The sequence below is a fragment of the Zonotrichia leucophrys genome, chromosome 3, assembly GCF_028769735.1.
Source record: "Zonotrichia leucophrys gambelii isolate GWCS_2022_RI chromosome 3, RI_Zleu_2.0, whole genome shotgun sequence".
NCBI classification, from domain to species: Eukaryota; Metazoa; Chordata; class Aves; order Passeriformes; family Passerellidae; genus Zonotrichia; species Zonotrichia leucophrys.
In genome coordinates this window covers 47,985,794-48,129,972 of record NC_088172.1, presented here as the reverse complement: position 1 = coordinate 48,129,972, position 144,179 = coordinate 47,985,794, and the positions used below count along the sequence as shown (strand labels likewise).

Here is a 144,179-nt window from a genome sequence, read left to right as displayed (position 1 = left end):
AGGCACACGTGGATGATTCTTTCACATCACTGAAAATCAGGACTAGATCCAGAAAGATCAAGTGAGCTGTACTAGCACAATGTTACCATAAGCAGGAACACAAGTGATATGCAATACTGCTGTAACTGCTGGCAGACAGAGTTCTGCCCTCTTGTGTATTTGTTCTTGTCATTTTGACTCTCTGCCTAGAACCTTTTCACATGCTGAATTTTATAGTTATGCTAGCCCCTGCTTATTTCTTTTTCCCTGGTGACACCCACTCAGACATTTTCTTTGAAGCTTTCCTGATAATGTTAGGAAATCTTGGTAGATCATGAACTTTGAATAGGGTTTTAATGCTGAAAGAAGACTAACATTAGTTCCTTTTTTAGGCCAGAATTGCAATCTTTGCTATAAATATCTGGATTATTTAATTTTAAAAGTCTTGATAAACCAATTTGATTTCTAAGAGTAATTTTTATTTCTCATTTCAACTCTCTACCTAAATTGCCAGGAGTCTCTTCACTCCTCACCTTTTTATAGCACAGAGAGCACTTAGCAAAGTGTTCATTATTAGCAACAGCTAATATATCGTAACTGGCAGCTTTAGGTATGTCCCCTCTTTCTCATAAATGGAACTGGTAACATGAAGCATTATCTTTTCCCTCAAGCCTTTTTGCATCATTGCATCTCTAATATATTTGACTACGAATATACCTGAATATGTGTGCTTGTTAATGTACATGCTAATAATGGAGTAGGACTCAAATCACATAAGCATCACAAAGTTATGCTGTGTGGTCAAGTCAGTTCCTCTGGATCCTTCTGCAGTTAAAGGAGAGAAAGCATTACTTCTAGACACCAGTCCTTCCACCTTCAGATCAGTGAACTGAATCACCTCACTTCACCTAGAGCCCTACACTAGAGAGACAGCATGGACTAGATGTCAGCTTTCAAGCGGCAATGTCTAAGTGAGGTGAATATAAATTCTGGTCACAGGAGATGACACCCCTAAGCACACAGTGAATGGAAAAGGATAAGACAAGAAATAATGTTTTCAAGATGAGAGATTATAAATTTCATCTCTCCAGATTCTTACCATACTGTTTGAAAATGTTAGCGTGATAAGACTAAGGGCAGCAGAAATTTTATTAAAACATCTTTTCCAAATGTAGACAGGCAAGATTCTGAATTTAATGTGAACAGGTAAAGTCACTCCTATAGGTATAATGATCAATATTCAAGTGAAGGTGAAGTACAAGAAAACTTCTCAAAAGATCAGGAGTCCTGAAAGATTTACACAGAAGGTAAGTTAGGCTGGTATAATTGGTTTGGCAAGACAAAGGGGGTATTTTCCATTTTTACAAATGCAATGCAGAAAAATAAAGCAAGGTTTAAATGAAAGCACAGAACTGAGAGAAGACTAGATGGGAACACAGGGACCACAGACATGAGATGGTTGTCAGGATGGAGCAGTGCAGCAGCATGTCTTTCTGGATGTGTGATTAACTCTTGGTTTTATGCGTGACCCTAGGAGAGAGGCTGAGAGCCCTCCATTCAACAGAAATTGAGAGTACCAGGTCTTTTGAAAGAGGTATAACAGATGCCTCCATTTACACAGGACTCAAGCCCTTCTGTGGTGCTGACACAACACATATCACTGCTAAAAACAGATTTCTTCTTAGTTAAAGGGGTGGAAAAAAATACTTTTTGTCCTTCTGTACTCTATGGTTCCTTCTTTTTAAAGTGAACATTTTGCTAGCTGCTTTCACATGTCATATTAATACATGAGCAAATGTCTCAGAAAAGTACCTAAAAAATATTAACAGTTATTTTAGTTTTCAATTTAAATCCAATATCACTCTTCCAAGATAGGAAAAGACACTTTCACAACAACCTTCTGCTCAAACTACTGTTATGAAGGTTATAACCTCTTGAAAAAGATGTGTGAAACTGAAAATACTGGCAACCAGTTCAGCAGAAGATCCCCATTCTACACTGCTATAAGAAGGATTTGGAAAGAATGATACTTATGACATCAGCTATCACTTCAAGAGCTTAAATTTTTTTCTATAAAGTTTTTTTTATCATCTTACCAATGTTGTAAAAAATGTTGCATCCCTAAATGTGGGCCAGATTAGGCAGTTACAAAAGGAATTAAATTACCATTACTTTAAACAGAACTTGCTGGTGCAAGTAAGGACTTTTTTTTAATGCAGCCAGTGCTGTAGACTCTAACCCAGTATTAATAGACACTAGTAAAATGGTCTCCAGTTACAACCTTGTGCTCAGTTTAGAATAAACTGCATTAATGAGGAATGGTTTGAAGTACACAAATGCTGTGGAGAAGTGTTTATTCTGCACCTGTGCCCCAGTACCAAAACTGCATTTAGTACTAGTAGATATTTTACCCTTCAAGTGACCACTGAAGGGGAAGAGACCTTAGAGAGAATTACAAATTCTGTACGAAAAGGAAAAGTCATTTTGATACAGTACTCAGTCCAGCCAAAAATATTTGCATGCTAAAGGCTATAGGTCTAAATGAAAATAATCCTGTAATGGAGCAAGAGTTGAAAGGCTGGAGATAAAGAAATACACACAGGTCAATACTAAGACACAGGACACATGCAGTGTTTATGGGTCAGAGTGGATATTAGATACAAAAGCAAAATGAAGGTTTTGAAGTACAGGTATTGTTGCAAGACTAGATTTTTCTGACTGTGCTCAAAAGCTTAGATCTCTAGTTTCCTTTTACTGGGCCTCAGCAGAGCCAGCACCTAAGAACTGAACACCAAACCATGTGTACTCCATCACTCACAGCTGCCTAGAGCAAGTCAGATGGCAAGGCTGACCTTTGGCACCTGCTTTCCTCAAGATTTTGCTTGATGCCAAAAGAAGAGTGAGTCACTTTTTGCAAATGTTGGGTAAAATATAGAAACTGCATCCTGCTAACCCTTCAGTGTCATGCTCCCTCTCCCTCTCTTTCTGGCCCAGTGAGTGCTGGATTCCTCATTGCATAAGGTTTCCCCTTTAACAGAAGCTGTGGAAAACAAGTTTTCCAAAAGCCAGATGATTAAGAAATTCTTCAAGGACATCTGAAAGCAGACTTCCCACGAACTCGGCAATTCTATTAGGATGAAGTAACTTGTTGAGAACTAGGGCAGGATAAATCTTACCCTAAATGTCCATGAAAGTGTAAGCTATGATTTAAAATCAGAACTGAATATCACACTCCTGATACAGAACTAGCTGACATTCTTCTGAAGCTCAGAAATAACTAGATTTGAAATGCTTTAAATTAGCTACTTGTTTGTTTGGTTTTTTTTATGAACACTGATCTTGACTCAGGGATCAGGAAAAGTAACAGCACAGCACTTTGAGCCTGCTCACACCCATTCACCCCAGGAACAGGTCAATATTTTGTTCTTTTGATAACACACTTTTTATATTATGTCTTTTTGTATCTGGAGCCTGGAAACAGAGATACTACCTCAGGCCATGAACTATGTATTCCTGTTGAAGAGCTTGCATCCACAAAAAGGCCAAAAGCAAACAAGCAACAGACCCTCACTGCCAAGCTGGCCTCAGTGCTGGGGGCCAACCTGCTGGAAAGCAGCAGTGGTGAAGGACTGTCCATGAGCCAGCAGTGTGCCCTTGTGGCCAAGAAGGCCAACAGAACCTTGGGATGCGTTAGGAAAACCACTGCCAGCAGGACAAGGGAGGGGATCCTGCCCCTACACTCAGCCCTATTGAGGCCACATCTGGAGTTCCAGGCTCCCCAGTACAAAAGAGACATGGAGCCCCTGGAGCTGGTCCAGCAGAGGGCAACAAAGATACTTAGAGGTCTGGAACATCTTTCTTGTGAGTGGAGTCTATCCCATTGGAGATATTAAAGAACTTCCTGGACACAATCCTCTGTCATGTGCTGCAGCACGACCCTGACTGAGCAGGGAAGCTGGACATGATGTCCCACTTCCACCTGAACCTGTGATTCTGCAGTCTTTCTACAGGCTACCAGTGAACCCTGGGTGTATTTTCCCTGGGCAGGATGAACTTGCCACCTCAGGAAGCTGTTCTCACAGCCACCTGAGGAGCCTGGAGCACCAAATGTAGAAGGGCTGCCCCTTTTCCCTTGGGTATGTCCAAGTTGCAATCCAAATTTGTTTCTTATGGTATCCATCATGCACATGACGACTCCAAAGATAAGTGTATGCTTGAGAATTTCCACATCCACATGAGCCTTAGGAAATTAGGTTCCTTAGAACTCAACCCAGCTGTATTTTGGACAACCAGAAGTTTCCCACTGGCCCCAGTCAGGACTGAACTGACAGTGAAGTTTTCTGCCAAGACAAGCACTTCCTTTAACAGTGGTTGGGTAACCTGGAAGCTTTCAATCATGGGAAACAACTGGAAGTTGTAATGCTGTAAGTATCCCCAGGAATTTGCTTAGAAAAAGGAAGCTGAGGATACAAAAACAATTTCTTTGTTCAAGTCTTCAAGTACCATAACACATGGCTTGCAATATTTAATCTCACTTTTTCCAGCAAAGTACTTTTATAAGTCTTTTTTTAATATATACAATCTGTCTGCTAGCTTCTGCACTTTCTGTCTCACTAAATGCCCTTTTGTCCTATTAAAATGCATAAAAAATATATCCTGTTCTGAGCTATTGACCCATCTCATGGTAGGGCACATCTGTGAGTTGGAAAGCATTACACCCCACTGCTTTTGTGGTGATATCTGGCTCTCATGGAGATGTGGCTTCTGCCCACTCATCTTTCCTTGAAATGATGCATGCATGTTAAAGGGCAATATTACAGAAAAATATTATAACATCCTGGACAAACTGCAGCTAGAAACTTAAAAAATCGTGTGAAGGATGTGTAGCCTAACATTGTTCCTCTGGCACACATTTTCTCAGATGCAGCTTCTGAGAAAATCCAACACTATATTGATCACACTTTTACATGGCCTACCCCCTATCCTGCATTAAGCAAACAAATAAAGAAAGCACCTAGAGCTGCCTTGAAAACTGGGGTTAAAGAAGAAAGCAAAATTTTTGACAGAAAATTTGGTGACAAATTAACAACAAATATTAAATATTAAAATATTCCATATCTCACTGAAAACATGGCAGCATAATATCAGTATGCCTTTATGCTCTAATCACCCCCTTTAGGCAGAGTTCTCTGGCTAAACACATTTTCCAGGGCACAACACAGCCTCCCTACCTGGAGAGGAGATCTGTTTCATTTCAACAGCCAGAGTGTGCCATTTCATCAGGAAATTTGAACACAAACTTCCAAGTACACTTCTGTCCCAAAACTAATTTATTCTGACTACTGGCATTCTATTTTTCCATAGCTAGCAACATGTAGAATAGTAGATAAACAGACAAGCATGTAGACAGGCAGACCGATAGGCAGATTTTGTACCAAAGACAAGCATCTTCTCATGCACTGCTTGAAAATATAGTTTTCAAAGACCTATTATAAAACCTGATTCTGACAGAATAACCAAACATTGAAATTGGTGGCAATTAAAAGTCAAATTGCAATGTACAGAATCATAAGCCACTTACAGCTCCATGGTTCTGGCATAAAGAGACATCTGTCTCTTAATGATGAAATTAGGAAATGCACTGTAAGTTCAAGTCACGGTCCTGCAAGGCTAAGAGGAAGCTGGATGTTGTTTTCCACAGAAGTGGCAGATGTGCCTGAATTCATAGTCCTCAATTTGATATGGAAAGTCTTGCTAGGGAAAAGTTTTTCTGATCCACACTAACAATAAAAAAAATGGTGTGCCACAGGCCATTCTCCTTGGCTAATTACACTGATAGTTGAGTCCTATTGTGACATTTTCACAGGACATGTTTGAACTCTATATTACATTGTTATCATGTCTCTACAGTTTTTAGATCAGCTGGACAGCTTGGAGGAGTGAAACAAGTAGTCATTTAACCTGTACCCATTCAGAAAGTGAAGCCCTTGAAAGATTCAGCTTCTCATTCCTGGATGTTTTATGCAGGCAACCTCTGAAGTGATGCAGAATAAATTATGTGGAAAGAAAGGATAATTTCACTTCAGAGCTCAAACTCTCAGCTAATGGGAATAAGTCCTTTTTTCTTGTCTCTTTAATTCGTATTTTGAAAATGTAATTATTGTCTGGGAAATCTGACTCCCGTTAGCCACCTGCCAAGTACTGACTCACATCTGTGTACAAGATGTTCCCAGCTGTTGTGCATGTATTTTTATCTATTTGCAAAATGTATCCCACTGGCCACTTTCTAGAGGCAAAGAAAGAAAAGGAAAAGGACCCCAGCATAATCAAAAGGTCAGCTTCTGGGGGCTGGGGGCTCTTTCCCTCTTACTTGCTCCTGTTTGCATCTTTCCACTTTTGATGTCTTTTGACAGAACTGCTCTATATGGCTCAGAAGCAATCATGAACTCTCAAGCAACCACTAAGAAAAGGCAAATCTCCAGTCCCTGTTTTTGATAAGATGCTGATGAGCTAGTCTACAGGGAATATATGTTATCTTGAAAACAAGCTGGGTAAAATGGTTTAGTTGCCATTCCTGAATTACCCGGTTAGAGCATTTCTCTAATGATGGCAGCATTCAAATGTAGTATCAGCCTTGCATTGATGTCATTTTCCAGCACCTTCAGGGACATTTGGGCACTCCTGAAATTAATTTTAGCTCTTCCACATGTGTGTGTGTGTGTGTGTGTGTGTGTGTGTGTGTGTGTGTGTGTGTGTGTTTGTACATACTGACTAAGAACCAGGAAGAAAGAGAGACTTGCTCTTTACAAAGTATATGGGTCCTGAAAAGGCCTTACTGCTAATAAACACTAAGTATCACTTATAATCAATCACTAGACTGTCGTTGCACTCAAATTTGGTTCAATCTCCCATCAAGACATTTAATGTTGGAGGGATACCCTGAGGGGAAGAGGAGCGTTCAGGCAGAGGAGCACTGTCGGGTGCAAATGGAGCGGGTCAGTCATTGCACTCAGAACCTTGACATCTACCAATGGATACGAGTCCAGCAACTGCTCTTTAATGCTACACTAGTGCATCAGTAATTTATGCAGACTAGGAAAGAAATTCCTGTAGGAGTTGCAATTTATTTCCTGTTAGTCTGTTGCTGACTTCCTGCTGGCTGTTCTTGCAGTATAGCACTCAAGGAAACCTGAAGTCACACTGTCAAGACTTGCAGCCTTCAATCTGGTGAGCTGCAAAAGACCCTGGAATTTTTGTAAGCTGGAAATAGCTGGAAACTTTTATTAAGACAGTCTGGGACAGCACCTCTGATCTCCCTGAAGTTAATTGGTACCCATCTGGATATTCATCAGAAATGTGATGGTACAATATGGTTGTGACTGTTGAAAAAGCAATTGATATGTAAATAAGACTGTCCAAATCGCTCAATGAATACAGTCCTTGGTTCTCAATATCCCTCTTCAAAATGGTACAGACCAACAGGATGAACCCAAGCTCTGTTGAAAAAAGACTGAAGTCCCTTCTGCTAAATTCTATTAAGTCCTGTAGGTTTGATGTTTTAGAGTGACTCAAAGGAGATTTCTTCAGAGTAATGCAGTATGGTAGCAAAGATAGGGTGTACTTGGGTAGGGTAGGTTTGTTCACAAGGAGAAGTAGATGCACCCATCTTCCTGTCTTTCTTCCTTGTCCCGTGGTGGCCAACTGTGCCTGAGGGAAAGTACAAGGACAAGATATGCACCGAGTGATGCATTCATCTGGAAGAAATGGCTGCTGTTTCCTAGCTATAGGTCAGCATTGCCTAACTTTTTCAGTGAGTACTTGGTTTTGAAATCCAGACTTCTTAAATGATTCAAAGGATGGAATGCTGAAAGCAGAAAAGAATGGAAAAATCAGAGAAAACAAAATCTGTTGTCTCCTGAAGAGCAACTTGAGACTCTGGCTGTTACTTCATCCACTGAATCCATTTGGCAGAAGTCAACCGCATAATATCTCCACAGCACATGCAACTGATTCAAAGCACCCTCTGGTTGCTCTCATGCTGTGTTCTACAGAGTGCAGAGTGTATTCTTTACTGTCTCCTATCCTGATCACCTTCAACCATAGCTATTTCTTTAGGAGAAGTACAGAAAATAGTCAAAAGCCTTCCTACCAACAAACAAAATAAATTCCTATTAAGTAAAGAGTAACGTATAGATTTTGCTTCCGTAAAACCAAACACCTTTGTTTAGGCATCTGTATCTGAAAGGGGTGTATGCTAGGACTGGGCAAGAAAAGAAAGTTAAATGTGAAATTTTCCATAGTAAATAATATCACAGGTACAAAGCTCCAGTGAGCTTTCTACCTGTGACAGCTTTGTGAGACTGACAAACATTATCAACCAAGATAATGATGCCTGAAACTCTGTATCATTATAATGACAGCAATAGTCTTATTTGTTGGGATTTTCTTAGATTCCTGAGTACAACTGACATGACCTCAGGGAACTACTCCAGGATGTCAGTAATCATCTCATTGCCTTCTGGAACAGCTTGAACTTACCATGCAAGTCTTGCAGTGCCAATCATCAGCAGTTCCAGATTTACCACACTGGCAAGCCAGATTTTGGCAGCAGCTGCAGGGGCAACATGGCTGGAGCTGCTCCTGTGTGCCTTGAAGATAAAAAAAGAACACCCTATCTGACTCACTGAGTTAATATCTATCAGCTCTGCCAACACTGTTTTCAGTGTCTGGGAAGCTGATATAGTAAATTTCTGCCCATATTGGTAATGGCAGTGATTCACTGAAGCACTTGGAAAGATGTTTAAGATCATGTAACAGGCTTAGGATTTCTCTACCTGGCAAAAGAAATAGGGATTTAAACTATCATAAATTCTCCCTGAATTTTTTTTTTTGCATTTATTTTCTTTTCCAATTTTAGCTGGCCTTCTGTACTCAACCACATCTTTCTTTCTTTCTTTCTTTCTTTCTTTCTTTCTTTCTTTCTTTCTTTCTTTCTTTCTTTCTTTCTTTCTTTCTTTCTTTCTTTCTTTCTTTCTTTCTTTCTTTCTCTCTTTCTCTCTTTCTCTCTTTCTTTCTTTCTTTCTCTTTCTCTCTTTCTTTCTCTTTTTTTCTTTCTTTCTCTCTTTCTCTCTTTCTCTCTTTCTCTCTTTCTCTCTTTCTCTCTTTCTCTCTTTCTTTCTTTCTTTCTCTTTCTTTCTCTTTCTTTGTTTTCTTTCTTTCTCTTTCTTTCTTTCTTTCTTTCTTTCTTTCCCTCTCTCTCTTCCTCTTTCTCTTTCTCTCTCTCTTTCTCTCTCTCTTTCTCTTTCTCTTTCTCTTTCTTTCTCTTTCTCTTTCTCTTTCTCTTTCTCTTTCTCTTTCTCTTTCTCTTTCTCTTTCTCTCTTTCTCTCTCTTTCTTTTTCCTTCCTGCCTTCCTGCCTTCCTTTCCTCTCTCTCTTTCCTTCTCTGTATTTCTTTTTTTTTTCTTTCCTTTTTTCATGCTCTATTTTTGTCTTCCCTCAAAAGTGTATATGTGGGCAGCCCAGGAGTAACTGTTACAGCTCAGATGTAAAATTCATGTGCTTCTTCATAATATTTCTCAGATCTTTATTTTCTCTTGTTGCAAATGAAAGGTTTGTGTTTCAATTTTAGAAGAATGGGCTGAGTTACAAGAAACATATGGATTATATCAAAGTGTATGGTCCTGCATTATAATCTGTTGATACTGATTATTGCTGTGAGCCTGAAGTTTGGCCAACACAACTGTACAGAAAGCTTGGACCCTGAAGTTTCCATAGGACATACCTAAAGCCATTCCCCTCCTACAAATTCATATTAATTTGCCAATGACTGATTTAACACACCAGAAAAATTACTGGTGTATTGAAATATGGTATTAGATGAGAACAAACAAGAAGAGAGACTCTAAATTGTTAAAGGTGAAGGTCAGGGAAAGAAAGTTGCAAGGTTCAGAATAACAAGCAAACACAGTGGTTTTATTTTGGGAATATGGGTAAATGGCCCTTTGGGAAGGAAGGAGTCTGAAGGGTAGAAGACAATGGAGTTGAACTGAAATTGAATTTAAGTGCTCCAGGGAAGTAGCAGAAGAGCCTCACTGAGCAGCTGCCACAGAATCAGTAGAAACTGAATTCCCTCCCATTCTTGGGGAAGCTGGACTTTCAAGGAGGGAAACTTATCCTTTACCAGTCATTTCTCCCTCTGTCCTCCTCACTCCCAGGAACAGCTCTGGATATTAAGTATGGTATGATAGTGAAGTACACAGAGGCCCAGGGATGAGTTGTCAGTGATCTAGCATTCATTAACTTCCACTAACTTCATTAGCTCTGTCTTCAGCAGAACCTCTGAAAAGAGTATTATATTTGGCAGGGCCTAAACAAAACCCTGCCTTATTCTGGTGCAAATTAGCACAAGTCGAATTTTACTGATTTAGGTGAGGCATGGGACTCTGCCTGGGACTCATTTTCATCAAGTGAAAACCCAAACCTAAATGTTCATGAGGACCCAGCAGTGGGGGAAAGAAAGGGGGATTGGTTGTTTTCTTGGTTGGTTAGGTTTTTATAAAAATCCGGCAGAAAGAACCAAAACAAAATATGCAGCTCAGTTCATTCGAGGTGGGAAGAGACCAACAGACAAGACTGATGCCTCACAACAACATACCAGCTTGGAGAGTACTCAGTACATAGCATTCTTCAAATATTGAAACAGAACAGTGTTTAGAACCTGAGTTTGCTCAAAAACACTGGAATGAGAAAAATACTAAAAGAAAATAGTTGGCTACCACTTACATGGCTTCTGTTTCCTTGGAGTTGGCAGAAAATATGTTGCTAGAAGCAATAATTAGTGAAATTATAGAAAGGGACAAACTGAGGTCTAGGTTAGTTAGACATACCTATTGCCTGCCAGCTGTAAGGAAAAATGAAAAGGTGTATTTTTCTGGTTTGTTGGTTTTTTGTGTTGGTTTTTTTTTGGTTTTTTGGTTCTTTTTTTCAAAAAGTACCCTGTGGCTTCACTGAGGAACTAGAAAATCCCCTCACATTGGCACATCCATGGCATACGGTGCCCCATATTTTTTTCCCATGTGTCTTACTTTGACTTTTGACCATGTAATCAAATCTTGTAAACCTAAAAAAAAAGGAAACAAAATTCAAAAGATCTATGAGTAAACAAAATGTAGTACCAAATAATATTTGAGGCTGATGTGGTAGAAGAAGAAAATGGATCAACAATTTGTGAATTATAGCTTTGACACTAATGGGGGAAAATTCTGTAACACACTTCACACCCTAAAATATTTGCTGTTTTCCTGTCTTTGCATGGGTCCAAGTTCCTCAGCTCCTGCATGCACCTACTCATTATAGTTCAACAGCATCAAATACCAGTGTAGAATGACATTGGCCAGTTCCCTTTTAAGTATCTTTACAGGGAAATGAGAATATTTGCACGTTAACTGAAGGCTAATCATTGAACTTCCTTAGTGAAAGAGAAAACTTGGATCACATTTTCCTTTTTTGACTTTTTTCTTTTTCTTTTTTGAGGGAGGGGGGGATGGGAGGGAGATTAAAAACATTTGATTTGGCCTGAAGTAAAAGTGCATACTTCACACATATTTCTAACCAACCCCCAAAAACAGTCTCTGGCTTTGAACGTGTTGAACAGGAAGCCATTTAGTGTTGGAATGCTTGCTTTGCTGGTCCAAGAAACACACGTACTTATTACTCCTGGGCTATCTAAAAAGTTTGAGGGTGAAAAAGTCTAATTTATATGTAGAAACTTGTTTCCTGTTTTATTTTCTCCCCTTGTGTGCCAAGTCTGTTTTTTAAGCTCTGTGATAGGAAACACATTTCCCTTTATCTCCCTTTCGTCCCACTTTATTTACCCAGCTGTATAATTCACTTCAATTTATAGCTCATACTCTTACCTGGCCCAAAGTCCAAAGACACAGTCAGAGAGAGGAAAAGATGGATGTTGTGTTTTCATGGTTACTGAGGAAAGGCAAGAATCTGGGTGGATGTGAAGCTGCCTTTATATCAATATCAAGGGAGTGGTGGTGGGAGACTTCTCTTCCAGGATGTGCCACAGCATATGTTGAAGAAAGGTGAGGAAGAGGGCACAAGGAAAGCTGTGCCAGTGTAGAATGTCCCATGATTATTGAAGCAAGTTATGCATATTTTAAGTCTACTTACTTTCTCTGAATGAGATACCCATCTCAGCAATTTTACTCACTTTGGAAGTACTTACACGTAGAAGCATGAGCAGCTAAAAATAAAATTAAATAAAACAATATAACAATAATTAATAGTAGTAGTAGTGAAAAAACCAAATGACCCATTCGCAGATCTTGAAGTACACAGAAGTGTTTATGCATGAACTCTGCAAAGGAATTAGTTTCTCAAAAAGGAAGAAAAGCCTTTCTGAATAAGAGCCATAAGATCTTGTAATAAAATTTTGCATATTAAACTAAGATTTCTACAATTAAAACAAAACTGGGGAGTGGTTGTAGAACTGTTTTTTATTATCATTAATTTAGGGTCATTATTCCAACCAGACTTTTAGTAAATGGAGGGGTTTTGTGGAGGTAAAGTGATGGCTAACAATATCCATTGTACTCAAAACTATAAATGTCTATCACAGCTAAAGAGAGCTGCCAGACACAATACTTTATTTACTTTACTATTTAAATTTATAAGACTATAACAGCCTGTCGAACAGTTTCGGGCTTTTTTTTTCCCCTGTCTCAGCATTTCAATATTATCCATTACAACAAAAAAAAACACCAACTTTCCAAACTAGTAAGCAGAGCAATTGCACCAAGAAGAAATCTGACATGATTCCCCTTGTGTACTCTCCTGGGAGTGAAGGCATGCAAAAAAACTATTCTTCTCTTTTGCACTGCTCCTCCTATGCAGGTCAAATGCTGTATGTTAATAGCCTCCAATTAAAGTTTAGTGTAAATGCACACGATTTCTTCCGTATCTGCAACAGATCCTTCAGTTCCTTATACCTCTATTGCTAAGAAAGAAGCCAATAAAATAGGAGGGCACCCACCAAACCTGCCCAAACCAATCCCCTTTCCTTCCAGACTATGTGACTGGGGCAGACAAGTTGCCAAGCAGCATTACCTGCAAACACCACATCGCCTCCACATGGGTTGCTAGAAGACCACGCATGGGACTGAAGAGATTTCACATTTCTGCCAATATTCCTGGCCAGACTGCCTACCATAGCCCAGCTGGTGCTGAAGCAGGATTTTCAAATTTCTCTGGGAAGCAGAAATTCTTGAAAAAGACCATTGCATTTGTAGCACATTCTTCATTTTCACATAGGTTGCTTCCTATAGTTGGTGGCATATCCCAGATGGTGGCATATGTGCCAGACACACATAAAGTTCAAGATCTTTCATCTCCCTGGTACATGTCATTTCCTGAAGAGAAGGTTCAACAACAGAAAGAATAATTGTTCTTCATCTCTGCCAGAATGGCACAGTCCTTCCTACAGTGTCTCTGAAGCAAAGCGTCATGCTGGCTTGAGGAACTGTTCTGCCTCTTCTCTCTCCGAGGATCTGGGATATGGGAAGGAAGGAGGGCTGAGCCTTCACTGCACATCACCCTGCTCAAGGAGAAAAGATGCTGCATTTAACACTCAAGTGCTCAGATGCCAAATGTTCTACAAGGGATTCACCCAACCGCTGGACAGCAAAATAAAGAAAGCCTTCCTTGGTCTGTCAGAATACTTGCAAAACAAAGTTAAATTATGACTTTTTCTGACTAAATAATATAAAAATGAGGCACTTAGTGCTCCATTTCAAAGGCTGGCCTCTAACCACCAGCAATAAATATATTTCAATGGTAAGTGAACGCAGGAATTATGGTAGAGCAAATCTCTATTTGGGGCCTGGTTGAGGCATATTACAATGAAGAATTGGCAGAAGTAGAATGAGCTTCTTTGCAACTGGTGTGCTTTTCATTCCTCATCCCTTTGGATGTCTGAATAGATTGTAAATATTTTTTCTCTTAAGATCTTACTAATTCATCTGAGGATCCTTTCAAATTCCTCTCTTTCTTCCCTGGCTTAGGAACTCTCAATTTTATCTCTGTAGCAGTAGCTACAGCCATATTACTACAGACTTCCCCTCAGGGAGCAATCCTACACCAGGTGGCACAGGGTGACTCACATCCATACTACTCAGGGCTATGCTCACCTACTGTCTCCTCTGGAGTTCACAGGAAGCCCCCACAGCCTAAGACATAATTATTTTATTCAGTGGTGTCTTTATAGCTTGATGTGCAAGTAATGCGCCCCATGGAGCATGTTATGAGTTAGTGAGGGGTAGTCAAGAGAATGACCTTGCTAGAATTACATAGAAAAACTGCATAGAGCTGAACAAGCTGAACTAGTTTGTCTGAAAATAAATTATCCCCAAAATAATTAGTGGATTTCATCTTAGGGAAAACTTGATTTCTTCCAAAGGGCAGCTCAAACCTCTGTTTTCAATGGGAGAAAATGAACAGAGGTAAGAGTATGAAAACAGGCTTAGCACCTGAACTACAGTGTAGACCTATCCATAGCCTCTAGCATTTCTAACTAACAGCTAGCTTCTCAACTCCTCTTCCTAATTAGCTATAGGTGGTCCTGCAAATGACAACTGAGCACATCTCTGTCTGCTGAAGGCAGACACTCTTGGCACTCTTGGCCTGATACCTTCAAAACTCCAAGTGCCTGACTATTCTCAGCAAGTTGGTACTAACTGTCCCATTGATTTCCACATTTTCTTGATCTGTGTCAAAGTACACATTTCATCAGGAAGTTACTGGTGGGTTGTGAAAAAAATTATTTAGAGAAACAGCGTCCAAAACCAGGTTTTCTCAAATCAGCTTTGTGAAGGATGTATTAAAACTTGAAGTTAAGTTTTCTCTGACTGCACTGAAAGTGGGAAAAGGCAGTCACAAGGGCTCAGGTGTAAACTCTAAACACATACTCAGGAGTAGGCATTTGTTGATAAAGCCTAGAGAACCAAAATTTTTAGTTAATGGTCATGAGTTTTCCATGCCGATATTGGAAAACTTACTGATTACGGCATAAAAAAACTGGTAAACACTCTGCAAACTTCCTAGGCCAAATACTTCAAGCTAAGATTCACCATCTTCTCTATTCTGTTGGTACTAGCCTTAGAAATGGTGCCTTATACCCATTTTTATGAGAGTCTGGAAATGTAGCAATGCATAAACACATGCTGTCTAATCTGTGATTCCTGGCACACAGCCTGCCATTTCCAGAATCTACATCCCTTATCTAACCCTCTGAGTAGTAGTGCTCGACTGAAAAACAAAATACACCTTTCCAAAGCCTTTCCAGTAGGCCTTCCTTCAAGCAGAATATATAATACCAGCAGGAAAAAAAGAAGAATGTTCTCATTCTGCATAGCTCGCAGTGACTGGAAGTCTTCTTCAGCCTTATACATACTATATAAAGAAAGATACAGTTTATATTTCCTTTTTTGAGTTAGGCAGAAATGGAATGCCTGAGTTCTACTGGTATTTAATGAAAATCATGTGGAATTTTTTAATGTGTTTTATTATTTCCTGCCAACATTGTGGGAAGAGTAAGCAATTTAAGCGTTCCAGGTCATTCACTTCAGCTTTCTCAAATCCCAGATCAAACCTTATTGATTCTATTAAAATTATCTTCACTTTTCAAATCTTGCTTTATCTGTGTATTTGGTGACTCCCTCAGCAGTGTATTAAAAAAAAAAATAATTATACTATTACCATAAATACATTAGGATGTATACAGGAAAAACAGACTTTTGTTAATCCTGTGTCTCTGGAGACAAGCCTAATGAAACTTTTTGCAATACCCCTTCATTGGTTGTAATTTACTTTGAAGATTGGAAATGGAAACATTTACATTTTATAGGAAGTAGATTCTTGGGAAAAGAAAGTGTCTTTTGCATTGAATCCAAAGAACTTAGAGGCATCTCCATTAGTGTTGAGTGAACTGTCAAAAACAATCTTGAGAAAAATTAAGAATCAAAATATGTAATTCCCTTGGCATCCTCAAAAACTTGAGGCTGATATTTTTCAATTTCAGTTTATCAAGAGTCACTTTTCTACTATATATGATAATGAGGTCACATTTTTTAGTGAAGATTTTATGTTTTGGGTGAGTGAGCAAGAATACATAGATATTCATGTGGGCAATTTCTTACATGTAGTTTTACACTATGTTTCTGTCTGAAAGGCTGTATTTTATGAATAATTTTATCTCTAGAAAATGCTATCAGAGTGGTTTTGTGCCTTTCTTGGACCTAACCCAGTCTCTTAAGAAATCTATTTGTGAACCCAAGAAACTCATTCCTTTCTGTGAAACCTTTGACTGCTTCCTGTTTGTAGTATTTTGGGAAATGGAACTCAATAAACATTTTCATTTTCTCTGTGTTTTGAATGTATATATGAGTATATCAAGGACTTAATTCTTTATTAAGGGAAAAAAATTAACCAATCCATGTTTTAATTATCTTGTTTGTTCCTACTCCTTTTTGACTTGTGATTCTGGTGGGACTTTTATTTATAGATTATGTAAACATTACAATTTTCATTGTATTTGCACCAACTCTGCAGAAGTCCTGTAAATCCCAAAATAAATAGTTTTCTGTGTGTTGTCAAAGCACCATTTAAAGCTAGGTTGGAATTTAAAAGTAGCTCACATTTACTGTCTCTCAGTGACTTCCCATCACTTTTCCTCAGTTTAAAAGCAAAAGGTGGTTTTAGCTGTCAGGTCATTGAGTTGTTTCTTGGTTTGAAAATAAGATGGAGCCCTTCCTGGCTCACGTATCATCACCTCTAAATGAGTCCTAGTTGCAGTAAGACATTAATGTAGAGAAGTGGAGAGATCTTAAGAAGCCCAAATAGCAGGAAAGAACCACAAGGAGTTATAACAATGATGCAAGTTAGTTGTGGTTGGGAAAGCAGTAGTGCACAGGGATAAGATACTAGCTTCTACTTATCAACCATACTCATAGCCCATGGGATTGAAAGAAAAACAATATTTAATGATATTTTTATCTATAAATGCATTAAACATTTTTAAGACAGAAGGAGAAAAAAATCATGGCCTACATGAGCATTTTCAGAGAAACACTTCAGTAGACAGAACTCAGTGTATCCATAAGTACATTGGTCTGAGAGAAGGGCTCCTCTCATTCCCCATGAGTATCTACTACTATAAAATTAATTATCCTTGATAACACAGTTGATTATTATTTTCCATCCGCTAATAAATATTTCATTTGGCATCATTATATGTGTCTTTGTTCATCTAAGAGGTTTGCTTTTCAATATCTTGAGATTTCCTGACCAATGCTGAGGTGAAGAAGGGAAAAGCAGTTGAAGAAAAATTAAAGGTCTTTGTTTATTCTTAGAGTCAGTACTGCCTAAAGCTTGTCTCACTTCCTAAAATGTTAGGTTGGTCTTTTTTTACAAATGTTTTGGACTTCCTCTCTTCCAGATCTGGGTTAGACAGGGAAATAAATGCCAATACTACAAAATAAAAACTGAAACTGTGGTAGTGGCAAATGGGACAAGAAATATTGGAAACTTGTCCTAGAATTCTTATATTCAAATTGCTTCCTCTCCAGTCTTGAAGTATCGAGACATTTGACTTATTTAGATAAGGTCTGAATAAGAGGCTAGGCTTTCCTGCATGTGAAACTAAACTGAAAGTAAACTGGAAGCTGCCACCTTTGGGACAAAAATATTTGGGCACTAGTTCAATTTAAATATTATAGGAAGAGTATTCTAAAAGCTCCAGTAGCCATCTGCTGTACAAAACACTGATTATTTGAAATCTCATATTTGGCCAACTTTGTGTTAAATGGTGGAATAAAACCTGAATATGAAAAAGAATCTCATTAACTAGGTCCCTGTACCTACTCTGGGAGCAGCTACTGAAATATAAGTAGTAAATTAGGGGTAAAAGATCTGCTCAGAGCATAAGAGGGATAGAATGATGCTTAGCGAGGAGTCTTCCTCATGACCTAGCTGAATATTGGATCAGCCTCTAATAAGTCAGGTTATGTCATGTTATATAAATGCTATATAAATGCATGTGTACACTGTGCCTTGTGATCTGCTAAAGCACAAATCAAAAATATGAGACAAATGCGATGGTAATTAGGTCATATGAAACAAATCTATTTTCCAGCTACAGTTAAGAGCTGTTAAGCAAATGGTGGTTACATATTTTCATCTTTCTCCCAGGGAAATGCAAGTATTTTATAGTTGTTGGAAAACAATCTTTATAAACCACATTGTCAAAGTATGAGCAATCAATTTTTACTTTATTTTTCCCAAGATTCTGTCTTTTCATAGTAGGGAAAATTCATAGTAACATAATGGTTCTTTGGGCGGGGGGGAGGGGGATGGAAAAGGGTTTAGATTGTTCAGCTAATAATGATCGTTTAGATATAAAATAATACTTCATAAATATAGACAGAAAATGCAGTTCCTGTGTTAACTTACTTTGTGAAGTCAACAAAAATATCAACACTAAGTTCAAGGAAATAAACTGGAGCCAGAACTTTGAAAAACTGGGTTTTTAAAATTAATTTCTCTTATTATTTGCTAGTTCATGATAAGGCTAATACAGATCCCTATTACTACTGTTGTTTCAAATACCAGCTTTCAAGAACTTCTATTCTGTTAGTTAAAATTGTGTCAAATTGAAGTTTTGCATTTGGCCTATCCTCTTCAAGATGAAAGTTTCTGAAATGTTTCAGCCAAATCTATAGGGATATTCATGGGAATGTGTAAGAAAATAGAGACTCAGTGCTTTGTTTTCCTGACCAAACTCATTTCACAGCTTGGTCATGCTCTAGCTGGAAGTAGCAATGACTGCCCGGCTCAGTGCTGTGGGCATGTGCTAAGCATACTAAGCTATTGCTTAAAATATTGCTTCCTCAGAAGACAGGCACAGATTGCTCAGATGGCAACATGTCTCCATCCTACCTTAGATGACATTTAATTCCTTTTTTGCATCTGAGATGTGAATAAAGATGTGCAATAAACAAATATCAAATTGTTTCTTCTTTAGTGAGCACCAGTCAATCTATGCCTCAAATGGAACAGGACCTCTTGTTGCATGACGGCATGTGAATGTGGGCAGCATCAAAATGTGAACATGACAAGGTGCTGAACTTAAAAAGAGTGTCTGGATACTTAGTGGCATGGCCTCAACTTTGCAACTTTTGCATAATAAATTTTCACATTGTTGGTGTTCTGTGGGTGGATGACATTACAATTCACTTCCTTGTTTAATCTTTTCTGTGCTATTTTGATTTAAATAATAGGAAAGTCTACAGTTATACCATAATTACTTTATAGAACATGAAGTGAAAGTAAACAAAGTGAATTGTCAGTGTCGTGTGTCCTTTCTTTGAGTGCAGTGAGGGCAGCAACCTTTCTGTCAGACTGAGTAGAAAGTAGGCAAATCATCTTTCCCTTGCACTGGTGTAAGTTATCTCAACCACTTGAAGCTGATTCAGAGAGACTGGCTGAAATGAGGCATGTGTTGAACACCTGAAGATACAGCTAGGTCTGATTATCAACCTGCCTCTGTTCTGAGTAAAAACTTATTAATATCAGCATCAAGTCTGTTGAACAAGCTGCAGAAGGATTCTAGGACACATCTCTCCTTTCATGAGCAGCTCTAAGACCTTTGTTACTACCCTAGGAACTGCAGAAACTGCATCAGGTATAAAAAGACATATTACATCCATCAGGTCCTGTATTACCCAGTTACAGTCCATGAATTGCCACTTTACAATTGTCAAGCAATTTCGATAACTTGAGTCATTTAGAAAGAAAAATATTCCAGAAAATGCTTCTTTTCTTTTCCCCACACACAGCAAACTGTACCCATGTAAGTCATACAAATGTCCTGCAAAGACAGTTGTCTTCAGCATGCAGTGAGTCTCTGACACACCAACATAAGCAGAAAGATATCTGGCATTTCCCTTTTTGTTAGACTTCAGTTTTAAAAAGAAGCCCTTTACTCTTCTCCCAGTTAATTATTTCTTCTCCCAATTAATGTCTCTCACTAGGAAAATGTGATGACTCACCTACTTCTTCCCTTTTGCTACAGTAAGACAAAAGAGGTTGGCAAGCAGCTGCAGAGCAAGATGAAGTCAAGGAGAAGCCCATTCTCCCATCCTATCACAGGCAGCATGTAGCCACTGCTGTCTCTGCAGACCTTTTCTTCAGGTGACTCAATCTCTCAAATTGACTGTGATCCTGGAAAAAGGGCTCATGCCAAATAACCATCTGGATAATGCCGCAAATTCCAAGCTAATCAGAGAAATTGCCTATTCACTTGAACAACAGTCACAGGCCTGGGAGGCGCCAGTCTCCAACTGCAGTCATGCCTTGGCTCATTAGTCCTATGTGCCCCCGAAACCAAACTGTCAAAGGGGTGTTGAGTGCACAAAGACTGGGCAGCAGCTGAATTAAATTCCTGTGCAGAACCAAAAATAGAACACTTTGAGCCCCTTCTCTGTTGAGAAGAAAAAAATTCCTTGACAAAAAAAAAAAAAATGCTTTTCTTGGTATTATTTAGTGCGTTTTTCTGTCTAAAAAGCTAAAGATTTTTGGCCTCAAGGGGTGCTAGCCTGTTACCTTAGAGACTGTTTCTTTTAGAGGCAGTGGAGTGGCAGAGGGCATGCCTTTGTTGCTTACCTTGGCAACCATGAATTGCTAAATGCTGTTCCCATGAATGCAAGCCTTTCACTGCCATTAGTGCCTGCCCACAGGTATAAACATTCCTTCATGAAAAGGTCCAGGGGAATGTACACTACCTCGATAAAAATCAAGACGACAAACAAAAGCATATTATATAACACAGCAGTTATATAAAATTAGATTTTAAAACAAGATGTGTCTTTAATGACATTGATCCTGGATGCGGTCAAATTTCCTGTTCCATTTATATTCCTTACAGTCATACCAAGCGGTGGCAGTGGGGAAGGGAGGAAAGTGAGAAACTCAACAGGATATTCTTGTTTCTGTAATTGCAAAATGGAAGACCACTCTGTCTGTACTCAGAATAAACCTGCTGGACAGTTTCAGAGGAATAGGGTGACTGGCAGTTTCCCTCCCCTGGCAATAGGGAGGCAGGAGGAAAGTAGAGGTTGCCGGGGCTGGGCAATGGCACTAGATCCCCTCTGCTACCAGGAATTCTTTATGGTTTAGCTGGGCAAACACTACAGGCAGCATTCTCAACGTGTTTACCTGTATAAAGGCCTTGTGCTGCAAAAACAAGAGATTTGTTGTATTCTTCCTGTAAATGAGCCTGTTGAGTGTGGAGGAATTAAGTTCTAAACTTAATTCTCCGCTCCCTCCCCGCTAAACGGTCTCCATTTTGTAAACTGATTTTTTAAAAAAACAAGGAGATTTTCATTCCATTATCAAGTCAATTCACTTTCTTAGATCTGATAGTCAGTACTTCTAAGAAAATCTTGGCCTGTCTGGATTTTTAGACTGTAATGTGGCATATTTAGGAGAACAATCTCTTGGGAAAAGGCATCCTCTACAAGATATGTCTCTACATGTCTGTCAAAGGGGAGCCAGAAAGAAAGTCATGGCTCATGTGGACTGAAAAGCTCAGACTACAGCAAGGGGACTACGGTCTTGCATTGTCATTCAAGAGCAACTTTGTAAAATGAGATTGGGGTAAAATCCTATAGGAGGTTTGTTGAGCCAGGAGAAGACCTCTCTTGCCTTGAGAAAATCCATGTAATGGTAATGGTGCTTGGCACTTCCCATGTAACCCTCCCTGAGTGGGTTGGGCCTTGCATCCACCATGCCAGGACACCTAGCAGTCAAATAAGCTCTTGAAAGCTGAGTCCGATGCAAGGGGAGTGTTGCAGACCTTCGGCCGATGGCCATATAGCTGCACCCAGTTAGCCAAGAGTGCACACAGACAGACAAATGGCTGCCCATGAAACATCCACATGCACCCAGGAGATGAGAGTTGAACAGCAAAGCATATGTGTGGTCCAAACCCCTGAAGAACCCTACTAAAACCAGAAGAATGATCAAACTGTCTGTGTGGCCCCTATTTGCACAAAGGGGAAGTGCTCATTGCTAAAAAAATTTAAAATGTCAGCATGGCCAGCAGGTCAAGAGAGGTGACTCCGGCCTTCTGCTCCATTCTGGTGAGACTCCACCTGGAGTACTGCATCCAGCTCTGAAGTCTTCACCACAGGAAGGACATTGAACCAAGCTCAGAAGGAGACCTTAAAGATGATCAGTGGGCTGGAGTACCTCTCCGATGAAGAGAGTTGGGGCTGTTCAGCCTGGGGAAGAGAAGACTCTGGGGGAGATATTGTTGCAGGTTTCCAATACCTAAAAGGTGTATACAAGAAACATGGGGACAGATTTTTGGTAGGCCTGTGGTGATAGGACAATGGGTAATGTTTTCAAATTAAAAGAGGGTGCATTCAGAGTAGATATAGGGAAGAAATCCTCTTATGATGAGGGTGGTAAAACACTGGAACCTAGAGATTTCCCAGTGAGGTGGTGATTTCCCCATCCCTGGAAACATTCAAGGTCAGGCTGGATGGAGTTCTGAGCAACATAATCTAGCTGAAATTGTCTCTGCTTATGGCAGGGGGGTTGGAACTAGACAACCTTTAAAGGTCCCTTCCAACCCAAACTATTTGACAATTCTATAAAAACAAGCAGAACATTTCAGCCGGCATTAGCAAGGGCCACACACCAGGCAAGCGCACAGAGGGACAGCTGTGATCAGAAGAACCGGGCCTGTTGGCCATGCCCTTCCTGGCTCCCAACAGGGGAGCTGGACACCAAGCAGAGAGAACATGCAGAACAGGAGACCCAAGCCTGACCTGGAAACCTGAGTGGCCTTTTCCCTTACTCCCGAAACCTGTGGGTTTGACTTTTCTCTCTCAAAAGAAGAAATGTTATACTGACAGGAAAAATATTTACAGATGTCACTTTTTAAGATACTTCTTTCTTTCCCCTCTTGATCTCCAAACCAGTGATTCTCAATCTTTGTTAGTAAAATAGCAACATTTTTATTTCCCTTTGCCCTCATGTTGTAGCACTGTCAGAAGGTGAAGAATGTGGCAGAGGCCTAGTGAGGTTAACCAGCCATCCCTGGAGGTCCTGTCTCAGCATCTCCTCTTGCTCTCCAACTTTCCTATTTCCCCTCATGAGGTCTGACAGCTGCAACTGAGCCATGGATGCTCCCAGCACTCAGTATTGGGTTGCTCCCAACTCAGTATTCTCACCCACAGCTGCTGTGTCACAAGCTTCATGCCTGCTGACCAGCTAGTGCTGTCACTTTGGGCTCGTGCTGGTGTCACTGGGGGAGCAGCTTGGTGCTTCTTTCTGATAATCACAATGCTGATCACACCATCACTGTTGCCTTGTAGGAATGGGGTTTTGCAGACTTATATTGCGTTCTTCTGCTCTTAACACATCTTAACATTTCCACTCCTAGCGCAACATCAGGAGAAAGACGAATCTTCTGGTTTGTTGCAATGGGCAGTGCCTATGGGATGCACAGCCTTAGGGGTGTGGCAAAGGTTTAAATACCTCACTGTTAGAGGTTTCCTCTAGGAAGGAAACAAAAAAAAAAAACTTGCAGAGTGCAGAACTCACTCCTGCTCCTGCTAGATTTCAAATTTTATGAAAGATTACCAGTCTATCTCTCTATGTATGCAAAAATACAATGAAACAAAGAACAGGGTAAGTCCACCAGGAAAAAATAAGCACTAAAAAGGATAAAAAATACGCACACTTTGGTGCCCAAAAGTGTGTGTTCTTTTCAGGAGCACTAAATCATAAAACAACAACAAAAAATGAGATCCGTCCTTGGTTTCTTGACCAAAACAACCTTCTGTCATGAAACAAATAGTATCACTTTTCTGGTGTTTGTCAAGCTAGAGACAATGGTAATTATGGGACATTTCTATAATCCATAAGTAAGAAAAAATCAAAAGACATTTGATATATGATACATGAAGCAATTATAAAGCAATACATCTGTGAAATCCATTAAGGCAAACATCTTAAAAGGAATGTTAAAACACTGGGAACATGCAGAGGAAGTTCAGCAAGCTTCTAAGCTTTACACACTTAAAATGTTTGCTGTGTTGAGTTGCGGTGCATTGCAAGAAACCAAAAAAAATTTCTTCATTATATTTTTTCCTTGTTTTTCCTTATCATCTAAGTACATCAAAATGTTCCAAGAAGCAGGATATTTGCTCTGCTCAGTTCAAAGTAGCAGAATATATATGTAAATTGAAGAGATTAAGTAAACTAAGTCATAAACAATTCTGAACTCAATATGCACTTCACAAAAATATGCTGTCTTACAGTTCTGTGTTCAAAAACTGTTGCTTGAGTTTATTTCTGAAGTTCTTACTGTATTGAGGTAACGTAAGTTCTGGCATCTCCTTCAGAAAAAATGAAAAAAAGGAAGGAAAACAACCAGGAGGGCTGGAGGATCTGTAAGCATCCACCATCTGTTGGCTGGTAACAAGCAGACTTTAGGATTTAGATGCAATTAAATTAGAATTCTGTTTCCTTTCAAAGGATGGATGGTTCAGACTTAGCATCTCTTCCTTCCTCTACCTCAGAGGAACCCTCACCTCCCTCCCTTGGCTGACTCTGCTATGGAAGTGCAGGCCAATGGCTGCCACTGTTTCTTTCCTGGCATGGACTAACAATAACCACTTACATCAATGAAACATAAATCTGGGAGCATAATGGCATCACATACAAGCCAGATACTGAACAAACCTGAAGACTGATAGGGGAATAAAGACAGGACCAAAGGCTACAGTTCTCACCTCAATGCGAGCTTTTCCACTGTTTCCCACTTGTGCTGTTACTGCTCAACCAAATGACAACACACCACTGCATTTCAGAACTATCAAAGAAAATTCCACTATAGGAAACACACAGAATAAGGTCAGATACTTCACTATTTTAGTTTTCCAGTAGCCATATCAGGTCACATTTAGATTTGTTCAACTGAATTTCCTGCATCTGAACTGTAAATTCTTGACATATTCAGCAGTTCCTTTGTAATGACAGCTCCCAGAAGAAATTATTCTTGCCTTGCCTTGCCTTGCTTTCCTTCTCTTCCCATAAAAACTCTCCTCCTTCTCAAAGGCTTTGGTGTGGCTTGGTCATCAAGTTTGGTCACTTCAGGTTGTGGAAGTGGCTTTCCCAAGCCCACCCTGACCTCAGCCCCAGTGCAGCCAGCCAGCAGGTGGGCCTGGAGTGCAGCGCAGCCCCAGCCTTGACCCAAGAAGATCTATGTGATCACTGGGTCTGGTATCCCTCCCAGTGACATACAGAGTATGTCCAGGGTGAAATCAAATAAACTGGTATAACTTCAGGGGAAGCAAGTAGCAGTGGTTTTGGTTCACAACACTGAATGTGTTAAAGGCCAAGAGCTGCAAGGAAAAGGACCATGCAAATTAAGGGATATTTTTTCTGTAACATGGGGGGATCAAAGAAAAGCTAAAATTAGTATTCTAATACAAGCCTCACAGGTCCCAATTCTGCCATTACTGAATAAATGTGAGGGGAAAAAAGACTTACTTCTGTCAGGGAGCTCTGAAATGCTCTGATTATGAAGGAGTAGTGGAAAGCTCCCTGGAATTATCTAGTGAACATGTCTCAGCCTGTTTCAATTCATACCTGAACTCATAGCTACTGTGAGCATACCAAGAAAGGAGCGCTCACCTCTCCTTCTCCAGATTTTGCCTGTGGGTTGGATAGTGCTGATCGTTGTCTTCCTCTGCTTACAGCAAACATGCTGAAATTCACCCACCAAAGTAGCTTCTGTTATAAAACAGTGGTCACAGTTTGAAGGTACCAGTACACTTGGCCCACAGGGACCCTCCTATATTGCTGTACCAAAGTCACCATAAAATAATCCTACTTTCAAAGCAACCCCAGCTAATTATATTGCTGATCAATGTCACAAGTTATTGTACTTCCTAGTCATAGTTAAAAACACTTTCATCTGGAAGATTTGGATTAACAAGTATTTTGGATGGTAAATTCCACAAGAATATGCTCCTGATTTTATTTATCTGGTGACTTACTTCAATCACTGCCTTTATATACAAAGTCACTGCTGGGAAGGTGGACAGCAAATATTTAACAGTAGTCGATAATGTTATGCAAAAGTATAGGGAACAAACTAAGGAGGAACACCATATCCAATTGAAGTGGCAGAGGAATGCAGTAGGCAGAATGTAATTACTCGTGTGAGAATTTGCCTAGGAAACTGCAGCGAATGCCTCTGCTCCTTGGAAAAATGTACTTTTTAGCATAAAATGATCTGTCTCTTTACTAGGTGAACATGGCATTATTAGAGTGCTGGCAAAAAAGTGAAAAAGTAAGTACAACAGAGTAAATGGTGCTTGAATGTTCATTAATTTTAATATGATATAAGGAAAAAATTGCATAACTGCCTAAGAAAAGCAAAATGGGAATCAAGGGTTAGTACGGCTAGTTTTGAGCTTCACACATCTAGAAGCCAGGGACAGAGGCAGAAAGAATAAGTGTATTTCAGACCCAGGGAATGCTAAACTTCATATAAATGCCCTTTTTTTTCCCATTGGATTTAAGACCTGGAGCTACACTTATATTTGGAAACTTTTGAAAATGGTTTGGCAATTTATTATGGTTTTGATGACAGCCCTCAAATCTTTTTTAAAAAAGTCTGGGATCTTTTGAATGCTTTCAAGTTTTGCAAGGAAGATCTGAAGTCTTTACTCATTAGAAAAAGCAAAAGTCTCCATCCAGAAAGTGATCCAAAGGTGGGATGCAAGAATATGTTTGGAAAAGCAGCACCCACCCTGGTGATTCTGGAGATGGCTACAGGGAATCCACTCTGAGCACTGCTGAAAATCTGAGCAAGGAGTTCTCCAGCAGCAAATGGGGAAACTTTGAGGACAGGCACTGATTTTTAACTCCACCCTCTAGGCACCATGTGTTGTACTCAGAGTGACTGGAAGGTGCCTTCCCCTCTTCAAGTCAGAGTCTCAGTCTGCAGAAAAACTGCCAAAATTATAACACAAAGCAGAGGTGTCGAGGCATGTTTTGGAAAAATGACCTCAGCACAGTGTACAGTGGCCTAGTTGACATCTGTGGTTCCATGGGAAGTGGCTGACTGCTATTCCCTCTGGTCCTCCAAAACTGGGAGAAATCCCATTCCTCTGGAAAGCTCCCAAACCAGCCAGTAACAGGCATTTGCCCTCCTGCCTGCTCAGACAGCCTGTGCAACTGAAGGACAGATGCTCTCAGACAAAGTGAGTGCAAGTGGCAACTTAAACACTGCATAGAGGAAGAAAAGGGGTAGCTTTTCATATCATCCTTAATCCCCTGAGCCCTGCCCTGCAACCAGCAGAGATGGAAAATCAGATTAGTTGAAGCATAGCACCATGTAGAGGAAACAATATTCCCTCTCATCCAAAAGCTAACCTGGGTGAGCAGGGTCTAGGTATGTGCTGTAGACTAAGAGAGAGGTGATAAGGCTACTTATCACTCCTTCAGTCACTGCTCTGGCCATCAGTTTGTTATGATGTCTGATTTTCCACAGGTGATAAAAATGGGATATTCTGTTATCTCTGCAGGTTGAAGACAAACATTATGCATTGAAACAGCTGCAGCAAGAGAGAACAGAAGAGACTGGGGAGAAAAACTTCAAATATAAAATTCAATTTAGTAGCATATCATGTTTTAGGCCAGCGTCCTTCACAATGTTCCACAAAACCAGTCTTAACAGAGACATTTACAAGCATGGAGTATAGATTTGGAAGAAGTTAAGACTCCTTTTATTCCAGGAAATTGAGAGAAACTTTCCATGCAAACATACACACCCGTGCAATCAAAAAATCTCCTCGAGTGTAACTTTAAGAGACACAGCAGATTTGCTAGTCAGATCAGCCAGAACCACTTCAGTTTGATTGAAGAGAGGAAAAACAACAACAGTAAAACCACTGGGTTCAAGAATTTAGGCCAAGTCCTAAAAATAGAACTGCTTTCTTATGGAAAGGGATAAAAAAATAGAAAAAAAAAATCCAAAACAAAATAAAAGCAAAAAAAATCAAAACAAACAAAAAAAACCCCACCCTCCAGAAGGTATGAAATGTTCTCAAAATTGTCTGAATTTGGTGCCAAGCACACAGGGGCAGCCTAATGCTTAAGAGGCTGCCTGTGCCAGCTCTGAATCCTTCCAGTAACTAGAGACTGTATATCCAAGACTGGGAAGTGACTATGGAAAAAAAGACCCTGTTTTCTAGTGGGCAAGCTGTCCAGCCATTTTAACCCTTGCTTGAACACTTGCCTTGAAGCCTCATGATGCACAGAGTTTCCTCAGCCAGCAAGACACTGCAGTCACCCACACTCCAGCAGTGCCTGGGGTGAAACAGGAGCTTTGTTTCTGTGAGGAAAGGGCTCATCCCTGCTGGGGAGGATGGCAGCTCCAGCCTTCCCTGCTTCCCAGACCAGTGTGTGTCTGCCCCAGGTTCCAACCAACCTGCTCCTGCACAGGACTCACCCCCTGCGTGACCACTGGGCAAAGAGCAACCCTGCAGCTGCCTCCTAGCAGGGAACAGGGCATCACTGGCAGTGAATGGATCTGCTTTTGCACAAAAAAAAAATCACTACTCTGAATGAGTTGTCTGAAATTATCGTCTTGGAGCAAGTCCTTGTTGTGCTGTACAAGCTCAGAAGTATCTGCGTAGTACTGGAAAGACCCAAGGGGAATGTGCAGTTCCCTTCATGCAAAATAACTGAAGAGGAAAGGCAGTTTTCTGTTTGCTTGCCTGCACCTCTCAGAAAGGGCAAAACACAAAAAAATAATGTTAAGAAAATAAGTAACAAAGCAGCTTACGTTTATCCCCTGTGAGACTCCCTATTATCTTACTAAGAACAAGGCAGAAATACAGCTTCTCATGATTTTGCTTTCATGCTTTGCCCAATCTCAAAATGTACAGTACTAAGACAATGTATCCCCTTCAGTGACAGAATAAAGGAATAAACACTCTCTGCTCGTTGTACTGGCAAGAAATACTGGTCTTCTTTATACACAAGGAAAGGCAGGATTCTGGATTTTCACAAATCAACTGAGAGCTTCATGCTAAAAAAGCTGAAATGTCAGTATCAACATCTGACAAAAGAGTTGTCAAGAGTTATCAAAACTTTCTCCCTAGACCAATGGCCTAACAGCTGTTTGCCCAGAACACCTGAAGATGCTGCTTGAAAAGACTCTGGGAGAGCAACTCCACCACCTCTCTCTGACCCTGCTGCTTCTATGAGGAATTTCACTGGTATTCCAAGTCAATCTCTGCATTTTTACTTTTGCCTATGGTATAAAACCTTATTTTTAAAAAGCATATAAAAGATTTTTAGTAGTACAATTGAGCTAATCTTCATCAGTTTAATTGTTGCTAAACAGGTTCCAGTGTAGCTCCATCAGTTTTCACATAAGCTCCAGACCCTGCCCTTGCTTCAGTTTCCTGAAAACCTTAGCTAAAGTGGCAGGATAAGCTAGTTTCTTCCTTTCCACATGGCTGAAATTGGAAGAAGGACCAAGAGAGGCCAGGAAATTTAAGGAAGAAAGGTCACTTTTCATGCAAAATGGGTTTTTAAGAAGCCAGGGTCACAGCTGAATTTTCATACGCCAACTTCAAGAAATATAATATGACAGAAACAGAAGTGCTATTTTGGGTTGCATAAGTATCATATTCTGAATAATCCTTTTATTAGCAGGCTGCCCTTTCCTACCTCATCTTTCTTGCCAGCAGTTACAGACCTCAGGCTCATACATTTCCATCAGTGCTATGAGAAGGGCATTTATCAACTTCCTGTTGCTCAAAAAATATAACTAAATCTGAAATTGAACTTACTAAGAAGCACATAACAAAGTACAGAGCAGCAGCTCTCAAAGTTGTTAAAAAATGTGTTTTCAAGGAGGTCAATATTTTTTATATGATATTTATCTTCTTTCTCAACGTCTGACCCAAATAAGTAATCAAAGAGAATGAAAGCCTAAAGTAATCAGTTTAAATTCCGTCATGTGATTCTGGCCTGGTGTGTAAGAAAACACTCTTTGAATTTAACAAGCTAAGTGTGTATAGGGAATATTATTCTAAGCATTTAATGGAGTTGCACAACCTTTGTGTGTTTGCTAAAGATAGCAAAAGTAGTCAAGAAACATTTTTTCAATTAAAAAATGCCCTTTTATTTAAAAAAAAAAAGTTGTTTATGCTTTATACAGACATTTAGTATCAAAGTGCATCTAATAAACATTTATCAAGGCTCTGGGTGACATGTTTAACAAAAATACTCATAGAGAATAATTTCCTTTAAACATGCTAAAATGAGAATTGAAATTGTTTTTTGTGCAAACATTTGCTTTGCAAGCATCTATCACAAATTCTTTCACTTCAGAGTATAGCGTGGTTAAATTGCTCATTCAAAAGTCTGAATCATGAATGCATTTTCTCCCACCCTGTTTTTTTAAAAGTTTAACATTAAGTATAAGTTTTAAAGCTTTCATTTGATTTGGACAATTACAGCAGCCCATTGAAACCAAAGCTCTGCCTGTAGCAGGCATGCTCCGAGGCCAACTGAGGGAGTCCAGGAGCATTTTTAATTACAGCACCACCCTATGCATTTATGATTACTTAAGTGTACTTGACCCCACCAGTTGTCTAATCCTTCCTTTTAACTTCTCCACGGTCTATTAAACATCCCCATTTACAAGACTCTCTGCTGGAATCAAACCCTTGATGGCTGCAATGTCTGCCTTTCCTGCTTACAGCGTTCTGACAGCCCTAAACGTATTCCAGTCCAGATCTGACCTCTCAAGGGAACGTGTCTAAATTGAATCAATCTCATTGACAAAGATCAAACCACTACTTAAAAAGTCTCGTGGCTGGATTTCCTTCCCAGCAGACCCACAACTCCAAGCTGGAGTAAACATGAAAGGCTGCATGCAGCTGCAAGCAGTATTGGGTAGGAGAACAGTGCAAGCCTCACATGATCTGAGCAGCAAGTGTTCCTGTGGCAGCAGTACGGGGAGAAGGGAGGGGGAATGGGCAACAGGCTCCTGACCCTTGAGTAAATTCATGCCTAGAAAGCGTGATGGGGATGCTCATCCATGCACAGGGATACTCACTCACTGCACACTACGCGTGCACAATGATGATACAGTCAGCACTGGATAAATGACTTCTCTGAGTAGAAAAAAAAGATTTTATGCTATTTCCCTTCTCTGTGGTGTTGCTTGATTCATTTGTACTTATGGCTCAAAACTTTTCACAAATACCATCTGGAAAACCAGCTTTCGTACAAGTCCAGGCAATCCAGCAGTATAATATACACTATAGGCATTTTGCATTTTGGAAAAAAGAATTGCTGCTCTCAAGTAATTTCTGAATGCTGCTCTTAAGGTGATTACCAGCTCATATCAAAGTAGAATAGAAAATACAATTCCTTTTATTTTTCACTGAGAAGTCACAATGGAGACAAAAACTTTTGCAGGAAGATGAAGAGGCTAAGCAAAGAGCTATAGCATCTTCAGTTTTCCTTGTGATTTAACTATTTACTTTCAACCCAGGCATTTCATTTTCCCTTTAAGTTATATCCTTTTTGGACAAGTGTTCTAGCAAGGAGTAAGAAGAAAGCTCTTGATTTCAATTTCTTGAAAACGTTATTTTACCACTAATAAATTAGGAACCAGTCAACAAATATGTTCCTGCAGGGCCCACAGAAACAGGACTGGTACAGAAAAAAAAAAGGGGGTGAACTAATTATTTCAATGCCAAGGCAAAAAGAAAGTCATGTTCTCCCCAGACAAGTTCTTCAGGTCAAGTACAGCCAGAAGGTGCACTTCGAAAAACAGAATGTGTTTCCCAGAATGTAATGTCCTTTGGAAAGAATTCCATTCTCCTAGAAATTGGTCTGTGAAGTTTATTTTCTGGCTACAGGTGGAGGAACACAGATCCAGGAAATAGACTTACAATTCTCAGTGGATTGGAAATATTAATGCCTGTCTCACACAACTCTTTCAACATTCCTTGATCCTCTCCTTAGCTTCTTACCCATCATTTTCCGACAATGTCCTAAGTAACTCTGACCTCCTTGAATGCAAATTTCTTTATCGCATTCTTAAATGCATTCAAAATCTTCTTCTAATGAGACCAAACACCCAGGAAAACAAAAGCAGCGTGCTTGATAAGATCTCACTCTGCGATTGTGAGAAGTTAGGACAACTAAGGAGAAAGATACGTCTTATTGTTCTAGCAATGGAAGGGAGAAATCAGTTAAACTGGAGGTCTCAGAAAGCAATCCACACAGATTACTTCAGATTTTGAACTTATAAAGCAAAAATTAAACAAAGAAATTAATAACATACCAACTATCCTGGGGTAAATAGGTGGATAATTGTTCTGTACTCTATCTTAGCAGTGAGAAAACCACTATTTTATTTCAAAACTATGTATGTAAGGAAGAGCAACTGACATCATCTATTTAGAACACTGTCCTGAATAACATCCTTGTGTCTCAACTGGAGAGACATGGATTTGACATAGGAACCGCTTGGTGGATAACAAATTGTCTGCATAGCCAAAGTATGAGGGTTGTGGTCAATGGATCACAAATGTGGTCATTTATTCAATGTCCCAGTGGAAACCTGTGAGAAGTGCCTTCCTCAGGGTCAGCACAGGGACCAGCACTGCTGGACATTTTGTCAGTGACATGGGCAGCAGGATCAAGGCACCCTCAGCAAGTTTGCCAATGACACCAAGCTGTGTGGTGCAGTCAACAGGAGGGAAGGGATGCCATCCAGAGGGGCCTGGGCAAGCTTGAGAGGTGGGACTGCGCAAAAGCCAAGTGTCTGCTCCTGCAGGAGGGTCAGGACAATCCCAAGCACAAATATAGACTGGGCAGAGAATTGTTTGAGAGTCCTCTCTCCCTGCAGAGAAGGATTTGGGGGTGCTGGTAGATGAAAAGCTGGTCACAGGCTGTGTATGTACCCACGGCCCAGAAGACCCACTGAATGCTGGGCTGTGTTAAAAGCAGCATCACCAGCAGGGCAAGGGAGGTGATTCTGCTGTGCCCTTCTGAGATCCCAGCTGGTGTGCTGCATCCAGCTCTGGGGCCCCCAACATAAGAAGGACATGGACTTCTTGGAGTGAGTCCAGAGAATGGCAATAAAGATGATCAGAGGGCTGAAGCAAATCTCCTGTGAAGACAGGCTAAGGGTTGAGGCTGTTTACCCTGAAGAAAAGAAAGCTCCAGAAACAACTTACAGCAGCCTTCCTGTACAAAGGAGTCCTCCAAGAGAACTTGAGAGAGAGATTTTAGCAGGGGCACGTAGTAACAGGACAAGGCTAATGGCTTTAAAGTGGAAGAGGGCAGGTTTAATTTAGATATTAGGAAGAAAACCTTTACTCTGAGGGTTGTGAGGGACTGGAAAAGGTTGCTCTGAGAAGTTGTGGTTGCCCGACTCCTGGAAGCATTCAAGACCAGGTTGGATAAGCAACCTGGTATACTGCAAGGTAACCCCATGGCATAAGGGTGGGAATGAGATGATTTTCTGGGTCCCTTCCAATCCAAATGATTCTACAGTTCTGTGATATGTAGGTATATACAGTAACCACTGGTATTTTATAGTCCCTAGGAAATATTTCCTAGTTTACATATTATACAACAGACTGAAGAGTTTTAATTATACCCTCCCAACTTTGTACCTGTGCTCCTCCCTGCCAGGAGGAAAAACCTTGCGGTATTTCAATTCCACTCTGCAGCTGAGCATTCTCAGTACACACTGCATGTTTCTTATCTTGAGATAGCAAAACCAATTTGTTAATTTGGTTGTTAATTCAGGTGGAGAGGAGTAGAGCTTCTGGGCTTCTTCGTAATTCTCAGTCCCTTAACTATGTCTGGTTTTCTTCCAAATATAGTGCAGAGTTTGGAATTTGTAGTAAAAATAAGAAATTATTCTAGGATTTGCTTTCTCATTTAAAAGGTACTTAAATTAAGGTATCTGGGTAGAAATTATTACTTAGAGAACAGCTTCTTGATAAATTCTGTGTTGCACCTGGTGCAATACCCTTAGTCACTGTGCCGAAGGAAAGTGAGAGTATTCCTAGGGATTCCACATTTTGACAACCTCTTTCCAACCTGCTATAAGATGGCACAGATGAGAGTTTAATGAGAGTTAGCACTTCCCCTTCCCACATGATTAAAGCTGATGGCATCTCTCTATAAGAACACACATAAAACCCCTGGAATTGCATATTATGAAACATTTGAGGCAAGATGTCTGATAACTGTAGTATGGGAATATGATGCTCTAAAACTAAAATGCAGAATAGGTTAAGGGTATCTAAGACACTTAATAGCTCAGAATCTAGGCAGATGTGAATGCACATGCAAAGATTTCTTTGAACGAAGTATGACTGAGTCTTTGACTAACTTTAGCATTTGATGTGTATCTCATAATTCCAGGAACATAGCAAGCATTTTGCTGCTTGGATGATTTAAGTAGTGAATCTTGTAAGCCGGGTAAGCATCTGCTTTCATTATGGTTGTTCAGGTTCCTAAGAAACAAAGCACTCTGGCTTTTAAAGTTTCCTCTAGTTCCTTTTCAATTCTATTAATAAAAATAGAATATGGAATATATTTCATTTGAATAAAAATATCACATACATTTTTCTGCAACTTATTCCTGGGATCATTATTTTTGTTTTTGCAAAAGCAAAATATTTCTAGATCACAGTACTAACACAAACTGTCAACAAAAACCAGTCAGGCTCTGACCTGATCTGCTGTCAAAAGCAGGACAAAAATGTACAACTCCACTACTGAGGTGATTTTCAGGTACATCATTAATTCTTTACTGGGCTCCTGGATAAGAAATAAACAATAATTAATACCCATTACAAGAGATGCTTTAATTGTTTTGACAGTTAGACCCACTGAGGGTGAGGTTTTCTGACTTGAACTTACAGATCTTATCAGAGCCTGCTTTATCCCATTTGTAGACTGAAGAATCTTCATGAATCCATGAAGCAAGACCTTCATTGACTGAGGTTTTCTTAATTCCTCCCATAGATCTTACCTCTTATAATAAAGTGTTAATGGAAATCTCTATTCAAAACCTTTCTGTTCCTCTTATTAAATGAGCATTCAGGTAGTTGATTGGAGTGGAAAACAGAAATTACATAGAACAGCACAAAAGCTTACTACTTTCTATTTAGATAAATGTTATATATATTCCTTGCAAAAAGGAATATTGTAAAATTTCCAGGGCCTTTGGTCAATTCAAATTGCTGTCATTAAACTCTCTGATGATACTATTTGTCTTCTCTTCTTCCAGCCTTTTTGTTCTGTTTCAAGGGCCTGTGCTGCTTTGCTCCATTAATGTTCTCCTCTGAGGAACTCAGTTTTACCACAGCTGCTGAAGCACAAATCAAGACAACGAAAAATTTTTCTTGGTCACTTCTTATTTTCATCCTATTCTCCTAATTTTCTCTTTAAGACTCTTTCTCCATATCAAAACAACTGAACTATTCTCTTTTCCATGTCACAGACCCCAAGAAACCCTTTTTCTTCCATAACCCCTTCTCCCGGTCCCTAAATGCCTTCTTTCTTTTGATACAATATTCTCCTTGAGCCTCCTGTCTTATCTGCTCTTCACTGAGATTGGCAACCAAAGTTGCATTCTGCTCAACTCTGTGGTGTCTTCTGCTCCAGCACGGGTCCTACTCAGCTCCAATAGTGTCTTCCCACCAAAAATGTTAACGTTTAACTCTTTGGCCAGAACAAATCCCTGGTATATTACCAGGCATTTTACCTTCAGGGCTCCATTTCAGCACAAAAGCATTCAGGAATCACCAGTCCTGCCTGAAGGATCCACCTCCAATATCCACATTTTTACTGGAACTTTCTTTCATTTTGCAAGTATTTTTTTAAACATTTTCCTATTTTTGTGTCTGTCTAGGTTTCAAGTTCAAGATTTCACTGAAATAAAGTAGATCCAATTAATGAAGAATTTGCTACCATGTGTCTCACAGTCATTCTCAAAAAACAAAATAAAAAAACCTCTCAAACTTCTGTCAGCATGTTCTCTGTAGACATAAGAAAGTAATTTGGACTAGGTGATTCACTGTTCCTTTCCAGATGCACTTTTCACTAAGAAAAAATAAAGTTCTTTGTTTTAAATGCCCTGAAAAACAACAGTAGCTGTTTTCACACACTAAATTCTCTACTCCTTAGGAAATATTGATAAAGGAATCAAATTACCGAGACTCTCCTCAGCTTCTTGTATCACATGCACAAAACTTTAGTAAGTTCAAAGCTCACCATTCGAATACAGAACATTATTTAAAATGAGCACATGCATAAGGAGCTCAACTGACTAAGTCTGCAGTTTTGAAGAACAACCCTGCTTTAATGGAGACTGCCTCTATCTTTCCTAATTATTGCTAAGCAATTAATCGCTGCAGCTTGTAAGATAAAAGCAGAACATTAAGTCAAAACATGATCATATTACATTTACAAATCTCAGGCACCAACCTGACTTTCTTATTTCCAGTTTCACAGGACCTTGGTTCCTTTTGGTAATCTTGATATATCTATACCTGACTTCAGAAGTGACCCTTACTGGACAGCTTCTCATGGAAGACCTTAGAGGGAAGAATGCAACACTAAAATATCCAAAAAAAGGTTTCTCACTTCAAGTAGGGTAGTTATATGAGACTTTATTCTGGGACGGGATACAGATCTAAAGTAGTCTGGTTCTTAACAGCCAGGCTAATCATCAAGAACAGTACAAACCATGGTATTTAAATTAAGTAACAGCAATTCTGAGTCACGCTGTTGCTCCCTTCTAACATGCTGTATATTGTGGCTGAACCATCCAACATCTGGACTGTGAATATAATACTGCCAAAGCTGTACTCTGTGGTTGCCAAACTGTTGAGCCCACGTGTGGCTTCACAGCTTGATATCCAGGGGGCCCAACTATGATTCAAATTCTGAAAAATCACCAGGTCTATGATTGAAATATGAGTCAGCAGTTTGGAGGCGAGCCTTCTTAAGTTAAAAAAAAAAAAAAAAAAAACAGCAGCAAAAAACCTCACAGCTGACTATATATGGCATACAACTCCTAGCCAAGAAGTAAACTCCTTGAACACCTTCACTTCACAACAGAGCTCCATAACTGGACTGGATGGTACAAAATATGGCTTATCACAAGCACTGGACTGAATTCTGCCCCATTAACAACTGTGTAAACTCAGATGAACTCCACTAATTTCAGTTGTTTCACAGAAACAGCCTGTTTAAACATGAATGTACAGGAGTTCCTCCTGTATACACCTCTTGGTGGTGCTCTTTGAAATAAGCTTGAAGTCATTAACTAGGTAGAGAGTAGCATCCTTACAGAAGAAAGCCTCCAGTGGTATTCTATGAATGTAGCTACAGAGGTAGACTCATTCCCTACCACAAAGATATACTTGATTTGTAAATGAATTAAGTCTTGTGAATTGACCAGAAACAAAACCCAAGTTCTGCACACATAGAGGATACACTGGGAATGCCTGACCTTACACTGCTTGCTCTGCGTCCTCCAGGATCATTTACACACACCTAAATGACCATCTCTTGCTAAAATGAGGCATCTACTGGCCTGGTACATGGAAGAGCTCAGCTGCTGATTCACATTGCAAAGTCTATTTCTCAAACTTATATCCTTGCCTTCTAGCAGATATAAATAGATAAAACATTGCTTTTTTCTTCATTTATTGATTGTTTGGGCAGACCAGCACTGCACCAAGGCATGACAGTCCTCAACCCTCATCCTGTGCTGCTCAGCCCCGCCTAGTCAGACGGATGACACACTGTCCTTCCATGTGTACTGCCCTCACTTCTTCTGGCGATGCTTACTCTTGCTTTGCCAAGCAAAGTGGCTTAACTAATATCCTTTACTGCCTGCAAAATACATGCTCAGTCATTTGGGAAATTGAAAAAAAAAAGGTGAAATAAATGCTGCTCCATTTGAAGTTGAATGATTTGTTCAACAGTACAAAAAGTTGCTTTAAGAAAGCTCCATTTTAATATAGTAAATGAGACAAATGGAGCCCCCTTTTTTCTCATTCCCTTCTCTTTAATAGCAATTGAAAGAAGTGGAGATTGTGAGGTAAAACCAAGCACATCTGGGTCAATTAGCATGGAAAGTCAATTCTTTAAAACCTGATGGATGCCTCTGGGAATCGCGCGCTTCTCAGCACGAATCTCAGCGCAGCGCTGCACTCTCAGCAACTCAACTCAATTAAGCCATTACGTGGTTCTTTAAATCTGAGGATGTGGGGGAATTGCTTAATTGTCTGCTTGTCATAGTTCCTCCTCAGGGAGCATGTAAACGTCTTCTGTTTCTCCTATAGATTTGTGGTGCACATGAGAACAATCCATTTTAGCTGACTTATTCAAAGCTTATTTCTCCCGTGGGAAAATTAATCTTCCACCTCAAACACAGAACAAAGCTCTCCAGTGGAAACAAACCATGCCATCAATGTGGAATAGGTTTTCAATGACTACAGTCAAGTTAATATTTCCTTTTCCTTACCAGGCTATTTCTCCCCGCTTTCACTTGTTCCTAGCTTTCACAACCAAACTGCTGAGGTCTGTAATAGAGTTTCACCATTCTCTGCAGCTGTGGGCAGCTCTGACACACCTAATGCACCGCAAGTCACCCACTGACTTTACAGTCAACAGAGCCCAAGCAAGCGATCTAAACATTTATGAAGCGCTTAATCCTATGGATAGGGCAGTTATCCTCCAGAGGATAACTCATCCCACATTCAGAGAGGTGGGTAGGATGGTACATGAGGGGATGCTCATCTGTCCTGATTGAGAGCTGTTCCAGATTCACTGAATTAAGGGATCTACTAAAGAGATATTGACCAGCCAGCAGGCTGTTCAAGGCAGACATTCCACTTTTAGACAACAAAATTTGCGAGCTTAATCACACCTACATCTCCCCACTGCTGTGACTGTGACAACCACTCAGGAAAGACAGACTGCTGTCCCTGTTTTACCACACCACATCAGTGAATTCCACCTCATGTGCACACAAGCAGCTGCTTTCACTGTTCTTTAGCTCCATGTTTCAGACTGCTGAACACCCAAAATCTCTAGCTGGTCTCAGCAGGAGACAGTTGCTGGGTGCTTAGGATTATGGAAACAAGTCATCCCATTTAGCCCCTAAATATGGATTTAGAAGGCTAACTTTAGCTTCAGATTTTTTTAAACTTGGCATGGTATTAAAATGCATCCATGGGGCGAGTTAATTTTTTACCATCAAAGAGTAGTAAAACAACTTCTCCAAGGTCATACAGCAGGATGACTAGGATTAGAATGCCACAAATTCCATGTGCTATAACCAGAAAATTATTCTGTTTCCTAAATGTAACATAATTGGGACACAGTCTGATAAATGGAGACTGAGTAAGCCACACTAAATCTACTGATGTGTTCTGCAATGTCTGGATGCATCCCCAACCCTAGCTATGAAAGGAAATGTAATTATGGTAATGAGAAAGTACAGTCCACCCATCATTAGGGTTACCACACACATACGTAACCAGTTCCAAATATAGAACTGCAGTAACTTCTCCTATACTCTTATCTCCCATTGGATCCCTTTTCCTTAAGTTACACACTTGCCATCTTTTCTTCTGACAGGAGAAACAACCTATTTTGGTGCATGCACAGCAGCCAAAGGACTATCACGTCTGTCAGGACACGAGGAACAGCTGCTGGATGTTCACCAGAGCGCTGACACTGGGGGCAGACGCCCTCCCTGGCCCACACAGATGTAACCAGGGTGTTTGCTCAGGCGCAACGCTGGGGTCGAAGGAGGGAAGCTAAGTCTGAGGAAGAGCGTTCAAGGAGGAGAGGAAGATCAAGAAGCCAGAAATTTTTATAAAGCACCCTTGTGTGTTGGAGTCTATGCCAATTTTAAAAATGAGGTACATGTCTCTTAGTACAGTCTTAAGCCATGAATGCAAGGCAGTGTAAAGATTCAGAAGCCTTATTTAAACACCCTAGTTTGGCTCCAGAGAAGCAGAACAGCGTAGCACACAGTCCAGGCTAACTTACACAGCTCTGCCATGGCAGTTTAGACCAGTCAGTGCCTCTTGTGTATAAAGGTCTCTGTGCAGCGGTGACCTCAGCATGCATCACTCACTTGGTTTACATCACCTGGAGGACACGTCTTCACGCTGGTGCAATGTGTGTGCGTAACTTAAAAATTTCAGCTGTGGCTCCAGAGTACGTGCAAGGGATCCTGATGACAAACATTCTGTCTTTCCTGCCTGTCTGCAGTCCAAAGACACAATGCCAGACACTTTTCCTCCTGCGGTGGACTGGTATGCAATTATTTTTGTGCACCTCAGTTTGTCTTGGTTACAAAAAAGAGAGGAAATATTTTAGTAACTTTCATCTGCTAAACCAGAGTGTGGCAGATAGCTAGACTTCCAGTTTCACCAAGTTTCTGCATGCTAAGGAGAAATGGGTCATTGACAGGTATTTATGAAGGTATTCAGCAGTATCTAAAGCTGAAAAAGAGTTCTGAGTCTAACTTGAAAATGTTAGTACTTTTGGCTGTCATACTTAGACATTCGCCATGAATTACAGGAACATAATCAGATATAGGAGAGGCAGCAGTATTAGAGAAATGGATTGTGACCTGCACATCCCCACATGAGGCTTCTTGGAGTGCCTTGGTTTTGTGCTGAACAACAGTATGCCACAGCAAAGGAATCCCAGACACAGCAGGGGCAGCCAGTCCCAGTGCCTTGGTTACAGCTCCTTCAGCACTTTTGGGCAGTCACACATCAGGGCTTCACATTGCAGGGACTCTCTGTCCACTGTACACTCAGAATGTAAGCACCACCACAGCTCGGTTCTCAGTAAAATAACACTAAATGTATGTGCATCTGGACCAACTGTCAGGGTGTTGTAAATTCAAGAGACTTCAATTTCTGGTTTAGAAAACAAAGGAAGAGAAAAACCAGCAGACTACCTCTTATACCCTCTGCCTTTATTATTGCCTGGAATTAACAAAGATGATGCCTGATAAGGCATGGATGGAAGAAGAAAAATAGGGAAGGACTAGAGCAATCCCAGTAAATTAATTTCAACCAAGTCAACAGCAACTTGAAGGCTTTCTGGATGCTCCACAACCCACATGCATGAGTTCCTCCAGTCCATTTTCTGCTACAAATGTATATGCATCCCAGAATTACTACACACAAAAGCCAGTAGCAGCTGAATTGCTTCCTGAAATAAGGTAGCGTAGCCTCTACAGTTGAATGTACACCATATACATGTTGAGGAAGGGATTAAATATTGAATGGCAACTGCATGCAGAGCAGCCAGGGCCTGACTGCCCTGCATGTCCTTTGCTGTAACCTGCTACCATGGTTCAGAGATTATGTGAGCTGCTGCTTCCATGTTTATGTTGGCCTCACTTTGATGCAAGGGACTACATTAAATGCCACACACCCATACCCCAAAGACAGGCCTTCTTCCAGAGCTGTCAGCAGCATCTTTGGGGGGGGGGAAAAAAAAAAAAGCAAGCTATGTTGAAGAACTTATCCCTACCTTTCTTCTGAAACAGCTCTAGCAGCCTGCAACACTCAGGCTAGCACAAAACCTAGTATGTTCATCTTGGTATTTCAAGGACATACACAGACATGTACATACCTACACATACCTATGCAGACGCATAACTCTCTCCTCAGGAACATGGCCTTCCCTTTTCCGGTACATACCAGTAGGAATGCACACACTGAATAAACTGAGGAAGAAAAAACCTGTTTTTCACACAGCCATTTTATTCTGCTTGCAGGAGCTCCTTTTCCAGCCACAGGCAAGGGGTGAATCCAAAGAAACCAAAGGCAGTTGAGGTGGGATGTAAATGAGACCACACCTTCCAGACACACTCCAATCATAAGGGAAGAGCATGGATGTAAATAAAACCACACCTTTGCTGGACTAGCCACCTCTTCTTAGGTAAAACAGTTCCCAAATAAGGTCACTCCTTCAGATGGGTTGCCTATTTCCATTTGTGATGAGAGGCATATAGGCAAGACCAAGCCCTTTCACAAACTCATAGGAAAAACTTTGAGAGGAGCGTAAGTTTTACCCTTCAGAGAAGACTAGTTCCTTCTTTGGAAAGCGCTCAATTGCTCTGCGTGGGATCTCATGAGCCAGCACATATCTCCTCAGTCTTCCTGTCAGGCACTGAAGATTGCTTTGTGAAAAACTGCTCATAGAACATGGACACACATTTTCACATGCAACTTTTACCTTGCACTGACAAGCCTTTACACTGACATTAGAAGGGTGCCTTCCTTCAGCTGGGCAAAGTTAAAAATACAACAATGGAGATATGAGATTGTTCTGCATTTTCTCCATTTTCTCTTATATCCTTCTTTCCACATGCACATCCAAATCTGATTTTGAGATTTCCAACCCAGATCAAATGCAAATGGCTTGTCCCAAAAGGTAAAGAAATAAACTGCAGCCAGGCTTCAGTATAACTTTTTCCAGATGTCAGAGCTCACTTATAATCATGATTGATTTTGGTTTGGGTCAACAAGTAACATAAGTATCAGTAAAACCTTACTATCACTGAGAGTCTTTAACTACTTGGAAACACTTCAGATATCTAGTTTAGGAAGACAAAGAACTTGAAGGCATTCTGAGACAAAAAACACAGTTCTCATCTCTACTCCTCATATGAAGAAAGTCCTGGAGGAATAAAAAAATCAGACTTAAGTTTCCCAGAACAAGATACATGAGAGTGAAAGTGCATACAATGACACACACTTATCCAAAACCGGTAAAATAATAAAATTGGGAAAGGTTGTACTGCATTCACACAGAAATGGTATGCTCACAGATGCTATCCAAGTTTAGGAAAATAAAAAAATAAAATTGTCCACATTTTTGATGCTTGCACCAAAGGAAAAAATGTTGCTTTGAGCATTTGAGGAAAGACAGCTAGAGGAAGTCAATATTATCGTGGCTCCCACCAATGATACAAGAGGCCAGGAACTGCCAACATTTTCCTTATAAATCTGTATTTCAGGAGAGTCTAAGTGTGCTTTAAAAGACTATAGCTGGGACTAAAATTTGGGTTGTGAGATCCCTGGAAACAAATCTGCAACAAGTAGCTTACAGAACTTAGAGAGACCATGAGAGCGGAAGAGGGATAATTTTTAGTGGTTAAAGGTATCTATCTTGTTTGTGCTGCTAATCAGTGTTCAGAAACTGACTAGGATGTTTGGAATCAGGGCTGATGAACACACAGAAGTCTGCATGCACATTTTGCCATCTCCTCCCAGCATTTTCTTCTTCAACACAGAGCTGCCACACAACACAGGCTGTCTTGTGATATATCTGGAGCTCACATTTCCAGAGACATCCTGGACAAAACTCAGCAAGAACCACAGCAGGAAATGAAAGATTCACAAACAATCTTGATTTTTAGAAAGATATTATTTCATGTTCATGCTTAAAACTAAGCTATGTCTAAAACACAATTATTATAATAGTTTAATGAGCCAGTTCATTAGGCTTAAAGGGTAGCACTCAAACCAAACCATAGATGCAGTTTTCCTTTTCTGAGGCAGTCCCCCAAAAGTTCCCACCTACCCCAGAGCTGTACACTTTAATGAGAAACAGAAAGGAAGTAAAATGAGAAACAGAGTCATAGGACAGGTCTGATTTGGCAGATTTTTCATTTAATGGACTGATTATACCAGTTTCCATCCACTTCTCCTGCCTCTTTGCACTGTTCAGCAGCCCTGGTCCTCTCACACACTTATAGCACATTCCAGCTATTTGCTTCTACAGCTTCCTTCCACACTTCAGCTTACATAGCTGTAAAAATGAAAAAAAGTCAATGGTGAAGTTCATTAATGTTTTGCTTTACCAGGCTAATTAGATGTTGGGCAGAACAGCAATGGGTTCTGGTGCAAAATCCACCATGTTCTACTCTTTCAGTAACTCCTCCATATGTTTTTCTGCTCTACAGTTTGTTGAACTTCCCCCTCAGCATTTTACTTTCTTGCTATTTCTGCTCCAGTTTATGTAATGTACCTCTTCTTCCTCAGTCTTCATTTCAACTGCAACAGCCCTAAATTAAACCACCTTACCTGCACCCTGGGAAAATACCCATCACAGGTTATTGGTTCTCCCCTTTTTTACCACATCTTACAAGCTCTTTTGTGCAAACCTGCTCTTAATCTGTACAGCATAATTGGCAAAATCTGGACCCAAGAATGGCCTCTTCACACAGAAGCTGTTTTACTGAGCATTCCTGAAACACTGCACACAACTGGTAACCTTTGCCCATTAGTCTACTATTAAAATGTCTTACCCCATCAACTATGTCTCAAACCTACCAGTTCAACAAATTTTATAAATTCCTAATATTTTAATTAGCTTATTAGCTGGATCTTTTAGGAAGACGGTCTCTTAAACTCCTAGGCTTACCACAGAATTATTTCGTGAACCAAATCTATACAACAGTATCTGAGAGAAACTTTGAAACAACATATTGCAAGAGAGAAACTTCAGTTGGTGAGAGACCTATAAACACACTGTAAATCCTGAGGGTTTTCACAAGAAACACTGAGTCGTGAATGACTATTCCAGAAACGGAAAAATAGAGAGTCTCTTGACATCTGAATAGGGTGAGCAGGCAGTGGTCCAACAAACAAACCAGAAGTGGAAAGAGAAAAAAATGTCTTTTTGGACCCAAATAGCTTAAAAAATGAAAACAAGGATTAAAAAACAAGAATTAAAACATGGGAAGCTGAAGTCTATTCCCATATTTTATTGCACCACTTGAAATAAAGCTAAATGCAGGCTCTGTCCTGATGAGAAGCAACATCCTCTGTTTCTCTGCCAATTTTAGATAAGACTCACTGTCAAAAATGGGGTTTAAAATAGAATGGGATTTAAATCAGTGGACAGATAGAGAGTTCATGCTACTTCTTCTTTCTTTAAATGCAGGAGTGACTTTCCTAGCCTGTGTACTCTAGAGGTGGCAGACCAGGTAGATAAGGCTCTCCCCTCAGCTCTTCCCCATGCCACTCTGCAAAGCAGGTAGTCCACAAAGGCAGATGCTGGTCACACTGACAAGTGCTGAGTGCTACTGCCTTGGCTGTGAAAGGCAGGAAAATTCCTGAAGGAATAACCTGCACCAGCCCTCTGCCCTGCAGGCACTGGCAACACAGTCCATAACTGAGCCCCCTGAAAATGTCCCTGGCACATCACCCTTCTGGGACATGCTTGAGGGCTTAGGGCAAAACCCCAACTACTACTAGGTTGGAGAGCTGTTCCATGTTAGACCATCTAGATTAAACTCAAGAAACACAAAATGTTCCCGAAGCAGCTGTGAGGGGAGATAAGGTCCTTGTGTGCAAGTGTCATCAGAGAAAAGTTTGGTACCCTCAGGTCTCCAGAGATCTCTGGGGCTCAATCCCTGCAGCTGTGCCTCAGAAACTTCTCCTGCAACTCCAGCAGAGAAAAAGCATGACAAACAGCTAGCATTTCTTTACAGGTAGCAAAGCTTCCACCCACACTCCCAGCTATACTGCACACTCAAGCACAGGCTCACACAAAACCAGAGAAAATGCAGAATGACAGCTTAAGGTCTCCAAGGCCACCATCAGTGAGTGATCCCTCACTGGCCTGTACCCAACCCCGACGTTTTGAACTACGTAACCCAAGGCTCCATACTGCAGACACTCACAATGGGATTTGGTTTAGGAACAACTACAGTGACAGAAAATGGCAAAACTGCATTGCCAAGTTTGCTTTTACATAACAGGCTTTCATGACTCTAAACAAATCATAGAATGTTTTTAAGTGTTCCCTGATGCGGACCAGAAAATGTTTTTTCTTCTCTTTGAAGAAGACTGGATTTCCAAACATGACTTCAGCTCTGCTTACAGTGATAGACATTAAAAAAAATGTCACTCAAAGAAAAAATTTTAAAAGTGTTTTTCAGGATAATCAAGACCAGTAGGTCCTTCACACAAAGAGGATTTGAAATAAACTCCTCCAACATTTCTCTCTTTCAAAATCAAACCAAATCATTGACATGTTTCAGAACAGAAGAATTCAAATTTTTTTCTCAGCTTCATTTTGCTGAAAATCAACACAAGCAATGCACAGGGTCTATTTCATCAGGATTTCTCTTTCTAATGAAAAAAATCTTCAATCAAAGGTCTCCAGTTGTCCTAGAAATTTAGGAAAAAAGACTAGAAATGTTCCTGGTGTCTTTGTTTCTCAGTTGAAAAAATTATAGGCTCTATAAAAAGCATAAGACAGATTAACAGATAGGCAAGCAGATGCTCACAACTTTGAAGACACATCAAAAAAATAGTCCTGGAATTCTGAAGGGGATTTTCATAGCTTGTCTGTAGTTCTGACGGGTTCCCTAGCAGGAAAACAAATATATAATTGCTTTATATACTCTTAGGAAAAAAAAAAAAAAACACCTGTCATAATTTTAAAGTGTGTTGAACACAGTTTATTTTTAGATCTGACAAACCACAGAAACATCTCCAAAAATATTCTAAAGAAGCAGTGACCTTTCCAGCTTGGAAAGCAGAGTTGTTTTAAAAACATCCTCCAAGCTACAGGCTAAACAAATCTATAAGACCCCTCAGTGGCCTTCCCAAAAGCCTGACACATTCACCTATACATTGTTTTACAAAAACTTCTCACTTAGGCTAGCAAAGGTAGTCTTACTGTCAGCTCATACTCAGAAGCAAACCAAGGAGTCACCTCCTGAGAAGGAGAGCATTGCTCTGAAGACAGAAAGGGTTGCTTGTGGGAATGTGGTGAGGAGAAACAGCAGCTTCATCTCTCTGCTAGAGAAGATACAGTTCACTGAAGACACAAGCAAAATGAGGAAAGGTGGTGGAAAGTGGGGAAAAGGTGGGAGTCGGGAAAAATGATGGTTAGGAAAAGGAGAAAGCTTCCAAAAGGAAGAAGGATTTGATGCACAAATGATGCAAAAGTGAATATTTTGCAAGGTGCAAAGGGCAAAGGAAGAAAGTTTTAGCCCTCATGCTCTGGGGTTACATGCTACAGCTGGTCAGGCAGAGTGTCACCACTGCCCCACGGTCAAGCTGCTGAAGCTATCTACAGCTGGGTACTCTATGATGGCTAACAATTATCTCACCCCCTACACTTACTTACAAATTCAAAACTTCCTTCCAAGCAAGAGCAGTCACTAAGCAAGAGGATCACCCTGGGTTTATTCTCATCAGAAGTATCCCAGTATTAAATCTTCACAAAAATTCTGGGCACTCTACTGTCTTAATCTTGTGAGATTTTTTTTCTCTACAGCTTTCCTGTTATTCCCATCTTAGTTCTCCCCAAAATTCTAATGCATTTGTTCAGTTAGTTCAGGATTATCAAATATGTTTTGAGTCCTGCAATTATGTTCCTGCTTGGCTTTCTTGGTAAATATCTGTAGAGGAGAACTTCTTGTTACCTTGCTGGGGTTTTTCTGTTTTCTTTTTTTTTTCTCTTATAGGATTAAATAATGAGAATGTACTGTTCTGTGTTGGCCTGAAGCAAAAGCAGGAAAAATTAAGGAATTTTGAGTAAAAACATAACTTTGGCAAGATTTGCTCTGGTGGCCTTCAAGAAATAAAAATTAGACACTTCATTTATTCAACTAATTTGACTTGAAATACAGCATGTGTGTTTTTCTTGCTGCAATTACATAATAAAATATCAAAAGTGCATAGGGAATCAGCTCTGGACACAATGTAAAACCAAGTCTCTCCAGGAGAAACCTGTGACCTCTAGCAACAGAAACACACACCTATACCTTTTCAAGGAGAAGAATGATTCAATTACACTACAGTAACTGTGCTGTCCATGCATCCTCAGCTATGATGAAGAGTTTAACAGAAAGGCTGACACATAAAGTAAAAGTGTTGGACTCAAAAAGGATTGCTGCAATTTCCCTCAGACTTACTCTCTTTTTCTCTTCTTTCCTGAAAAGAGTAAAGTGATGACAATGGAAAAACCATAGAAACTGGAATTACAAACGATGTAATGCTGGTTTTGCTCTTGGTGTTGATTTTGTACATGTATTGATTTTTCAAATGTTAGGAAAGATTTGTAACAAAACATTTCATGTCCAGAATTAATATCTTGACCCTGTGCTTCTTTGCAAAAGCACTCCAACAGGGTCTAGGTGTTGTGACACTGTGACACTGACTCAGGTCAGCATTCTCCAGGACTTTATCACGGCAAGAGTTCAGGTGAGTACAGCAAACTGTGGTACAAGCTTCACTGTGGAACAAGTTTCTGACTTTAACCTCATCTATAATTTATGTACAACTACAACTAAGGAAAAAATTAAGAGTTGCTCTGAATGTATTTAATTTTATTGGGTTTTGTTTGTATTTTTATGTTTGGTTAACTTCCTGAATTTGCAACAACCACCCTAATTAAAAACAAGAAACTTGAGGTTTAGGCACAAGTTTGAAAAATGTATATGTATTTTTTTAATCTTAGATGTTTATTGTTGAGCAAAAACAGCCTTGCCTTCCTTGAGAATTTCATTATACTTAACAAAGTTCCGTTCTAACTTAGACATATTACCTCCCAAAAGCATAAACAAATTCCTTATGTCTTACTTGGAAATTGGACCAATAATTCTCTCTTTTTTGTGTCTGTTAAGAACAAGGTTGTGCAGCAAGCACTGAATTTATCAATGTGCTAAACATAAGGAATGTGGATTTTGCCCAGGCTCCTTTTGATGATAGTTCAAAAGTCCAGGAATCACAGATACACAAAATGCATAAACAAATGCTACCCAAAGAATGGTTTTCCTTCCCAATCTTCCCAATCAATTTTCACCATTAAAACCAAAAGCAAAGACTTACCTGCCACATTCTCCTCTGCATTCTAAAATAACACAATTTAGCCATTGTTACTGTTATTTCTCACTATAGGTTACAGAAGCATAAATGTGTTTTTCCTTTAATTCTTCCTTTATTCTCACCTACTCTAACTCATTACAGATCTGTGCAATCAGATCTTGAGGACTTAGAAAACGATCCTGATTCACTCCTTTCAGTTGTTTTCCTGATCATTAACAAGTTCCTAAAAATTATTTCATTCTTTCCCAAAAATTGTTGACTAGGTTGCCCAGTGATAAAACTTCCTAATGCCGACCCAAAAAGTGAGAAACTTGTAGTGTCTCGACTGTGCACCTCAATGCAGCCTATTCCTGAGTGCAGCAGGGCAAGAGAAAACAGGGACTGGCTACCAAAGGTGTGGAGAAGAGGAGCACCCAAACTTTGCCACAGACACCTCTCTCTTCTTCTGGCAAGTGAGTTTTCCCATGGTAAACTGACCTGAGCACAATTCCTTGGTGGTGAAATGCTGTGAAGACAGTGGGAAGGAAGCTGCCAAGCCCACCTCATCCTTGGCTGGCTCACCTTCACCACTCTCCTCACACACCAATTTCTCCACTTCCTCCATTCCACCCCACTGCACCGCAACCCTTCCCACACAAACACATATGTGCACCTTTCTCTGCAGCCCTGTTTAGCCTTTCTCACTCAGGACTTCGGCTGCTTTTCTCTGGGGACATGCTCAAATATGGCACATAGGTGGGAAGTTAACAGGAGGGGTAAGTCCCTTTTCCACCCTCTTGTTGTACTGCACTACTTCAAAATCCGAGCCCAGTCCTTCAGCTCCTGCTCTAACAGCCCCTTCTCTGCCCATATGCCTCCTCTGCAGAACTGTACCAAACCCAGTGGCAGGGCAGGATGGTGGCTGACAGCCACGCTGCTGCTTCAGACTGTGCCTTGCAAGAGAAGTTGTGGTCACACAAAGGATGAGAGAGCAACCTCACAGCCAGGGCCAAGGCGTGAGGAACGCGCCCTGCCTGCCTGGGACCCACAGAGTCCAGTTACTCATCGTGAAGCAGACAGCGTGGATTTCACCAACACTAACAGTCCCACAAAAACAACCCTTTTCTATCAAGTTAGCAAAACTTTTCCTCTCTGTGTCCTCTGCCTTGCCTCTGCCTAGCATTTTTTCTTCATTAGCCAATAGCACTAGTGTGGGAAAAGCCTTTTGTCAGACAGGCAGGGATTTTGCAAGTGCTCTACAACTCCCACATGTCATCTTCCCTCCTGAGGCAGGAAAACAATTCAGTCACATTCTCCTTACATCTGGACAGAAAAGCTGGTAGGAATGAATAAGAAAAACAGCGTGGTTTTGCAAAGCAGTGAACCATTCAGCTTGTTCCAGCTGTAGAAACCCCCCCGGCTCCTTTCTCCAACCAACCTTTTCACTCCTAGAACACCCACTCCTCTTTTGCTCCTGCTTTTCTCTCCGTGAGAGACTGGCCAGGGTACACACAAACACAGCACTTGCCTCGGTGACTTTTTGGGAAGCACAGTCCTTTCCAAACTTCTACTCCCCCCTGTGGCAGCTTGACGGCAAAAAAGAAAGTGCATTTCCCAAGTCATGCACTCTACCGGCACTCTTTGCAAGCCACTTATCAAGAAAAATAGAGATATGTGAAGGCCTGGGTGAGTTATCACTGAATTTGAGAAGGTAAAATGAGAAAACTGTTCCTAAGGAATTTGAAAATCAACCCTCAGTATGTTGTGAGTGACAGAAGGAGAAAGGTTAGTTTTAGAACTCACCTGAAATTTTTACTACAAAGTTTGTAACTCACACAGGAACATTGTTAGGACACATTTAAGATTTTCAAATACCTTGTAAAGCTTAGGCATGACAAAAAGGCAGTTGATGAACTTTCTTTTCGTCCCATGTCATAATTGAATCTCAAATAATCATACAGATTTACCATGCCATTAAGGTTACACTTTTCCACAAGATCCATCACGGATAACTTCCTCACAAGAAATGCACCACAAATAGCTTCTTAGGCTCAGTCTTCACAAAAACCCCATTGTCCAAAATGGTCAAAACAAACACCATACAGTAAAACCTAACCTTGATTCCTATTTAAAACCCATTAATAAAAGGGTTATAAATGGAGTAATATGCTCAGGAACATGTGCTGTTAGTGAGAGTCCTGCCACTTTTACAACATTATGCTTATTACTTAAAAGCCACCCATCAAGAACACATCTGAAGCAACATGGTTGTAAACACTGGACCTGAGACCATCGATGTTTAAAACAACTAGGTTTCCTCAATTAGTTCCTGCAGGAAATCAAAATACTTTAAACATGTCCCCACTTCCCTAACAATGCATGTTTCTTCCAGTATCTCCTTTTCTCGTCTCCATGTAAAAAATGATCTGACAGAGAATTTCCCACCAACACCAGAGGGATCAGCAGTCCGAGATGTTTTTCAGACCTGGCCCAGTAGTTGCTAAATTTCACACACATCCGTGGGTCAATAAGGAAGCCACCTGGGCTGTTGTAGGTTACATCCCGGTTTCCCTGCCTGCGTCACTTGTACAGATGTATTTACACAGGTCACATACCACACATCACTTGCTGAAAAAACAGACAGCCAAGCTGGCACCTGAACCATGGGGAACATAGATCAAATTCTATGATTTTTCCCTGAAAAATTATAGAATCTCTAGATCCTGGTGCCAATGCATCAAGGATATTATGTTCTTTTTCAGGTCAGCTGATGCAGTGTGCTTATGAAGCCTTCCAAACACATTACAGACCTATACAATAAGCCAACTCCTTCACTTCCTCTGGAAGGACTGTGTAAACAGAAAAGCCCACTACACCAAGGTCAGTGAACCAAGGTTGTATCAAATATGGGGGAGACATTTCTCTTTTCATTTATCCTCAAAGAAACAACGCTGTCACCCACACATGTACTATCCTATCAGAAAGCATGGAAAATGTATCCCATTGGATTCTCCCCAGGCCTCTACTCCACAGCAGCTACAATATAAATTAAGATAGCCCATAGTTTATGGTAAAGAAAACTGAATTCGTTAATGGAAGTCCTTAATTTGGTCAAATATTAATTATACACTGGTGTCTCAGCTTGGGGGGAAAAAAGGCCCACAAACCCTCAAAACTTCACCAACAGCTCCTGAAAGAAGCAGGTTGAAAAACTGAAAACATCACATGCATTGTAGACTAAGCAGATCTGATTCTTTCCTGCCCACATAATCCATGACAGAGTGGAAGGAAGTGTTCATCCAGCTGTTTTCCACGTGGTTCCTCTGAGAATCTCAAAAGGATTTCTGGTGTATGTTCTGAGTCAATCCCTGGCCACATTTCCTCTCCAGCCAGCAACAGGAACTTTATATGAAATGTTAACCATTTATGGGACAATTGTCAAAGGAGTGGTTAGTGACACACTGCAACTCTGCACTAGCTGACTTCCTACAGCAAGAAGTTGCAAACCTCAGTCAAATTCAAATTTGAGAAATAAACAACTGAGACTCTCTCCCTCCTTACTCACCTTTGTGAGCCGTGGAAGGACTTTATGCTTCCCTAGAAAAACCCAGGACACTGCCAGCCTCCTCACACAAGTAGTGAATGCTGCTCCTACAGTGTTTCTAAGACCAGATCTGTGGCAAATTTTTCAGAATAAAATAAGATAAACTGAATCTGAGGCAGAGTAGGTAAAAGACATTTAGCTTCATAGTACTCATAATCTCACTTTCGTACAAATAGTTTTACATGTGCTTTGAATACCCATTTAGATTACTCTACTTCCAGTAATCACTTTGCTGGTTTAAGACCACACACATTCACAAAAACTCCAGTTACTTTTTAAGAATAAAGCCAAGAACTTAAAGCAGCATTCTCAGGGGGTCTCGAAGTAGCAATATTTGCATGTTAACACATAAAGAATGACATTATGGAAAACAACAAAACTCAGGTCTGCTAATGGGAATTGCACCTGATGATTTTGCTTCAGCCCAATGGACTTGGACTTTTTAAATCCCAGTATTTTGATGGCCAACAGTGCATTTAGTGAACTACCCAACTGATGCTAGCAGAGAACCTGAACCAGTAGTTTGAGGAATTTGGACTAGAGCCACCATTTCAGCAGCAAACATGTCCATAGCCTATGCCATCCACTGCCCTTCCCTGCCTTCTAATTCTGGTTCACTTTGGAGAAGAGCTAATGGCTCTCATTAGTAAGATTAGCTAATGTGAACTGTGGTAACTACAAGGTGAAAGGCTTTGTACCACTCTAACCGAGCAGTACAAATTGCACAACACAGATAAGTTGCTTGACAGATCTTGGGAAATGTGGTCTTTTCTTTGCCTTTGTTGCTTGATGAGATCACACATCTGCCCAGGAAAGGATGAGTAAAAGTTCAGCAAGTGATCTACTTCAGAGCCCTTTCTACGCCTACAGATACATAGAATAAGCTACCAGATGACTTCTAAGAAAGAGAAATACCAGGCAACCACATTCATGATGGAATAAATCTCTTTGTTTTTACTCTGTGTCTATTTCTGAGCTAGCAGAGTAAGTCTTTCTTGGAATCTGCATTTTAAGCAAAAGCCTACTAACGTAACTTTAACCAGACCTCTCCGAATTTTAAGATGTATTTATTACAATTTTAAAGAAATATCCTGGTGAGCATTTTGGGAAAGGAACTAATTGGCACACTAAACCTAAGGCAAGCCAGAAATGTCTGAAGCCAGCTACAAGCCTATCGTGATGATAAACAGCTCAGGGTCCAGATGTCCATATATGGCAAGACTTCCTATAAGACTGACAGTACTGTATGTGCATTGCGTATGGTTGTTGGATCAGATTCACATTCCTCGGGTATGTTTCTCTGGGAGCTTTTGATTTCCGCTTTGAGGGCTGGCTCAGACCTCCAATTGCTCTTATAAAAAAATATCTGTGACTGAAAGTTGAAAATGTGCAAGATTCTTTCTTTAAGTACACAAACACTCCAAGTCTAGCCACTTTCCTGTAGTCTTGCCAGGTTTTCACTATGTCTGATACCTGATCAAGTGACTTTTTGGGGGGAAGCAGGAAAAAAAAAAGAGAAGGAAAAACACAAGAGAGGAATGTAGCAATCCACACCTGTACATTTTACAAGACTTCACCAACTGAAGCTGATGTAGACACACACATACCGTATATAGCTGTGTAAACAAGTCTGCAAGGCCGGTGTAGTGAATTCCTAGTTTCAGCAGAAAAAATATACTATCTTAAAAGCATGTGCTGTATAAACACCTGCATGGAAGTCAAAATTAGTGCATTTTAACCATTTTATGCATCAGTTCCAGGATGTACTTGTCCAACCTGTGGCATACTCAAGAGGCACCTGGATGTGGCATCCGGGGATACTGTTTAGGGGTGATTATGGTGGGGTGACATTGCTGGCTGGACTAAATGATCTTCAAGGTCTCTTCCAACCTTGAGGATTCTGTGGTTGCCATCAGAAAGGATAAGCTAAGGATAGACTGGAGTCTGCAAGAACTGCCTTTGCTTCCAAGTTCCCTTTGCCCCTGTGTGTACATACACACGCACCAATGAGGTACCCACTGTTAGACACATCTAACACGGAAACCAAGATGACCAAAAGGCACCCCTGGGGACTCTGATTCTCACCGACCTTCATGTGCTGATACAACTTGTAATTTAGTGGGCTAATGCCTGATCCACAGTGGTGCAAGACCAGAATTAGTTCTGAATTCAAGTTACTATTCAAGCCATTTTTCTCAGGGCAGCAAGTGTATGAGGCTTGCTGTACTTGGCCTGCAGTGGGAGGACTTAGGACAGATTTATCCTTTAATTTTGGATTTCCTGGCTTTCTGGGAGTTTGTTACTTTTAAACATACTTTTTCTGTCAGTGAGATTCTTAGGTTCTGTTTAATAAAATTGTATCTCTGAAAAAACCTCTTACATGGAAAGTTATAAAACATGTCTAGAGCCTCTCTCTCTCTCTCTCTCTGATGTTCTACCATATTTAGGCATTTAAAAAAGGCATTCTGTTTACCTGGTTACATTTGCATTTTGGTATGCATGTCATACATAGTTTGGTACACATACTATTTATCCAGCACTGAGGCCACTGGAGTCCTTCAAGCAAATACAGATTTTAGGAGACCTCATGGTTTTGGGAACATATATTATTTACCATAACTGTTCCTCTGGGGTTCATTTTTTCTTTCAAAGACAATCTAATTTCTTTTAATGGAGAACTTCAAGTAGAAGAAATGACATCCAAATGCCTTTACCAGATGCAGTACAATGCTGGCAGAATATAAGTAGCAGTTTTACAGCACAATGGTCCTACTGGGGCATTACATGGAAGACTTTCTTTTCCCCTCATGAATCTTGTTTTATTATCACAGCATCATAGCATGGAAGTATGCCTACATATGGAGGGATGGAAAGAAGTGGGGAGCAAGGAAGAATGGCAGTGGGTGAAAGCCTGCATACAAAAGATGAGGTATCTCTTAAGATACTACCAGATTTTAGATTGCTTATTGCGATGCATTAAGCCGGTCTCTCTTACTAAGCACTAACATACTTCCACAGGTCAAAAGCCAAAACATTGGCATTCCTTGCGTTAAAGCGGAGGTCAAACAACATGACATCACTGAATATTCAAATCATACACAGGAGGCGGGGGAAGAGCCATCCTCCCGGTTAAAAAAAGAAAGGAAAAAAAAAAACAACAGTGATCATAGCAGTTATCTGCAATGACTTAATACAAGCCACAATGCTTACGTCCTGGGTTCAGTCAAATACAAACCATAGTGTTAAGGTTTTGGCTGAATGAGGTGGCATGCCATTCTCTTCTTGTTGTAATCCTGGGGCGGACCATCAGGAAGGTTGGAAGCAGGGATGTGCGAGGAACGAGGAACGTGTTGCTCAGAAATGACAGCTGCACACAGGCAGTGGGAAAATAATAGCCACTTCTTCCATGCTTCAGACTCCACTCACTGTGCCAAGTATTTCAGAGTAAATAGGCACTCTCTCTATTCATAGAGAGCATCTATTAGGGAAGGAACACATTACAAATATTCAGTATGATTCAGTGGTACACAGAGTCAATTTATACCCGGTAGCGTAATTATACCTTCTATCGGTGGTACCAAAGCGCCCGGACCGTTCGCCGCCGGACACCGGGTACCCCGCGCCACCCCCGATCCACCCGCCCCGCGTCCCCTGTGCCCAGGGGAGGGACGAGGGACGAGCGGGGAGCACAAGGGAAGGGCAACAGCGGATTCCCCCGAACGCCCCTGGCAACCGCCCCGCCGCCCCTTCCCGCCGGACCCTCCGCCCGCCTCGAAATAACGCGCTGCCGGGGGCGGGGGGGCGGCCGGGAGCGCTGGCAGCGACGGGGACTCACATTTAAAGCACATCAGGACGAAAAATAAAAAACCGTGATGGGGGGGTGAGAGCGTGCGCTGGGGGGCGCAGCCGGAGGAATGCGGGAGTCAGGGGTCAGGGCCGCTCCGGGGCGGCGGCGGCGGCGCGGGGCGGGGCGGGCGGCGCGGCGCGGCGCGCAGGAATGCGCGGAATGTCGCTGTTTGTCCGCGGCCCCATTCAGCCCATTGGCGAGGCCGCGCCGCCGCCGCCTATAAAGGGGCGTCCGTCCCGGCACTCGGCAGTCACACAGCCACTCTCCCGCCGCACTCGGACGGAGCGGAGGAGAGCGGAGCTCAGCAACAGCCGGCTGCAGGCACCCTCCCGCACAGCGCCCACGGCCCGCCGCAGCCCCGTCCGCGCCGCCGAGGAGGTCCGCCCTGCGGGAAGCTCTCGGTTTACCTCGGCTCCCCTCGCCGCCCGGCAGCCCGACGCCGTCGCCGCCGCCTCGTCACCCACAGGCCGCTGACCGCTGCAGGATGGTCCCCAGCACCCTCGCCCCGTTCGCCCTAGCGCTGCTGCTCGCCCTGCTCAGCCCGGTAAGTGCTGCCGCCCGCCGCGCCGCCGCGCCTGCCCCGTCCGGCCGGTCCCGGCGGCGGCTCTGACGCTCCCCCTTTCTCTCTCTCTCTGTCTCCCCCGGCGTTTTCAGGAGGCTCAGGGCCAGGAGTGCAGCGGGCAGTGCCAGTGCGGAGCCAGTCCCACCTGCCCCGCCGGCGTCTCCCTGGTGCTCGACGGCTGCGGCTGCTGCCGCGTGTGCGCCAAGCAGCTGGGCGAGCTCTGCACCGAGCGCGACCCCTGCGACCACCACAAGGGGCTATTCTGCGATTTCGGCTCCCCCGCCAACCGCAGAATCGGCGTCTGCACCGGTGAGTGGGGGCCGGGGCTGCCGCGGGATCGGGAACGGGGTCCTGCCGGGCAGGGAGCGAGGAAAGTGGGAACCTCCGCGACTCACGCTCTGCCTCCTGCCCCTCGCAGCTCGGGACGGCGCCCCGTGCGTGTTCAGCGGCATGGTGTACCGGAGCGGAGAGTCCTTCCAGAGCAGCTGCAAGTACCAGTGCACCTGCCTGGACGGCGCCGTGGGCTGCGTGCCCCTCTGCAGCATGGACGTCCGCCTGCCCAGCCCTGACTGCCCCTACCCGCGCCGGGTGAAGCTCCCTGGGAAGTGCTGCGAGGAGTGGGTCTGCGATGAGGCCAAGGAGCAGACTGCCGTGGGACCCGCGCTTGCCGGTGAGTGGGGGCTCTCTGCGGATGGCAGCCGGGGGAGGGGACACCCTGCATGATGGAGGCTGAAGGCAGTGGACTAGGTGGACACAGGGCAGAGGCTGGAGGACTGCAGTTAGTGGAATCACCGCACGGATTTTAGCTGCCTGAATTTCTCAGGGAAAAGGAAGGAGGATTTAGAGGGCTGAGGTCAGGCAGTGGTCTAATTTTGGTTTTCTGTCTCCTGCAGCTTACAGACTGGAGGACACTTATGGTCCAGACCCAACAATGATGCGTGCCAACTGCCTGGTACAGACCACGGAATGGAGTGCTTGCTCTAAGACCTGTGGCATGGGTATCTCTACCAGGGTCACCAATGATAATGCCTTCTGCAGACTGGAGAAACAGAGCAGACTCTGCATGGTCCGACCTTGTGAAGCAGACCTGGAGGAGAACATCAAGGTAAATATTACTGTCTTTATGTATGCTGCACTAGGTTGCTTCCATTCACTAACAAAAGGACAGTGACCAAAAGTGCGGAGCTGACAGGTAGTCAGTTTCAAGTGGTTTACTTGGAAATTTGAGTTTTGCCCTAGTGGTGATCACTATTTACAGTTAAATGTCGTTCATTTTCTCTCACGCTGTGTTATGGCACTGTATAAGACAATCTTGCCTAATAATAACACAGTAATAATTAATACCACTTGCTCACCACTAACTTGCAAGCTTAGTGTGCTTTGTGAAAGCCTACCTTCTAAACATCTTGTATTCATTTCTATCCTGACAGAAAGGCAAAAAGTGCATTCGCACCCCCAAAATCTCCAAGCCTGTCAAGTTTGAGCTGTCTGGCTGCACCAGCGTGAAGACCTACAGAGCTAAGTTCTGTGGTGTTTGCACTGACGGGCGCTGCTGCACACCCCACAGAACAGCCACCCTCCCTGTGGAGTTCAAGTGCCCTGATGGGGAGATCATGAAAAGGAAAATGATGTTCATCAAGACCTGCGCGTGCCACTACAACTGCCCTGGAGACAATGACATCTTTGAGTCTCTGTACTACAGAAAGATGTATGGAGACATGGCATAAAGCCAGAAGGAGACGCTAAATGCATTCTCAACTTGAACTGATTTGCATCTCATTTTGTAAACATGATTCAATAGCACAAGGTATTTAAATCAGTTTTTTTTTTAATTTCAACAAACTGCTCCATGTGACTTAAGGCAATTTTTCTACTGACCACAAACGGTGATTTGAAGAAGAACAAAATGGACAGTGGGACCACAGCAAGACACAGCTTCAGAACATGTTCCTGAGGTGGTGTGATGGGGTTAAGGGAAACAGGCAGGAAAAGCAGATTCAAGCAAATGTTCCCTTAATGTGGTACAACGTGCTTCATCTAGTAGTGCAATTGAGAAGAGACCATTAGCATGTTTGCTGGTGCTGGCTTAGAGACAGCAACAGCTGGAATGCAAGCACCCAGCAAAGTGCTAAGTAGAAGGTGTTCTGTTAGTCAGGACAGTAATGTTTCAGCTCTGACACTCTGATTCAGATGGCTTGGCCAAAAAGAATCAGAATCATGTCAATTAGACTGGACAGCTTGTGGCAGTTAATTTACCTGTCACAAGCTACTTTTTATGAATATTGTAAATACTGTGTGTATATATATTTGTACAGTTATCTAAATTAATTTAAAGTTTTGTGCTTTTGTTTAATGCTTTGAAAGTTCAATGATAGCCTTCTTTTTTGGAACAAGATAGGTAAGATTTAAAGCTTGTTTGACAATGCATTCAAAGCATGAAATAGATACTCTAGTGGAAATTGTTCAGATAGGGCCAAATGGTGAGTTGAAGTCGAGATGAAGTGAAGGTGCCTGTAATGTTACAAAGCATTCATTGGCAAAATATGTTTACTTACTACTTTATAAGACAAGTGGCTTTAAGAGAAATGGCTGTTCTGTAGCTCGTCAGTCTTTCCACTGGAGCATTTGTTTCTTTCTTTGACTATGGCTCTTTTTGGACAGTTTATTTGTTGAGAAGTGTGACCAAAAGTTACATGTTTGCACCTTTTTAGTTGAAAATAAAGTATTTATATTTTTTATATAAATTCCTTGGTATTTCATTTTCCTTTAGTCTCCACTATTCCTTTTCATGTTTCTAAAGGTGTTGCCTTTGCACTAGATGAAAATCAAATAGTGTGTGGTGGGTTCTTCAGAATCACATACACTTAGGAATAAGCTAAAGATTTACTTATTCTGTTACTAGTGAACCAACTGTAGTTTGTTACTCCTCTGCATTTAGAGTGGAGGGAAGGGCCAGGCTTGCTTTGCCAAGCCCAGTATGGCATTACAAAGTGCAGCAGGTCTCCTCATGCATCACATGAAGTTTGAAAGGAGTCAGCTGGTCACCATGGTATTCAACTGCTGCTGTAATACACCACACAACATGCTTAATTTCGTTGAGGTGTTCCACTGGTTAAGATTTGTTTTCAGCTAAGGGCAAGGAAAATATTTTTAATTACTAAAAGCATTGAAGTGGTTCTTGACTCTAGACTCAAATGCAGAAGTCTAAATTTGGTGCAATTCTCAGGGAATAGCTCATGTTGTATCATAAAAATCACAGAATACAACAGGCTGGAAGCGACCTCTAAAAAACTTCTGGTTTAACCTTCATGCAGTGTAGGGCTAATTTAGATGTAGCTTTACTTGAATTAACACCTAAGTGTGGTATGATAGAGCACTGGACTCTGGTGGCAGTTACACAGGTTATATTCCTGCGTGCTGACAAGGCCAAAGCATTACGTGTGACAGTTCTGTGCTGAGTGTCCATGGGTTCAAACTCCTGCAGGGCCACAGATGAGAAGTATTGTAAGAGCTACACCTTTTGATAATGGTCCAAACATTCTTCTTAGATAAACAAGAACTATTTGTGAGGACAGTTGAGAGTCAACTCCCTCATCCCCCTGAAGCTAAAAGAAAAGCTTCAGTCCTGTGCTGGGACCTACATCAATAACAGACTTTTTTGTCCCTTTATTAAGACAAGGAGATTCTTTGAATTCAAAATTAACCTTTGCACTAGAAGCATTAGTTCTTGTTTTCAGAAAAAAACATGCTCTCCAACAAGAATCCTTTTCAGGCAAACAAGTTCAATCTGGAATTTCCTGGTGCTGAAAGAGTGTTAGCTTACAAAAATGTCCATCCTTCCTGAGCACCTTCCAATCCCATTGATTTCAGCTAGCATTAGCAGCAAATCAGTGTAACACCAGCTTTGACTAATGATGAACAACAGAGCCCTAAACTAATGGGAAGTCAATGGGAGTCTTGCCAATGGCTTCACCAGGCTTTGCTCAAGGCCATAGAAGCATTTTCCCTACCTCTGAAAAATAAAAGGAATTCTCCTGGCATGAGGAAGTGGCTTTCTATGTCCTGTACAAAATACTTTTGGGTAGCCTCTGGCTCTTATGCTCCCTGAGACTCTCCAGCATTTTTTCTCAATGTTTTTTTTTCAGATTATGAATATTGTGCAGCCATTCAGCTCACCCTGGAAACGCTTCAAACACTTGTACAACACTGAGGACTGGTTGCCTGACCACTACTGTGGCTCCACCCCCAAATAACAAGAAAACTCTCATTTCTAGTTCCAGAAAGGGCAGGATGTACATGGGCTTCATTCATAACCATCGCTATGGAAGCTCTCAGGATTAGCAGAACAGAAAGAAGCGCAATGTACCTGGCAGGTTGGAATTAATTCCTGTGAGAAATTCCTGTAAGCTTATGGTACTGCTAAAGTGTGTTGATGAACAGCTCTGCTCTGCAGTCTTTCATCAGTTAGTATCAGATATTGTAATGAATGACATTTCCTAATACCATCATTCCCATGAGCCTCAGGACCACAAGATTCACTCATGTTCTGCTCCCAGCTCTCTGCAGTGTGGGCTGTATCTCCAACACCTAATCTGCACAACACTGTGGCCTCCTCTGGCACTGTCGTCCAGGTGTGCCTGGCAAACAAGGCTGGAGGGTCAGAGAGCAGCAGCAGGGCTCTGGTTGAGGAAGGGCTGTCTGAAAGACACCTGCAATGGGGTTCCCCCAAAGCAGCCCAGGACCACTCCCTGTCCTTCCCCAGATTGGGTGATGACAAAACTGCCCTGCCGGCCGTCTGACACATTATTGCACTGCTTCACAAGCCAGCAGAGCACAGAAGAGGCCTGTCAGAATATTTTGATAGTGGTTTGCTGTTGCCACTGTGAATTAAAATAAGGGAGTATGCTACATATGCAAATCTGTTAAGCATTGTTGCTCTCCCCTGAACATATCAGGGACCATAAATCTCAGGTATGCATTATGAGATTTGCACTACTTTTTCCAGCAATGTGTGTAGTCTTCTCACAGAAGCATACGTTTTACACCATTTCACAGATGTTAGACCTCTGAAGGTTTTATCTCTGAAGGTAAAGTAATATAAATATTTTGTTGTAAGCTCTCCTAGAGGTATAGGTAGGCATCATACTGCTTGTAAGGCTTTCTTTCAAAGGTATCCCAGGAAAAAGGAGCCTTTGTGTGGAATTTATGGCATCTTAAATGATGGCTACAATGTGGGCCTTTCAACCGTAAAGAAGTTTCCTGATTTCATTCTTTGTGCCTAAGATGCATAGATGGAAGAATAAAAACCTGAGTTCAAAAGTCCAAAGTCACTTACATGGGAGAGAACACTTGTTCATGTTCCTTTCAAAATACCTTGTTTTGAAAATCTGCTTTTGGTTGTTTGCAGCCTCAGAAAATCCTATTGAGCAAGTTTGCTACCGTACTTTTAAAATTTTTTATTCATATATGAAAGCATATTCATTCTAATTACTACCTCCTTTAAATGAATCTCCAGCTATATTAATAATACAGTTGGTAAAAAAATCACTGTAAAGTCAATACTAATTTGATAAAAGATACTCAATTAAATGTTAAACAGAAATTCAGGGTGGCTGGAGACTAGAGTATCAAATACTTTGAAATAGTTCTAAACCATCGTATTTCAGATTTTTGTACCATAACACTTTTGCATGGATTTGCAGCTTAGCTTTCTAACACAATACAGATGTGAACAACAGACAGGGATTATAGCCCTTTCATATGAAATAGGCTCTACTCTCCAGATGGAAATTTGTCAGATTCCTCAGAGCTAAGACACATCCAAAAGACGCTAGTTAAAAAAGTCTTCAAGAATGAGCCACTTTTAATGATCTGCAACCACACAGGAACAAATAAGTCTTTGAGCAGTATCCAGTTGTTTGTCTCACAAAGACAGGGACTCAGCTGAGAAAACTGACTTTTGGACACCACTAGAAATAGCATATTTTTTACTAGATCATTTGTATTTTTCTCATGTAGCATAGTTTTTCAGACCTCGCACTTGAAGAAACCTTTCATATCATTATACGGTAAAGGGCATTAAATATAAGAAGGATCAGTAATATTTTTACCTGAATATATAATAATTCAACTATTCTAACGTTTTATTCTACCACCAAAAACCCAAGTTCTTTAAAAACAGTGCTTAAAAGTGGCTTTAACTGATGTTATACTATGCCTACATATGGAAGTAGTTAGCAAGGAGAAGTTGGGATGAAATACCACTGTAAGGCTTTGCCCAAAACCCAAGAAGAATCTGAGAGAGGAAGTAGTTCAGTTAACTTATTTTTCCTCTCATTTTCCACTTTTTTTTCCTCCCTGCAGTTCCTTTGATTCATGTCCATAAATGGACATACCAAAAGCCACTACATTCTCACAGTGTTTTTCAGCCAGCCTGGAACCAGGAAATACCAGGAATTTCTTCAAGGAACCTGTTCCCAAACTGTACTAAAGCCTTCAACACATTTAGTGTTTGAACAGAGTTTAGAAGCATGACTAAGGTCCCATCTCCACTGCACGATTCAGCATTGCTGCTGCATCAGAGAAGAGCTGTTTACAGTCCTTAGTGCTTGCCCTGGCTTTTTCAGCTCTTCTCTATTCTAGTCCAAGCCCACATCCCCAGAGTAGTGAACATTCTGAAATGTCCCACCCTGAAACATCTGGCTGCATATTGTGGCAGCATTCCTCAGCTCCTGTCTGTTACTGGGGCAGTGCCAATTGCAGGACTGTGTACATTTGCTTAATGGTAAGTAAATTCAACCCTGGTAGGAGTATAATGGTGTTTATGTTGTGAGGAACAAAGCATTTTACAGCCTCCTGAGCAGGACCAAAAGGCTGCTAACACAGTACTGCAGTGCTAATACAATCCAGTGGTGCCTCCATTCATTACTCAGCCCCATTAATTGAGCCACTGAAAGAAATGTGCAATCCAAATAAATGTTTGTTGGTTTAAATTAGACCTATTAAAAGCAGGTATTTAGCAGCTTTCAGCAGCTACAAAATATGTTTTCCTGCTCCTGAGCTGAATGCTAAGAACCAGCTTTTCAGGCAGTTTTCAGGACTCAGGTCAGCCTAGCTAACCAACATAACTGCAGTCAGACTGGTTTGCACCACCTGTGACCCAAAATCCTAAGTCTGTACAATTTTACCGGAACTGCATGGGACTGTGTGCCTTGGAGCTCTCCTGGGAGGACACAGGCTGGCTCCTGTGGCATTTGCTGGGCAATAAGCACTTCCAGGAGCACAAACTGCACGAAATAGTGTTCTGCAAACAGCTAAAATTACAACCTGGTATCAACCTACTAGGGAAGTGATAAACCAGTGAATCTGGTACATGAAAGAGAAGGACAAGGATTCAAATTAAATCTGAAATATGATTCAAACTTTAGACAATATAACATGCTGGAAGGTACTTGATATAATCTTAATACACTGTGATATGGTGTTAAGTATGCTTTTTTTAAATTAACAGAGCAACAGAAATAAGTAAGAAATCATATTTGGCCTTTTCCATTTATACATGCTGTTCTGATTCTAAGCTTGTTGTGAGGTTAGAAATTCCAAGATCAGTAAGTTAATCAAGATTCTGAAATCTAATGTGCTAGGAGTTAATGAAAAAAGCCAGCTCATCTTACCTTGGGAACTGCCACAAGTGTCTCTCGATGGGCTTCCCCATCAGCCTCTTAGCTGTAGTTACCCATCTGGGGGAATCTGCTCAGCTGAGGTTTTTCTTCACCTGTGACTCAAAGGATTTTCATATGATGACAGAGAAATTAAGTATTTCTTTCCTTCCATTGATTCTTTCAGCCACACCTCTGTAGCCACTGAGTAGCCACCTTGGAAAGAACTGCACAGATAAGAATATGCCCCAGCCAGTGATCTTGAATGGATCCCAGCGTGGCTAATGCCTGTGAGCAGTGACCTGGGATCAGTATTTTCAAGGGAAAGCAACATTTGGTTTTTCTTGCTGTGCTACAGCTTAGCTTCTTATCCTTATGATCCACAGGAGTACTAAGGAGCACTCTAGAAAGTGCCATTTTATTTTACAGTCATTTGATTACAGACACCAGGAAATGCTGTTAGAGAAGAATTGGCAATGCCATCCCACTTCACAAGAAGGTGCCTGACTTAGAGCTAGTCCACATGGAAAACATCTTGAGTAAGGATATTCTGTGAGGTTTAACCCTACACACACACAAGCACTTACGCATGCAGACATCTCCATTGTAGCTGCCTGTTATCATCTATTCTCATGAAGATGTACTTATATTATAAATGTGTCACCTTATGCAATATTCTGCTCTACAGATGTGAGTATGCTTGTGTTACCCCTTGGATAACTGTATGCAATGGGATTTTTAGCTCTGGCATTTCTGACTTCTGCAAGAATATAATAACCATGGCAAATCTTGTAAGTACAGCCAGCCTTAATAGTGCAAGGATTATCTGGGTAAAAGCCTGGGTTTTGTGTGAAGAAATAGTGGACTTTCTACACACAGAAATGAAGCAAAACTCTTCTGTCCTTATGAGTGCTTTAATTTTATACAGTTGAAAAGCAAATTAGAGGCTATTTATGTAATGTTTTCTTTGGCTTCTGCCTGGCATTCTCCACAGACCTTATCATAAAACAATTTATTAGAAACAATATGTATATTTGTTAACAACCACACACAGACAAATACAATGGGCCTCTCAACACAGAGAAAAACAAGCAAAAGGCTGATAAAATCTCTTTGTGCTGTATGGTTACTTCTGATTGTGAGAGGCAGCAGGATCTTCTTCCAAAGAGTTTAGAGTTATGCCTAAAATCTCTCTGAGATTATTTATTAGACTTCATTTAACCAGTCTTCAAAATATTTTTTGCTCTGTACATCCACACCAGGACAAGTTGTGGGCTAGTAGGATTGCACAAAAACATCCTGTCCTTTAGACAGAAAATAAAGAAACCCTGGAACCTGTATTTTGTCTGTCTGCTTTCTCAAAACAAGGAATGGACAAAAGCTGGTCTGTCATTTTATTTCATGAATTCACTCAGATAAAAGTGGCTTCATTGATGAGGCAACTATGAAGCATATAATTTCTGGTAGACGAGACCGGGCTCTTTCTCTGCCTCACACTGACACCGCGTGGCAGCTCCACGGCCTCTCTCTGCTCCGGGTACAAACTTTGCCGCCGTTCGAATGAAGCCAAACAATCTCCTGCTCTTTTTAGAGGAAGGCATTTGATTACTCACTTGAAACAATTCGTGCTATTTTGTTACGAGGGATGATGTAAACATAGACTTGTTTGGAATACAGGAAATCTTTCTTATTTTCTCAAAGTGAATTAAAGTGACAGCTACACAGTTCTGCCCAAGCACCGTGCTGTACTTAGATATCATTGCAGCATTGTTAGCTATATTGAAAATATAGAAAATTAAACCCCCAAAGTGCATGCCACCCACCCTGAAGGAACAAATCACTACAATATGTCACAATAGATCACAATAGTTTTCACTAGCAGGTACCTGGAAAAATTCACAGAAAAAGTGGTTTATTTATTAAAGATTACATTAAAGGACAGTATGTTTTAATTGTCTTGCTTTTTATCTTGCATGCTTCTTAAAAACTAATCAACACTCCAAGGTTCAAGTTTCAGGATGAGCAGAACTTGCTTCTCCTCCTTAGGCAGATACAGATTCACATGTAGGCTTTGGGTATCTGTCAGAGAACCATAAAATTATCTTATGTAATTACATCTCCTTTTTTCCAGATGACTAATTATGTTACAATAAGCTTTTGAGTTAAATTGTTGAAAGGGAAAATTTCCCTCCTGACTTTTTCAACATGCATAGACAATGAATCACGTCCATTTCGTGCAGATTTGGTCTGCTAAATAGGTCTTTGATGCTCTGGATCTAACCCAAACCTACTGTAAAAAAACTCTAATCCAGCTCCCTACTTGAGACCCATTAATATGAAATGGATTTGGACTTACAAATGGGCCAGAGGGCTGCTGTGCCTTTTTCTCTGGATTGTGTCTGCTGCAGCTGTCAACTGCCCAACAGAGTGGTGGAGCAGGGTCTGATACACGGACTGCTACACTACTGAGACTGTGGCAAGAAATGTGTGTGTTTTTAAGGCCCATAGTCTTCCTTCAGAAGTTAATATGTTTTCTACAACTCATTTGAATAACAACTTTATTCAATAGTAACAGTGATGGACTGGCCATTCTTAGTCACTCAGAACCAGAGATTCACCTGAGATTTACTTTCCTTACTCTGCTCCTTAACAGCACTCTGCACCTCATCTGCATGAGCAAAGAACTGAGGCTTTCCTCAGATCATCTTCCCCAGGTGAAAAACTTTTAACAACTTTTAACAAAACTTTTTAGCTTTTTCAATGCTTTTTTCAACTAACCTGACTGTAACTGTTGAGTGGATCTCAGGCCCAGCACAGAAGACAGAGACCTTGAGGTATCAGTACCACTCAGTCAGGCAGATGTCAGAAAAATCTCTTCGGTCTCCTAGAGTCACCCCCATCCTTGGAAAGGAGGCTGTCTTGTGGATAGCCCAATTTTGTGCTCAGCATCACCCTGCTCCTAACTGACCCATTTCTTCAGCTTCTAAATCCTTACCAAGAGATACATCCTGTAACTACCTGTGCACTAGTACTGCTCTCATGTTCCTGCTTTGAGAACCCAGGTTGGGCAAACATTAGCTTACACAGTTTGCTTTACACAGAAATCCTTCTGCTTCTTTTTTTATATAAAAGGTAGTGGCTCAGCCAAACAGGTATAAGAACATATTCACATTCACTTCTCCTCTGAGCACTACATTCCCTGTATATGTATTTTGCATTGTGATTCAGTCTTAACACTGATGTTCTAGTTGTTTTCAGGATGATTTTGAATTTTTTATTATACACACACTCCAACAAAATCATTATCTCCATCAAGTGTCACGTCTTATACCATCAAAATATGCTATCTATTATGTGTCTGAAAAAACCCCATCTTCTGAGGAGAAGGCTAAAATCAATGCATGTCTCGTTTCTAAGGTAAGGCCTTAGGAAAGTGTTTGCCACCAACCAACTCAAAATTTCTCTTATTAACAGTGGAAATTGTTTCTTTGTCACATGCTTATCTAAGTCCTTTGGGCCAAAACAGCCTTTTGGTTATTGCTTTTTCTCTTTAAGGAAGCTGTGGGCTTGTTCTTTTTGATAGACTTATTCCCTCCAACACCCAAACACTGCCCTTTTTTGATGCCCTTTTAGTAATGGAGCACTTGCACTCTTGCAGAAATAAGTACAGCTCTGTAATTTTTGGGGATTTAGATCCTAAATTCCACATGGCTTCTTCTTGCATGTAGGGGTTCTTCTTGTAGTACTTCAGTTTCAACATCATCATGTTTTTCATAAGAAAATTCTTCATTTTTTGAAGCTTTATTTTGGTATGGACTATCCATTGGCAAATTATCATTGTGAAAGAGTCATTGTGGATGTTGTGGGAATCTCCATAATTTCTGTATTTAAGAAAGCTACATGTCAAGGAAGTACATAAAACCTAGTGCTGAATTTGAAAAGACATCAATATGTTCTGAGCTTGCAGCATGTGGGGGCTGGGAGTCTGAGGTTGTGCTTTAGTTGTCTTGCGTTGTTTTTGTTTGGCTTATTTTCAGTTACTTGGGGGTTTTTGAAAGCTGCGGACAACCTGGTTTATAATACGTAATCTCCAAGATGAAATCCATTTCTGCAAGACTTCATAAGAATAATTGAAATTAAGAAATTAAATGGTTGATACAGAGTCACAATACACTTCCGCTCTGTTGAAGCCAACAGAGGGAGATGGCAACACATAATTTAAGTGATTTTAGCTCGCTTGTACAAGGAAGTTCCACTGGCATGTTCCATAAACAGGATATACAGTAATTTATATGAAAATAAAAACTTCCTCCGTGATGGGAAATGATAGCATAACCTTCTTCTGTAGAATTTTGATTGTTTGCACCTTAGTAATTCAAGCTTCCCCATGCTCTCATCTCTAAAAATTCTACTAGTTGTGTTAGCTAATTACAAGAATGGAAAGCACCTCATAAAGAGCCTATTATTTTCAGGTGGTTTGCCTGGATTTCTACTGTCCTGGGGCCACGTTTCCTTGGAAAATTACACTGCATGTTAAATTAACAGATCAGTTCCCAGTTATTCCAGATCAGGCCAGAAGAGGGCCAGATATCACCAGCAAATGATCTGTGTTCACTATTCATTCAAAGTATAATGTCTCTATACATCCATAAACAATTTATTTTGAACACCAGAATCAATTCCTTACATCATTTCCTTCTCCATGTAAAGGGACTAAATACAGTTTTAGACCTAGTTACAGGACTGTGACAAAGAGCATAATTAATTTTTATAGTAGACTTTGCCATCTTCTGCAGCCAGCAGAAGACTTAGAAGCCCAGCCACAAGACTTAAAAATTAATTCATTGCCCTCAAGCAGCAAGCTTTCTGCCACAGAGAAATTCAAAGCTCTGGCATAGATGCAGGATGGCAAAGGTGAGGCCTCCAGCAGAGACATTTGAAGAGACATAAAGAAATTCCCTGTCAAGTTTCAGACTGAGGCTGGTGCTAAAGCATGGCTTTGCCAGAGTGACACAAATGCAGAGACTCATAATAACTAGATGGGAAGTTAACAAATGTGACACACATCTGCAAGAAGGGTTGGAAGGAGATCTGGGGAACTACATACTTATCAGCCTGACCTTGCTTCCTGGGAAGGTCATGGAGCAGATCATCTTGAATGCAATCACATGACATGTACAAGAAAAGCAAGGGATCATCCCAATCAGCATGAGCTTAAAAAGGCAGATCCTGCTTGACCAATCTCCTTTTATGAAAGGTGTGGATGTTGTGTACCTAGACTTTAGTAAGGCTTTGACACCATTTCCCACAGCATTCTCCCAGAAAACCTGGCTGCTCATGGCTTGGGTGAGTGGGTGCACAGTTTGCTGGGTAAAAAAGTGTGTGGATGGCTGAGTCCAGAGAGTGGTGGTGAATGGATTTATATCCAGCCGGTGGCTAGTCATGAGTGGTGTTGCCCAAGTCTATTCTGTTTAACATCTTCACTGGTAACTTGCATGAGAGGATCAAGTGCTTCCTCAGTCAGTTCACAGACAACACCAAGTTAGGCAGGAATGTCAATCTGCTGTAGGGGCAGGAAGGCTCTGCAGAGGGATCTGAATGGGCTGGATTGATGAGCCAAGGCCAATAACAATACAGTGAAGTGCTGAATCTGGCACCTGGGTCACAGCAACCCCATGTAACCCTTCAGGTTTAGGTCAGGGTGCCTGGGAAGACGCCTGATGGAAAGGACCTGGCGGTGCTGGTCAAGAGCAGCTGAACATGAGCCAGCTGCTCCCAGCTTGCCAAGAAGGCTGATGGCAGCCTGGCCTCTATCAGCCATAGTGTGGCCAGAAGGACCAGGGCAGGGATCATCTCCCCTGTGCTCAGAACTGGTAAGGCCATGACTCAAATCCTGTGTTCAGTTCTGGACAACTCACTACAAGAAAGACACTGAGATGCAAGAGCGAGTTTAGAGAAGGGTAACTAAGCTGGTGAAGGGTCTGGAACCAAGTCCTGTGAGGAGTGGCTGAGTGAGCTGGGGTTGTTTAACCTGGAGAAAAGGAGGCTCAAGGGTGACCTTATCATTCTCTACAACTGCCTGAAAGGAGGATGTAGCCAAGTGAGAGTCAACCTTTCCCCCCAGGTCACAAGTGAAAGGATGAGAGGAAAAAAAGGAAAACAGCATGAAGTTGCACCTGGGGAGTTTTTGGGTATTAGAAAAATACCCAAAATATCCTCACCAAAAGGTTTGTGAAGCACCAGAATAGGCTGCTCAGAGAAGTGGTTGCTGTCCTTGGAAGGACTTAGGAGATGTGTGGATGTGGCACTTAGTGACATGGTTTCACGGTGGACTTAGCAGTGCTGGGTTAATGGCTGGACTTGATGATCTTAGAGGTCTTATCCAACCAGAATGATTCTGATTCTATGACTGTCAGCCTATGTGCCTTATGGATATGACCAAAAGGCAATTCTGCTGTCTTCTGATCAGTAGATCAGTCTGGAGTTTTGGAGTGACTCAAAACTCTTTCATCTCACTGTATTTGTTTTATTTGAGTAAATTAAAAATAGAGAGAACTAAACATGCAATAAATGGCAACATAAATTGAACACACGTTGTGGCTAAGGAGGAATACAATAATTTGCAATCTAAAATCTGTTTCCAGGCTTCCATAATTATTCCAAGTTTGTCCATGGTCTCCATAGCAGCCTTTCCTGAGGCTCAAGCCTGGTGTGGTGAGTCACAGTGGTTCAGCAAAGGATTCAACTCCTTTCCAGGGAGTCTGAGTCACAGGATGCCAAACCTGGACTGGTTTCCTGTAATACAGAGGTTCCTGAGCTATGGCAGACGTACCACTCATGGTACACAAGCCACCTCAGCATGGTGCTCCAACACCTCCCAGACATCGCCGCAAGGCATGCGAGGGTAAGTAGGAGATGTTGCTGCTGCTGGCAAACAAACACAAATATTTGGAAACTTGTGCTTTAATAAGTTGCTGGACTCTTACTGACTCTGCCCCTGAACTCCTCAGAAGAGCAAAAACAGTTTACCACAGCCCAGCAGTAAAAGTGCTGAATATAGAGCTCACCATGAGCCCTGGGCTGGTTTCCCAAGCTCATTAGTGGTGCTGCTGTGGGCACACAGTGTTACAGCAGCTGCCCTGTGACCCTGCAGCACTAGAAGTTCCTCACGGTGCTCTTATTCCTGAGGGCCCACTCTGGAATGGTACACTGGGCAACTCCTTCTGGCACAGGTACCTCCTCAGCAACAAGCCTGAACTTTGCAGCAGACTTTGAAAAAAGGGAGGTCAGAAATTAGATCTTTGCCTCTTAGATTAGCATCCTAACCACAGAGTCACAGATTGAGGCTTCCTTTTATATTTCTTTCTGACTTCTGATCCCCATGAATCTCATTTTCCTGGAAAAGTGGGTGCCCTCCCATGCAGCAGACGGGTAGCTCCTTCCAACTTGCTGAGTATGGTTTATAACCTTGTATTTAAAGGGATAATTTTGTGCTTTGAATCTGCTCAGACTAAGGAAAGGCAGGAGCCCAGGCCACCCACTCACCGGATGACACAGGGCAGCCTCTGGCAGGTGCTTTTAGCAGAGAGCTGTTGTGCACTAGGCTGGACACAGTGGTTTAGTGTATTTGGGATGCCTTGAGAAGAGATTTACAAACACAGTTCTGTCTGAAATACAGACAGTTAGATATTGGTTTATTTTCTTTAAACATGGTAGATCCTGAGGTAAACAAGAGCAAGAAACTCCAACATATTAGTCAAGCAAATTACCTCTCAGTTACTGACAGTAGCAACCAGTGATACAAGTCTGTACCACCTAAAAATCTCTCAAGGCACAACTCTACTTGTCTTGTGACACATTTCACTTCTTGGCACATCCACTTCAGCTCATCCATGAGCTGAAGTCTGCTCTTTCTCTGCCTTTTTCACTTGAAAGATGGCCACACTACACAGCAAAGAAGTAGCTACACTGAGTAATACTGACACCTATGTCACATGTCACCTTTCAGCTTTACCTACTGAAAATGCTTAGTGGAATGCAGTTATGGTTTAGGAATGGAATTCCCTAGTTTAGTGTTCCCCCTGAAACACTCCAAACCACATGCCATTCGCTCATTCCCCAATCCCCTTTCCCCTCATCTCTGCAGCAGGATGGAGAGGAGAATTAGATTGCAGATTGAGATAAGAACAATTTGCTGATGAGATAAACAACGAGATAAGTAAACAAACAGTAACAACAACAATATTAGTAACAGACTGCAGAAGACAGGCGAGTGACTCCACAGGTGAGTGCTCCCCACCACCTGTCAGCAGGAAGGAACCCAACTTCCCTCCCAGCCCCTGTGTATGGTGTGAGGTGCTATGGAATAACCTCACAGTACTGGTCATGCCTCTCCTGGCTACTGCAAAAATTAACCCTGTCCTGGATGGAACCAGGACAAGCTCTAACACCATACACCTGCTGAAATAGAAAACATTTTACATCCAGGCAAATGAAGCTGTCAAGTCTTTCTGAACAGTTTGCTGCTGACTGTAGGATGCTCCTTGGGTCCCATCAGGCTTCAAAAGGACAGCCTACCATCTGTCATCCTGGGGTAGTAGTAGCCCCAGGACACCAGGACTAGCACCAGCATTTATTCATATGCTCTGACACCACCATTACAAATGTCTTTAAAAATCAAAGAAGAAATTAAATAAGCAGAAATATTTACACTTAACATTAAATGAGAATAACTCTCTTTGTTGTCAATTTGACTTGTCAATTTCTGGCAAAGACACATTCCAAACCCCACTGAGCTCCTGCCTTGTCTTGATGACCATAATAGCTTTCACAACTGCTCTCCATTCCAAAATCAAAGGTCAAACCAGAAGTCACATGCTTGAAGACACACTGGTTCCATTTTTATCCAGGAGCTAGGCTCGCCCTGCCTCTTAATGGAAACTGGCATCACCTTTAGATGTCAACATATCTATTTGTATTCAGGAGACAGTACCAGTTGTAAAAAAAAACCCAACAACAACAACAAAAACACCTCAATACCTTGACCATCTTTCTTCCTACCCTCCTCTCCTAATAATAAATGTAACTAATGTTACAGGTGGAGAAATTATCTTCAATTTATGGAGCAAAGAATGAAGCAACTCCCATTCCCCCTGCCCCCCCAAAAAAGTGAAATTTTGCTCTATAACTACACCACTTGGTAGCATTTGGTACAGAAAGGGTCACAAGCACCATAGTACTTCTGATGGGTTTATTGGTCACAGGCAACATTACAAAGCAGTTACACTGAATAATGCTGTCACAGTCCTATCGTAATGTGAGGTTGCTACAACACATTTAGATTTCACACAGTGAAACTACTTGAGAAAAAAAATTCATGCTTGTAACATAAGATCAAGAAAATACACTTGGTTAAAAGAAAAAATGGTCCCAGAACTTCAGCCCACTCAAACTGAAGTTAATGGAAAAGCTTCCTCTGACTTCAGCAGGCTCTGAATCCAGCCTTCAACATGTCCTGGCCAAGCTATAAGGTCAAATGCCTCTCTGCTCAGTTACAGGCTCTTCATTCTTCTGACATACTTGTGCGTGATGTATTTTCTCCTTTTTAAATGAGAAGACCATAAATGTGAAATTGGCGATGCTGAATTTTATACATACAGAGCCAATTTTGGGTCATCCGCTTTAGAGAGTGGGAGAATTACAAAGGTGATAATATGTGTACTGGAAAAGGAGGGAGTTCTACACGCCTGAGTGCCTGTAGCAGCTGTTTGTGTAGCCTGAAAGCTTCCAAGAAAGGTCATTACATGCTCTTCAAAATTTGCATCTCTGACAGCATCTGCATTCAAAAATGGGATTTCAAAACCACAGCTGACAAAAACATGTACCAAACAGAGAAACACATCTTTACTTCAATAATGCAAAATTTTTCATCAAATCTAAGTTTAGCTTGAAGTAAGATAATTACTTCTGGGAGCTCAGTCATATTCCTGACATACTTTCTTCTCATTTACAGGTGACTTATGCATCCTACACCCACCCATTCCAAGGATGCATGTACAACACGTGAACTGTGCATCTAATTCTCCATCGGTGTTGGAGCCATCAGAGGGCAGCAACATGCTGAGGCTTCCCAGCCCACGGAATTCCTGTAGCCAGGCATCTCTTCCACGTGGGGCAAGGTTTAGCACTGGTCCTACTGACCCCAGTGTAGCTTCTTGCACCACAATGCTGCATTGTTTTATGACACCCAAAGCTCAGAGTGCAATTCACACTTCAAGGAAAACTGGAGTGAGAAGAGTGCTGTTGTTTAGATTTCAATGGTCACCAAGAGTGCACTTCTTTCCCAGAACTGTTTTTGCTAATTGTCAACATTTTGAAAGTAGAATGCTGATCATAAACTATGCTTTATAAAATTCTCCCTCTCCAGTGCATATCAAAGATAACATTTGTGTTCGTGTCTATGACTATGATGACCAAATTATGTTAGCATGATAACGGACATGGCTCTACCACATCCAAGTGGGAACGACAGGCGCTGCCATCCTGCGTCACAAGCATAGTCCATCAGGAGTCCCTGAGATACAAATATGGCACCCACTCCCCTCTCTACTGGCAATTTGGTCAAGAGTTCTCAATAAAAGTTCCAGCTTATTTTTTTAAAAAAAGGTTTCGTTAATTAAAAAAAGTCTATTTACAAATCAGTTTTGACATGAATAACAACATTCCATAGGAAAAATCAGACTGTCTCAAAAGTTGGTAAATATGTTTTTAACTGTAAAATGTCAGATATTGGCTGTTTTCTGTCTTGATAAAAGCTGAGTCCAGTAATTAATTCTATATCTCTGATGCGAGCCGTATGAAACTTCATTCTCTCTTCAACCCACATGGACTCAGACTTGCCATCCTATTGAGACACAGAAGGAAAAAAAAAAAGGGGCTGTAAAACTTCTTTTTTTCTCCTGAGATGCATTTAATCTACTAAAAAAAGACATTTTGATGTTTTATAAAGGCAGAAATCAATAACTGTTGGCAAGCATCTAACAAACAAAGTGTGCAAGGATTATACATAGTTAGAAGCTTGTCTGAATTTAGTTCTTGCTGTTTCCACCTCAAGTATACAAAACCTGTAGCTGCACCAGTTGATGATAATGGGGAATGACAATTTATCTACCATCAGTATGATAAAAATATTCTGAGAGCTATGTCTGACTCTAATTCCTTGCTGCAGGATTGGTCTACACACTTTCCACACTTTTTTTGTGGTGTATATGGAGTGCAGTTATGTGTGGTTCTCATCACAATGCCAAGGTACCTCAACTAGAAGCAACCAGTGGTCTTCAGAGACATCTGCGTTTTCTCCTTCTGGGAATGCATTTGGCCTTAGCACTGACCTTTTATTGTGGGTGACTCTTCTTAGAAGCTCCTCATCCTTCTCAGCTGTAGACTGAATAGTTGCATTACAGAAGTCTCTGTATGCATCACATTCATGCTCTCTGAATACTCTGATCTCATTTTGCTAGCTCTATGCTTTACTCTTTGAACAGATTTATTTTCCCCTTTGATCATATTCACAGACTTTGACATAATTCTGTTTGCAAAAATATTGTCTTCTCTCTCAAGATGGGCATGTAGACTGCACCATTTTCAAAGGCTTTAACCAGTTAATTACAGATATCCAACAAAACAAGCTCCAGCCTGACTTCAGAAGTTTATGAGGGCCAAACAGACTACTTACTGCACAGCTTTCGCTGTTGTCTTCTCTGTGAGGTACAATGAAAGACAAGGCATCTAGAGACCCTTCACACTCCACAGGAGTTTCAGAAGTATTTTTACAGCTGGTCAGCACAATGAAGAAGTGAGTTGGAACTAGAACTTCTGAATTACCATGGTATCTGAAATACAAAAGATCTCTCTATAAATCCACCAAATCATACTTGCACAAAGATCAAATTACAACATTCAGCTATATTCAATTTTATCAATTCACCTTCTTTGTCCAAGAAAAACTTAGGTCTGGAAGGAAAATTCCAAACCACTATTTTTGAAAATCAAGTTTGGCATGTAGACTAAATAACAAGTTTGATGAGGTATAACAAATTGATTTGCCATAAAAATGTGTAAAACTCTGGAGGTGATGAAGAGTTCAGCCCAAGTCCAGGAACCTCTCTGCCTGCTAGCTTGAGCCAATTTTGCTAACTCGTGTAACCCACAACTTGTAGTACAACACTGCCAGCTCAGGAAGTATCAACCATGCCACCAGGGATAAGCCCTTGCCTTGTGCTCTCCTAGAGGCAATTGCATAAGTTTTCAGGATGGTAGACATCATTCCATATGCAACAGCTTCTCTTAAACTCCACCTTCAGTTTTAGGATGACACATTTTGAAGGTGCATTTTTCTCTTCAGGCTTGTTGCTTCTTTCTGAACTTTTTGTCTTTCTGAAGAAGGATAATTACTCACAGACCAGTATTGGAAGAAAGAAACAAAGGATTCGAATGTGAAAAGTTCTCACCTTTTCAACTTTTCTGGGGTATCATAGAGCCCATCAGAGTCATAATCAAACACTGGACCACTGACTACATTGATACCATTCCTGGCTGCAGCATATTCAGGCAGGAGGTGTTGATGGAAGTAGTCCCATAACACTGAAACACAGTAATGGAATCAGGAAATAATCTTCAAAATAGAAGCTGCTAATACAACTCTGCAGAGTATTCAGTTCAGTATAAACAGACGTGATAAGCTAGGAAAACAAATTCTTCAGATGTTTGCTGTTGTTAAAGGCTGCATACAACGGGGTAGCAGCATCCACTGCACCATATAATAACCTATATAATATTTTAAATTACAATTAAGAATTGAACAGTACTCCATTACAAAACAGGATATCCCTTATTTTCCAGGAGAAGTACCACAGTTATCCTTCTTTTTCACCAGGAATATGTTTATTTTCTCTCAGCCAACCATCTCATGTTCCCTCTCTCCCAGGAACCAGGGGTCATATGCATGATTTGGAAGCCAGCACAACACCAGCAGTCTTCTATTCAACTATGGACATAAAATAGGCATACAAATAAAGCACCTTTAAATGCAGGATACATTGGCACAATGTTGCTGGTGAGCAAGGCATCATAGTGAGGTTTCTTTGCATCTGTCATAAAATCTGAAACAAAAAAAGGCCAATTAATTACATGGATTTGTTACTTTAAACTTGCATTTTCATGCTTTTAGTCATCAGTGCATTAACATTGAGATGCAGCTGACCTAACTTCATTTTCCAAAACTGGTGTGTGGGTGTAAGTGCTGACTTTCAGTACCTGCCAGATTCCACCTAAAATAAATAAATTTAGTAGCAGCAGCAATTACACTTGTCAGATATACAGTTGGCAAATTTAATGAGATTTTAAAATATCAGGACAGGCTTCTGAATTGGGGAGAGAGAAATAAAGTTCATGAATGTCAGGCCAACCCTCCCTGACTGCAGAATCTAGACTTATCCTAAATATAGGATTCTGTTGAAACTTTGCAAACTATGTTTGATATGGATATTTAAATAACCTGCTACTTGGTATTCAATGAGTAGAGTAAATAAAATACTTCCATGTGAGGTCAGCAAGAGTTCACAAACAACTTATCCATGTATAGTGAGTGAATTTGCATTTTACCAGCTTGCTGGACTTCACTCAATGTCTACATGTCCCTCCCAGTTTCTTCTGTGAGATGTCACTTTAGAAGCATGATAAGTGCTTCAAAACTTCTGGGAAGTACTAAGTGACCTTGGACAACCCCACCAACTGCTGAAGCATCTAAAGTGCTTTCCTTTCTCATATGCTGAAGTTAACTTCAACAATGCAGCAACTACTGCTTTGTACTCTTATTAGGTACCAAGAACACCTACAAAAGACTACACCTGCTACGTTACAAACCATGTACATCAGACATGCTATACAAGGAAGACAAATACTTACCTGGAGGAGCAAGAAATCCATAAGTTAGGTGAGGATGATTGTTGTAAAACAAACAGGTCTGGTTATGATTCTGTGAAATACGAACATCTTTATGTAAACAGTTGGAGGCAGGTCCTGTAGAAGAAATCCATTTGTCCTATTGAACAAGAAGAAAGTATCATTGTGAAAGCTTACAATAAGTATAATTGTGAAAGCTTACAACTTACAATCATTCTCTTGGTATGAGGGACTGCAGAATTCTAAATATTTGGCTGCAGCTGCCTTTAAGAGTGTGAAGGACTTAACTAAGATGCAAGAATTGTTCCTCTTATGCCAGTGGAAAACAAGTCCTCCCATCACTTCATATACCTTAGAAATAAAGTGAACAGAACTGCAGCATTTTATTCAATTATTACATGTTCTAGACAACCTGATTTACTGACAGATAGACAGCCTCACATAACTGACAGACAGATGTGTGGGCCACTTGTTAAAGTAACTGGTTGCTTCATGTCACTACCTCAAAATATTTAGGATCAAGTAAATCTTCCCAAAGTTTAGCTAAATTTAATTATAAGTCATTATCTAAAATCTATGATTCCCAGATAATAAAATTTAAAAGTATTCTCTACTATCCTAATTCCTTTTAAGCATGATCTGGCTTTTAAATTTTCTGTGAATGGGAAAGGTCAATTTGAAAAATCTTTCATTTATCAGATCAGTGCTCTACTCTGAATAGGTATATCTTAAGCATAGGGTTCAGGACCTCAAAGACCAGCTTTATTTTCACTGATCTCTTTTTTTCCCCAATTAGGATTATATTTTGAGAAAAGCATCATATCAGGGCATGAACGGTTCAAGAGGGTCATGAGATTACTTTTTTAAAAGGATTCTGCCACATTACAAATTGCTTTAAGACTACGAAACCCACGTTGAGGCCATTTTTAAGGACAGCACTGCTGCAGCAGCACTGCTGTAGACTGCTATACCAGACCTATGTTACCAGTGCATTCTCCTATATAGGATTCTATACCAATGGCAATGGACTCCTCACTTCCTGATGGATCTGCTCAATCTGGGGGCAAAACTGTTTCACTCTGAGAAATGGAAGAGTCAAAGCCAATCCTTATTGGCATAGCAAACCTCACACAAATTTCCACTTTATCTTATGTGGTTCAGCTTAGTTCCCTGGGAGATAATATCACAGACCCATTTCAGCTGGAAAAAGACCTCTAAGATAATTGAGTCCAGTCATTGACTGACCATCACGTTGTCAACTAGACTATGGCACTAAGTGCCAAACCCAGTCCTTTCCTGGACACCTCTGCAGACAGTGACTCCACCATCACGGTGACTCTTACCATGACCAGATATAAGAAGCCTTCAGGAATACTGATACTCTAGATTTTTACTTTTCAAGGCTGCTTCTAATCTTTCTTCTTATACTTACACCTCTGCCAACAGTGTACGCGCTCCACAGAGCCATCCTGTAGTCCCTGCTGTACCCACTCACGTAGCGGTAATGGTAAAGGAGGCAGTAATTATGTTTTTTCTGCAGAACCCTGGGCCGTCCGTAGGGTAAATTAAGTTTCTCCGTCTTCTTAACTGCAACAAAAATAGTGCTTATTGCTTTACATTTAATACTAGTTGTTAAACACCCTCCTCTTTTATACACCTAAGGCTGCCTTAATTTTCAATTGCCAAGCAAACAGAAGTCACAGAAATGGGACTAAAAGTTTTCATTATTATATCAAAGGCATAGTTTCTATACTAGACAATAAATTAAGTGATGAAGCCAGTAAAAATTATTTAAACTTGTACTACAAAACATGTGCAAATGTAGCTTATGTACAAATTAAGGTTGTATTTGAACCAAAACTTTTTGCTGTTAAAAACAGAAGACAAGTTCAAGTCGCAAGGTTAAAGTCTTTGTTGACCTTGTGTTTCAATTTAAAAACGTGGAATCTGCTTTTATATAACATTTAGATGGGAGAGAAACCAATTCTGGTGATTTGAAATTACTATTTCAGCAGAAACCACATCATTGTATGTAAAAATGCATTTAAAAAACTAGGAAATACAGAGGTCTAAATAAACAATACAGTGACATACTGGATTGGATTTTCAGCTGTGAAAGAGCTCATTACTTTGCCTTTGAAAATTCAAGTCTTTTCAATCATTACATGACTAAAATTATAAAGAAGGTATCAAAGTATATCGTCCATTAAATTGGTCCCCACCATCCACAAATAATTACGCAGTTTTAAGGCAAATGTATTACATGGGGAAAGAAATTGAGCAATAATGTGCAGGGTTTTTTCCACAGTACCAAAAAATGTGAAGATTATGACAGTTACTTCTCCACCCATGAGGGAAAAACAATTCATATTTTTTTCATTAAAGTAAAAATGCAGTTATAATTTTCTGTCCTTACAGACTGTCAAGTTGCAACAATCATGAGAGAACATGCAATCTGAAGTAACTACTAAATTCTATACAGTCTTAAGGCACTTCTAGGCTGTTTACTACAATTCTTTAATCTGTGAAATGCTTTAATATCTGATTAGTTCTTAATCAATACAATTCACAATGAAATTATTACTGTTAAAACAGGGCTATACCAGGTCCCACTAATAATTCAAGACAAAATCCTACTGCTTCAAAAATGTAGGTTTAGAGCCTTAAGTTCCTATTTCCACAAAAGAGAACTGAAATATGTTATTGTGTCTGGCCTTGTCAAGTTTCTTCAAAGCCAGGTAAACAAAGTCCTCAGAGATACTCAGAATCTGTTTTAGCAAAACCCCTGGCACACTTTGGAGAAACACATTGTACCATTCTAACTGGATTTTATTTTGCTGCTCTCATGAGTGTTACAATACTGAAAGACTTACTTTAAAAGGGTTCTGGGACATGTGGACATGTTTTAAAATTATGACCTGTCATTAGTGGAAAAGATTCAAGAAAGCTCTATCCACTCTTTGTTTCAGGACAAGCTACACAAATCAACAGAAGCCTTGAATTAGCTCTGGATAAGCAGCAAATACTGGACCCTGCCAGTAACTGGCATTTATGTCCAGTTCTTAACAATAGTGAGCTATAGTGTGGTTTTGCCAAATATAGCTTATTTGCATAAAACCTCCAAGGTTTTATGAACACACACACACATATGGCAAGGTCTCTATCAGCCTATTTCTGGCAGCCTAATATTCTTGATATCATCTATCAAGGCATTAGCACCTGGGACTAGGTTCCATTTTGACTTAGAGTTTTCATTATTTACGTGCTGCTTTACCTGTTTCATGCTCAAAATAGTTTATTTTGTTTTATGACTCATGAGCACATCTACAGCCTTGCAAACTGCAGCTTAAACATGGCACGTGTATGTCCAATGAATGGAAATAAAGCCTAAGTAAAAGAAGTAACAATTCAAGACCACATGACAAACACATAAAATACTCCTTATGCCTCATTATAAGTCTGCTGCCATTACAGGTATCATGATTTGCATTGATTTGCTATCAGGTACTTCCCCATACAACACTCTTGCTTCCCTTGATTTGCTCATTACTTCAATACTAGAGAAGTCAAATGTAACAGATAACACATATGCCATAAAGACACACGTATAAGGATACACATTTACCTGAAAGCAAATGGTTCAGGAGGACTGTATTCAAAAACATGAGAATCATAGAATGGTATGGGCTGTAAGAGACCAAAAAGACCATCTAGTTTCAACCACCCTGTCAAAAGCAGGGACATCTTCCACCAGACCAGGTTGTTCAAAGCCCCATCCAACCTGGCCTTGCACACTTCCAGGGGTGAGGCATCCACAAATTCTCCAGGCAGGACTATAGTTCCAGCAAGTATTTCAAAGAATTTTCACATAATTTACTTGAGAGTTGCTCAGAAGTTTAAAAACATAAAATGTTTGATGACTAACAAGTTTTTATTGTTGTTAGCTCTTTATATTATTATTTGAAATTCTTACCTTCTGTTTCAGTAAGATTTAAACGCTGATGAAAATCCCTTACTGGCAAGCCCTATAATTACAAAGAAAAAGCAGTGAGATTCTACAAAGCACATTATGAGTTGGTACCATCCTTAAATGTAACTTCTGCCTTGCAAGTTATACATACACAGAACACATGTACTGGAGAGGAACTACAGGGAATTTCCAGTAATAAATCGGTTTTGCCACAAGCAAATCTACAGGCTTGAAAATCACAGTCCAAACACAATATTCACAGAACAGAAATTTCAACATAATTAAGTGAGCCAAGCAAAAATTGAATGCTTTCCCCATCAAGTTTCTGTGGGTTTTTTCCAGGCTCTTCAGAGATTCATATGACTTAACATAAGCAAAAAATTAATACACAAATACAGGATAGAACTCATTAACCCCAAACAAGAGTTGATTTTGAAACCAATAGTAAGGGACTATCTGGAGGATGCAAAGTTCCACTCTTTAAATACAACAGATTTCTGCCTCCACAACTTTAACCATTTTAGCGCTTACCCCTGTCCTGCAGGAGCAGCCAAGGCTCACTGAAAAGGCTCTTTCTCCCACCACAGAGCATTCAGAAGGATGACTTGTTTCTTTGGGATGGTGGGGGGTGTAAACAGGGTGCTTTAATAGATGGTTTAGGCGCCCATGAGTTCCATTGTTTGGGGCTGGCTTCACACCAAGCAAATCTATAAAAGAATTCAAGTGATATTAACAGGAGGAGAAAGATTGTAATACACAGCTGATTATATTGTGCTTACCAGTATGGATGAGTCAAAGCTTCACTGCTTACTGCTCAAAACACCCAAGAAGAAACAGATTCTTAGCTGGTGTTCAGTATTCTGTACTGAACACTAGTCTTCTTGTAAGGTTGAGCAGGTTGCTTGAATACAGCCACCAATCTCAAGCATTTGCAGTACTCTTAAGTATTTTCTGGATCAAACTCTTTGGTATACTATTCTTCTCCCAGAAGCAGTATAGTTTCAAACCAGAGAGAGATGTAGGCAGGAAATAATGGAAAACAGGTGAGGACCTCAAGGGGAATAAATGAACAGAAAGCGGTAGATCTAGTGACAGACTTATGGAGAAACCATGAAATACAGAATGAAGAACGAAGACAGGAATAAGGAGTCACAGTAACATTGTGTTTGAAAGAGGAAGGAAAGGAGGTTTCCCTTCATGATGGTAGAGACATTCTGAAGTAGCCATTTTTAGTAGTGGTGAGTCAAAGCACCAGCTCTGGAAAAGTCAGAGGAACACACAGTGTGACCAGTGAAAAAAAGATAGACAAGGTAGCCAGACCAGTAGATCCTAAACTGCTGTTAGTCATTTAGAGATGGCCCTTTCTCAGAAAAACAAACAGCTGATTTGTGAAAATAGCAGCAGCTCTTAAGGATGAGCTTCTGAGGACACTTAGCAATCTGTTATTAGAAGATTTACAACGCCCAAAAGATATTATACTTTACTGAACAAAACTGACGCCCATCCATTGTACTTACCACACATTAAATTATATACTTCAATGTTTTCAAATGGATCAACTTGAGTACCAAACTTGAATCCTGGTCCAAAACCAATAAAGATAGCCTAGGATTTACAGAGAAAAGTATAGTGAAATTCTGTTTAAGACAAATGGAAATGAAAATTATCTTTATACTCAGAGGGCATTTTCTTCCAAGAAATTGATCTTGGAATCTTAATCTTTTTACCAACACAGTATGTATCAAGTCAAAATCATGTGTTTTTCATTTTTGAAAAAAGTAGATGTACAAGAATAATTTTTTTAAATAGTAGAAGAGTACTAGGAAACCCAATTCTGTCTCATTGTTGCCTTTTGCCATTTATGATGTCCCTGGCTCTTCTCTGCTTTTGAAGAAATTAAAAGTTATCTTCTTAAATGCTTTAAAAGAGTTAATGGAAATGTTGATCCAAAGTAACCATCACATATCACATCCTGTAAACAATTTGGAAGCTGTTAACTTGGGGCTCTAAAAACATCTGTTGGTAGCAATGCTTTAAGTGGTTTAAGCAATGGTAGAATCACAGGCTTCCATGCCTGGTTTGCAGCTGTTCCTTCTTGCACCACTTCCCAGGCTGTACTGGACCTGATCCAGGAATGCTGCCAGCTCAAAAACCTTTCCTTTTTTTTTTTCCTGCTGGCTCTTTTCCTTCTGGCTCAATTCCCCAACCTACTTGACACTGCAGCCACACAAATGTTACACCAGCATACTGCAGGGTTTGCAGCATGAACAAAGAGGCAAGGGCAACAAATGCTTAAGCTCAACTGCTGCCAAAAATATTGTTTTAAAACTTGTCCTCAGTTATTCAGCTTATTTTTAATGATGATAAACAGATTGCACACATCTGTGGTATCAAGATACTGAATGACTGATGGATGTTTTACACTGTATAGCATAAGATCTCCAAGCTCTTTGCAAACAATGCAATTGTCTCAGATTTCATAGCTGTGTGGCAAAAACAGAGGCTAAAACTCAACTCTTAAGTCCTTTCTTTGAGATCAAAGCATAACATAGGGCATTATTTTGCAACTGTTGATGCTAGAATCTGCAGGCGATTAATGTACTCAACAAGCCTAATTTGAACCAGATGAGGCAGGGACACGCTACCTCCTTTCTGTTGTTTTTGATTACAGAGTATGAAATACTGTTATGCTGCTATAATGGTAGCCACAAAAAGGATAAATTATATCTGGTTAAGGACTTGTTAGGGGTGCTATGAACTGGCAATCCCAACTGTGGCAAAAAAGTTTGAATAGAGTCAGTCTACTGAAAAAAATTTCCACAGTCAAACTACAGCAGAGAGAGATGGAGTACATACGGCATCACGTGGCTTGCTGATTGCAACCCATTACTAGAAACACTATCAGCAGGTTTTCCATTGTCAAATCAGGGAAGAAATATAAAGGGTAAATTGATGGGTAGGAAGAGTAAATTGATGCAAGATTAAGACTTTTTTAAAAAGAGTTTGGTGCCAACATTATATAACTCTACAGCATATTAAAAAAAGGCTTTTAAGAAAGAAAATTATTGAAAACAAGTTTCATGAGAAGATCTACAAAGTCCATGTAATATATGGATTTCTCTTTTAAAAGTGCTTACACATATTCACTGTAATAGTTCCAAGTACCTCACAAAGGTATGTGGATTTTAATCTTGAAAACAGCTTTTTGAAATAAAGAATATTGGCTTTCATTTTATTGATAGCAGAAACTAAGGAAGAGGATAGGTTAAGTGACTTTCCCAAATTAGATGAAACTGAGAATCAGATTTTATGTTTCACTATGATCTCTTCCCATTTCTCATTAAAGAGAAGTTCAAGACTCTCCTTATTTTTATGGGTTATCCAGCACATGACAATATCAGTCCTATAAATGTTTTATTTCTTGAACTGCACATGGAATAATATCACAGATCTTAAATCAAACAAAGAAACCAACAAACCTCAATACCCAGAAAACACAGCATTTGGAAAGAGAGGGAACTAAAAATAAGAGCTAACAGAAGTTTAAACCTCACCTGCATATTGGGGAAGCGATTGTCTGAGCCATGGAATCCACCTTTGCAGCTTTTAATCTCAAGTGGTTTTCTATTAAAAATACACAGTTTATATAACTCACAAATCATATCAGCATAAAGCACATTCAGTGATGATGTATTTACTTCTCTGTTAAAAGATACTTAGAGGATTATCCAAAGAGAATGAGAAGTCTGTAGTGTTTGGGAAGAAAATGCCTTTAAATTCAGAATAGTAATTTTCTCTGCAAATGTTATCCCTTTGGAGTTTTCATGTGTCTTTCAGAGTCATTTAAATTCAAAGCACATGACATATGAAAAAAAAAATTCATTTCAGGCTAACAGATAAAGCCCTGAAGTATCACAGAGATGCTCAAAATTAATACCATTACAACAGACACCACTGTGCTTGGACTTGTAAATTCTTTAATCAAAACACAAAGTAATGAACTACCATGGACTCAGTAATTTCAATGACTGACAAGACTGATTTAACCTAGAAATTATTTACATGTTCTGTCTTCATGGACTCACTTTGGCAATTCCTACAGCATGGCAAGATGTGCTCAAGTATCTGAGAGTGAGGACTTTAGTTTCTAACCTGCCACTACCTCCATACCCAGCAGGCAGAATATCAATAGCTGCCAGTTTAGAATTTAGCCTCCCCAGGCCAGCAAAACCTGCAGACAAAAAGCATGCATTGTTCCTTTGCAATGTCCTTTTGCAACAACAAATAAGAATATCACACTGTAACAGCTATCACTGAACTCTAAGCACTTGGAAGAGAAAACATTAATTATTTGTTGTACGCTCAGGTAGTGAGAACTGAAACTTACCGAGCAAGCTGCCACTGGGAGTCTAAATAAAAGTGCAGCGGTTCAATGCGGTCATTATAGGAATAATGGAAACGCTTGGGCAGCAGCTGCTTCATGTAAGCTTTGAAAGGCTGATTTGGTTTTATGCACTGAAATGTTTAAATTAAAACATAAGGAAATTTTGGTGAAATGTGTATTTTATGTCATGCACAGTTCTTACAAAGCACATCAATTGCAAATGATCTGCAATAACTTCCACTAAGAACAATGTAACTCCACCAGGTTTGGAGTCATAAGATCTGAGACATATGAATGAATACTTAAATCACAAATACTGACAGAATCAATAGTTATTAAAAGATATTTAATATTGCATTATGGACAAAACTTGGGGTTTTTTTTCTTACAGTCTACAGTTGTATAGAACCAAACTGTACTGCATAGAATTAATAAAGAATTACACTAAGACATGAACATCACAATACTTTCACAAGTGATAAGAGATTGTCCAATGCAAAAAGTCTACAGCTCTGTAATAGAGAAGGCAACAGACATTTAGGATTTTTAGACTGATCACACAGAGACAAATAAACTTTTTTATGAACCAAGATCCATTAATGATTTTAAAAAGGAAAAAAAACCAAAATCTCTACTGTAATATGGGAAATTTTGAATACTGAAGTCATCTATACAAACAGCATTGTTCTCACCAACAGCAGTGCACAAATGAGAGGCAAACAGATTACAGTGCAGGGACGAGAACAGAAGTCAGGGACAGAACAAAAAAGCAAATTCATTACACTGCAACTGACATCCCCTCCTCAAAAAATAAAATTCAATATCCTCTCTCAAAGCTGTTTATCGAAAAGGTGTGAAATCCTTTGTGTGTCTTGGCAATAGAGCTGAGCTTTACACTGACGTGGCCCTCAGCTAGTATGGTCCAGATACACAAATTCTCCAGTTGGAAGAAAAACACAACACACGTAATACAATACAGGGAAATGAACACAAAGCTTTAGTTAATGCACAACCCAATAGCTGTATGTCACCTTATTCAAATTTCACTTTTCCCTGTGTGGAACTACGTTTGTTATTGTTGCTATTTACCAAAGGTCGAACACAAAATCACTTAGGTTGGGAAAGACCTCTGAGATCATCTAGTACAACTATGACTAAACATCACCCTGTCAACTAGAGAAAATTCTTCCAGATGTCCAACCTAAACCTCCCTGGTGCAGTATAAGATTATGTCCCCTCATCCTGTCACTGAATCAAAGTACACATAGCATGTAAGTTGCCCAGCAAACAGCTAATGCTATAACATACTTGTAAATGTCAACAGAAATTAAGCTAGAGCAACAGATAAAACAACACTTACTGTGAGGTTTCTGACAACGCCTTCATAATTAACTGGAAGAATCATATGTAAGTATTAGTCACCTAAGTTTAAAAAGATCAGATGTAAAATGAAAACATTCCCATCACGTAATACAAATGAAAAGTTTCAATAAATTTCTGGGCAGAAGAAATTATTTTTCCAGAGTGAAAACCATATAGAGCAAGATGATCCCTAAACTGTCAAGCTATTGCTTTTATAAAATTTCAGTTAGCCCTCTCTTCCCCTTCATTACTTATTTACAGCTTTAAGTTGAAACTATATTAGTTAAATTTTAGTTAAATTTATTAGTTAAAAGTTAACTATACTTACATTTAAACTATATTAGCCACAATTAGAAAAATAATCCAAGAAGCAAGTTTTCAGAAAAAAGGCAACTAAAGGCTGTGTTTATCAAGGTGAATTTTTCTTTGCTAATAAGCCTTTAAAGAAAAAGACACAAGTGCAGCTACCAGGACAGCAGTTTTGTTTAGCAGCTATCCTTAGAAAGAAAGCCAAGTACCAGTTGGCTAAATTTCAGAAGCTTAGGCTCAAGCCAAAAGGGACCATTACATCATGTAGCTTGACATTTTGTGTTAACACAGGCCCAACTACATTTCACAGTTACTCTGTCCTGACTCTGATATCCAACACTTGACTCAAGTACCTAAAGGATTACCCTGGCAGTAGAACCATTCATAATTCCTGCACAGATAGACGCAGTGCTACAAAGACAGCTATGCTCCCTCATTGTAACAGAGCACACATCCAAAGGAGGAGATGCACCACTTCTCCTCTTCCTAAACTTCTCCAGGGAGAACCTGACACGGCATTTGACTCCCATGTTCTCCAAGTAAATATGTAAAACAGTTTAGAATAGGATCAAGCAGTGAAGTAAACAGGACAAAGTCACTGGGGTTGAGGTCTACAAGTCTTAAAAGGCACAGAGAACAAAAATCTCAACATAAAAAAACCCAACCCACCACAAGAAAAATGCTATGAAACATGAAGAAAGCTCCTGCACTCAACATTAAAAAGTACTAAAAATTGCAGGGATTAAATGTTTGTCTAAAATAAGACTGTTTAACAAATCAGAGTTTAAAATCTATAAGTATTCATTGATTTTTTTTTTACTCCATTTTATTATTTATGTTTACTTGCAGTTTACCCAATTACTGAGTCAGGCCATTAGGCCAAGTTTTTATAACTATGATACATAATACTCAAAATAATAAATAAATTATATTCACCATTTAACATTTCTCTGAGACAGAAATATTGCAAATTTATGCAAAACTTAATAAATTAGGAAGTGAGGTGAGACATGAAGGAAGGATTTTTGGGCTGTCTTGTGCATGGGTGATCTTATTCGAACGAATGCCATTCACAAGACAGGAGCCATTTGCAGCTGGTAACTCTGAGGCAGCCCATAAAATGTTTTTGTGTATTTGAATGTGAGATTCAAATATACTTTCAGACTTGGAAAGCCAAATGGTCTTTAAAAACACAAGTGCACACATTACCCAGTATTTCCTCATCACTGCCCAGATTGTAGCTATGTGGTATTCACACAAATTTACTAATGGAATATGTGAATCCTAAGTTTGTATTTGAAAAGTACAAAAACATATAACTCAATAACAAAAGTTAGTTTAGCAACTACATACAAGAGAAATACTCATCTGGAACATTATTAGGTCTAAGGCGAGCTGCAGGACCGGGTACAACAATGAAATCTTGGACATCATCGAGATAGCTGTTCAGATATGCTGTTTTTCTGCAGCTCCCTACTTCCATCCCTGTAAAAGGAAATACATTTTCTTTTAAAATGAGAATATCAGTGTAGAGTCACCTTGCTGAGGAGACATGTAACTTTAGCTGTAGATGTCAGAAATGTAATTTCTCTGGTGTTTTTATCAGCAATCCCAAAGCATCTGACCCAAGAAGACCCTAATACACATGCACAGAAGATAAAAAAACAAGCACAGATAAACACTATCAGCCAATTACTCGGCTGAGAAAGATTCTACAATTTAATAAATAGACAAACTTTCCTCTCGAAGGGGAAAAGAACTCTTATGAGCCTAAGAACAGGAGTAATGGTCAGACCAAATATTAATTCAGGCCACTATTCTACCTAATAATGTTCAGTACCTAATGAAATAACCAATAGGCACAGAATTATTGACTGGTCTTTCTCCCTGTGCTCTTTATCAATTTTCAGAAAGGGACTTCGAGTTGTTTATTGCATTTAAAATCCTACTTAAAATAATTCCTGGCAGGTTTACACTCCATTAATGTCATAATTTTTATAAGCCTGTACAGATATTTGCCTTGCATCATTCCCTGTGGCAAAGAGCTTTGCAAGTCAATTTTGTGCTGCATGAAAGAGTGGTTATATTTCATTTGTCAAGAAAAGAAGTAGAAAAAATGCTTAAATATGTAACAGAGAAATAATTCCAGATATACAGAAAAGCTAAACAAATAAATCAGAGTTTCATATTCACAGTCTTCTAATAACATATAAAGGAACTGATAATAAAAAGGAAGATACAGCTTGTCTTTTCAGTTCCTCAGCAATTTGCAAACTGTTGCTGCGCAGTGTAGTTAAAAGACAGAAGAAAATTAAATCTATTTTTTTTAAAGTTCACATTTTTTATTCTATTTCTTTCATCATCTGGTAATACTGACAAAAGTAATTAGAAATAAAATATGAAATTTACTTAATTCCTTCCTATGTTCTCCACTTCTTTATCCCTTCATAAAATAGTCTCTCTTAGACTGATTAGCTGTCATATCATCTTGATAACATATTTTATACATATTACTTGCTTTGTTAACCTTGCCAGAAACATATAGGTATAAATTCAGAATATTACTTTATAAAGACAGTTCTTCAAAGTTCTGATATATTTTATAAAATCAAATTTACCATGATCTGATATAAAAATAATGTTGAGGCATTTATGCAAGTTCATTTGCTTCAGACCATCCATCAGCATCCCTACTATTTTGTCCACTCTCTGTAGTGCCATAATGACCTGCAGGACAAAAATAGGAATGTAAAGTAAGAGTTAAAATTACTGTTAAATGTGTCTAAATAAAAAAGAGAGCGTGCAGACTGCATATCACCTGCCCTGTTCAGAGTAACCTGTGCCTCAGAAGATTGGCTATATCTACTGCATACTGCACAATGACACAGCTACACATTTTTATATGCTATTTCAATTGCAGATGCTTTTAAAAAAAGGAAAAAAACCCAAACAAAAGTATCAAACCTCACAGATTATAACCAGTGAAGGTGGTTTTAAAGCATGAAATTGAGGATGCTTGCTGCATTGTGCTTGGGCACAACCAAGGACAGCAAGGAATGACAAAGGATGCAGATACTGATGGGCTGGATAGAACAGAGGAAGCCAAGCCTGCAATACCCTTCCTCAAAGTGTCTGTTGGGAATTGCAGCAAACTGTCCTTGAAACTGTGCTCTGAGACTAATATCCAGTCAAACTAATTTAAAGAAACTGAAAAAGTCAAACAATGAACTACCAGTCTAGCACTGCTTGTGATCAGGGGTCTGGGGCTCCAGCTCACTTACAGAGGTGCAGCACTGGAGCTACTTCTGAATACTTGCGAGGTTAAAAAAAAAGTGTTTTCCAATGAAGTAATTCTGTCACCTCACTGAACTACCAGTGCAAGCTGTCTTGCTTTGTATCATCAAAGAAGAGATGCTCCTGCAGAGACTATAAGCAAATCCTCAGGCTACTTCTCTCCAAAGCATTCCTGACATACAGAACTTTAGATGCACTTATTAAGCAAAGAAAAAGGTAACCAATTTAATCATGTTCCCTATACTGCAGTTCCAATTATGTCTGCTAATTCCTTACACCAACAGCAACTACTCACAGCTCAAGAGGAATTGGTAAGAGCTTTTTTACTCTTGTCACCACTGAGGCTAAATACCTACTTACGATGCCTAAACTCCCTGACTGTTCAAGATGGGAGATTTTTACAAAGGTCCTGAATTTCCAAGAACTTTTTCCTTTGAATATTTCACTTTGCTATTTTAAAATGTAAAGTTATTCAGTACATTTTAAGACAGTAGCAGTCCCAAAGACTTCTTACTTATATAATAAATCACAGACTGTGATGAGGCCAATGTTCCTTTTACCTGTCTCTTTCTGAGAAGGCATGAATTATAACTGCAGGGAAATAAAGGCAAAATCCACCTAACCTTAGCACAGAGACTGGGGGGAAATGAATGACAAGTGTAACATGAATACTTAACCACCACAACTTGGACATTGTTATGCAAACCTCTGTTCTTGCTAAATTGAAATGATACAAATTTTCTGTTCCCATTTCCCTCCCCTGCCAAAAATCAACATGAACCATTAGTAAGTAGGAGCAAATAAAAGAAGATACAAGACATACCCAAACAAACATTGGTAATTTAAAAGTTATTGAAATAAAGAAAATTAAAATTAGGCTTACTAAATAGGCTATTATATACTTTATGTCAATGTTAATCATGGATGGACTGTCTATTTGCAATTTTTTTTCCTAAAAAACATACTTTACATAATCTCAGTTAACCTAACATGAATTATGGAACTTATAGGGTCAGAGCAAAGTGTCAAGCTTAAAAAAATAATTAAGAAACTACAAAACTACTTACTGCACTGCTTACTGGTCCAAACTTATGGCCCGAGGAATCTGGTTCTTCTAAATACAGAGTGTAAAAGTGTGGTCTATATCAAACGGTACCAAAAATGTAATATTTTACATACATGTTGAGACAGTTTGAAGAGATTATATTTCAACAATGGAGATCACATATTGGAAATAACGCTGTCATTCAGAGGAAAAATACATTAAACTGAGAGATGCAACTTAATTTAAAAAGTCTTCAGTCATAGAAACAGGTTTGCCCTAAATAATATTTTAACATTGTTAGAATAAAGCAAAAGATACTGTTTAAAACAGAAATTGTGTTTACAAAGTAATTCATTGCAGTACCATTTGAACAGGAACCCACGCTCACAAATGTATACCTACCTTTCATCTTCAGGTAGCTGCAGCCAGCGAAGCACAGTCACCACTCTTTCTTCAAAGGGGATTGAGCTGCATCAAAATAATACAATATCAACCAACCATGTGTTTCCAAGAGCTAAATCTTTTAGCCATACATTACCAAAAAATCACTGTGCTTTAGCAGAAAAAAAAAAAATTACAGGCTTTTTAGCAGGATACAAATTTATCTATCCTACTTGCCTGACTCTACAGGAGTTTATGGCCTGATCTGAATCTCCCTTAAATACTGATTAGAATAATGCTTATTCTAGTAGTGCTTATGCTTATTATACAAAGCAAATAATTGGCTTCAAGGCGCAAAGTCACATGCAGGCTTTTATTTCTATATTATGTTTTGAAAAATTGCTAGTTTAGGAGTAGGGTTGGTTTGAATAAAAGTTTTTCATACTATGTTACAAAGTAGATCTCTGCATCAATTACTGAAGTGGACCAACAATAAGCATGTTGACCTTAAACAACATGAGGCAACCACAAAGTAAGTATTCAGTGTTTAACGCAAGTTCAAGTAACAGTGCATCCTCAGTTCCTAGGGAAGAAAATACAGGCAGAAAATCAAGATCAAAAATTCCATCCTGTAGGAAGGGTGTAAGAGGAGAAAATGATCCTAAGATAGAAATGAGAAGTCTGATTTCTTGGGCAATATTTGAGATTATTAAATAAATGGTGAAAAACATTTTCATTAAGCAGAAAATGTTTAATTGCAGTGAAGAGCAATCACTGACTAAAATATGAATGTCTTAATATTTTCAGAATCTGCAATGAAAATAATTTTAAATTGGAACAGCTTACCACAGTCAACAGTAAAATTTTAGTTTCCATAGACAATATCACATCAAAAGATGATCCATTCACTCATGAGAAGTTCGGACTGAAATATTCTACATAGCCACAAAAGGTTTGTATAAATAGAAAGAGTACAGCACTAGAGCTTCAAAGCTGGTTATGCTTTAAAGCTGATTTTTACACATCTTACCATTAAAACATTTCTTGAGGAATGAAAAGATAATTAAACAAAAGTTCTACATTATACTGAAACAAAGTTAATTGGATCCTAGCCTTTTTTCCCCATTGTACAAAATCATTTAGAAAAGTAGGGGAAAAGTATGCCTGCTCTGGCATCTGTCCCACTGCAATTGTTAAAGTCAAATATTCCTTCAAGAGAAAGGCATTTACATACCCATTGTATATTTCATACAGGTTTGGAAAGGTTCCATTCACTGCTACATCCGACCCAGGCCAGAAGAAGGTCCCTGCTTTCAGCCCTTGGTACATGGCTGTGAGCCAAATCTGCCAGAGAACATTCCCCACATTAGTGCCCATCATTGAACCAGCTGAGGGCCCGCCAGGCCCTCGGCCCCTCACCAGCTCCACACCCTTCAGCGAGATCAGAACCCAATCATTCCACAGAGCTCTCCAGTCCATCCTGCCTGGCATCGCTATCTGCAGCCCAGCTACTCCCTGTAGGCTGATTCCTTGTGGCAAACACTCGCATCCCTGCTGCTGCAATGCCACAGGGAGCCAGGACAGAGGTAGGAGCCATTGGCAGAAATTCAATGGTGGAACCGTGGCTGAACACCAGGAAGGGGAAATGTCTCAGAAAACAGTGACAAAAGAAGGGGTGGGAATATTCCAAGGACCTATGTCCCACACACGCTTGACATACAGAAACAGCATTTTGGTCAGCTTTTTTGATTTTACTGCTGCTCTCAAGGTTTACAGATTTATGCCTTCTGCATCTTTCTTGCCTAACTCACCCCACTCTCAGTGGCCTGCAAGTTCTACACCTGTGTGTTCTTTCCTCAAGGAAAAAAAGAACAACCAAATAAAACAAAACAAACAAAACTAGCAACAACAACAAAAACCAAACCACAACAACAAAAAAACCCAGTCTTCCCCACACACTAAATATTTACATCTCATCCCTTGCTATTCTTTAGGCTAGCGCTCACTCAAATTTTTCCATGCCACTTCATCTCCATGGTGATCTCATCAGTTTTGCCATAGGTATATGATTGAGCTGAGAAAATTTCTTTTAAAACCACATCTTTGGACTTAGAAGAAATTTAAGCAGAGCATAAACCTTTACTAGTGCTTCCTATTGCTCAATCATATTGGTCTGTTGATTTCCTCACAGAAGTTAACTGCAAGCCCACTCATAAAAACAGATGAAAATCTGGTAGCTATATTAGCTATTTTAAATCAGCATTTTCCTTAGGGAAAATTCCGTTTGAGTTCAACAAAAGCTGTTACATTTTGTTTCATTTGCTATTTTTTGGCTCTAGTACCGCAATTCCTAGTGGTGCTGAGTAACGCTTCTTGGCCGACTTAGAATTACCCTCTGTCCTCTTTCAACATCACTATGCATCCAAGGCGTATCAAGTAACATAACAGGGTGTTGTAGATTCTCAGAAGGGTGGTAATACTTACAGGCTGGCCTTGGTACCACTGTGGGTTAAACTTCTCCTGACTTTTAAGGGTGAAGGATGCGTTTCTTTTGGGGTCATACATCTTGTTATCAATTATACCATGAGATTCAGGATACAGCCCCTGTAATTGAAAGCATGCCTTGTTGCAATGCTCTAAAGAAAAAGAACCTTCCAGCTACTCAGACTCAGACATATCCTTTAGACAAATATATCCATTGAATAGTCACTCTGCTGGTGACTTCTACTCCACCAGTAGCTCAGTAACCAAATTTAGCAGCATCATCTCTCATTGCATCCAAGCCCTCCCTTCCAACCTTTATTTGCTTCTCAGTGAGGTTTAAAAAATATTAGGCACTGTCCTTTGGGATCAAACTGAAAGACACTGCTTGAATTCACACATTTGTTCTATCTTTAGTACCAAAGATAAAGCAATTACCTATGCTGCACCTCCATCACATGAGCAAAAGCTCTAGTTCTAGAAAATCATTACATGAGCAGTCAAAGAAGTGCAGGCACCAGGTCTTGGATAGTTTTAGCAGACTTTGTGCCTTGTCTTTAATTAGACTATCTCCTTTTTACATTTATAAGGGATAAAACACCACCACCATTAGGACCTTGCTACTTTTCACAAGAATAAGGAGTGGAGATAAACCTCTGCACTGTACACCTCACATGGCTGCTGGGCATGGTTAATGACTGTTAGTTGCATATTCAGTCATGGAGATTTGTGAGGATTACATAATTAAGCACCTCATTCCTGACCTTGTGCTCCTACCAAAGGTCTCGACAAACTGGGAAGATAAGAAAGTGCAGATCCTAGTATTTGATTGAATTTTAGTTGTGGCATGATGAAACTAAAAAGGATGTCCTGGATTCCAACCCTGTATCTGCACTGAAAACCTCCATTTTTCTTTTTCCTCCTACATGCAAGAGGTGTCAAATTTACAAGATCAGCTTTGTGACATTTCTGTGCAGGCTTAGGTACAGTCCATCACACAGAGCCAATCTCAGCATGATGCTCAAATCTTTCCTGTCATTTCATACCCTTCTTTTCATCATGCCAGGCTGCCTTAATGAAGTGGAATAAGGTTGGCAACTTAAAGCAGTTAGGCTGCTCCCACTCCAGGAGTGGAAACTGCAATTTAGTGCAAATATTTACACCAATGAGGAGTTGTAAAGTGACGTGAACTTTTGGCTGTATGGGATTTTTCACAGCTACTCTTGAAAGGACTGGATTTACTAACATTAGATCTGGCCACTTAGCTGTAGTGTTATAGAATAGCTGTTAACCTAAGTTACATAAATAAAATACATAATTTTTCCTATTCTGAAGGGAAAGGAAATTATTTTAATAACACATCAAAATATACTATTCCCTTGGAGAAAACTTGATAATGAACAGTGGTGAAACATATTATACAAGAATTCTTACTGTGACAATGGAGTAATGGTTGGGAAACGTTTTTGAAGGATACACTGGTCTCATACTGGAAGTGTATGTTCCACATTTCCCTAGAGGAAGTAACAAAGAAAGCTCAGTAAAATTACTGAAAAAAATAACTTGCAAATTTCTCTCATGACAATGTATAGCTATTAAAAAAAAAAAAACAAAACCATCATATATTTCCAGAAAGTTTACACTCTTCAAAATTGTGGACTTAATACTTAAGTTTTCTTCACATATTAATTTACAACCTGACTAAGAGCCTATTAACACAAATTTTATATATATCTAATGTTTGACTGCAATGGTCACATGAGCAAAACTTACAGCCTTTGTGAAAAGCAGTACAGATAAGAATGAAAAATGAAAGAAATCACACCCTCCAAAGTTGCCCTGGTATGCAGTAAATGCAGTCTGCAACTTGAGACCAATCAGACAACCCTGGGTTCTCCCAGAGGAGAGGCGAAGTGGCCACTGACACAGTGGTGCCTGGCTCTCTAAGCCATCTGTCAAATCATTGCTTGTTTTCCAGTCTTCCTTTCTTGTCTGTGGGGGTTTTAAAATGTAAAAAAATAAGCTCTTATTCTAGGATGAATGTCAAAGTTTTCTTTATCTCAATATACAAATCATATGGCTTTAGGGAGATTAGCATACAGTATTTGCTAGTATGAAGAGGCATTTGCTAGTATGAAGGCCAAAACAACTGGGCAAGGCTTATTTAAGGGGTCTAATTTTCCATCAGCAAACATGTGGACCCCAGTTTTCAGAAAGAAAAAAATGCTTTCATGACAACTTAAAAAATACCAGAACTGTTTCAACAGATGTTAAAGAACCAAAACTAATGACCCCATAAGAAGAACATCACTGCATCATCTTTACTGACTCTGGGTAATTATATATAGTATAAATAGAATAGAAATTAAAGGTTTCATAACATAGGAAGTGTTGCATCAAGGCACTTTGAACTCATTGGATTGGGGCTTCAATTAGATTTCAGTTGAAATAGTATATTTCAGCTAATCAGGATAAAAGAAGCCAGGCCAGAAAAATATATCCTTTCAAGTCATACAGGCACCACCTCCCACACTTGTGTTCTGTAAGTAATTAATAATCACTTGCGTCTTCTTTTATTACTGGAAAACACCTAGCACATTGCAACTACTTCCAAATCTGTTGTTGAGACTGTTTTCCAAAATCTTAGTTTTTTGATGTGGGTGTCTGGGGAGGTTGTTTATTTTTTTTTCTTTTGTTTTGTTTTCCCTTGCTTTTTAAAGTAATAGAGAAACACACTTAAAAAGTTTGCCAAAAATCCTAGGGAGATTTTGCTAGGACTTTCCATCAGAGATACCGTTATTCTTTTTGGCTCGTTGGCTTTGTTAAAGATGTTTTAAGACAAAAGGATCATTTATCTAAAACTTAAAATATCACAGTATAATTGTATACAAAAATGTCTTCTCTTAACACCACATGCTCACAGCAAGACTATGCCTTGCTCCACTAAAATCCCTCAGCTCCATGTTGAATTGTTCATCTTTCAAACAGAAGGGAGAGCAAACATATAACAAAACATGGTAAAAGAGAAATTATTATAGTCCTACAGACCTCTACTCTCACAGATTTCTCCAAGGAGACACCAGAATATCACTGTAAGCATGGCTGAATTAACAAGACCAAATAATGGCAATATTTTTATCTACTGGAATTCTGCACTTATTATCAAATGCTTTAAAGATGAAAATCTAGGCATTTAGCATGGTCCTAATTTAACACAGAATCAGGCAGTCCTATAAGTTAGTGAATGTGAGTAGCTGTTCACTGCTTTGTAAATGCTGTCATTCTTAAATTCTTTTTGAAAATTTAATAGTCCTATAAATGGACAACTATGAACTCCAAAATTATTTAATATCATATTTCAGCAATAGTCCAGCAATTTATTCACTATTGTTACCTGCCTACACAGAGGAATAGATTTCATTACCCTTTTCTGAACAGTGAAGTCCTGCAGGAGTATTTACTCACTCATAGAGAAGTTTACTTTTACAATATGACTGCTTCCACCATTTTTGGACACATGGAACATAAAGCACATAAGAGATTTGAAGCCACAGGCCCTCAGAGTGGATGTACACCTCAGTGACACCAAATTTCATTAATGAGAATATTTTTCTCTTACTAAAGAAAATTTGCTCTATCTGAGCATTTCACCAATTTTTTACTATGAGGGAAAAAAGAAGAAAACTGAAGATCTCATAGCACATTGTATAGCAAAGCCCTCCTAGCATATTACCAAAAAATGATCCAGAGTATTTTAGAATCATAAGCATAATGCAGAATTAATACTTGACACCAGACTGGGGCAAGTATTTTGTTGGATATAAAACATGTATTATTAGGCATTCTGGTATAAGAATCTTTTAAAAATACATGTTTTGACCATCAAAAACCTTGTAGCTGTGGAGAAGTGAAATGACTTTGATGAAGATACAAATATATTTGTATTTCTTAGTGGTCAGGATTTGTCATGGGCTCAGTGCAAAGAGAAGTGCAAATTAACTATAGAAGTCAATGAGAGAAGTTCCACTGTAGTCTATCCAGACCAAAGAATGAAAAAAATTTACATGTGTAAGTGGATACCGCAGACTGGAAGTCCTACGGATGCTTTGTGACACTTCTATCTTGTATCTCAAGCAGAGCTAGAATAATTTGTACTAGCCAGCCTCTCCTAGAAATGTCCCAGAAATTTTCTCCAGTTTATATTTTTTATAACTGCCTCTAATGAAAACTGTGCAAATGTCTCATTTTATTCTAGCACAGAACAAAACTAAAAAGAACCCAAAACCTCAGATACATCTGCGAATTGTTATCCTCTGGAATGCTTCAAGTTGTAACAACCACTGTGTAAAAAAGCAAGTATTTTTACTGATTTATTTTTAGTCAAACTGAAACCAGGCACCCCAGGTAGTAATTTCTGAATGTCAAGAAGATTGGCATATTTTTCAGACAAGAAATACCATCAGTTGTCTACAGACCACAGCCAAAACAGAAACAGGAAAAGTAACTAAAATTATTTAGACACCACCAAATCAAGTAAGACACTAAAAAAGTTGGGGAATATTTCTTCTGGAAATGTTTGTTAAATTAAGGTTTTCTTGGATTCATTACATTTCTACCAGCCCTTCTATATCACCTCCTCTTAGTCTATTCCTTCTCTGTCTCTTTCTCCAAAAATAACCAAATGCTTTTCATTTCCCAAAGCCATTCCACCTAAATATGAGATGATATGCATTGTACAGTAAAAAGGATCTACTTCTATTTTGAATAAAATAACCTCACAGCAAAAAAACCCCACCTCCTAAATATAAAAGGGGCTATAACAACTTACAAGATTTCACTGAAAATCAAAAGCGTCCTTTCCTCAAGCTCTCTCTTTCTTGCCCTTCCACTTTCCAACACTTGAAGCTCTTTGTGCATGGGTGTTCTTTAGGGCAACAACTTCCATATTCATGGCAGAAGAGTGAGGATTTTAAAGAGTAAGGAAAGCTGCATTTGTGGTTTTTTTCAGGTAAGACATCATAATAGTTCTTAGACAAAGAAACTACTCACGTAATTTGCTAATAACAGGTAGAAGTCCACCCCAAGTCTGCAAATATTCCGCTCTGAAGCCATCCAATGAAAATAGTAACACTGGAGACTTGGTAAATCTGAACAAACAGAAATTGAATATTAAAAGACAGACTCTGAGAAACAGTTTCCTATCGCTAACTTCAAGAAAGTTTCCCCAGACAGTGGAAATGTTCATTATGGGGCTATAAGCCAGGCCAAGGAAGTCCTCCTCAGCAGAAGTTTTGCTGGCACAGTGGTGAGCCAACTGCTCTGGTCCCTCTGCTCAAAGGTTGGCAGAGCAATCGTGCCCAAAGGGGCTGAGGTTTGCATCAGGGCATGCACAGAAAAGTCATGGCAAGGCCTGATTTCACACACACCCTTAAGGTGAACCAGCCAAGATGCTCAGGTGATCCATCTGGTGGGTTTGGTACTCCTTATCTTGAAACCAGTCCCACTGAAACAACACTCAGCCCCTCAAACCCTGCCTCCCACCCTGAGCTAAGAGCAGGGAAAGAAATAAGGCAATGCAAAGCCAGACTTTCCTTTATTCACTTTCCTCCTGACCAAGCTGTAGCCTAGATGAAAAAGAAGTATTTTATATAGTGTGTATATATATATATATATACATATATATATACACAGTGCACACAACTGTAAGCAAGTGTAATGTACAGTGTATGTTAAATGAGCAACTAAAACATATACTTTTCCTCTCATCTTACAAAGATTATCCAACCAAAAAGAACTTGCTTACTGCTCCAAAAGTCCTACCAATCTCCAAACTCAAAAATGTGGCCCTGAGACTGGAAACACTGTAACAGCATTTCTGCCAGGAACTTTACAGATAAATTCAGACACTAATTTCACTGGAATCAACAAAAACAAAATCTCCCCTTCCAGTCTCCACAGGACCTATGTTTTCCAGTCTTGACTTGCTCCCAGATTCAGCCCTGTTCAAACAATTTCTCTCCAACTGTAAGTACTTAAAACATTGCATCACAGATAGGAATAGTAACTTCTGTTAGTTCAGTAACTTCTTCCTTGAAGAAAACATACCCTGTGTTTGACCTATAGACATGAAGGCATGTGAGACTGAAAAAAAAAATCACTGCTGTGCAGCAATAACTATTGAAAATATGAAATTTCATAAAACAATTTACTATTTATATTATTATAATATTAAAATATTGGTTTATTGCCAGCTCATTTTCCCTTTTTTAGTTTACTTTTTTTTAAACTTTGTTATACTCTAGTTTCCAAAAATAAAACAGTGAGGATAGAAGACAAATATTAATAATAAAATGTTGACAATTTCTTTAGTGATGTACATCACAAAATAAATCTGAAGAGCCATTTACAAATGAAGCATTTGTATGTGTGTCAGTCAAACAAATGTAACTATACTAAACTAAGGGATAGTCAGACAACCAAAACATGTCAATCATAAGAAAATTTTAATCAACAATTTGGACAGCAGTTCAGCCAAAAGGATTTATACTTAGTTCAGAATTATTACATAGCCTCCTCTATACCTCAGATAGAATAAAACCTTTAGATGCATTTCTAAGATGTATGTTAGTAACCCGTTTTTAATTTATTTGGCACAGGTGGGAACAAGAAATGAATAATTTTCAGATCAAAACTAAAGCCATATGGGAGAACAGAGTGAGGAAACTTTATGCACTGACTTTGCCCATATTACAAGTATTTTTTGCACCACAAATTCTAATCTCCACAAGTTTTGCAAATATCTTCTCCATGTCCCTTCTCAATAAATTGATTCACTTCAGTGCAGAGGTCTAAAAATCTTCACTGCAAAGTTCTGTGCAATAAAATGCAAACTTTGAGGCAAAGTCTGTTCAATATTACTTAACAACAAGTCTAATTAAAAAAAAAAAAAAAAAAAAAAAAAAAAAAAAAAAAAAACACCAAAGCCAGAAAACCCCACCAAACTTAAAACAAGCACTTAGAAAGGGACTTTACGCAACTGTTTCTGGTTTGGCATTTACAAGTAAACCAACTGTTAAATACATGTTTTGGTTGTCTGCAAATCTAGCTACTGACCCCTTCTCACATGTAAAATTAAACTTGGCAAAATAGGCCATTGCCACAATGACAGCAATTGCCCATTTCACTTCTTGTACACTCTACACATGCCAAAACTCTGCCCTAGTGCTCAGGGAAGCAAAGCATGACAGACCATGTTAAACCACTGTCTCTTTGGAACAGCTCCAGTAAAATCCCCAGAGAAACTGACCCAAGCTCCATTCTGAGGTATATCAGCCACTTCCACGCATTTTTCCTGTCAGTGGCCAAGACTACACTTGCTACTTAATGAATGGGCTGTCATGAGCAAGCAAGCCTGGGAGGCTCAAGTTTTGGTCCTGTTGGTGATTCATGCTGGCTGTGTCCAAACAGTAAGACAAGCATGTTTCACAGCTCTGGTATAAATAGGTATCCCACACATTCTGACTCCAAACTGAAGGAAATGCAGTAGCAATTATCCCCTCCTATAAACTGGCTTCTATGGAAACATTATGCAGGCAACACAGGCTTCCTGTGGTCTAGTAGGTTACCAGTCTGGATGATCAAGAGGCCAGAACCATGGAACACAGTTGACCTCCCTCACTGCAGGCAGGTTAGACCATAATTAAAAGAAACAGCAAGAAAATAAAATAGGAAGGAAAAGGAAGTTCCCTTGAAAAGCTTAATGTAATACACAGAAGACTTCTCATCCCACACACATTCATACTGCCTATATACAGCCATAAAGCACAGGAGGAAAAGCTTTCTTTTCCACTAAATGTACAGAAAGCCTCAGCAGGAGGCGTAAGAGCAATCCCCAGATATAAAGAGAGATCAGCAAAGAGGAAAGTAACCAGATGCTCTTACAGCTCAATGAAGATAGGGCAAATAGTAATAGGCCTGAAGTACAGAAAAAGACATGAGGACAAAAACACAGCAAAAAGTCATCAGTAAAGCCATCTGTGTAAGTACTAGGATAAACCGCTTAAGTAGGTTTGAATTGTCTGAGTATTATTTCACTTCCAGAATGGTGGGAATGACTAGATCACTCCTGAGGTCTTACAGCCTATTAACTTTATGATCCTATTAAACAATATAGAAACCAGTTTTGGAAAGACTTAGTTGTGTACTTAATTTTAAGTCGGTGATCAGTGAAATCAGTGAGCAGTTGATCTCACTGAAATCAGTGGGATTTCTCAGATTAAGCACCTCATTGAATGCTGTGTCATCTTTTGTCTATTCTGCACCACAGGGACAGCTAAAACCCAGCTAAAACTAAAACAGAATAAAACCAGCAATCTGAACCCACAAAATATGCTGTATTAATATGCACAGAATCAGAATTGATATCCTGAAGTCTCAAAGTGAGCACTGCAACTAAATTCACCTGCACTACTGCCTACCACACAGCATAGGAAGAAGTGGATTGTTTACAGAGTTGTTACTTTTGGGAGAGGCTTGTGTGTTAATAGTCCAAGATGAACCTTCAGTCAACACTGTTTGATTCAACTTTGACCACACATCACCCTTTCCTGGGTTGGGTTTTATTGCAACATTTTGGGGTTTACCAGGATTAAAACAATTTTAGAGGAGTAACTATGTATCCCTTTCATGAGCTGAACAGAAAAAAACAAACAAAAAACCCTAAAAACAAGTTAACCAACAGGAGTTGCCCTACAGCATTTGCGTCAGTAACTTTGACTGTGGATCTGCACAAGACTCTTCTTTGTTTACCAACCTCTCGGGGGCAACGCTTCCTAACCCTGTTAGAGAAATCATCATTCTAGACTCAGTTCTCAGCAAGAAGTCCCAAATGGCTCCTGAACTCAGTACAAAATTCAACGACAAAAACTTCAAGAACCATCTCTTCCTACATAGGGGATTACTGGGGACTTGGACTACAAACTGGACTGAAGCTCCAGTTTCTGTCCTGATGAAGGTCCTGAAAGTTCAGCAACTGTTAGTGCTCTGAATCAGAGTGAAGGGTACACAATTGGTATGAAATGTTTCATATGGAAATATTTTGTATTTTGGTTGACAGTATTATAAGGCAAATGAATAAAAATAGCATGATTTAAATATCTTAAGTAAAAACTGTAATGACATAACAACAAAAGAAAATGGTTTTACTTTACTAGAAATATCTCATTACACTATAATTTCAAAATCAAAATAAAAAGGTGTGTGCTTTTTGATACTACTCAGACGAGAATACAGTTGTCCCGTAACAGGTCTAGTAAGTATTTACTACTGGAACATAAATCAATCTAGAATTAAAATCCCTTTTATTGACAGCTTAGATATACAGTCATAGTTTATAGTCAACGTTAACTACAAACTTAGTTAGAAGATCCCACAGCAAAAACAGTTCAAGTATTACAAGCCTTTTTTTCCTGGCTGGGAGCTTTGCTGCACTACTCAAGCCTTAGTGCTGATGCCATAAACCACATGAGTCATTCCTCACACACTGCATACATAACTTGCAGGAGCAGGCCCAATGTGGAGCTGAGCCAGAGAATACAAGGATCCCATGGCACTTTGCACCTTTTAAAGAAAGTAATTCAGACAGCTTGCAAATAGTGTTGTCCCACTCCTGGTGGAGCTGGAACACAGATCTACCCCACAGTGTGCAGTCCTGAGGCTGGAAAACGCAAGGTATTGGAAAGGTATTTTAAAGAGACAAGAGAGGGAGACAGGAGTCTAAGATTGCTGGATGGGTCCCAAAATATTTGGAATGATGGGTATTGTAGCACATGTAGGTCAATAATATGACTGGCAACCAGGCAGAGTTGCCCAGGGCACACATATCTGTGAGAAACACCAGGATTGAGGAATAGGCATATCTTGCAAGTCAAGCAAGTGCTGAGATACAGCAACCTGATGGGTTAGTAAGCACCACCAAATGCTGGATGAAGAGGTGTTCACCTCTGTCTGACAGCTGCTTTCACTGTGTGTGTAAAAGGCAAGCAGGTCCCAGGAAGGCACAGGAGGGAACATAATCTCAAAAATGAAACGCAAGCAAAGAGCAGAGGTATGCAAATATAAAATTTCCTCACCCTTTTGGACACTGAGGTTCAGTAATATTCTCACACTCTTCTTCAACCCAGCTTGCCTCTCCTTAAAACAAATGAATGCAATATATTTTTTAAGACAGTACATTCTTACTGATAGATGCAAGGTTTTTTCATGTTACCAGATGCTTTTAAAGTCATATTATGTTCTTGCTCCATTTATACAAATATAGGTACATATGAAAGAGGGTAGTAATTTGTTGATGATACTTACCTTTACAAACAGCTTGATAATTAACACAGCAATCGTTGTTTTCCACACAATCATCTGAACAGGAACAACGATATTCTAGTCGCCTCTTTTCACCACACCTGAATTTATTGCAGGTCCATATGTGGGCTAAAAAACATATGTGAGGTGAGAGAGAAGGACAGAAGGACAATGATTAATACTGCTTTAAGTCCAGAACTAATAAAGTAAGTGTTAAGTTCAGTCTCAAATCTCTACTCACTGAGAAACAGTCCTCAGGTGTAACAGAGATAATGAGTTATCTCATACACGCATAGTATTGCAAACTTTAGCACTTCAGGAAGTAGGAACACCCATGAGTAAATATCCAAGAGCACAATCATCTCAATATAACTATGCAGCATATGGGTATAAATTCCACATATCAGAAAGATTTCATTTTACAGATCTTTTAAAATATGGTAATTTATGTGGGTTTAATTTGTTAAGCTCACACTATAAAAAAAGCCCCAAAACTCCACCAGATAAAAAAATTAGCCTGAATTTGGAATGCCCAGAAAACACTGAGCAGCGAAAATTTATTCTGACTTGCACTTAAAGTCACAGTGGATTTTACCAGTCATCATCAGGCACTCCAGCCTCTTTCAGCACCTCTTAGTAACAGGTATCACTGCCACTATTTAAGATTCTATACATAAGCTCACAGGAAGACCTACTGACTTCAGCTCCACTACTGATTTTATTAGAGAACAATACTGATTTCTCTGAATGGCATATTCCAGCACATTGTATCATCTGAAGACCTGGATGTCCTGCTTGAACATGAATCAGCAGTGCCCTGGCAGCCAGGAGGGCCAACCCTGTCCTGGGGGGCATCAGGCACAGCATGGCCAGCCGGGCAAGGGAGGGGATTGTCCTGCTCTGCTCTGAGCTGGGGCAGCCTCACCTCCAGTGCTGGGGGAAGCTCTGGGTGCCACAATGTAAGTGCTAAACTATGAGAAAGTGCCCAAAGGAGGGCCATGAGGATGGTGAAGGGTCTGGAGGGGAAACCTTATGAGGAGCAACTGAGGTCACTTTGTTTGTTCAGCCTGGAGAAGTCTGAGAAAAAGCTCCATGATAGTCCTCAACATTCACAGGAGAGGAAGCAGAGGAGCAGGTATCAAGCTCTTCATTCTCGTGACCAATGAGAGGACTCAAGGAAAGAGCATGAAGTTGAGTCAGGTGAGATTTAGGTTAAGTATCAGGAAAAGATTTTTCATCCAGAAGGTGGCTGGGCGCTGGAAAAAGCTCCTCAGGGAAGTGGTGACAGTGCCAAGCCTCACAGAGTTCAAAAAGCATTTGGAAAGCTGTCAGGCACATGGTGTGACTCTTGGCCTGTCCTATGCAAGGTCAAGAGTTGGACTTCATGATCCTGATGGGTCCCTTCCAACTCAGCATATTCTGTGCTTCTACAATTTGTTAGCAGTCATAAACACAAATAAATCCTTTACATTCAGTGAGGATAAACACCATTGAATTTACTAGCTGAGTGAATACTTAAGTGAAGATCTTAACAGAGACATGGAAGCCAAATCTAAATGTTTGAGCAGAAGACACTCAATGATTTTCATACATGGCTAGCAATTAGAAATCCTTAAAAGCATTGTCAGGTTAATCTCACTTTCAGTAAATCCACTAATATCAAATAAATCTCTACTTCCATGAGAGAGAAAAGAATCTATTATGGTTCTAGTTACATGATACTATTGGGAAATTAGAATTTGATTCTCCATTTGATTCTCTGATGTTACGCCTAATTTTAAAAAAAAACCAAAAAACAGCACCAATTAATTAATTCATATTCCTAGTGCTAAGACAGACTCTCCAGTTTGTTTTTAAAGAATCTTTATACTCAGGAGGAGTGATGTAAGAAAACAGAGTAAAACTCGTGTGATTATATACCTGGATATATCAACTATATATGTGTAACTTGACTGTCAGTAGCAGTCAATTGAAGCAGGGATCTGAGCTCAGTTTAATCATTTGGTTTTCAATGTCCATATTGGAATTTTAAATGGATCGGTGTGGTCTCACCCAGAAATTAATCAAATGCATATAGAGAGGAGTAAGAAAAGAAAAAGTTGTCTGAAAGGAATGTTGCTTTTGAAGCATAAAGGCAAAACTAAAGTAGAGAAAATAGTCAAATGCTGTACTTGTTGTTCTATCCACACTAACATCGGTCCTTGTAAAATTTCTCTTAGGTATTTTTCACACGTTTGTCTATTTGACCTTTGCCTTCTGGCAAATCATGGCAACTGCTTCTCATTTCGCAATCCTTCACCAGTGCAATCTGTTTTGTCATCGTGCCTTGATTCGTGCTCATGACCCTTGCTTCACATACAGGCAGGGGAGTAGCAAGGCTGAGGGCCTGAGCAGCTGGGTAGGGAGAGATGGCAGCTTTCACAGAGCTGCTCTGTCCTTCCCCTTTTTCACTCAGGCGATGACAGACAAATGCAATACGCAGAATGCACTTCTATTCCAGGCTTGCCCAAGAACGTAGGAGTTATCCCTGATGCCAGGGACAATGTGGGTTACTGTTGTCTCACCACCAGCAAACAAAAAGCTGGCTAAGACCTCGAGTTGCCATTGTTCCTCCTCCTTTCAAGGGGGAGGGCAGCAGCACGGTCTGTGGCAGCCTCTCTTCTCACAGGAGAGCTACGGGAAAGCCAGCCTACTGGCTTTGTCAGCTCCTAAGTAGTCCAGCTGGGTGAAATACAAGCTTTGCTTTTGCGAAACAGCAGCTGTACCAGAGCCCTGATGTTTCCACAGGAGTCCCCAGTACCACCATCATCACTGCAACTCCATCCAGGAATGCAACACAGCACAAAAAGGGGAAGATGAGTGGCATCAGAAACACTCTGCTGCTCAGTAGCCCTGTTTTGCACTCACAGACCATCTGAAATAAGCCCTGACCACAGCAGTACTCACATATGCTGAGCTGTTCCCTGCCCAAGAACAGGAGAGATTGCTCCCTCAGTTTCTTCCATCCTTACCTGGTTGTATACATGTTTCCTGGTAATCTAAGCAGCAGTTTCCAAGCTTGACACAATCTTTATCGCAACGGCAGCTTCCAAAGGTCCTTTCAAAGCAACGACCTTTGCAGGTTTTCACTGTAATATTGGATAGTGTTAGATATCAGTGGCTGAGCCCAAATCAGTCAACATGCAAAAGAAACTAACACAGCCAGCGTGTGAAATGACACAGATGCTGATTCCAACATACAGGATGGCTGCAAAAACAGTGGCAGCCAAAGGAAACACTTGATCCAACCAAATGTTTATTTCCTCTTACTGAACAAAAATAATTTTTCGTCATATTGAACAAAGGGTTCTGTTCTCTTTTAGCAGGAACATGGTGTTTCAGTATTGGCAGAAACCAATGAAATGAAAGCTAGTTGTGACTGTCCTCACCCCTGTGCTACAGGAAGATGTGAGTACAGTCCCTCGGAGTATGTAGGATCTCAAGATGTAAGGATGGCTGTTCCAAAGCAGACACAAGAGATACAAACATGAGTATACTGCTCACAGGTTTATTTTTTGTTCAATTTCAATATAAAAAAAAAGACATAGCATTCTTCCACTAGATTGGTGTTGCTGAGAGCAGGGGGATAATCACAAAAAAAATTTAACAACCAAATCCAAACAAACAAAAAACCCCAAAACCCAACCAAACAACAACAAAACAACAAAAACAGAAACAAAAAAAAAAAAAAAAAAAAAACAAACAAAAAAAACACCACGATCACCCAACTAGAAACTAGTGATATGAACGATTAACAAAAATTAAGAATTTGGTCCCTCTGTCTAATCCTGAGCAATCACCAGAAGGCAGTGAGGGAAATCCATCATTTGGCTCATCTTCTGAAGAATCTTGAGGTATGTGATATTAGGAAAATGAGATACTAATGAACCAACACTGCTGAGCTGTAATAAAATGAGAAGAAACCTATATATATAGTAACAGAAATTGTATAAACTGAACTTCTGTTGAAAATCCTTTTATGTTCAGCTTTGAAATTATTCTTCATAGTTGCTCCCAAAGTGAAGCCTAACTTCTTTAAAAAAAAAAAAAATCTTTCGTAACTTTCTACCTGAAGAAACTTCACTATTGAAAAAACCACATATTTTTCAGAACAGAAAACAGACAGAGGAATTCCACCAGGAATGTTTTCAGGCTACAATTCTAACCAGTAAAATAAATAACCTTTTTTTTCTTCCATAATTGACTGGAAAAGATGAAGAACAAATGTTCCAGGACAACATGAAATAGAAGTTGTTGTGTTTTGTTGTTTCATTTTGGTTTTTTTTAATGGTGAACTGAAAACAGCCAGCCATTCACCACAGTGATAGCTGGGATACATGGAAGCTGCCAGATCAGACACTGAGTACCAGGATCACTTTACCTCCCAAGTGAGTACACACAATCATTGACTACACCTGAGGTTTATTTTCTGGTATTTTTATTCCACTCTTACTGATGCGGCTTCAAGCAATGCATGCAACCCTCCTCCTGCAGCAAGAAGGGTGGCATTCTGATAGTATGAAAATTAATTCACAAAAAAAAGAAAAGGAATTATTGAGTAACATTACTAAATAAAGGATATAGTATTTACCATCTTTTGAACAGCTAGGCTTCAGGCCAAATATACATCCTAGGATTGTCGTTAACACGCAGACACAGAGTACCTGTGGGACAGGAAGGAAAAGAAATAATATTAAATTACCATTGAATGGTTTTGAAAGCGCTTATTTTCTCTGTAATGCTATACAATTGTACTGAAATTCATAAGCATGCTGATTTGAAGGCTGAATTCACTGTTTTCACCAGCAGTTTTCACTTCCACAAGTAGTTATGTTGTTTGCAATTAACTAGCAGAGTATGAACATGCTCATCACAACTGGGCCTATGTATATAATTTCTTCTCAAGTCCTTTAGCATAGACATATATCATCATGTTTTCCTTGATTTCTTTATATCATTCTTTCATGATGATATATTTCTATTTCTTACACATTTTATAGAAAACTCTTTTACTCCACTCCTTCCTCGTATGTTGTTCTAAGAGGGTGAAGTTTTGCCATTAACCACAGACGACAAACAGAAGGCAAACCCTTAAGTGATACCTATAATTTTCTTAGGCAGGAAAACCCTTTCCCACTTCCTACTATCCAGTTCATACTAGATCTGGGTCCACACCATGGTAAGCAACTGTGGGATGTCACATCAAGGCTGACCACAGTGTCTTGCACTGACCAGAAACTACGGCTGTGTTCATTATGGATTCTGGATGCACTGAAGTTATAGAACAAGCACTATATAACCCAGGTCCAGCATGTCACACCAGGATCTAATGCCTACTCAAATGCAGAAACAAATGCAAATCAGATTTCTTTTAACTTCATGAAGTATTGGGTTTATTCCATAAACTCTTTGAAAAAGTATGCATACTATAAGTGTTTAGACAGTAATTAAAGAGAGGCCAAGAATGCAGTTACAACAGCTATTCTATTTAAGTCTAGAATGTAATCAAGTACTTTGCCACAAGTCCTGAAACAGAACATGCTGCAATAATACAGCCTTTCTTATACATAAGAATTTGGGGAGCTCTGGGTAGGGAAAGATTGTACATACCACCTTTCCAGTCACTGTTTTTTGCAGAAAAATCACACTGAAGCAATTCTTCAATAGCTTCACATACATGGCCACACAATTCTGTCCCTTTTTTTCTCCTTTCCCATCAGCAAAATCTGCTGAGTCAGCCTTAGGATGCCTGAATCATACTGTGATGTGGCAAAATTTCCCTCCATTTTAAAATGCACCTAATTATTTCTCAAGTTTATTCCTTTTAAATACTGCGAGCACTTCAGCAACTAAAAACTATTTGTGTTGTTTTTAATAACTCTACAGTTTACTATGCAATTTTGTTCACTAAGCAGTTAATAAAAACAGCAAAAAAGCAATTTCTGGAATGCGTAGTATTGGAATTCAGCTATTACTCTGAATTTTTGAACTAAAAATTATCAAAAAACCACATTAATTAATATAAAAATATTTCATAAATAACATTTATTTTAAAAATGAGCAATAGACTGGACCTGATGAAGCTGTGGCTCGGAATTCTGAACCAGGCAAGTCACCAGAATCTCATTCAATATCACATGCAGCATAGAAATAAGCATTTTTTCAGTTCAATTACAGTCTTTGAATTGACAGGGGAAGAAGCAAAATAATAAAAGGCTGAAAGGGAAAAGCATCATCTATTCACCTGGATATGAAAAAACTTACAGAAAGATGCATGTCTCCATTAAACCCAGCTATCAAGAATGAACACAAGTACAGAACTTTGTACTTTTCTTTTTTGTTGTTGTTTTTGGGTCTTGGGGGTTTTTTGGGGTTTTTTTTTGTTTTGTTTTGAAATCACAATACCAACAGGTGCAGCATCAACACTTCCTGTTACATCAGTATCAAAAATGTTATTTTCAATGTAAATTATTCTGGACCTTTGAAATCCCTCGTATAAAATATCATCTAGATAAGAACAGGTGTGCAGGGAGATAGGTGACACTTCAAATGCAAGATGTCAAAGCCCAGCAAAATCAGTGGAGAGGGCAAGACCTGTTACTGTCCTTTCAACATTATTATTCTGTTATTGTTATTTTTATTAAAGTAGAAATTGATTAATTTATTTTTTTAAAAGCCAGGTTGAACAAATTTTATTTCAGGGTGAAAATTTATTGCTTCTCTGATCCCACCAGGCCTTGCTACTAAGATCAACAAGTAGAATGTCCTGTGAGATGCGAACACAAACATGCTTTAAAACAAGCAAAACCCACAGCTATTTGCTAAAACACGTAAAACCCACTCTTTTGTGGTTAACAGATTTATTCCCATATCTTTGTAACAGCTTTATTCCCATATCTTTAAATAGCTGCCTAGACCTATGATCTATGGGACTTTGGCCACCTAAGGCATCCCTGTACAGAAAACACATTGCAGTGCCACTAAATGGACTATCAATATTCCTTGGAGTTTCAGTTTGGGTAATACAGGAATTTATTCATTAATGCAGGAATTTAATCATTAATGCAAAAATAAAATCTACATAAAACCCACCCTAAAGCAACAGCATTATAATACTTCACAGTGTAAAACGGGCAAAACTTTGCTAAAATTCTCACAAATAATTTCTGTGATTTTTGCACCAAATGTAATAAAACCACAGTTTTGTCTTGTATTCCAGGTTGTCAGTTCTATGCTTCTATGAACATAATTCCAAGAAGCAAAAACAAAAGGATTATGTTCACTGAGGCAAATGAGTACTCTTTTGGGTACAAAAGTACAAAATACTACAAAATGCAAAACTAAATGCAATTATATATTAAGATCTTGAAACTCTCGACTCACTACATTAAATCCTTTGTTTTCTTAACCTTAGTTCCATTAGCTTAAATTTTTGTCTGAAAAATATTTTACTGCAAAACTCTAAAGCTTCCTCCTCCTTTTTGCTTTCCTCTTTCTTTCCTTCTTTAACAGTTAATAAAGATTTTTTACAAAAACAGTAAGTTTATGCATTAAACATCTGACAGTGTTCTAGGACAGCCAAATCTAACCCAGTGGAACCTCATGCAATTGCAGCTTAATGTTTAAGGCTTTGAATTGAAGCTTTATTTTGAGCCTGAATGACTTCAGTCACATGGATATTATCCACACAAATGGCAAAATGTTCTGCTGGAACAATAATGAGCAGCTAATACTGGCCAGCAGCAGCAGTCCTGACTAGGCACAGCAAGAGGTGTTACACCAGTAGTTGACCTATTGTCAGTGGAAAGGCCCAAAGATTACCAACTCTGTAGATGATGAAGAATATTCAAACTACTTTTGAAGATCCAGATACTCACTGAATCTCACTGCTGCACCCTAAAGATGAACCTGTTTGCTTTGCTTCTTTCTATATTGCAACATATCTCTGCTGTCCAGAGAAGTTATGGACGCCTTGGAAGTGTTCCAGGCCAAGTTGGACAGGTCTTTGAGGAACCTAGCAGAAGGTGTCCCTGTCCATGGCAGGAGGGGTTGGAACTATATGGTGTTTAAGGTCCCTTCCAACCCAAACCATTCTGTGATTCTTTAAGAAAAACTCACCACAGCAAGTAGGTTACTAATTTTACCTGACCTGCTTTACATACAGGTAGGTCAGGTTGGAGATGCTGCAGCCTGCTACACAAAGATTTCAGATTTTTTTAATCCATACAAAGACAAGTACCTGCATGCATGCTTGTTTACTAACAAGGACCTTGTTTAGTATCCTGCAGCAAGCACCAAATTCAAAGCTCTAGCTACTACCACACTGTCAACATAACACCTGCCTTGAAGGTTTAATCTGCCTTTTTAAACCATAGGAAGAAATCTTACCTGTTCTCTCTCAGCCATATTCTTCTACTCAAAAGAGAATGCAAGAATTGAGAACAAGGTGCCATTAAGAAAGAATATGGGAATCCAGTATTTCATAGGAAAACAAGTAAAATTAAAGAACCTGGCCTTGTAATACACAAAAGTAGAAAATTAAAGTTTTATGATTTGTATCTTATGAGGCTACTAGCACAAACTGTCAGATTCAATTCTAATGTTGCATCCGAGCAAAGGTTTTTAAAACAACACAGTAACAACAGCAGAGAAGAAAATGTCCTTTTTTGGTTTAAAAATAATTTTTACAAAGTTTGTTTTGGAATCACAAAAACATTGTCATCTAGGGATGAATCTTTGCCCCATCACTGCTTCCTTTACGTGGGAGGAAGCAATAAAAGCTTTGCTTTGTAAACAATTATAATGGTTGGGAATAGGTGGTTGAAAGTCTGGAAAACTGCAATCCTGAGAACATTTCAAAAGCCTTTTATTTCAAAAGCCTTTCATTTTGAGCTGGGTAAATGGAAATATGATAGCATGGTTAGAGAGGAGAATCATTTCCCTCACTCATCTCTAGAGCTGCAGCTGAAAAGAATTTTTCAGCAGTAATTTTGGGGAGCTGCTGGAAGGGCTGGAGTCAGCAAAGCATGCAGGCTGCGAACACCTGATCCCAAAGAGACTCCTCAGCTGTACAGGTCTTACTGACACACAAAGAAATCTCTCACTGGCCTTAGCTACTGCCACCTTCCCTATCACATTTTAGTCCTCCTTTACACAGTTATACTACTGTCCCTTTCTCTTCATTCTTCTCTAGCTCTGCCCACATCCCCCACGCCCCTCCTCATTCTATATTCTATATTCTATATTCTATATTCTATATTCTATATTCTATATTCTATATTCTATATTCTATATTCTATATTCTATATTTTCTTTGGCAAAGAATGCACTGATACCTCTTTTAAAGAATTACCATTCTGAATTACATTTATTTCTGTGTTGATCTTCCTCACTCTTTGCCACGTACCCAGTTGCTTTCTGTCTCCCTTCCTTCATCCCTGGTATTCCATGGCCAACAAAACTTGTCACTCCAAGGTTTAAGACACATCCATTAACAACTATGCAATTATCAAGGAAACCATGCAAAATAATGTTTTTCCATCCTAATCTCCACGATTGGTTCTCACAGTTGTGTCATACGTATCTATGAAGGGAGGATGTCTAGACAGGGTCTGTAATGCCAGTATTAAGAAAACCCATGGAATTTTCCAAAACCACTGGGATCTGAGAAAGGCATGCTGTGTTTTCACTGTTTTGTGCACCTAGAATAGATGATGACTGACCTGAACCTTAACACTAAAATATCTTCGAGAAAGAATTTCACCTGCAAAAATGTAAAGAACACAGGAACATATAATAAATTTCAAGCAAGAACAGTGTCACCTTCTGACAGTTAAAAATGCAGACAGCATACTGTATAAAGGGAAAAAAACTACACTTATCTACACTTGCCAGGGGCAGCGGAACACTTACTCATGCTTGTAAAAATTATTTTTAAACCAGCATAAACCCCTTGCCAACAACTCAGTTTTATTCAAAAGCAGCGGTTACTTAATAAAGTTTAATAAACTGAAAGAGGTAGATACTTCAGTCACACGAGCGCAGCTACTTAAGTAACACTTTAGCAAATCACCTAAAAAAAAAAAAGTAAATCAGCCCTGAACCAAGTGCACCACCTCTTTCTTGCACCAGTCATCTCTTCTTTCCACATTTGTAAATATTTTTATGGTCTACAAAGACTTGATTCTGTTGATCTACATTCCACTCGTAGAGGCCAGCAGGAGGAGAATCGCTGAGGCTCCCAGGTCCTGGCTGTTGTAAAACACTGGAGGTGAATAAATAATTCTGAAGTCAGTGGATCAAAATGCTGGAGATAACACCCAAAACTTTTCGAGAGCTAAAACTATTTACTATGAAAATGCAAAGGCATTATTGTTTTTCTTCCTCAGAGGCACATAGGATGTCTACTCTCATTCTTTCTATTGAATGTTCTCAGGACTGTTATTATGTGCTATTGCAACCAAAGGCCATTCAAAGGACAAGAGTGTTTTTAAGGTAGATTGAGCCACTGTAAGGTATTACAAAAGCCTTCACATAGCTCACCAAAGAGTGATAGCACTTCACTCAGTAGAGAATTATCAATAGAAGACTATCATCATACTATAGCTCTCTAATACCTTCCAAAACTATTCAAGCATCTGCTTTTAACAAAAAGATACCAAAAGACAGAAGAGTTAGCATCTGTCAGCTAGTCAGCTGGAATCTAAAATATTTTTCTTATTTGTTGCTTGCCCAACTGTGAAGGTACATACTCTCCTGGAAGTCATTAGCACTTGAGCTGTTGTTATCAAAGCTTTACCCCAGCTGTTACCTTTTTCACTGCACTTAAGATCATGGGAGAATTTAGAGAATAATTAAAGTGCAACAATATGCTAGCCAAGAAGAAGGCGAAATAAAACATCAATTGACAAAAAGCAGATAGCAGCTGACTCTACTATTTAATCAGTGAGTAGATTTTTGTAAAAACCTAAGGAAAAGAGGACTGAAAACTCATGTTATGAGAAAAAAAGTAAACATTGTACTTTCAAGCACAATTCTTTTATTCAACACAGCAGACTAAGAACACAGAACAAAGCCCACTGCATGTCATCCGCTTTAGTGGCAACCACATATGAATGCACAGCTGCATAGAAAGTAAAGAAACTGTCAGTAATTATGCCAACTAAAATTTGTTTTACAAACAACTGGCACTTGACTCATAAATAAAAGCAAAATTGGATCTCACAATATGGCCTTGAGCCATCTTCACGCCTTTCTATTCCAGATGTCCCTTTTCAAGAATGAAGCCAAAGCTTTTCCAGTTTAGATTAGTCATGAGAGTTGTGACAAGAACAGACAGGGTACTGATTATACCACAAAATATACCAAGTATACCTATATTCACATCCATTTTTCTTTGTCAGATACTGTTACAACTGCCACCATGACAGCAATATTAACTTCCCCAGGAAGACAAAATGACCTTAAAGAATAAGTGAAGAAATCCTGTAGAACACCAAGATTATTAGGAGTGTGAAATAATTGCAGAACCACAAGCAGTATGAGAAGAATGTAGGGCAAATCAGGTTTCATACAATCATTTAGGCTGGAAAAGACCTTTAAGATCAAGTCAAACAATTTCAGTTATTCATTATAAGTCTTTACTAAGTACACTGATATTGATCACAGACTCATCTTCAGCCCTGAATCCTTTGACCATTTTCCCAAAACAAAGACAAGGGATGATAAAGAGGGCATTATTTACCTCAGCACCTTTTGAATATAGCCCCTCAAAAAATAAAAAAGGCAGACTATCAAATTTTGACACCTCACAACATGGAAACATATTTGAGCCAGAAGAAGGTTCTGGAACTGGCCCATTTACCAGCGTTAAACAGTGAAATGAAATATACATGGTCAGGTTGGATTATTGATCTTCTTGAAGAAGCTATAACAACACTTTTTTTTTTCATTCTAGGAACAAAAGCAACCAGTGTTTAACACAAACTTGTATCTACAGACTACCACATTAGAAAGCATTTATGTATGTTGATTTGCCTATATGCCATTACACAGCAGAACTGAGACAAGGCTATGCTCACTGACTTTCTTCAGAAACGCAAATACTACATTTTTTCTTATTACTTCCTTTTCTCCTTAGCTAACCTATTGTGTTAAACAATTAAACATTATTTCATTTGCAAAAAATCCTTATTTATGCTACTTTTCTTTATCCTCCATCACACCCCATTTACCATGAAAGCCACTGCTGCCTTATAAACACACTTATAGGAAACTTTTTATACAGGTGACTTGTGCAATATCTATGCAGAAAAGTACTTAATGCTTTTCAGTGCAGAAAGTGTTTTTTTTGAAAAGAGGTCAGGAAGTACATCAAAACAATGTAAAAATATCATTCCAATATTGAACATTATAAAATAGCTTCTCTTAAAACCACATCTGCTACTGTTTCATTCAAATGGGACACTGTCATGATGCAGTACATCAATAAATTCTATCATAGGTCACGGTAATACTTGCCAAGATATTAATTTCTATTTTCAGCTCCAAGGTGAGAAACTCTTCCTATCTTTCATGTTTTTAAAGCCTTTATTTACTCTGCTCCTCCTTTCAGCCAGAGGGAACAATAACACAGCTTCCACTGCAAGTCAAATCAGAACAATTCACTCTGTATAATTCCAGTGATACCAGTAAAAAAACGCAAAGGAAAATTTTTGAAGAGCAGGAGTTGGAAGGAAGCCCTGCACAGTTTTTGTATCTTTGGCCTTGACTGAAATCCAAGTTTTAGGGCAGTACCTAAGTTGTTCTGAATCCAAGACAAAATTATTACTACAGGAAGCCTATCTACTTAAACTGTGTTCTTTATTATTTTAGTATCCAAGAGTTTTACAGAACTATATGAAGGCGTTCAGAACACAAGCTGCCTTACTCCTCCCAGGAATTTGGCTGGCTGTGCTTGGGGCCATGTGTTCCCTGGTGTTAGTTCAGTTATTGATAGTACTATTTCGGAGATCTCAATCAGTCTTGATGATAGCTCTTCAATAAAAAGCTAGAGAAAGCCTCAGAACAGTCACTCTCCTCATTTTAGCCAGCCTTACCTCTGTGCCCTGTCTGGAATTTGGTACAGCCACACTGCAGTCAAGTCCATCCTGGCCATTTATTCCTTTGACCCAAACTCACAGGCCTGCCTTCCCTTGCCTTGGACCTCTCTTACCATTACAGACTCACCTGGCAATTTAGACTATTGGCTGAACCTGGTTGGTGTCCCCAAATCCACTGTGCTCACTTGGCTCACACACAGCGAGACTGTCCCTTTCCAATAAGGGCACTGGCTTGTTGCCACAACTGGATACAGTTTTACTTTCTCTTCCAGCATGACCTGCCTTCACCTGGTGCCTGACAGGTAGGCAAAGATTTACTGCAAACATTACTGGAAAATTAAAAAAACGTGATGGAAACCCTAAGGCACAGATTGCATCAGAACTCTGAATGCTGGAGCAGTGAATATGAGCACACAAACCAATCACAACCCAATTCACTCGTTTTGCCTGAATGGACCAAAGGGCTGAGCCAAGCACACTGTAGCCTAATCTACACTGCCATTCTCCACTCCTATTCCTAGGCCAATGTGCCTGTTTTCAGGCATCCAGCCAGCAGCCCTGACAGATGCACCAGTCACACAGCTGGGTGTGCTTCAGCCTCTCCCAGGATTTGCACTCCAGCTGGAGTCCAGGCAGCCAGAAGCATCCACACACACCGCACTCCAAGGGGTGACTGAAACCTCCTGCATGGCTTAAATCCTCCAATTCAGCTACAGAAAAGACTATTTGGTAGTTTTATTGATGTTTTATTGATGCTAAAAGTCATACCTAAACTACCCAACTGAAAGCGAGCTGAAGTTTGCTTGGCCAATTTTCAATCACCCCTTTGATTGTGTATCCAAGTCCAACCCAGTTGGGCAATAAAATTTCAACTGAGTTCTGATTACAGTTTTTAACAAAGATGGTCTCCACTCTCCCTTTGTGAAGCTTTTTATAAAAGTGGAATTTGAGGAGCTGTTTTTCTCTGTTATTGTTTTGGTTGTGCAGCTGGTGTTTGGTTTTGTTTGTCTGTGTTCACTGTTGTTTGATTTGGGTTCTCTTTTTCTATACTTCAAAATCCCCAACTAAATGGAAAGATTTAATTCCTGCAAGTGTTTCTTTGGACAATATTTTTTTATTTCACATAGCTTCTGCCTTTTAGCATAGCATAGGTTATGCCAACTCGCTGTATGAAGTGTAAATAAAGCAAGAATACAAATTAACCCTGGAAACTCTTCAGAGCTAAAATTTCTAATTTTTTTTTTATTGTATAGAGCAAGATTATGACTTTTGTCTTCAATACCCAGCATGAAAATTGCCACTTGAAGTGCAATAAAGAAATTTTGGGGTTACATTTCCCTGCATATAATGAGAATTACTTGCAAAGTCTTCCCTAAAAAGTGAGTAGACTGAAGTGAAACATTCAGCTATAATGATTTTTAAATTCAAACCCCAAACTTTTTTTGCTGGCTTAAATTGGTTAACAATGTCTTTATTTTTTATATGTATAGTTACAATTTTATTCTAATTAATGCATTTAAGCAATATCAACAGCAACTCAATAAAAAAAATGTTTTGTCAAACACCCTGTGTTCAGACTTTAAACCAAGTCACAATGGAAGCTGGAGAGCTCTAACATTGGCAGAAGACAGCTGTAAAGCATCTTTCTTTCCCAGCATTGGAAGATATTTTCCTACAAATTATTAAGATATTAGAGATCAGCCAAGAACTCTTTTAATATTTCTAAACTGAAAGTGCTTCAGAGTCTATTAAAATATGGCAATCTTGTTAACATCGTTCTTTACTTCATGTTTCAACAAGGGATGTTTAATGCCAAAAAAATTTAAATCACCCAAAAGTCACTCTAATATTACTTGGTGTTTCTTGGATCTCAGAAGTCCCATCTAAGCTCAATCCAGCACTGCCATGGAAGCCAGTAATTTCAGCAAGGACCACCTTTCCCTACTGATAAATAAAGAAAAAATTACAAGCCACATAAAGCAAAATAATACAAAAAAAGGATTAAATTGAATGGTTTGCTGAGGGCCAAAACTAGATTAAAGACTGAACATGGCACCCAGGCCTCTCCGATTCAGACAACAGCATCCTTCAATCCAGTGCTTGAGAACTGACTGATACCCAAAAAAATACCCACGCTGAAGTCAGCTGAAGTCAATAACCACAGTCCAAATTACAAGGTTTGGGTAATTAAATACATATTCTGCCTTTTTATAGAAAAAAAATAATATGGATACGCATTAACAATTTTGTTTTGAAGTTCTAATCTATACAAATGTTTGGGTACCTTCAAACATCTTTAAGAGGAAAACCATCAGCATGAAAACAACCAAACAGGAATACAATCTTCCCAATAATAGTAAAAGAAGGTTGTTCCCACATCTTCATCTATGAGGAGGAAAAAAAAAAACCAAATAACCAAACCAGACAAACCTACTGTTATCTCCAAAATCCTGACATAGCACACCCATCTTTCCCTGCCTGAGCCCAAAGACAGCAGCTATGAGCTATTTTCAAATGAAGTGGTGAAAACCTTTCAGGACTCATACAGAATATCTTTACATCCAATAGATCTTTTTTCTACACTTAGACTCTTTGCTGACTGCAGCAATGGCAAATATGAACTGGCAACAGAAATTCTCCCTTGGGCAGAGATTGTCTCATTTATTTATGATAAATTGGGGTTTATGATTCATAAAAGCTTAACATAGCAACCAATGGATGACTGAAACCAGATTTATAAAATAATGGAGCAGATGTTCCTGAAAACTACACTAAGGGACATGGAAAATAAGAAGGCGATGGCTATTGTGGCTTCACTAAGGGCCAACTGTGTCTGACAAATTTGGTGGCCTTCTAAAATGGGATTACAGCAGTGGTGGAGGAGGGAGTACAAACCCAAATCATCTACCTGGACTTGTGCAAAGCATTTGACAGGTTCTGCAGAAAATCCTGGTCTTTAAACTGGAGAGACATGAATTTGACAGAGGGGTATGGAACAGGCTGGATGGTCACACTTCTGAACTATGCTTAGGGGCTTGATGTGCCAGTGGAAACCAGTGAGGAGTGCCTTCTTCAGGGTCAGTACAGGGACCAGCACTGCTGGACATTTTGTCACTGACATGGGCAGCAGGATCAAGGCACCCTCAGCAAGTTTGCCAATGACACCAAGCTGTGTGGTGCCATCAATAGGAGGGAAGGGATGCCATCCAGAGGGGCCTGGGTAAGCTTGAGAGGTGGGACTGTGCAAAGGCCAAGTGTGTGATCCCACATGACAATCCCAGTACGAGCACAGGCAGGGCAGAGAATGGTTTGAAAGCAGGCCTGAGGAGAAAGACTTGGGGCTGTTAGTGGATGAGAAGCCCAATGTGACCCAGCATCCCCAGCTGGTCTGCAGATGGCACAAAACTGAGCAGTGCAGCTGACATAACAGAAGAATGGAATGCCACCCAGAGGGACCTGGAGAAGCCTGAGAAGTGGGACCACGAGAACCTAATGAAGTTCAACAAGTGCAAGGTGCTACACCTGGGTTAGGGCGATCCCTGAGGTGAGTGCAGACTGGGAGAAGGCCTCACTAAGAACAGCCCTACAGAGAAGGATTTGGGGGCGCTGGTAGATGAAAAGCTGGGCACAGGCTGTCAATGTGCACTCACAGCCAAGAAGGCCAACTGCATCCTGGGCTGTACACACAGAAATGTGACCAGCAGGTCAAGGGAGAGGATTCTGCCCCTCTACTCTGCCCTTGTGAGACTCCACCTGGAGTGCTACATCCAGCTCTGGGGCCCTCGGCATAAAAGGAATTCTTAAGACTTCTTGAAGCAAATCCAGAAGAGGGCCAGAAAGATACACAAAGAGGTAGACCACCTCTTTAGTAAAGATAGGTGGAGAGAGTTGAGGCTATCCAACCTGAAGAAGAGAAAGCCCTGGGAAAACCTTACATCTTCCAGTACCTGAAGGGGCCAATGAAAAAGCTGGAGAGAGACTTGTTACAGAGCAAGTAGTGATTGGACAAGGGGAAATGGCCTTAAATTGAAAGAAGGTATATTTATATTAGAAATTGAGAAGAAATTATTTATTCTAAGGGTGACAAGACATTTGAAAATATTGCCCAGAGATCTGTGGATACCCCATCCCTGCAAGTGTCCAAGACCAGAGTAGATGAGCTTGGAGCAACCTGGTCTAGCGTAGGTGTCCCTGCCCATGATAGAGGAGTTGAAACTGGCTGATCTTTAAGGATCTCTTCAGACCCAAACCATTTTATGATATGATAAGACTAGAAGAGACCTGAAGAGGTTTTCAGTTCAATCTCTTGCCCAGTGTTGGAAGTGCCTTAAAAAAAATAAAAAAGACTGGACAGCCTTATTGAAAAAAAGGGGGAAAAAACTTACAGACTATAAAAATATTAAGTGCATTCCACAGCATTGTTTTTAAACTTCACAATTTATTATTTTTATGCAATCTGAAATGCTTGAGTTACTCTTTAGATGAGACTAACACACTTCCAATGTCTCAGTCTGAACCTTACCTGGATTTTTTTTTGTATTTTTTTTCTACTTTGGAATCCTCAGGCTGCAAAACTCCTTAAGAATTTTTCTAACAAAAGTGTCAGTTTAAATGAGTTTTCCAGTTCTGTCAAGAAGTCTGAAGCTGTTGAAAAGAAACATTCTCCTACATTATTACTTTATTTCTCTCAATGTTTCAGCTGTTAGACTGGCATGGAAAAATTTATTTTAATGGAATGAATGAATCAGACCAAAATGCAATGCCTGAGCTCCTGGCAAGTGGGAAAACCTCAAGCATAAGCAAAGGTTATGCTGCTCTTGGGCAGCAGCATACTGCTCACTCACACAACAGCCTGGAGACACTACAGACAGACAGACAGACAGTTCATTGGGCTTTGAGGGACAGAAGTTTGAGCTTAGAAAACTGGCAAGACAGTAAATAAAATGGTGGCTTTAGGTGCTTAGGGAAGCACTGTGGCTTAGTAAAATCCCCCACTGGTGGAATCCTCCCTCTGCAGCAGCAGCAGCTGCTCTGTGATAGGGTAAGGCTGGCTCATGGACAAGAGCTGGGAATGTTGAGGTTGTGTTCACAAAGTGCACAGACTTCTGCAGGTGGCAGGCACTTGTGAAGGAAAAGTAGAATGCTGTCCAGTCTCAGCTTTCCAGAAAAATAAGAAGAATGACTCAAGTATTCCTTAATCAGCAGAAATGCATTAATGAGTTTTTAGAAAATTTCAGCATAAGCTCACTTGAAAGCAGTTGTTTCTGGGATTTTTTTTTATCTACATATATAAAGGAGACAAAAGCACACACAGCTAGGATAAATGCAGGCAAATGAGATTTACCTATATCTGGACACTTTAATAGTTTCACATTACTATAAAACTACAAACACCAGGCAGGTAAGTCTACTCATTTTTTTAGTACATTTGCATATCATCAATGCATCAGCTTCTGAGAAAGAACAAACTAGCATTTCCAACTCCAGTTTGCCCCTTTCTGACATTTTAGGTTAAACACACTCTTGTTTTACTCAATCCAGTATCACCTGGAATATCTAGAAAGTTTTCCAAGTTCCCACTGAATATCTTACATCATCTCTGTGTTTGCAGTCATCCCCAAAAAAATAGTGTATGGCCATAAACATTTAGAAATTTTAAATTATTTTTGTATAGATGACCTATTTCACTCTGACACTCATGAGCACAGGAGGAAATTTTTGCCAGTTCTCAGTGAATGGCATTTGGGAAACAAGAACTTAATTCAGAAGAATAAGTAACTGCAAACACTAATTTGTGCTCAACTCCGGTCTCCAAGTGGCTGGGCATCTCTAATAATTTTGTTGCATTAGAGACTAAAAAGCTCAAGACAGAAATACTAGGTTCTAAGGCTGGAAAGAGTTGAGCTGTTTTCACCATCCAACTGCAGTGGCTTTTATAGCACAACCTTAATCTCCCCAGAAGACAATAAAACTAGCTAGTAACCACAACCTTTTCTTACGGGGACATTTCATCAGAAAAGTTGCCAAAAAAAGCTTTTGCATGGAAGCTACCACGGACCTTTGCATGCATTTTTTTTCTTATAACATTCTGACAAACTTAGAAACATAATTCACCTTCTGCTATGTTAGAAAGTATGACCAACCTGTAGTCACAATGATATGGGTAGATGAATCATTTGAAAAGGTAGCCAGATTAGAAAGATATCACTAAATTTGGATAGGTACCTTGACATTTCTGCTTCAATGTATAGAGGACTATTTATGCATACATACATAGTGACGTTTGCTGCAGTTCCACTAAAGGTTCCTTCCAAGAACACCATAATTCTTTCACCTTGATAATGAATTTAGCCTCATAATGATTACTCCAGGCAGTTTGGAAGGTCTTATTTTCACATCTCTATGGGGAGGATAATTATAATACAGCAGCATGGCTAAAACTGGAAAGTGACCTACCTGCTAACAATGGCTTTGGCTGCTGGGGCTTCTGAACAAGGGCCAAAAGTGCCTCACAGCAGCACTTGGAGACAAACTTTCAACCCACGGTAGCTCGAATTCAGAGAAAGGCAAGTTTTTACACTTCCTCTGTCCTTTTGGCTCTTTAACTCTTTTTAGCTTTTCCAGCCATATTTTCCTATTTTAACTGGGTTTTGCCTTCCCTGGTGTCCCCCCTGCAGCAAACAGCTAAAACCACATGATGAAAGACGAGACAACCATTGACACCACAAAAGAATTTTGAAAGATTCAACGCTGAGGGCCGTCAACAGAGTAAAATAAATCAAGAGTTGCGAATCCCTCTCCGAGGCAGGTCGCTGTCTATACGCAATGCCACGGTCCTGACTCCCGAACGGAGCCGTCCCGTAGCACTGCTGCCCGGGGCATCCCGAGGAGCCCGTGCTGCCGAAGGCAGTCACGCTCTTCCAAAACGCCGAGAGGCTTCTGAGGTCCCACCACGGGCTCGTCTCCCATCTCCTGAAGCCTGGAGACGGGCGAAACACCTGCGCCAGCCGCGCCGCTCCCGCCGGCGAGGTGAGCCCCAGCTCCGCCCGCCCGGCCCCGCGGCGCCCCGGCCCTTACCAGGGAGAGCACTTTGTACGTGTTGGGATCCTTGCTCTTGCCGCCCGGAGGCTTCTCCGGCTCCTCGGCCAGCTCCATGGCCGGCAGCATGGGCACGGCCGCAGTCTGCAGCCCGCCATCAGCCGCCCCTACCCCGTCCAGGTGGTCCTCATGGCCCTTGCCCGCTTGCTGCCCGTTCCCCTGCATGGTCCCGCGGCTCTGCCCGCCGCCCGCCCGGACACGGCTATTAATAGCCCGCGGCCCGGTCCCGCCCCGCCCGGAACGCGGACACCGGCGGCCCCCGCTCCCCCGCCGGCCGCGGCGTGGAGGAGGGAGCGGGATGTTCCCGTCCTTCCCTCGGGATGTTCCCGCCTCGCTCGGTCACCCCGGCTCGGCCGCCCCCCGCTTCCCGACCCCTCCCTGCAGGTAAAGGGCGGGCGCGGCTGCGCTCCCTGCGGGCAGGGAGGCGGTGCGGGGCCGGAGGACACGGCGCTGCTCCGAAATAGCGTCCGGGGGAGGGCGCCGGGCCGTGTTTACCAGGGAGCGCGGAGAAAGTTTCCGCTGCCCGGTCCCCGGCGGGGGCAGTGGCGCGGCTTTCCCCGAAGCCGCCCGGCGGCGGTAGCACAGGTGTGCGCGGGGGCGGAGGTCCCGCTCCCGGTGCCGCTCCCGGTGCCGCCAGAAGCAAGCACCAAGCCCCCGGTGCGCGTTTGCACCCAGAGCGCCGCCCGCTGCTGGTCGCCTTCGCAAGGTGCTTCCCTCCATCCCCGCCTGCAGTTGTTCGCCCCTTCCCGAGGAGGTTTTCCCCTCCCGTCCGTGGGGGATGCCCACGGAAACCCCCGCAACGCGGGGCGTCGGGCCAGCCGAGAGCCCGCACACCGGGGGCGCAGCGCAGCCGGCGGTGTCATCGCCCGCCCGGGGGACACTGCGACTCCTTTGGGGTGATTTGGACTGTTCAGCCGGGAGAAGAGGGGACTGAGGGGAGACAGCATCCCAGTTTACAACTTCCTTGTGAGGGGAAGAGGAGAGACAGGCACTGTGGTGACCAGCGACGGGACTCGAGGAAATGGCCTAAAGTTATATCAGGAGATATTTAGGTTGGATTTCAGGAAAAGGTTCTTCATGCAGAGGGTGGTTAGGCACTGGAACAGGCTCCCCAGGGAACTGGTCACAGCACCAAGCCTGACAGAGCTCGAGAAGCACTTGGACAATGCTCTCAGGCACACGGTGTGACTGTTGAGGATGGTCCTGTGCAGGGTCAGGAGTTGGACTTGATAATCCTCGCGGGTCCCTTCCGGCTCAGCATATTTTCTGATTCTGGGACTGGACTCATTGCCCCTAAGCCAGGCCCTGCTCAGCTCAGGGGGCTGGTGTTGTTGGGGTGAAATCCATGTCTGATGCCCTTCAGGGCCTTTTTTTGGGACTGGCACTATCTGGCTCCAAGATGCCACTTCCCAATCATTCCCACTAAATTCAGCCCTGCTTGTTTGACGTGAGAAAGGTGTTTGTACACACCTTGACTGTTCATGGGGAAAGGCAGTTCACCCCACGTATGTAGGTACAACCCCAACTGCAGGGCTGGCTCCAGATGTGGGTCATTCCTCCTTTCTGTAATAGATCTGTGAGGGTTGAGTACCATCAAGACTTGCAAAGTATGACTAAGCTTAAAATCACTAAAAGTATCTCATTCTCCATAATTTTTTAAGTTTTTTTACTATACACAGTTATGTATGTTGACATTGGGCTTAGTCTTTCAGTTCTAATGGGGGGGTGGGTTTGATTTCCTAGGGCTTCAGGAGTCTATATCAGATTTATTTTAACTGTCAATGTACTCAGAAAGGAGTGGCCCTTGCATAGTTTCTGAAAAAAATCCATATTTTCTTAAAAATAGCTACAGTGAAATGAAAATTTCCTTTGGAAGAGATCTTGATCCCTGTTGAAGTGTTGTTGCTCTGCTTTCTATTTCAGTTGAGTCACAAGAACAAGCTGTCAGTACAACTTCCCATTAAGAATAATTGCCAGGATGCAGCACGTACATTACTGCAGGTTTGTAGTGCTGCTGCAGCTCGCAGCATGCTGAGGGTCACTGAGGGCTGCTCCCACGTCCCTGCTGTCATCTAATGAGGTGCAATCTTGAGAATTTCTACCCTAATCTTTCACTTGGTCACATAGGAAAGAGAAAGGCAACAGAAACTGTGATAACTAAGCCCTTGAGCCTACATTAAAAATCTCATTTATTCCATTAATGTGGCATTTCAAACAGCTGTCCAGCTGAGGAGATGACTTTATTATATGGTCAAGGCTTTTGGCATGTGAAAGTTGCAAATTGAAGACTGGTTGTGCGATAATTTTAAAACTCTCATAAAAACTGACATAGTCAAATTGTTTAGGTTTTGGGGTTTTTCAGTGAATGTGGCTTTAATAATAGCTCAAGTGGCAGTAGGACCCTCACTTTTTTTTTTTTTAATAAAAATGAAAAGATATTACAATCATGTGTGTAAGTTCAAATCTTTTCTTTTTAATTTCCAGTCACAATGGCAAGAAAGTAAATGCTTTTTCTCGACAAACAACAAAAAAAAAGATAAATTAAAAGTTCGCAGGTTTTTTTTTACAAATTAAGTTTCATTTTTTATTTCCTTGTTTTTGCATGTAGAAAGATTTTTTAATTCATTTTAATTCAAATAGAAAGCTTCCCTGTCCAAAGTGTCACCCACTCAAAAATTTGAACAGCGCATACTGTATAATGATGATTCAATGACAATTATGTATAACTACATTGCAGACAAAAAGGTATCTTCCTTTTCCATAGAAAGAAAGGATATTCTGCAGCTGGAGCTAACTTCTGAGTTGTTCATTCATTAACCATTAACTATTCTTTAACACTTACTCTTCTGTGTACAAATATTCATAAAACAGCATAAATTTTGTAATTTCTTTCTGTGACAGTACAAGTAGCCAAGGTACTTCAGTCTAGGCACGGAAAATAATTAACCAGCATGGAAAATAATTAACCTAACTGTGAGAAGTAAGCTCGTTCCAGCTGACTGACAAGATGTCAAAGTGCTCTACACAAGAGAGTGTGGAAAACCAAAAAGGACTAAGTTCTGGCCCTGAATATTTCAAATATATCTGAAAAAATCTATTGAATACTGGGGGAAGAGGTAAAATATTCCCAATATTAAACCTTCAAAAATCCACATCTGCTTGCTCTCTTTGGGGTGAAGTTGTTAAATAGCAGTCAATACCATTTTAATAAATCTGTGACAAAAGACATCATTGTGCAACAAATTAATAGCAGAGGTTACTGAGGTTGCAAATCCAAATTCCAAAAATTTTCTGCTGCCATTTCAACAGAGACTGAGGAAGCTTTGAGGAAGTGAGGGCAACTGCCAGCTCCAGCAGTAACTGAATCAAGCTGCCCAACCAAATGTCAAGGGAGAACAGCAGTAACACCAGCTTCATGTTTGCGGGCCTTATCTGTGAAGGGAGTCATCAGAGATTATCAATTTTAATTTTCTCTTCAGCTTTTAGTGGCTGTAGCAAAGATAAACAAACATAAATTAAGTAGTAGGAAAAAAGGTAAACACGGGAAGTTTTCCACGATGCTGCGTGTCGCAGCTTGTGATGTTTTCTCCGTGCATTTTTCACCTCGACAAAATCTCCACCAAACATCTGTTTTTGGAAAGACCTGAGCAAACACCAGGTTCTCTCATCTAGCCCCGTGTGTGAGGTGGCTGTGTCCCATTTAAGGTCTGTGGTTAGTGACAGGGATTGTAAATTGCACCATGTTGCATGATTGGACTATCCACTTGCACCAGCCAGAGTTGGGAGGCCCTTGCTGCTCTCACACCAGGGGCACAGACTGAGCTTGCAGGCAGAGGAGCATCGTCTTGTGAGGTTGCCAGGGATAATCAGCTCCTGGCTGGCTGAGTCTTGACCCTTGCATTGCAATAGGAACCAGTGGTTGGTGGTTGTGGCAAGTATTTCCTGTTGCATCGCCTCTAATCCGCAGCAAAATTCCTGTAACCATGAAGAAGCCCAGGAGCCCTAGGAAAGTCTGAAGCGGCTTGTTAATGACCATTGCTGCTCAGTCTTACACTGGACTCTACCTTATAGGAGCTAATTGAAGCTGTTTCTCAGACCCTGCTCTGAGGACTTCTCTTCTTGTGTGAGTGTTGCATTGTAAACTAGTCTGGAAATCATTGAAAAATTAGGAATTATAGTAGTTTCTGAAATATCCTTATGAGTAGTTTTATTTAGCATTTGAAATGTGTCTAAAACTTTATAAAAATGCAAGAAGTCCTCAGTGAAAAGAACAAATGAAACTGGAGGTGTATCTCCAAACTCTTTTATTACTTCTGGGAGTAATGCCTAAGATGAAGTCAGAAATCCCGTAACATTTATGGGCATATCAAACTGTGTGGACTGAACAGTTTGCATCTAGGGATGGCACATAACCAAGCAGAGATCCAAGACAACAAGGGCAAGGTACAGTTTCAAGGCACGTGTTGCAAGTCTCAGATTCTGAGCTTAGCATCAAGATGCCTCTTTGTCAGGAAAAATTAATTCATTCTTTATAACTACTTGCTTCAAAATCTGTTAATTTTACTCCCCAGCACACCCCTTTTAATAAGTGCAGAAAGAAAATAATTTTTGCAAATAATTACTCATTCTTTGGTTGTTTTGCTGGTCTCCAAAATAAAAAAAAATATCTAGATAACAAGCTGATAACTTAATATTTCCTGTATAATTGAAAAATGGCATAATTGTTCCTCCTTTCAGTCTTAGTTTGGCATATATTACTGGAAATTTAATAACTGTTAAGACAACAGTTGTTAGATAGCTGGCAACAGTAGTAGAAAATTATGAAAAGTCCTTTAGCAATAGGAAATAATTGCTTGACAGTGATTTCCTGTCTCTCTAAGCTATATAAAAATGCCTCTATTTGATTTTAGAAAAAATGCGCCTATACTCCTTTAAACTATAAAATCCTGATATGATGACAACATGTTGGTAGGATTTGTTGGGAAGCAGACTATAAGATGCTTGCATACTTTAATGCTAACCAAGCAGACATTCTTTATGCTCTTCTCAGCGTATTCTCTCTAGCAAACACAATTTCAATACCTAATCTGCCAACCATATCTAAGTGGTTTTCACAATCAAGCCTATTATCAGGAAGAATACTTTAGTACCTATGGTGGAAAAATTGTAGAATGTTCACAAAAAAAAACCCAAAAGGGGGAGGAGGGGGGAGGAAGAATACAGTATTGGAGTAAACACCTGAGTGGTTTCTTGAAGACCTGAAAGTTTAATGCAGTGGTGTTTGTAAGAATATTAAAAGCAGCGCTTATAAATCTGGGAGGAGTCCAGAGCAAAGCAATAGTGTAGGAACAACATCCACTGCAGCTAGAGGGTGATTTAAAGATTAAATGTTCTTTCACAAGTTAAATGTTGTCTTACAATTTAAGCTTGATATCCCCTTGCCCCTCCTTGAGTTTTGACATCTTTAAATGAACAATTTTCAGCACAAACCAGAATGGGAAGAAAAAAGGCTTTTAAAATAGGTAGGCAATTGAGGGCAGAGATTTGAAAAAAATGCATAAGGATTTTAGCAATGGGCATCCAGCAGCTCCATACAAACTCATACTCTAAGTCATATAAACAGTTTTGAAATTCACTTTTATTTCATCCCTAGAAGTACAACAACTGCTCTGTTTAATTAGTGTAGACAGTGGTCAAAGACCTACAGCTGAGAAGATTTTTGAGCCAGAGGGAAGGTCTCCTGCTAAATACTGTTTGAGATAATTTTTCATCATGTCTAACCACTTCTTGAACACATACATATTTCAGGATCTACCCCATCCTGTAGTATAAAATTTTGCATGCTAACTTTTGGTGAAGAAATACCTCCTTAAATTTTAGTATATTGTTGTCACCATGTAAAATATGTAGGTCAATGTAATTTGAGGAAGTTCTGTGTCCTGTATAGTAGCTTTACCATTCAGATGCTGCATGTCTCCTTTTCAACAGCTTACAGGCATTGGCATTCACTACCTTTTTACTGGAAACAAGTGCATGGAATGCCAAGTTTGTATTTCACTGCTGGAACACAACCTATTTCATATGATCCTACTAAAATGTCATCAAAACAAGATTCTGGAAGAAATGTTTAATTCTAAAAAATACCTGGAATGATGCTTTAAGTCAGGCTGAATTGAATTAGCATGGGGAAAAAAAGTGATTTTCACAATGCAAGTTGTTTCTTCCGGTGTTTCAATAAACAACAAATGATCCAGGAACTTGTTGCACATTTAAGGAAACATCTGGAATTTTCAAATATGGTATTACTCAATACACAAAAATAAAATACTACATGCAGGGATAATAAGAGAAAAAACATGTGTTCTTAAGGAAAAAAAAGAAGGTATAAGATGGGAATTTAACATTATTAACATCAATATTAACATTAATGTTACACTTGAAAAGTATAATGTTAAGGCCAGCTGGAAAAGTCAAGAGATAAAACTCAAAGATCTTGAAGAGGGAGGAAGAAGTGGATGGACAGAGGGGAGTACCTGGATGGAAAGAAAGGGGGAAGTTTTATCTTTGTTTTTTAGTGGTGTGGATGTTATTTCTCATCCATCTGAATTTTAGTGTGTTGTGTGCAAGCATTTTAACAGATGATCTAATTGAATAGAACAAAACACCTAATGAAAAAATGTTGTTTTGATCAAATTTCATAAAACTTCTCCATAAAAAGGACATCCATAAAGCTTCCAAGTAATTTGAATAGTTGTGGTATTTCTGTTCTTCAGAACTGTGACAGCAATAAATACTCCATGTTTCTGAAGATTTGACCATCACAGCCTTTACTGGACAGCTGGTTTTGCAATCCTGAGCAATCCTCTGCGCAAACACTTTTGAAAGCTTAAGCACTGTTTAAGAATAACATCTGTAGATAAATTTTAAACAAAACATGAATTTTAGAGCTAATAATCTCTGAGAAAGCTGATTAGAACAATGTTTCCTAAGGAAGACTAATTTTTCCAATGGAATTATCTAACATACAAGTCTTACATGTTTGTTAACTGTCAGAAATAAATGCTTATCCTTGGACTTCCAAGTCAGTGTATGCCTGAAATGCTCACTGGCACACACCTCTTGCTCACCCCTTCTGCTTCTGTGCTACTTCTGACATGATGCACATGCAGAAAAATCCACAAAGCCAGTGAACATGGTCTTGTGACAGCAAATGTTCACAATCCCATCTTCAAACAGTGTGAGTGGGTGTGACCATCACCCGAGCTCACAGTATTCCCTCAAACCTGCAGTCTTTAACTCTGCTCTGTCACCCAGCTGCTTCCTCTTGGGATCTCCTGACAAAAAAAATACCCAGGGAAATTCTGGGAGAATATCTTAGTATTTTTCTTTTGGGCTCCACTATTTGCTCCCTCTGAGTTTACAAAAGCAGATAATAGAAATATTTATAAAAGTACAAAAGGATGAAAAATTGTTTCTGACAAAGCTGCTCCAGAGTTATAAAGTGAAACCATTTTCTGGGACATGTCCCAGGCATAAGCCCCATCAAGGGGAACAACACATGCTTAAATAAATATTTTTGGAGAATCTGCATGAAGTCTCAGCAGGGTGCCTGCTGCTGAATCCCTGCCACCTTATGGCCTGGGCATATTATGCCTGACCCATGCATCATTAAAAGACTGTCTAGAGATTCACTGGAGCTAGGTGTCAGGAAGTACAGCTATTTCCAACTCTGGGGAATACCAGGAAGTGCATTCTTCCAAGTCTGATATGAGGTCTATGCAAAGTATCCCAGACATGATCTTCAGAAGGCAAGAAGTTCACAAGGAGTAGGGCATTCCTTAAGATGAAGTAAAAATGTGCTTTAACTCAGAGTCAGAAGTCATTGCCCATATTCTTCTTGCCATTGAAACTCAACCCATTGCTCTTCTTTCAGAGCAGAATTTGAGTCTGCTTTTAAAAGTCACAAAGAGAACTGAACTCTACAGGTGATGCTGACAGACCTCATCTAGGGAACCTGTGCTAAACCAGTCCTGAAGGGACACATAGTCAATACTGACAGCACAATTAGTATAAAGGAATACTAAATTTAATCTAGTATAAAGGAATACTAAAAATATAAACCTTCCAGTCTCTACTATTCTCCTTTCATACCTTCCTGTAGCCCATAGGTGAAGTGGAAGGCAATACTCCTGCATCTATTCAGGATGCAGAATAACAAAAACCAGGTCATTAATAAACACAGCAGCCAATCCTCTGCTGACCTGAAGACAGCACTAGTTATTTCAGGCAGCAGGCTCTTGAGCCCATTCACTACTCAATTCACTCTTTGTTTCAGCTTAATTTGCAAATGAATATTCTGAGGACGAGAGTTAAGCATCCCTTATGAAACTCCTAAATCATTTATGTGAAGTGTGTTAACAAACTTTTTTTGCAGATGTGTATATTAAACTAAATCAGTAATTCCCCCATGTGACATGCCACAGCCAGATTATCTTGAGATGTCAGAGAAAGATTTGCTCATTTCATATTTACTTCCCTTGGTGAAACTTGTTTGTTCCCAGTTTCTCAGTAGTCCATGACTTATGAGAGAGCAAATCTCGGCTGAGCATCACTCACTCTAGGATATGCACTGTAGGTAATGCAGACATAATGTTGCCTTCTCATATGAGTTCTTCCTGCTAGGACTTAGAAGCTGGAAAAAAGGAAAAATATCTCAAAAGGCAGATGTATGAAATTTACCTGACAAACAACTCCTCCAGAGCAAACCTTAAAAGCCAATTTTTACATTAAGTTTTCTCTTCATGTTTTTGTGAGGAAATATGAAGTAAAAAAACCAAACTGATTTTATCATCAGCTTTTGTAGGGTTTCTTAAGACTGTCAGTGATTAAAAACTAACATGTTCAACCAAACCAAACTATGTATTTGACTTTAGGGAGGTTGAATTGACTCAACCAGGATGTTAGTGGTGTCTAAAAGTCATTTTATCCTCACCCCAGAAAGAAACATGGTGTGTTTTTAGTTAATGTTTATTTTTATCTGGGGTTCCTTTTTCATGGAAAGTTCCAAGAGCTCTACATACCAGATACATTAAAAACATAGTTTACAAGTTCTTGGTAAATCAGTTTGTCTTAGAAGAGTTGCTCGTCTTTGGAAGGCATCTTTCTGTAACTCTTTCAGGGTGTAAACTAACTGTGGGGTTATTGAGCGTAGTTACCCTGAAAGTTACTCTTATCTTCTGAACTGCAGAATAATTTGCAGAGAAAGCATACCAACAGTGGTGACTGCTGGCATTTTGAACATGGCACATCACTTGTGCTAAGGCATTCCCCTGTTAGTTACCCCATTAGAAATGTTTAGTGTTGATAATCACAGCAGCACTCACTGGCAGCAAGTTGGCTCATGTAAGATGCCCTGTAACACACAGTTAGAACTGCTCAAGAAAGAGCTAGACAAGAATTTATATTTTGAACTTCAAAATCTGGTTTTAATTTAGCCTATTTAGAAAGAGGTCAAGAGTATATTTTTCATTGCTCTCCATGGAGAAGAGGGATAGGTCAACCAGTTCCTTAAGATGAAGTAACAATGTGCTTTAATTGAGAGTCAGAAGTCATTGCCCATATTCTTCTGGTTTAGCAATCCACCATGCCCCATGGGCTTTCAGCTCATGTACAAAGAATTATGAAACAAGAAAAACTGTGGGCACAGCTCCATGTTCTTCCTGGCATTCTTAGAGAGCAATGGGAGTGTCTAAGAGGATTCAGTAAATGCAGACTTTTTCACAGAAACAACATAGACAATTTCTCCATGCAGACAAGAAGTCATAGATTCTTTGCATGATACCTCACAGAGACATTTCCTCTGGCTTTTGTTGCAGCCCTCTTTGCTAGCACAATATATAGCAAAGTATAGTACAGGAGCCCAACACCTCTCGTTTTCCATGTCTCTCAGGAGGAAATCCAACTCAACAACCTGAGATCAATCAGGAAGACCGACCTGATAAGGAGACTGACTCACGCAAGACCAGCACCTGGAGTTCCCACTGTGACCTGTTGTCCTATCACAACCACCAGTTTCAAAAAAGAGCTAAGCAGGTGGCACCAGGTAATAAGGTGGGATGAATCCCAAACAATAATGATCAGTTCCAGCAGTGCTGTTGCCCTTGTACTCCATCTAACCTGTACTTTGTTTACAAAAGCCTACATGTAGCAAGTATTTTTATTTTTCAATTTCCCACTAATTATTGGAAGATAGATATTAATGGAATGAATTTTGAGGAAGCAAGGAAGATATTACTATACTTCCTTCTGTATGTCAGCTTAAAGCCTCAAAGTACATGTCACACACCAATCTTTTTACAAGTTTTATATGTGGAACAGAGACAAGTGAGCATTTATTGTGGCCTATGAACTACATAAATACTGAATCCTTGCATGGTTTACATGAAAATAATTTGGACCAGCATTTTTAATGTTAAAAGCTACAAGGCAGTAAATCTAGTCATTCTTCCCCTTATGGTATACCTTATGCATCAGCTCAAGCCTGTAAAAAAATTTGCCTCTGATCTTTTTTCTGAGGTTCTATATCAGCAATTGGTGTTTATCTTATGCATTGGATATCCCCTAGATAAATGAAAGGTGGACAGAAAGGTAGAATATTTTTTTCAACTACTCTGGAACTCTGCAAATGATAAAATAGGCAGGTCAAGCATCCTAGGATAAGAGTTAAGTAGTTTTCTGTCACAAGTCAAACAATGATACTGATAAACATTGATGAACTGCTGCAACCTGCATCCAGAATAACAAAAGGTATAGGGACCAAGCTATTAGGATAGTCACCTTATAATCACTCAGTCATCATATCTCACTTCTCGGATGTTTAATATGTTCAATTGCCTATGGGCTCCTGAAGTTGTTCTCTGAGTGCTCGCAGTAGATATAAATAGAAATGACCTGCAAGGCAGCTTCTCTGACATGAAAGTTTCTGAGCAGACCACATCCTCTATCATGTGCCTGCTGTCCTTTTAGCCAGGCGGCCTTGCCCAGTCTCTGTATATGTTCCAACAAAAATTCATAGATCGTTTTCTTATGAGGAGTTGGAATAGGATTTTGGCAAGGACAACAGCATGAGTTTTGGATGTGCTGAAGAGGAGAGTCATGGCAGAAATGCTACACTGGAAAAAATTTCCTGCCCTCAGGGAATTTTTAGGACTTCAAAACCTCTCACACCCTGCACCAGGTCAGAGCTGTCTTTCAGGTGTGGGGACCCATCAGACAGAAAAACAACAAAAAAAGTAGCAGGTTGGTTATTAAGACTCAAGCTGTACAAAATCTGGCATCAAGTTCATGCCTGCAAGCTGCTCCAGCTCTGGATTTTGTCACCTCAGCAGGCCGTGGAGCAATATGGCTTTCAGCCGGGATTCAGTGACTTCGGGTTGTTTTTCAGCTCTGGAGAAGCCTGAAAGAAAAAGTCATGGAGATGATGTGTTGGCATCTAACCTTGTTCTGAAAATTGTCTGGCTGACACTGCTGTATTGGGACACCACTGAAAGCAAAATCAGACTCTGCAAAATTGTTTAATTTCATGGATCTGACTAATTCATTAAAAAAAAAAAAAAAAGAAAAGAAAAGAAAAAAGAAAAAAAGCCAACACCAAAAAAAACACCAAAACCCAATAAATTTCTTTAAGCTTTTTCTGACCAACTCTATCCGTGCCCTTTTCCTCCTAGCTAGTCAAAAGCACTTTGTACAGATATTTTCTGGCCCAGCATGACATCTCCTGTCATTCTTCCCAACCTCACAAACACAGCTGGAAGTAAAGCAAGTAGGGAATACGGTTTTCCTATCCACATGTTCAGGAATATGATTCACAAGTGACCAAAGCAGAGCATGAGCTAGGACTGATGAAATGGCAGCACCAGCAGTGCTCATTCAAATCCTGGCCACACAGATGCTTTTTATTTAAATTGCGGTAAACACGGGCAAGTTTCTCAAGTTACTGGTTGGCAAGGACTTGAGGTGTTAATTAATCTGTTAAACATTGTTAATCACTGTCTCAATCAAACAGGTCTTGCATTATCTTCCTAAAGTAAAAATGCCTTTTTTTCTTTCACTTAATCATTATTCACTGAGGCAAAGAGCACAGGCCCAAGTGAGTCATTGAGGCAGTTGCTTGCTATCGTGGGTGACTGTGTAATTCAGGCTGATTCAGAGGCTGACCAAGCTCTTTACTTTAAAGTGTTTTTCTTCATCCCTTGCAATTTTCATAGAATAGCTGCTCCAGAAGCCTACTGGTGAGAATCTGTCTTCTGATTTCCAGCTGGAATCTACAACTAGCAAATTTATGTGTCATTATTATTTGGTGCTAACATTTTTCTATATTATAAACTACTCTTTTTCTTTTCTTTCTTTCTCTGCTGTTCATCACTGTTATCACTTCTAGCAGTACTGGAAAGAGTAGTTAACCTCCTCTCAGGTTCTGGGTTTGCTTTGCTAAGCAAGAAGAAGTTTTAAAATCACTTGTTGTTTGTGAAGAGATTAAAGCAGGTAAGCATATAGGGACTTAATTTTCCATATGATATCAGAGCCTTCCTTTGCTTTTGCTCCAAAATGAAATCACCTCACACCTAAATGGAATTACAGGGCTTCCTTACATTTTGGAGTCTCTTTCTTGTACTAAAAAACAGCAAAAATGTGTAATCAGCATGTATTTTCCAGCCTTGCATGAGCTCTACTCTGTTTCTACTTACAACAGCCACCGCTGAAAGCCATGTGGATCACTGTTTGTCAAGCTGTTTGGCTACTGGCAATCCGGGACAGGAGGTTTCACCAATGGCAATCACACCGTTTTTCCAGCTGAACCAAGTTTTCTGTTACATAAGAGCTTCCTGAAGCCCTGTGTGCACTCTGTACAGGCTTCAGGATGATTGAGACCATGTTACTGAAGGTTTCACTGTCAGTGATGGTCATCCCAGGCCTACACACAATCTTTGTGCCCCCTGGTCTGAGTTGGCCAAACCCATATGTAGCTACATGTGAAACCATTCAGAATTAATATTGATAAACAAATATGCCATTCTTTATTTCCTCTCCCCTACTTGGCCATTAGGGCATCACCACAGCTCCTCAGTGCAGCCAAGCCCCCGTGGCCGTATAAACACCAATACACGTGGAACACCTCATTTACATTCAAAGTAATAAGTACAAGCTGACAGCTCAAAAAGGACACTGAGCAGTTAAAAAGCATATGGATTATCAGAGACGAGGAGGAAATCACAGTTTTCTTCAGTTTAACCTCAAACCTCAGTACACAAACCAAGATGCCACACAGGAAAAACCTTGAGCATAAACAGGACACTGATGTGTCATGTCCCATATGTCATTATCCCATGCTATAGCTGTCCAGAATAGCTGTGCAGCTTGGTTGGACAAGAAATAGACTGTGGATTCAGTGATTCATAAGCAGAAGCTTCAGCCAGAACAAACTTTGTTCAGTTCTATTTTACAGTGAAGTTGTTCTGCATTAATCACAGTAGAGAAACATGTAAGAGAAAACAGAAAATCAATTCCTATGAAAAAATATAATCTCTCTAACCATGGGTTTCATAAAGTTCCTGAATTATTCAGAATTCCTCTTGATTTTATGTCATGTATCAATTGTGTTTCAAAAGGTGCCATTTTTTTACCTTTGTCAAAAATTTGTCAAGTAATATTTCAGCGTTATGCCCATGGTAGTGTTAGGTTATTCATAGCTGGGAAATAGGGAACTTTCCCTAATTGCACTAACAGCAGGTAGCAATTTCTCCCTGCTGCTTTGAAATATATGCTGCTTATTATGCGAGATACAAAAATATTTTATTGTATTTTTTTCTACATAAAGATTTCACATTGCTTTTATGCATTTTTTGGTAATTTTTGGTAGCTTTTAATAATGGATAGAACCATTGGCAGTGACACTGACAACATTTCTGCTGGATTATTTCTCTTAAGCATTTGCTTGTGAGGAAGACATTAAAATAAAAATAAAAAAACTTCTGTAACATACAGCTTTGCAGCATTTCTTATGCAATTGTGTTTACTTAGAAGTTCTCAAACACAAGTCATTCAGACCAACAGAAATTTTCTATCTAAGGGTGTTTATACAAGCACATTAAATTAAATCTGTACCTCAGAGAACAGTTATGATGTTATGCAAGTTATCATAAAATGTTAAAGCTTTTTGTAATGGAAAATGCTTATTTATGGGTTTCCCATAGCTCACTCTACTCCTTTGTCAAAAACTGTGATTTTAATGACTAATTTCATCACTTAGCTTTCTGAAAATCCTGAGTTGCAGAAAGAGTATGATTTCTGGTCCAAGAAAGCATGGGTAGCAGTGATGCCAGTCCCAAAGACTGAGCATGAAATTAGTTCTCATACTGGCTTTATTCCAAATAATTGGTTTAGGAAGTTGGTTTGCCTGGTTGGCACATGAGCCATATGCTATGGGCCAAGTTGGAGAAAGGAGTTGAGACTTCTTTCCTTGCAAGTGCTAACAGCTGGATGAGACAAAGATCACACTGAGACACAGGTGATGGGGAGAAACACAACTGGGGCTGGGATGAGACAAAGACACACATTAGAGCAAGAAAAATGATGAGCAGGAACCATGGAAAAGATGTCAGACATTAGACACAGGCAGTAACTCGCCACACAAAAAACCTCAGGAGGGGTGGTTTCTTCTTCTACCCAATATTGTAGGTCAACTACAAAGAGAAGTCACTGACCAGTCCTTGTGCCCACCACAGCCCATATTTTCCAAAGGAAATTAGGAAATTACTGGTCCTTTTAGAAACTTGCCTCCCTGCCATCGCCCTTCCCATCAGACAGCATCCTGTTTGCTGTCACTCTGTCTGACACTACCTTTAGGAGTCAAGATTGCAGGGAATTATTTGCTGCCCAACCACCAAGAAGAAGTTTGCTGCCAAAGAACAAGTTTGATACACTGAACAGCACCTGAAAATTGTTGGAAATGTTCACAAATTAAAATTTTCGGAAACAATAAAAATTTAGTGGAACGAATATGAACCTATGTGTTTCCTCAGCCTATGTAGCTAAACTGTTTCCAAAACCTTGTACTATTCATAAGATTGAGTTGCATACCACATAAAATGTGATCTAATTCATAACTGAATAAAGGAAATGAGACAAGATTTCTCATTCTGTGGAAAGAATTAGAGTAAGCAACAGCTTGAACTCACCTTTCCCATGGGTCTGCAGTTAAGCTTTTAAAAACACAAAGGAAAAAAAATTTCAATATTCTGGTTTTTTCTGCATTCAGAGAGTGCTTTTCTTTTCTGAACTTCCTCCTCTTTGTAACTGAAGATTCATTTGTACTGCTTAATGGTGCTAGGGAGATATCCAGCATCTGTAACCTGAACAAAAAATTAAAAAGAATATTAACTAGTCTGATGAAAAGAAGCAGACAATGCCCCTCGGGGAAGAGTGGAAAGGAGGGCAACAAACTCTTGGAATATTCCACTTGATAAAAATCTGTTCACATATGCAAAAAAGGCATCCTTTTGCCTAAAATGAAGGAGAAATTAATAATGAGAAATTAAAACTTACCATAATTTCCAAATCATATTTTGCATTCTTGGCTGATGGGGATATCTTTGGGATATTCTAGAGATTATAGAAATGGTATGCACAGATGTAGTTTTGGTAGCTAGACACAATTCCATCAGCTTTTCCCCTGACAACAAATAGGAATGAGGAAAAAGTCCAAACCAGCGCAGCTGAATAGAAGGAAATTACATTGACTAGATTGCCTAAAAGTCAAACAGAACTTTCTTTTTCAAAATACTTTTTCTCAGCAATTCCCTGTAAATCCTTCTTCTTACCTGGGAGAGCTGGTTACTTCTGAGATTTGAGAGAGAATTCTGTGTTATGACCTGTATGTGATATGAAGAGAAGGACAGAAAGATTGTTAGTTCCCATAGTTGTTATGGAATTTTTTTTGGTTGTTCAAATTGAGTCTTTATGCTTACAGTTGACTGACACAGTTTTTATCTGTGCTGATGAGTGTTAAGTGGCTCATACAAAAAATCTGACATATCTGAACTGCAGGACTACAAGAAAACTTTAGTCCTGCCTACAGAATAACAGGCTTGTATTCTGCCACTAACAAAAAAATCAGAGCAATATATAAAATGCTTCAAACAGCATTCTGAAAAAGCACGAACCTTAGCATTGGACCTTTGAGGCATTGCCATTGCTGAGCAGGCACTAGAGGTCTGTACTGCCTCCACTAGTGCCCTGCTTCTTGGCTTGTAACACCGCTCTGTAAAGTCCTTCATCTTGTGCGAAACCACACATCCCTTCAGGGAGTTGTTCCATCTGTTGGGCAGCAATCTGACTCGCTGATAAGAGGCAAGCTAGACACCAAACAAAGCTCTGCAATTTCATCTTTCCTTGGAAAGCCTCTGGAAAGCCAAAGTACTCTTCCTCCCACCCGTGCTTCTCTCACATAGGGTAAGACCAGGAGAAATGCACTTCTTTGCAGACAGTCTTAGGAACCACTCATTCTCCTTCCAGCTCCCAACCTTTACAGGCAAAGCAGGCTGTGGCTGATCTTCCTGGACAGTGGGCAGGTTGGTTTATGGGACACATCAGTTGCCAACTCTCCTTAATGTACATTAAAGCAATTGATGTCCTTGGCATTTCTGCTTTAAGTCTGGTTTATGTCAAACCCAAAGCTGTCCAAAGTCCTGGACCCTGACCATACCAATTTGAATTCCACCCAGCACTTTTCATCCTTTAGAGGCACTCCCATTCTTTGGTTCATGCTTCAGGGTCTGGGATGGATTTGTATTTCCTGACGCTTTCAGACTGTGTTAAGGAAAGTCATGCCAGTAGTGTTCACTTCTCCCTCCCCAGGGAAATCGTGGTGGGACATGCAAGTGCTGCTCTAAGGAGACACTTCTGAGCCTCCACTTTTCTCAAGACTTTGGATCCAGAGGCATGATAGATTTGCTTGCCTTCCTATTGACAGCCTTTCACCCAGAGGTAGCAACTCCCTCACTGCACAGTAAGGACAGAAAAAAATCTGTGCTTGCAAACAATTGCAAATGAAAAATCCCCTCATCTTATAAACAAACATTGCAGGAGGTAATTTTTTAAAACAGCCCTTTCAATATATATCCATTGATGCTTACAGGAAGATGTCCAAGGTAAAGGGTATTCTGTGCCTCCTCAATGTCTGCACTCAGCTTTGAAACTACTTCAGGGAGGTACTGACAAAAAGCCAATGGTCTCTATAATAAATACTAAGTGAACAAAAAAGGTTTGTTTTATATGGTGACAGTCTCACAGAGCCAGGGTGTGGGTCAGGGAAACAGTAGCACTTACTAAAAAAAAAACATCCTTGCTCTGCCTTTTCTAGGGCAGGGTGGGCTGTTTCCCTTGCCTAGTTTCTTTCATTATTACTCGGCCTTGCTACAGAGAAAAGACTAGATATAGGTAGTGCCAAGTTTCTATATTTGCTTAGAGATTTGGTTCTAATACTCTAAAATTTAAAATGACCCAAGCATAAGAGAAGGAAGCAGCAAGGTCCTTCAGAGTTCAGATCTTCAATGTCTACAGGACCACTCAGTTTTCTTAGCTTAAATAATGGTCTATGGAAAATAATGTTTTACAGAATTAACATTTTTAATCGTCACATGGAAGGTAGCTCAAAGAGCTTAGAC

General features: G+C 40.0%; 2 protein-coding genes across 2 annotated transcripts; one reads left to right on the top strand and one right to left on the bottom strand.

Moving 5' to 3' along the window:
* The first annotated feature begins 56,643 nt into the window (after nt 1–56,643).
* On the top strand, nt 56,644–59,760 carry CCN2 (cellular communication network factor 2). Its single transcript, XM_064708089.1, has 5 exons — nt 56,644–56,999; nt 57,110–57,326; nt 57,436–57,687; nt 57,911–58,122; nt 58,448–59,760. Exons 1-5 carry the CDS (start codon nt 56,940–56,942, stop codon nt 58,742–58,744), a joined length of 1,038 nt encoding a protein of 345 aa, XP_064564159.1. The 5' UTR covers nt 56,644–56,939; the 3' UTR covers nt 58,745–59,760.
* Nucleotides 59,761–73,928: 14,168 nt separating this feature from the next.
* On the bottom strand, nt 73,929–126,768 carry ENPP1 (ectonucleotide pyrophosphatase/phosphodiesterase 1). Its single transcript, XM_064708087.1, has 25 exons — nt 126,436–126,768; nt 110,850–110,922; nt 109,231–109,347; nt 106,223–106,348; nt 105,994–106,054; nt 100,913–101,010; nt 97,298–97,377; nt 95,867–95,986; nt 94,617–94,726; nt 93,404–93,469; nt 93,024–93,096; nt 91,281–91,389; nt 90,016–90,147; nt 88,352–88,383; nt 86,995–87,122; nt 86,162–86,231; nt 84,125–84,212; nt 83,139–83,314; nt 82,611–82,662; nt 80,070–80,224; nt 78,641–78,776; nt 77,755–77,835; nt 77,185–77,317; nt 76,410–76,566; nt 73,929–75,578 (listed from the first exon to the last, which is right to left on the bottom strand). The coding sequence occupies exons 1-25, from the start codon at nt 126,619–126,621 to the stop codon at nt 75,411–75,413; spliced, it is 2,727 nt and encodes a 908-aa protein (XP_064564157.1). The 5' UTR covers nt 126,622–126,768; the 3' UTR covers nt 73,929–75,410.
* Nucleotides 126,769–144,179: the final 17,411 nt, after the last annotated feature.

What these genes read in the sequence shown, in the direction of transcription:
- CCN2 (XM_064708089.1), top strand. Translation starts at nt 56,940, where the DNA reads ATGGTCCCCAGCACCCTCGCCCCGTTCGCCCTAGCGCTGCTGCTCGCC. An exon ending in TGCTCGCCCTGCTCAGCCCG is followed by an intron (nt 57,000 to 57,109) that starts GTAAGTGCTGCC and finishes CGGCGTTTTCAG; the next exon opens with GAGGCTCAGGGCCAGGAGTG. An exon ending in ACCTGGAGGAGAACATCAAG is followed by an intron (nt 58,123 to 58,447) that starts GTAAATATTACT and finishes CTATCCTGACAG; the next exon opens with AAAGGCAAAAAGTGCATTCG.
- ENPP1 (XM_064708087.1), bottom strand. Translation starts at nt 126,621, where the DNA reads ATGCAGGGGAACGGGCAGCAAGCGGGCAAGGGCCATGAGGACCACCTG. An exon ending in CAGCTACCTGAAGATGAAAG is followed by an intron (nt 93,097 to 93,403) that starts GTAGGTATACAT and finishes CGTTTGATATAG; the next exon opens with ACCACACTTTTACACTCTGT. An exon ending in TGGATTTCTTGCTCCTCCAG is followed by an intron (nt 77,836 to 78,640) that starts GTAAGTATTTGT and finishes TTTTTGTTTCAG; the next exon opens with ATTTTATGACAGATGCAAAG.